This window comes from Pyrgilauda ruficollis, unplaced genomic scaffold (genome assembly GCF_017590135.1).
Source record: "Pyrgilauda ruficollis isolate IOZ18807 unplaced genomic scaffold, ASM1759013v1 scaffold24, whole genome shotgun sequence".
Taxonomy (NCBI): domain Eukaryota; kingdom Metazoa; phylum Chordata; class Aves; order Passeriformes; family Passeridae; genus Pyrgilauda; species Pyrgilauda ruficollis.
Window position 1 is genome coordinate 3,671,390 of NW_024523648.1, and position 144,179 is coordinate 3,815,568.

Below are 144,179 nucleotides of genomic sequence, written 5' to 3' on the forward strand. Positions count from 1 at the left end.
AACTCTCTCCCACCCAGTGAATTCCTTCTTGGCTGTGCTTGCCTGCCTCAGCTAGGCTTGCCTCTCATTGCTTTGGGCTTTTTCAGCACTAAAATCCAAATTTCAAGGACACCTGTCTCATGCAGTTTCTCAGGACATTTAATATTTTTTAGGGTTTTTTTCCTTGAAGGTTTCTCTGTGTGTGTGTACGTGTGTGTGTTTAAATAGAGGACGTTTCAGGTCAGCCAGTGGGTTCCTTAACTATTTCAATCTGTGTCTCAGTGGTAATATTGCTCACATAAAATTGTTTGTTATTGCTGAAAATTTCAATATATTTCATGTGATGATGGATTTAAAAGCAAAATATTGATATTCAGCTAAACAAAACATGATCAATATTTTCTCAAGGTGTTACAGCTGTTATAAAGCTGACTCACAAATATCCGCAGTATAAACAAATCTGAAATGCCTTTTTTTAAAATTTACAGGTCCTTTTGGACTTGTACCTTCATTATAATCTGTTTGAAATCCAAATCCATGCTTAGTACCATGCGTACCATGGAAGAATCTGTGTTGGAATTTACTTCCCATCCAGTATCACAACACATTTGTTACGCAACACAGAAAAAATGTTTAATACTTCATTTTCCCTTCACTGTGGCCCCATGTTTTCTTTGCTTTTTATTCCCCTCCCAGAATGTAACTCAATATACCAAATGTTGGAAAAATAGTTGCTGCTTGATAAAGAAAGGCAGCATAAATGAAATCTCCAATATTCAGTCAATTATAAATGTGCGAAATTATATGTATTTGGAAAGGAGGCTTAATATTTGCCATTATGGCAATGACCTAGGAAGGAGGGAAGAGTGTGATAGTGTGTGTTTGTGTGTGTATATGTATTTGTCTCCGTATACAAGTGTACAAGTATGTGTTTATACGTGGTTGGAATGGAGGACCCTGCCATTTCCCTGCTGGCTTCTTATTTAGCCATGGTTGTCACAGACAGGATGAAGTTTCAGCTGAAAAAAGAATTCAGGTCTTATTACCAACAGTAATAATACTTGCTGGTTTTAAAAACTCCTAGAATCTGGTCTGGAAAGAACAAAAATAAATAAAAGATCATATAATAGGGGTGCTACCTGCCCATGCCAGGAGGAAATTACTTGGCAAAGAATATCTGAAATCTTTTTAAAGTTATTCTGTGTACCAGTTTCAGAGAGATGCTGGCCTGACTTCCAGCTGACTAATGGCAGCTCCATGGAGAGTAACATCAGTGCCCATTCCTTAGTTATTACCAACAATATATCACTTGAAAAGTAAACAGAAAGATAAATGACAGGACAGATGTCTAATGAGGCAGAGGTTAAGGAGTGTTAAACTGTGCTGGACACCATCCGACATGCCGGTGTTAAATTATGCTGGATGCCCTGAGCTCCTTCCCCATAAAAGGTCAATGCTCTGGGTATGTTCCTGGATGATTTATGAAATCAAAGAATGGCCCACATGCCTATCTCTCTGGGAGGTGGGCAGCTTACAACATTGTCAATTGCAGCACCATAATAAACCAAATTTAAACTTTCTCGAACCAATCCATCTTCGCCACTCGCTCCATTGCAAGCTCTCCTCTGCCTTGTTCTCACCAGCCAGTCCTGACACAGCATATTGTTCTTCTTATACATCCCTGCAGCTATTGTAGAAGCCTGCAGTGCTCTCTGCTAAGGTTAGAAACCCTCTGAAAATGGCTGTTTCTTTTGGACCAGGTCAGACTTGCTCAGTCTCTCTGCTGTTTCCATGTTAGGTGTATGAGTATTTTCCTGTCTTCAGTATCATTTGTCCTGTATTTTTAGATTATGTACAAATACCATATTTATAAAGAAATATTTTAATTTCTGATTCAGTTTTTAGTTACATCAGCATAAGTTAGCTTTATCCTCCATGCCTCTAGAGTTAGATTCACTATACCTTAAATCTTTCTGAAGAACATCATACACTGCGCCTCCATGGAAATCCACAGCCCACAGTGCCATCAGATATTTGCTAGTTGTAGCTGATGTGAGTAGATGTGGTTTCTGTAGTTCTTCCAGGTGGCCCCCACTCTTTCAGCTTACCTTTTATTTTCATTAACTTGATATGTACTTTCTGCTCAATGAAAAAGTTATTGCTAGGTAGTGATTATGTATCTTTACTACTTTCAAGATTGCATACTTCATGATTTTTCTTCTTATTTCTGTTTCTGAAGGAACACGGCTAGGCTCACCAACATGTCCCAATTACTACAGGAAGAGAAACAGATCCTTGTAAGACCAGCATGGCTTTATTTCTCTACCTGCAGATCAGGCATGTAGAGGGTCAGCAGAGTACATTCTCTCTGATGCAGTCAAGGTGATAGGAAATATCCTGGTGAAGGAGCAAGGTGCCAGGAGCCAGTTTTCACTACAAATTTTATTTTTCACTTTTAAAATTATTAATTTGCAAGCTGGAGGTCTCATGTGGTGCAGTAACCTGAAAGCCTTTTTAACCTGAGTTGCTTCACACATACTGAATATAAATATGGTGGCTGAGGGTGAGGGACTTTCCTCAAAGAAATGTCAGATGCTGCCTGTAAGCAGATGCTGCAGGAACCCCAGCCTTTGTTCAGCAGAAAGGCAGCAAAAGGTACATGTTCTTTCTCTTGCCTGGCTTTTTCTCTGGACTTTTAATATAGTTTGCCACTGAAACCAGAGTGAATTTTATACAGAAAGAGTCACAATGATGGTTCTATGGTCTGTGTGTGTTTTCTGCTGTCCAGCGGGACTATCTCATAAACAGGGTGCGGGCTCCTGACAGCCGCTGGAAGTTCTTCCCAGAACGGAATGGGAACTTTCCAAAGGGACAAAGTGATTTATTACTGAAATAGCTTAGAGGGGTGTGACTTAACAACTGTTGTAATTGAAAAATGGAACCAAAGGCACAGAACTTGTTAGAAGTCATTGGACTGAAGTTCTGATAGCCCTTTGTTGCCAATAATGTATTTTTCCTGGCTTTCTGTCTTATTTGCCACAGGATTGCTGAATACCCCTGGGAAGGTAAAGGAGGAAAAGGGATGTCTTAGATGTGATCCCATCTTAGAAATGGAAAGTGTCTGAGAACCAGAGACGTGCAGAAAACAAAAGAAAGACTCAGAAAAATATCAGGAGAAAATTTTCTACTTAGCCAGTAGGTATAGGTAATTCTTCCAAAAAACATGCAACAAAACTGAAACAAATGCTTTTTAATCCAATAAGTTATATGATTTAATTAAAGGTCCTCAGAAGCTATGGTGAGCTGAACAGAGATAACAAGTTTGCTAAAAAAAAAAGACAAATTGAAGAATGACATCAATAAAGGCTTTCTCTAGGATAACAAAGAAGCTAACTTCCACTTTTAACTGTCAACTGAAGCTTAATGTGGCTACTGAAATCCTCAGAGGACATTCACAATAAAAATAAACAGCATTTTGATCCTTTCTTCAAAGGACTAGTTATGCTCAGTTCTATGCAAGAAGGTAGGCTTGGGCTGGTGAGGGCTAAGCACATTATTCTCCTGGTTGCCTGATTACAGAAACAGGCATTACTCAGCCAGTTTAACTGAAGATGTAGAAGCCTGAAGGAGTCAGCAACCTCTCACTCTGCTTTTCCTGCTGTGCCCCTTTTGGTCACTTTTATCACAGATTGTGAAGAAGATTGCTCTGCTCAGAATGCCCTCAAGTTTATCAAGGCTGAGGTAAGAGAAATCACCTCAGCTCACTCAGTTCAAGGGGCATTTGGATAATGCTCTCAGGCACATGGTGTGATTCCTGGAGTGTCCTGTGCAGGGCCAGGGGCTGGACTTGATGACCCTGATGGGTCCTTCCCAACTCAGCTTATACTGTGATTCTATGATTCTATGATCTAATGAAGTAGGATTTATATTCTAATAGCCACCAAGAGGAAATCTTGCTAGTGTTAGAGGTCAAATACTTCTGTCAAGAACACTTTATTCAGTAGCAATAAAAAAATCATCCATGAACCTATAAAAAAAAATCCCTCTGGGCCTTCATACAACTGCGGGTATTATGTGTGTTCCTCTATATGAGAACAATAAGTATTTTCCTGTGTTTTGTTCCACATGGGCTTTATGATTCCATAACCTTTCTGTGTTTTCAATGAAAAAAAGATTAGATGGGGCCACTTGAGCAATAGCAATTCTACTTGCAATCTCAGAACTTTAAATCTTTTCCAAAAAGTGATTTATAGGCAGTCAATAGATTTGAGTGTCATCCAGTTTTGGGATACAGGTCATAAACACTGACACATCATAATGGTATGGTGAACTATTATAATGGCGCCCGGTAGCATGGCTGTAGCTAAAGAGCTGTCAGCAATTTAGAGCTGTGTGAAGAAATTTTGAACATGAAGTACAATGGGTGAATTTTGGCTTCATGCCTGTGTCATCAAACAGCAAAAAAGCACTTTTAAAGAGTTCAGTTTCTCTGGACGTACTTTTTCTCTCCTTTGTTTGTTGCCAAAAGGGGAGCTATTATTTTAGGGAAAAATACTTTTCTCTCTTTCTTTCTTTCTCTCTCTGTTTCTTTTGAGAAACAAAGCCAGTGTCATACTATAGCACTAGAGCTGAGGACAGGAGGGTGGAAAAGGGTCAAAAAGTAAAGTGTGCTGTCTGCTTTGAAAGGAAAAACTTGAGCAGTGTAACCAACAGTGCTCTTAGCACTTATAAACAAGAAAAAAAAAATAGACGTCCTGTGTTAAGAAGTTGAGAAAGAAAACCTGTTAATATAACTTGCTCCAAATCCCCAATTCTTCATTGTCTCATGTGAAATACAAAAACTCAGAGAGAACATAGGATAGTGCAAGATGTGATTTTTGTTTGGAAAATCCTAATTTAGGACAAATTCTTGGATATATTCACTGCAGTGACTGTCCTGAGTTGAGGAACTATAAATTTAATTCAAAAGTATTCCAGTGTTTCTGTAGATCAGTTAAGGCCAAGTCTAGAGATAACTTTTTTTTTTTAATTGTTCAAATTAGCCAGAGGAAGAGAGGATGTTTACCTCTGGTGATCTTTCTGTTTAAGGACAAAGAATATTCCAGGATTACCATTCTCAACAGCACTTTCATTGTTATTGCATGCAGAGATTATTTGGAGAAGGATTGCAAATGATGTCATCATGTTGATGTCTGACAGGGGGTACTGCACCTTTCTTAATCAAGGCAAAAAAATTCCTATGACTTCAGGAGGTGCCTCCCTTCTCATTAAAAGCAGTAAGTTAGTCGGATCACTGAGTTTTTGCCCTTTCCATTTACATCTTGAAATCTGATCATCTTCTTCTCATAGAAGTAGATGGAAAAAAATCCTATTGACTGCAACACCAGGGTTTTTTTTTTTACTTCTGGGGAGAAAGAGTGCTGCTCTGCTTAATTCTTAACTAGGTTTTGTACCCAAAACTATAAATCTTTCAGTCTCAGTTTCCTGACGCACTCAAGTGGAAACTGAAATATATCCTTATTTTAACTTTTATTACATATCAAATTTTGCAAAGGTATCTCTGCCAACAAAAATGACTACAGGTTGGGAAGAAAGACTGAAATGGCTGAAAGCTGGTGATATTTGCTTAATGAATAGTGCAGTTGTGGTCTGAAGTGCATTTCTAATGTCAGAATTCAAATCCCATACAAGGAAGGAAGGAAGGAAGGAAGGAAGGAAGGAAGGAAGGAAGGAAGGATTTTTGTGATCATATCAGATTGTTTGGCTTAAAAGCTGAATTGTGGTCTTTTCATTCAGACTTAGGAAGGGGTTTGACAAACTTGTTTATTTCCACATTCTTAAAATATTCTGCTTGATTTTCTGAGGCCCAGAACAATAATTTTGTAGTATCATGAAGAATGAGTTAGGAGGAAGAACATGAGAAGTGTTTTGGGCATCTTCTATCCTCAGCTACAGATCATATCTCACTCTGATCTTGAGATGAAATCAATTTCAAGATGATCCAGCTGTAAATGATTACCTGGTCATGTAGGCAGGAGGGTCAAAGACACTTTGTCCATGGTGTTAAATAAAATGTTAAACATGAATTTTTATCAGCATTCAGCTGGATAAACACATCATGCACTGAGTGGGCAACTGGCTCACGGATTATAGTGAATGGAGGGCATTAGACTGGAGACTTGTCACTAGTGGGGTTCCCCAGGGCTCCATCTTAGGTCCTGTGCTCTTCAACATCTTCATAAAAGATATGGACACAGGGCTGGAAGGGATACTAAACAGAAATCAACTCAGCAAAATGAAATATAGGAACAATTGGGGTATTGTTGTTGGAGGTGGTGGTTTTGTTTGTTCATTAGTTTTGTTTTGTTTTTCTGTTTCTCTCTGAACCAAAGATTAAGTTATCTCCAAGGTTCTGCATGTGACCAGGCAAGTGGATGTATATTTCATTTCTGACATGACATGGCACACATTTTTCTGCGAAAGCAGAGGAACGCTGCTGAGACTTGGTTCAGACGGACCCTAAACCGCAATTTTTTGTGACTGTTCTGTACTTAAGATCAAATAATTGGCTTAGTGAGTTATTGCTGAGTTTGTCCTGTGCAGGGCCAAAAGTTAGACTTAATAATCCTTCTAACACAGGATATTCTATGATTCTATGAGTACATTACTGAACTGAGGCTGTAACCTTTGCAAGAGGAGTGTTTTTGCACATATAGAATAAAAATAGTGGTTATTATTGGTTGTATTTTACAGGTGCACTGCAGAATAAATTCAGACCCTAAGGAGACTTGAGATCTGGGAGAGGCAATGCAGACAGGATAGAATATTATAAAAACATCTTTTTGTGATGACTTTTGGCAGTAGCTTCAGTGCCTATTTTTACAATGTATTGCTTTTATTTGTCCAAGTCCAATAATAAGGAATAAGACGCTTGCACCATTAAATCTGACGGCTCTTTGCATAATTTGGCAAGGATTTGGAATGACTGTGTGAATCAAGAACAAATGTTTTTACACCCTGGAGTGAGAAAATACTCAGGGTATTGAATGGAAAGATATTGAATGTTTTCCTTTGGCATTACACATTTTCAAATGAGCTGTTTTGCCAATTATTGCATATTAGACCTATAAAAAAGAAATGAAATATTTAAAAGGTGCTAAATTTAATTGCAGTTTGCTCCTCTTGCAGTTGCATTCTGAATATAAGGAGCTAGAAATGGCAAATGCAAGAGTCTGGTTTAGCTTGATGTTATTTCTGCAAAACTGATGAAGTAAATGGAAAATAGGAGACTATATCTTCAGGCAGAAGGAGCCAAAGAGACAGTTTTCTCCACTCTTCTTTTTGAAAGATGTCTGTAATAAAATTTCTGGGGATGCTCTGAGGATATTCCCCTCTCTGGACTGTGAACTTCATTTGTTCCTGATTCACACATCCATTCCAACTTGGATCAAATACTTCATCTTCTCTCCAAACCACCATAAATGTGACATGTTATTCCACAAATAGCTGAACAAGTGAAGCCTATTCTGCTGTGGAAGTGTATCTCCTTCCCTTTGCACCACAGTAATCTCTGAATCTGTCTTTTCCACTTTGGTGGCTCACTCTCCCTCTCACCTATACTCCATGAGTTATTACTCTGAGGTCTTTTCTATGCTCCCCCTTGCCTTCAGCTTTACCTTAATTCCTGTCTCTCTACTCCACACTCTTTAATCTGGCTTCCTTCTCACCTTCTAAACTGTCTGCCTGGACAGAATTTCACAGAAGCTGCTCCTAGTTGAGCTCAAATGTGCATATGCTTTATAAGTCAGTTGCTGACTTACATGAAATCAAAGAACTTTATTAGTCAAGATTTCTGTCCCCTCACCATGGTTGCTTGAAATGAGCAATTGTGTTTCAGTGTTATTTGAGTGGCACGCAGCTGAATGGACAAACAGACTGCAGAAGTCCCTTTCTCAGTGTTGCTGGAATAACAGGAAATTTAAGTGTCTCCGTGTCCTTTCTGTTGCGCGGTGACCTTTGACTATGAAGTGGATTTGTTTTGCACTATTTTTCCAAGCCTGCATTTTTGCATGCAGAGGTTTTATACCTTGGCCACTGAGAGACAAGGAGAACAGATGCAGACCAAGTGCTCTGCCAGATTCTTTCAAAGGAGTTAGACAATAGGTCCTTGGGTAATTGCACTGCTTGTGTCCGTCTCATGCACCGGCAGTACTCCCAAGACCAGTGGCCAGAGCAAATCTCTGTGTATCTCATTTACTCAGATGGACAGTGGTTATCACTACTTCATAATTGCTGGTCTGCTGTTGGAAGTAAAGGATGTGAGCAATACGACTTTATGAAGGTCCTGTATGAAAACATCTAAAGTCCTTACCATCGTGGAAGACTAAGATTGGGATCCTGCAGCTTGCTAGTACTCCCATGCAAAAGAGAGAGGACTTGAATGATGGAGTTGTGGTCTAGTCCCCCAAAGAGCTGTCCCTACAGCTAGAGAAAGCCTGCTTGCTGACTGCAAAGGCTCAGCAGTGGTTTTGCCTGCTGACACCATATAGGCATGTTTTACATCTGTCAGATCCAGCCTGTGTGTCCTCTTGTGGCATATCATGTCCCTTAGAGTTGTCTTGAGATTGCTCCTATTCTGACCCTAAGAGGGAATTGACAGCATCCTCGTATCTGGTGGTACTAAAGAAAAGATAGAAGGATATAGTTTGGCAGCCATTATAGAGAAAAAAACCAAACAAACCAAAACCAGAACTGAAGAGAACAAATTCTAGCTGCAATCAGTGTTGGCTAGAGCTGCATTGGGAAGTGCTCTCCTATATAACAAGTGTACTTTCTGCAAAATTTTATTTAAAAAAAATTTAAGATCTTTGTGAGAGTATCTACCTTCTCCCTAATTCTTCTCTCTTTTCTGTCTGGAAGCTTCCTTACTATTTCTGAAGTCCTAGAAAAGGCTGTGGAATCAGAAAAGATTTCATGCTTCTCTGTCTGAACAGTTTGAGACAATTTTTTATTTCGTTCTTTCTCTATCTCTTATGTAGGTATGTGTAACCACTACATAAGGAGATTGCACATGGCTCTATTGGAATAACAATAATAAAGTCTGTCAATAATAATAATGTCTGTCAACAATAAAGTCTGTCTGCCTATCAATATCTTAGGCTGATCTGAAGCAGACATATTTAATACCCATAAAATTTTGAAGATCCAGTGATCCAATGACTGCTGACACATGGTGGGGTGAGACTACAATTGAAATCAGGACTTCACTTTCCTGTTCTGGTTTTAATTAAAAGGAATCTTACATTAGATGTTTTCAAAATTCTTTTGGTCTACAATATGAACATCCACAAATAAAATCCTAGTTTGCTATTCTTATTTGTTCTAACAAGCTCTTAAAAAATTCAAACCCTCAAAAAAAAAAAAAAAAAATCTAACACTTCCTCCTCCACAACTGAAATTTTTTGGATCAAGATGAAATGAACTCAAACTTGGGCCAGAAAAATCAGTCTAGTTAATTAAAATACATTATCAAATGTTTGCTTTCATTGCCACAGGATGCTGTGGAGGCCCATAGTGTAAACGAATCCAAAAAAAATTATGTGTCTTTAAGGAAAACAGATCTATCCATGGCTTTTGCAGTTGGTGTTCAGGCTTCAGCCTCTGCCTCAGCAAGTCCCTAAGTGCACTAAGTCCACTTTGGGCATTGGAAGGAGAGCCAGAGAAAGGACTATATTAGAAAAGTCGTCTTCTTATAATGTCTCTCTACATCCATTACTGGCTAATATTGTACATATGATGCTGGACTAAAGAAATCTTTTTCATGGTATTACAATTATTTTTATTTCTAAGATCTGTCTTATTGACATAACAGATAAAAAGATGGGCATTTAAGCAGGTTTCAGGTTTGGTTTTTGTTTTTTTTTCAATCAGATGTGACGCTAAATAATGAAATTTGGATATTAAAATTAATTTATTTTCTCATTAGAGTCAACTAATATTTTCATGGAGAGTTCCTTGGGTTTTCTAAATGTGCTAAATTATTTCTAAGATTCTTATGAGTTTGGCTGTTATTCTCTATGAATTTTTCAAAAGCTAAAATTGCTATATGTGATATGACCATTATATCTCAGTGTGGGCCAGAAAAATAACTAAATGAACACAAAAAATTCTGTTTTATGAAGGGCTTCAGAATCTTGTTCTAAATTCTAATTTCAAAATGTCAATTAAAAAAAGCTGGAAATTACTTTTAATGGCTTGTTTTAAACTTGACTTTTTAAAGCATGCAATTCTCAATATAGATTTTATACAAGAAATATCAGTACATTTTCCCCCCAAAAGACACAAACAAGCTTTCCTTTTTATTTGGTACCTTTTTATTGCATTTTTAGATGTCCTTTCTCCTTTCACAAAATTGCGCTATATTTTTTTCTTTAGCTGGAACTATATTTTCTGACTTCAAATGTGTTCTCTCAAAGCTGATCTGAACAGTTGAAAGCAGAAACATAAAGAAACCTAGAGCCACGTTCAATATCACTAGTAAAAAATTTCCATAAGAACAGATTTTCAGATTTTTGTTTGTGTAAATACAGGTAATGGTCCTTAAAGAAAGTATCCCTCCCCTTTTACGCTCTGAATTTGTTCCAGATGAATTCTCATTCCTTGATCAGTTTATATTAGTCCTTCATGTTGTATTTTTCCTGACAATGCCAAAGGTTTTTACCATACCATCACAGAAATTCTAGTTGTCAATAACCACTCAAAACAGATGCAGACTAATGGCAAATACCAAATACTGTGATCATCCATGCTTTCCTACAAAATCATATTACAAATATTTCCTCTGGGATTGTTTTCTGTGCCATCTGGTTTCTGAAGTTCCCAGGCTAAAATCTTTCTCCTAGTTGCTAGGGAAGCAGACCAGAATGCTGATTGAAAATTTTTGTTCTAAATGCAGTTGTGCTTGTAGAGAAATGCCTTTTTTTCTTTCCTGACTTTCCTTTGCAATGTAATGTAACTGACATCAATGGATTAGGGAACTGCTTTTCCTTTTTCAGTGCTTCTTATCCCTGCCTAAAAAAAATTATTTACACAAAATTGAAAAAATAGACAAGACATCTTTTTTTTTCCAAACAAAAGTTTAAGACGAATGGCAGCTGCTAAATGATTGACAGCCAGAGAGAAGTAGACCCCATACCTTGAGCTGCCTCTGGCTGCCATTTGATAAACTTTTGAAGAAGAAAGCACCCAAACACACACATGTATAGCTTAAGCCTTTAAAGGCCAATTGGATAGTTGATGCTATTTCCATTTCATTTGGGAAAGATTCTATTTTAGTACTTACATAATGTAAGAATCTAAGAATGTATAAACTACCCTAAAAATATCTCTTTGTAAGTGCTTTACTCAGAAGAGAATGTTTAATGTTATTTTTCTGTCATCTAGTTACATTTACAACCTGTAAGCTCTTGAACTAACTTGTGATTTCTGCTACTTAGACTTACTTAGGGGAAATTGCTCCAAAGTTGCTGAACCTAGGAGAAAACTTTTAATTTAGTTTTTGTTAGGTTGTTTGTTTGTTTGTTTGTTTTTTTTCTGTTTGTTTGTTTGAGTCATATTTCTTCTAATTAATTACTCTTAAACTCTTTTCTTTTAGGTTCCGATTTGTAAAGTAGGCACCAGTTTAGTGCCCAAAGTGTTCAGTATCAACATATATAACACATTTTATATCCCTCTAATGAAGGATACACCTGTTTAAATCCCCACAGCTTTATGTATGTGTATTATATAAAAGAATGTTGATAGGTGATGCAATTTGTCTTTCATGGTACTGACCGCGAGAAACTCTCATCCTGTCACCAAATGCCAAAATGCAACTAAATTCGACTGAAATACAACTAAAAGCTATTAGAAGAGCTCAGGCAGTTGTGCATAAAAGTGATAGTTGTTTCTCCATTGGCTCTTTGCCTGCTGGTCTGATATCATGGTAAATTAAGGACCAGCCCATCATGTTAATAGCTCATAAATTAATGGGTTAAAATATCAGCTTTAATGAGTTCTCAGCACTGTGTTTAAGTATTTACAGCAGTATAAATTCATAGCAATTCCACTGATATTTGTAAAGGTTGGTTATAAATGAGAATCATTATACTCATGAGCATTTTAAAAGGAAATGTCACAGGCCAAAGTCTTTCAAAGGGAGGGCTGGGTTTTCATTTTGAATAATGTTCCTTATATCAGGAAAGAAATATTGCTTACACAATGCTTCCCCAAGCAGAAGGTCATTTGCGAAGTGGAGTGAAGGAGGGAGTTGATCAGATTTTCCTTTGTGTGTTAACAGCATGTCATCAGGAATGTCCATTTCTTAGTAGTAGAACAGATTCTTGGACTAAGGAGACATTTTCAAAGGGTCATCAATCTGACCTTTTGCATCACAATAATATTTGGACACAGTAGTGGTCTAATTCATAGTACCTAGAGCCAAGCCAACACTTTGCACAGCAGAGAGGGAGAGAGATGTAAGCATGGCATCCATGAAAAACAATATTCTGTCTGGTGTATTAATCAGTGAGCAATGTACAATGTAGAGAATGTAGGTGAGTTGAATTTGAAAGACAGTGCTTTTCTCTAGTTTGGAATAAATTTCTAAATTCACTAAGCCAGACCTTATAAAAATATGAGATATGTGTAACTTGGTATGAAATACTTTTTTTTTCATAGAATATATCAAAAGTAGCCTGGTATTTGGGCACTCTTTTGCCTTCCAGAGAGAATTGGCAGCTAAAGACAGGTGGTCTAAATCATGACTGACTACTCTGTTATGTTTCAACATAAAGCAGGTGTGTCTTGACAAAAGGAAAGAATTCAAGGAAAACTACTCACTCTTGCTTTGGTTATTTTTGTTTGTTTGGTTTGATTTGGGGTTTTTTGTGGAACCTGATTCAAGTCAGAAGAGGAAACTGGTTGTTTGTGGCTCTTTTTCAGAGTCCTCGGTATACCATAAGATCCTGTGTGCTTTGGGAATGTTCATGACCAGATAGCTGAGAAATTTCACTGACAGCAAATTTGGCATCCAAGGGTTCCCCTCCATATGACATCCAGAGACATAATACAAGAGCTATCTCCTTGAACTGTTATCTGTACTGAACCCATGACAATCAGAAGAGGTGAGACTGTTGCAACTGCCCATTTAATTTAATTTGTTGAGTTCTGGCTTCATGAACTACCCCTACGAGAGTGAAGGCTGAGCCTTTGGTGAGTTGCAAGTCACACTTATGCCATAGAATTTGAGACCACATACTGGACAGCACCACTTAGCAACAGCAAATAAGCACTCTTTCACTTAGGGATTATTTGTTACCAGGTTTGGGGTTGTGGTTTTCTTAAATCCTCAGATTTTAAAAGGTTTTATATGTTTGGGTTCTTTTTATCAGCAAGTGATGTAGTTATTAGTTATATTGACATAAAATGTTCTATTGTTTATGAAGGTCTTCTTTGAATATCTCTGATATGGAACACAGAATGGAGAAATCCTTGTACCATTACTTTTTAATCTTAGAGTAGAATAACTAATTCTTTATAGAATTCCAATAATACCTCTAAATTTCCAAACTTTAGTCAATGGACTTAGGAAGATTTTTGTTCTCTTGCCTTGTTATCTTTTTTAATGTTCATTGTCCCTAGCTTACCCATGTATTTCACTGCTTTCAATACTTGAAAAAACTTAAGCTTTTAGCTTTGAAAAATTTATTGTAAGAAATTTTTACTAGCTCTGGAATTCAATTTCGCAGGGACCTTGAGATTTTCTTTCATTTTTAGTAAAGTCTCAAGAATGAACATTTGAGTTTGCCAGAAACCCTGAATCAAATTTATTTTTAATTAAAAATATTGATTTTGGATGGAAGATGAGGAGGAAGTATTTAAAGAAGAGAAAAAAACATATTCCTTCTTGAAAAATACTCTTTAAAGTGTAAGAAATTGGGTGAAGTTAAACAGATGGGACCAAAATCGCAAGGAGCAGATTTTGATCTAAGGGATCATGAAATATTTAGAGAAATCTTAAAACAAATAGTATTGAAGCCTTGATCATATTTAACAGAGGTGAATAAGCCATATTACCCACATATTTCCTTGAAATATTATTAAGGGGTTATGAGCATTTTGCACATTTTGGTGGTCTGGATATGAATAAGGATTAACACAGCAAGACATCCTCTTGAAAGCTGAAATAGCAAGAATGTCAGGCTCTGTCCTTTCTTTCATTAGTTGCCATTGATAGTGGAATATGAATCTGAACTGGATTATCTTTGCAGCTCCTTGGGGTTCTACTGGGATTTTTCACAGCGTTGATAAATGTGACATACTCTAGCAGTTATGGGTGTGGCACATATCAATGCACAATCACAGAAGAGCTTTCTGCTGGTTTCTCCTGTGTACCGTGTGTCGGTCTCAAGGCACAACACTCCAACAGGCCAAGAGCATTCTGTGCAAGACTACATTTCCTGGGGAGACATTGCATGCAGCAACATGCAATGGTGTTGCCTGCTTGGTGCTCCTGACCCAAGTTTTTCTTCTCTGTTTTCTCTTTTGTTTCTGAAAAGAATTAATTCCCCCTCTTCCCATTTCATTTGGCAAAGCTTGCGAAGATACAATTTCTCCCTCTACGTTTTTGTATACCTCAGGGAGGGTTCACTTTCTGTGTTTTTAAAATTCAAAAATTCAGTACTTCCCCTGCTTTGGGTTTGGAAACTCATTTCAGATTTCCTCAGTAAAAAGAACCATGAACTACTGCAGAGGGTATTTCTGCTTTGGTTATGTCAATATATTTTAACAGCAGCAAGCCTGTCAAAATATATTTAAGAACCAATAGCATTTTTGAAAACTAAGTGAGGTTCTTTTTAAAGCTTCTTTTCTGTGGAAAATGTGGAACCTTTTACACACACAAAGAATACCATTGGGGAGACATAAAATCTTAAGGAATTATTGAATATGAGCACCAGCTGCCCCTGTCCTCAGCCATGCCCTGAATCTCATTCATGTTATGCTTCTAGTCTTCAGCATCATGTCTGTAAGGGAGATTTCCCACTAAGACCTTGACTTGTTTTCAGTGCAATTCCAGAAGATGCAAGGACAAGAAGGAAAAGATAGCACAAGGTGAAGCAGAATTTTCTTTTGAGTGAATTGCCTGGAGGTAGACACTTGTTATGTCACCACTTGTCTCTCCACCCTCTTCACTCCAAAGAGCTCTTCCCTGTGGCTCCTGCTATATGAGTACAAAATCCTGTGAAGAAATCCCAGGAAGAAAAAGATGCTGCTTTCTCCACTTGAGCATAGATTTTTTCATTAATGTTTGATCCTAGTCTTCCTATTCAGTTTGAAAATAACTTGATCCTGTGCCCATTGAAGACAGTGACAAATCTTTCACTGACTTTATTGGTTCAGAAGAACGTTTTATTCATCTTTTCTCTGGGAGTCTTCTGGTCTTGCAAAGCTACTTAAAAACTAGATTCGCCTTGTCTGGAGGGGTGACAGGGAAATAGATGTCTTGATGGGATTGATCTTTCTGGAATTTTAATCAAAGTGCAGTATGGTAACAATGAGATACATGTTATGTGTGTGTGTATATAAATATCATATGTATAGGAAATACAGCACAGATTAAGATGTGTGGTGTAAATCATACACATAACATATATTCAAATATGCACATATATACACACATACTTATTCTGCAAATGCATATGTATTTTTAATATGTGCATGATGCTGTCTATGTGCTATTCTGTAATTACTGTCCACATAGAATCTGCCAAAATGTGATCCTTCAAGATTGTGGCTCTCTTTGCAAGTGGAAAGCTGCTAGCTGTGGTCAATAGCTAAGTTCTAATTTGGAAGTGGCCTTCATTTCTACTTCAAAACCCTCCCTCACACACATACAAATTTCCAGAATGGGTTTTTCCCCTTTGTTTCATTTTAGTGGCTACCCTAAGCTATTTGGTATTGCTGCAGCACTGAAGAGAGCAGCTGTTTCAGAAGTGTCTTATTTAAAGACAGCACAGTATCATGAATTAAGAGGAGCAAAGAAGGGAAGCAGACTGTGTGGGTTGCTCATTCTGGAGCAGACAGGAAGGAAACCTAAATAAAAAACATTCATGATAAGTCTAGATGTATAAACTATCTGTCTTTACCACAGCCAGTTGTGCCTAGAAGTACACCTGTCTATGCCTTGCAGAGATTTGAATGTAAGGTCTGGTAGGAATAGCACCTCTCATATCAAGTTTATCTTATGGGCGTTTAGACCACACCACAGAATTTGGGATTATCAGACATGTGCAATGATTAGCTTTAGACCAATATGCAAAAATACCTGTGGGCCACTGCTTGGAATCTCTCAGATTTTTTTTTTTTTTTTGTTCATTTTTATTTATTACCACTGCTTGGAATCTCTCAGAATTTTTTTTTTGGTTCATTTTTATTTATTTTGTAATGTCCCTTTTGGACTGCACTTCCTCTCTTTTGCCCCTAACCCCAGAGTTCTTTCAAAATTTAGCTCTTCTCTTTCCACCATATTTTCATTTGATTCATTTGTGGATCTGATCCAGAGACTGTTAATTCCACAGCAAAAGTACACTAGCTTCAACAGACCCCTAGGGTCAGGTCCTAATAGACATTTAAGAAAGGTGTTAAAGAAATTGCTCTCAGGTTTAAAACCCATTAGGCATCCATGAAGCTGGTATAGTGGTGAGTGGATTTTTGTCTGCTCTATTCTGATTAATATGCCTTTCACTTCCTAATCTGATTTATTTCATCAGATGTTAATTCTGCAGGATATTATAACTCAGTTACAACATTCCTTCTTAATTATTTTGCATTATCTATGACGTGTGAACAGTCGTGAAGCATGTGGGTTTTAGGGATTAATAGCTTTTTCCTCTTTTTGGCTTTCTGTTTCAAAACATGAAAGAAGAAAGTGTGCAATTTCCAGTCCCCTGCCACAGTGTCCTCGAGATAAAGGAGGCAGCACTGGCAGCATTGCCTGCTTTAGTGTTAGGAAGTTCTGCCTTGTATGGCTTAAGCAGGCAGCATGGCAATTGCCGACAAAGCTGCTCGGATGATCCCATTAATCTACCCCTAAGGGATCTACAGCAATTATAGCAGCTAGGGAGGCTCAAGTGGAAAACCTCATGGACAAGGGAAAAGGGAGAGGCAGCAGGCATTTTCAGGACTGGATACGAGCTCTGCTGTAAATGTTCCTCCACCTGCAGTTTCAGCTGAGAGCGTTTGGTGCTGAGTCTGCAGTTGCACAGAGTGGTCCCTTTACATATTGTGTGGGATCTGATAAATTTTTGTAGGATATTTTCCAGCTGTGCTCTCATCACATTGATTTAATGGCCCTTAAGAGAAACCATAAAAGTGCTTTCTGGTTAGTGGGCCCCAGCTGGTCCTCATAGTATTGCATAATGCAGCAGGCTAAGTTAACTATAGATTAATGATTATGAAATGTCTTGCTTAACCATATAATTTTTCAAACATACAAGGCATTGGATACAATGCGGTTCACTGAGGTAACAAGATGACTACATTCATGAAGGAAAAAGGCTTAAGATGTGAGGTGTACCAAGATAAGATTTTCCACAGGCCAACCGTGGTGCTGGCCAGACATTTTGTGATATATGGGGAGTCATATGTGTGCACATGCATAATTGTGTGCCTCTCTTCATACGTGTGTTTTCCCTTAAGGACTGAAGGGTGACGGCTCACTGCTGGAATCCTTTCTCTGCTTTCATTACCAGGCAACAGTGCAAAGAGCCAAGAGTATAATTTGTGGATTATCAGGCTCTCTGGTGAGGCTGACATTGCAAGGCTGTGTGAAACTGAGGTTCCCTACACCACCGTGTTGTGTGAGCTGCTGCTCTCCTGCCAACACCGAGGCAGGTGAGCGACTCGATAGCTGCTCAACCCTTGAGGTCTCATCCTGCTCCCACCAAACTCAGTGGCCACAGCTTTTTTGACTCAGGTGGGGACTGTGCTTAGGGAAGCATGACCTATGGGATGCTGCTGTACCAAGAGGCTTATTTATAGAGTTCCACAAGAGCTTTTATTCAAGGCCCTCTGTGGTTCCTGATCACCCTAAAGGGATGAGTAAAGGAAATTATAAAAACAAGTGAGGGTATGGTGGTTTGCTTTTTAGTATGTAAGCCAATAAAAGTATGTACAGGAAAGCTAAAATACCATTCACAGACTATTGAGGAAAATCCATATGATAGCAAGAGAGCAGGACAAAACACTGCTTAAAAAAATCAATCTGATGAGACCCTGGATTGCTTCTATTCCTGTGCTTCATCTACTGTCACATCACTTCAATGGCTGTAAAAGCTATATGTGTTTTTTCAAACTACAGGCAAATGAGAAAATTAAACATATATATAAATAAATTAAATATATAAAATATATTGTGAAAAATCAATAGCAATTTCACTTCCAGGCATGAAACCAGTTACCCAAAGCTGTCTCTAGTTTCCTAAAATGTAAGAAAGCCCAAATTTGACATGTAACACCCTGAAATCAGGTGCAGATGCATTTTGTGACCTTTTTCCCTAGTCATGATGCAGCCTGCAAGAGTTTTGCTGGGGTATAGTCCAAGCGCCTTATTTTCTCAGGTGATGCTGAATATTTAAGGCAAGATAAATAATATATGATGAGAAATGGTCAGCAATATTAAGCTAGCTAAATTAAAGGTGGGTATTAAAAGCTGAAAGCATAGATTTTTTTTTGTGGTTTATTTTTTCAAAGTTGTAAAAATGCAAATGAGAAAGCTTTCTTCTAAGTACCTGCAGCTCAGCAGATGTGTACCCAAAGTTGGAGTCCTCCACCGCAGATTCAGTGGCTGTTGTCAATCATCTGCTATGACAATGTGGAACATTTAAACCAGCTGAACCTTGAGGTTTTATTCTTCGATCTGTCAAATCTGGGTACTAAGGACATGCAACATGTCATTTGTAGGAAGTATCTTTAAGGCTGACTGCCTAGATCAGGGCATGAAATGATCATTCCTGGGGTTTTTTAAAGAGCTGTTCAGTATACACCTTATCCCATGTAATGAAGAAAAAGCAGCACTAGAAAGATAACTGCTTTTGATTTTTAATGTATAATTGGCTGTGGTTTTAATTTTAATTAGGAAGTAATTTTATGTTTTTGAAGATGCAGCATAAAAAATATAACTATTTTCCCATCTTTATATAGAGTTTTCATAGCTAGCAACTAAAGCAGATACAAAAGAATACTTATTTTTATCTTCTCCAGTTGTTTGTGTCATCAGAATGTGTACTTCTGCCAGGTAAAGTTTCCACAGCTTAAAGTAGAGACATGGTGTGTATTTCAAGAACTACAGTTTGTCAGCAGTTGGATTTTCATGTTGAGTTACTCGATCCTGAATTAGTTTCAGATACATGCTGAATAATCTTGGTCTTTTTGAACTGAGCTGGCTGCAAAAGGAAGTACGTGGCTTACACACCTTTTCTTATGTTTACCTACAAAGCAGCAGCCTCTTTTATGTGCTTGAGGGAAAAACCAATTGTTTCCTTCCTTGGAACAGGAAACCACAGTCTGTTCATTCTGGCTGGTCCACTGTGACTGAGCATATTCCATTAACAGCTTCTGCTGATGGCAACAGGGAAAATAGTTTACTCTGGATTTCTTCCGAATGATGTTAAAAAACAACTTAAATTACAGGAGGTGCAGTAATTAGCATAGAACCACTTGAAACATGGCAAATTCAGAGACTGAATTTCAACTTCATCTGGATGCTTCAGGGTTGAAGATGGCCCAGTGACACTCTGGGCTTCCTAATCAGATGCAGATAAAAGGGCATTTAGGAAATCTGTTTGTAGATTCACTTTGTGCAGTATTTCCTGAGCATAAACAGAACCTGCACAGACGCTACATGTATGTAACAGCAGGGAAGGTTTGAAATGGAAACATAGAAGTGGAAGGAGTCTCTTGAATTGTTTTATCCTGCTCATATAGGCCCATATGCAGAAGTACTTCTCTGTCTGTGGTTTTAAGCAAGCTTTTTAAATATCTGCTTAACTGCCTGGTGTCAGCCAGGCAAATCTTGTGAAGAGTTACTCTTGGACAGTACAAGGGAAGCACTGACTGAAGCAGTAGCTGAGATAAAGTGCAGAAACATTTCACAGACAGAGTAAGCCCTGGTGTATGAGAACTCATCAGAGACTAGTTTTCAGACTTTGCACATTGTTTTCTGCCTGTGATGCCCAACTTATTTTCTGTGATCTCTTTCTCTCTAACTCCTCTATGGTTAATGCTTGGATTAGACAGTAAAATATCCTAATGAGGATGTGAACCAGAATAAAATACTCAGGTTGCCTTGGAAAAATGTCTTTGTTAAAAACTTACAGTGATTGGCTACAGATATGAAGAAGTGCTTAGCTATTGTGTGCAGATTGTAAGAGAAATTCCTTTATGAAAAGAATTAAAAAGTATTATTCTGAGTTTAAAAAAATTAAAGAGGAGTGAAAAATCAGAAGAAGGTTTGTCTCATTTGGCATTTGTTACATGACTTCTCTTTGGGTCGATTATTGCATCTGATTAGGAGATCACATGCAATGTGATATGTCAAGTCAAGCTTCTGAGCCTGTAAGACAAAGAAAATATATTTGAGTGTAGGACTGGAGAAACACAGAAACCATCTTACAGAAGGGCAGTGAGATCTAGAGCAGGGACTTAAAGTTGAAGGGACTACTCAGTTTCACTGGTGCATCATGACAAAATCTACCAGAAGTCCTTGCAAAGTTCACTTGTGCAGATTAAGTTAAAACAAATGTTGTGCTGATTGCATTGTGATGAATTTCATACATGCTGGTATGTTAGGAAACAACAGTCAATTCTTTCATGCCAAAAAAGTAGCCAAAGCATTTCAAGAAGGAAATACTTTCTGAAGCAGTATGACTGCAGACTATCATTTTGTGCCATGGACATTGAATGGTTCCATAAATGCTTGTTTTTGTAATTTAATGCTACATTGTTGCTTTTAAAAATTTCGTCATAACAATACATACTGGATTGTTCTGAAAAAAGAAGGAATTCATACAGAGCTACAGAAATCTGATTAGGAGACCTCATTACCTTAGGAGGGTAATTTAGAGAGAGCAGAAGGCAGATCTGCTGAAAGATATCTTTTTAAAAAATCAACTTGATTATAAATAGGTGCAATATTGTATCTGTAAAGAAGGCTCAAAACTAGAAAAAAGAAAGAAGAAAAGGATTAAATACTTCATTGGGAGCCAGGAATGTGATGTGTCTCAACAGAGCCATTACACCTTTTCTATAGAAACCTGCAAAATATTTAAAACTCGTTCACTTTGTGAAAGGCAATTGAATCATGTTGTAAGCCCACCAAGAAAACCTGTTTTGGTTTATAAATATTGTACTATGAGTGGGGAAAACTCCTAACTCACTAATGTGGTTATAACTTTCCCATGTTCTTTGCCTAAAGAAAGTCATCCAAATCCACTCTTCTTTGTAGTGTTTTAAGATTATTTTTTTGATGGTACGGGATGGACTCAAACCCACAGACAAGAGGGTACCTTAACCTGAGTCTGAAAGTGAGCAATAAGTGCCACAATAGTGGTAATGCAGCACCTGATTCTGCATCAAAAATGTAATAAAAGGATTTTTTAAAGTAATCAGCATGGCCACAGACCACTGAAAGAATGTCCTAACAGTGCTAATTAAGACTACATTTAGTCTGAACACCGTTGGGCTGTGTGTCAAATTTAACTTGCCCTCGGGTCAGGACGAAATAAATTCTCCTGAAGATGAATCATTCTGAGACATTTTACTGATAGTCAAGACCTTCATTACCTAGAGATCAGTTCATTTAGTCTTAAGATTTATGAAAGTAATCTCTTCTATCATCATGTCCAAGCTGGCTGTCACATGATCAAAAGTGTGCATGACTGGCACTATTGATATTAAGAAAAAATCAGATGACTCTTAAGCTAAAGATTTTGGAAGGAAATTCTTGCATGTTTTTCAGTTCAATGTTTCTCCATTTATTTACAGCACTTCTGTTTTATTGGAATTCCACTGTCAGAGGAATAGAAGGAATAGTGAGGGGGTCTTACTGGGCACTATATTGATTCAAGATTAAGCAGTCTAATCATAGTTAAAGGCTAAAAGGTGATATAAGTGAAAGCTCCCACTAATTTTCCTATCCATTTTAATTGGTTCTCAGAATCCAAAAATTCACAGTGAGCAGTACAGAAAAAGAGCTCCAGCATCTGTTTAGTTTCAAGGACATCCAACACCAGTGAAATTAGTTGGGATTTGTAGATTTGCCATTGTGCCAGCCTTTAAAATAGCAGAGGTTTGGAAATTGTTTTTCACCCTGAAGAACAGACCAGTTCCATTTTTATCAGTGAAACATATTTTACTTTTTAGTAAAGAGAACACTATAAAATGGATGGTTGTTAAAATCTTTTCAGCAATTGAGAGAATGATATAATCATGAGAGAAGGCAGCTTCATTATAATGTCAGCATTTAATGACTGGTCAATTTGATATACTGTCAAGCTCCTCTGAAAAAAAAATTAAAACCTGCTGAATAGGTGAATTTTTTGCTATTAAAAAAAAAAAAAAATCCCGTAGTCTTTTAAGAAAGGCTTTTCCTACATGACCAGCCACAATGTTTTCTTAGATCAAAACCACAGTCCTTCAGTGTTCAAATTGTCCATACTTCTCAGAGATATGCTAATTCATAAAGCAAGAAGAGGCATGGCTAACTCATATAACAAGAAGAACTATTGAAAAATTTGATAATAAGCAAAATGTACATGTAATGACACACCTGATTGCACATGCCTCTGAGAAACTACATACCAAATGACTGGACTTATTGCAAAAACAGCTCTGGTAACAAATATCATTTATTTAGCTTTCTACAGAACACTTTTTGATGTTTGATGTCTTTTTAAAAATGCAATTCAAATGAAAGTTGTAGACTTGTGGAATACAGGAAGAATGCCCCAGCGTTAAAATCATTGATTAAATTGTCATTTATCTTGGATAATTAATTTTATACTTTTGCAAATATAAGAAGATAAATAATGCAATGAAAACCATGATGATTCAGTGTTTCAGTGTTTCAGTGTTTCAGTGTGGAGCTGTTCAGCAAAGTGAGTAATTAGAAACTGAAACTTTGTCCAAATTAATAAATTTAGGTGAAGCTTTAGCACATTTCATTAAAAATCCTTAACCAGACATGTTTTGCCTAGTTCTAGATATCACTATGTATTCATAGATTTAGATTTTTTGTAGTTGACTTAGTATATATCTTTGTGTATATCTCTATAACCTAGGAAATCAAAAGGCAACGCAAGCACAATTCAGTATAGATTTTCTTCTGTATTACTAGTAACACGCTTAAGGACTCAGAAGCTGCATGAATGTATGAGCTAATGCAGCCAAATGGATTTGCTGAACATGCACTTTAATAATGTTTACAAAATAACTTGTACTTAAGTTTTGGCTAAACATGCTTCCAATGAATTTTTTTTCTCCCTCTCTCTCTCCCTGTGTCTGTGTGTGTATAAAGCAGTACAGATAATCCAAAAAGCAAGTATTACAATCAATTTTTCAAGTCTTGAAGATAGGAGGTATAATCTCAAAGTGACTCTAGTGACGATTTCTATTAAAAGGTTTCACATTAAAATACTTTACATAATGTAAACCAGATTGGCTTGGCTGAAGCCTGATTTTCAAGCAGTTTTAGAGAACTTTTGTTAACAGAAATGAACACTTGGTTAAGCTAATGGCAATTGTATGCAAGTTCTGCAGTATGCCACAGACTTACTATTTGTGGTGAAATTGTGGCAACTTTCTTAACAAGACTGACGGAAAGTTGCCAGTAGCAGGAATTGCTGGTAACCTCAAAACTGCAGCTGTGGTTATACTCTCAGATTACTGAGAAATTATAGGAGAGTTTGTAACAAAATTTTATCTTATTATATTGAGAGAGAAAGTGGGAGAATGGACACTAAGTGCAGAGGCAAAGAAAAATGCCAATATTGAGCAGTTCTCTTTCAACTTGGTGAAGACAAAATGGCAGCCATTTCAAAGGCTGTCAAGCATATTAATTATAATTAATTTTAAACTGCTGCTTTGGTCTATGAGAATATTGTAACCCAGCTTCTATTCAAAGGAGCTGGAATGATGTTTGGCCTTTTGTAAGGGTGCAGCTGATGACCATGTTTGAGCTTTTAAAAGCTTTCATCAGTCAGGAGATTCTCCTCATGCCCTCTCATGTCCTGAGCCTCAGCTGGTATCTCTGCTGCAGTCAGCCATGTGCAGGGATGTGTGGATGCCCAGTGTCTGAGCTTGTTGATGACAAACTGGAACAGAAACCTAGAGCTGTGAGGGACAGTTGTAAGCTCTCCATCCACTCCTAAGCATTCAAATACTGCCACTGCTGCTACAGCAAGTTAAGCTCTGAGTGCTTCTCAAGGTCTTGCAGTCAGTCCTGAAAAGACTGACTTTAGCAGTGGTTCCATTCCATATTTTCCATCAAACCTGGCCAATTCCCTGGATCTCTGTCCTCTTCAGGCTTTTTCTTTCACATCATGAATAAGGTTTCATGAGTATAAAGAGTTGACTGGGAGCAGTAAACATAAATCTAATAGAGCCTTGAAGTAATTGGTTTACTGAGGAATGAACGCCAAGTGACTTGGAGAGAGAATGAGCATAAGAAAACCAAGAAAAACAAACAATTAACAGTGTTTATATTAGATTACACACATCAACTTAATTTTCTCATATGTTCAACATTTAACCCCACCATTTCTTTGTATTGCAGTTATCTTTAATGGTGGCATCCATAAAATTCCTTAAATAAAATTATCAAGGTTTTCCTTATTAAATGTTTTAAATTCATATGTTTCATTTAATTTCACACATGGCTGAAGCTAATTTTTACAGTAATTAAAAAAAAAAGCAGGTGGCCCATTTTCTTAACAGTGGTGTGTCTTCTGTAGGAAAAATTTTTAAATTTGGAAAGCCTTTGTACAACAATACACAACTATGGGAAGCCTGTTGCTTAGTACACATATACATATAGCATCATTTTCAGTATGTGTGCAGGAGGAAACGGGCAGAAAATCTTGAAGAGGTGAATCTTGAAGACTGTTGGGAACTGGTAAAAAAGTAATTTCTGAGACTTCTTGCACTGAAAGACATGCAAAATAGTATTTCCTACTACCAGCTAGTTTAAGTAGGTGATTGGGTCAAAAGATGCATCTGATATAGTGATCTGGTCAAATGTTTCCAGGAGCTTAATCTAATGATAGCTAATGTCTCAGGAGCTGTGTTGAACAGAAATAGCTGGATTCACAGTATCAGGACTTTCTTTGCCTACCCACTGTAAAATCCGGTGGTGACCTTGATGTTTCTTGTCTACATTTATATGCAGTTCCTAGAAATTCATAACTTCTTGACAATACCATAAGGTTCGATGCCAAGAGCTAATACAAATCTACTCTCTATCAATTCTTCTGGATCTTCTAGATTATAAATCTACCCTCTAGTTCTACTAGAACAATGTTACCATTGTAATATTGTTTGAAAGTCATTGTTTGAACTTGTGTCTCAAGCACTTAATGTGATGATATTTAACTGGACAATACTGAGGAACGGAAGACAGGTATTTTTCTGAAAGTGTACAGGTTTGTTAAAACTTAAGTTTGGTCTATGAGAATTCATGTCCTATGAGAATCAAGTCCATTACTTGATTCTACATCTCAATGGCCAAAATGGAAACTAAGGTTATGTTCTTTCAGAATATTTACCTGTTGCTCTTTTTCTTACTTTATAACTGAGAAGGATATTATGGAGATGCTTTTTCTTAGAGCTTGAGTCAGAACAGAAATGTTAAACCAAGGCTGTGTACCCACTAACCAGTCAGGTATTGGGAATTCTGGGGTGATTTGAAGCAAATAAACTTTCATGGGGACAGAAAGGACAAGTGAGAATGACTTGTTCCAAGGTGAATGAGTGCCCTCTCCAGGAAGACAGGATGTTCAAAATGCTCCTCATATGCAAATAGAGGGCTCAGACTATGGGCTATATGCCATAATTTTCTTCTCCGGCTGGTTTGCTTTTCGTTGGTAGGTTGCTTTGGGGTTTTTTTAATGTAATATTTTTTAATGTGCTTTTTGAACCTAATCCAGAAAAATGATACACTTCTTTTTAGAAATGTTGAAATGAACTGTTTTGAAATTTGTGCATTTCTTTCTTATTAATCAGAAACTTTTTCCTCTGTCCTGAATTTAGCTATCATTTACAAACATCTTTAGTTCAAAAAGAGCTAGCATTTTTTGGTGAATAAAAACAAGGTGGCAGTACTTGAGTCCTTTCCAGTCTTCCCCATAGCCTCACAGAGATTGTCAAGCCATATAATATATCCTTGCCATATAACACAACTGCTGCAATACAAGTAAGTGGTATCTGACCATAAAAAGAGAAGAATTCCTTGTGTTTTTCAGATATTTAGGTGAAATCAGTGGCTCTTTGCTCTGCAGGATCTCTGGGATAATACCTGATTCAAGATGGGAAAATCACAGACTATGTCAAGACTGCTGAAACCTTTCCACTGTGCTTGAAATGCCATCAAAAGAGCAGGTAAGTGGTACAGGACTTAATTTTCTCCGATTCTGAGTGACTTAAAAATATGTAACTTCCTTGTGTGGTAGTCTTTTTGGAAGCCGGCAACAACTTGTAGTGAGTCTTGTTCTGGGGACCTTAAAGAGGATTAACAAATATCTGACTTGCTTTAGCAGTCCGGCAGAGAAAACACCACGGAAGGAGGTACGGATGTTGTGATTTTTCCACTCATTCTGTGAACACAGAGGGCGTGAATGCTAGAAGGGTGTCTGCAAATCACACAAAATGAGGAGCCATCACATCTTTTCCATGGGAGGGCTGTGCTCTAGCTCTGCCACAGACTCCCATGAGTGGGGGCAAGACTGTCACCCTGAGTTCTTAGCCATGTGCCAGCAGCTATTCCAAAAAGGATGAGCTTTTTCAGGCCTTCAAGCATCATGGCTTCTTTTTCTCCCCACTTGAGCTGGTGGAAGACTCTTGTTCCGGGTGAAAGCAACTGTGGTGTTGACTCCTCTGTGGGAACAGTGACAGGCTGGACAGAGCTAACCCTCAGGGCTTGTACCCGGGTGCAGCTTACCAGATCAGCTTACCAGTTTGACTATGCATTACTCAAAGCCTCGGTGTAGACAGATATTTCTCTTTATTTTTTTTTGTGGAAATTTATTTTAAAGTGTATTTGTGCTCAAGTTAAGACTTTGTCTGCCAAGTTTCGCCCAGAAAACATTTTTGCAGCCAAGTTATAAACCCAAGTAAGTGTACACAGAGTAGCAATGGAGAGAGCCTAAAGTATAATGGCACCAGTTAGCACCCTGAGAATGCCACCTTTATGATCTGTTATCTTCCTTTGCCAGCTTCAGTTTGACATTTCATGAGAGCTGGGCTGGGCAATTAATTTTAAGCTTAATTTTGGACTTAGTTATCAAAATAGGACAGTAAAGTTTCTCAAACAAACTGTATGTTCTTGGAAAACATTGCAGAAAGACAAATATTTCACTTGGACTGAAAGGAGATATAAATCTCACATAGAATGCCTGTCAGCAAATTTAGCTAATATGCTAATTGTATGAGGAGTGGACTGATGGAATATCCTATCTTAAGACCTTAATGTGGAAAAATCCGCATCTGTCTTGTACTGTGTATGTCATGTTAGCAAGATTCATATACCCACTGAAATGTTTGTCTGATCACAGAAATAATTGTGGTATTTATTTATTTATTTATTTATTTTGAAAGCACCAATTTATTATCTGTATCTGTTAGTTTGGCCACAGAGTTTTCAGAAACTGAGTACTGACTGGGTTAGCATGGGGATCATTATATATTTTTGAGAATATTGTTTTAATTGATGATAGCTAGCTAGCAGAAGCAGTATTTATCTAGTGATTACAGGGCCAGTACTAAGGCATGGAGAATTCTGCAGTCCTGTTTCCATGGATTATACAAATGCATCCCAAGGGATCTAATGATCAGTGCTTAATAGGTCCCTGCTGGTGTAGCTGCAAGTAAGGGCTCCACCAAAGGCTGTGGGATAGGCAGCACATGCAGGTTAGCTCAGAGGAGATGCTCTGACTCTTCCTGGGTACATCCAGCCTGTTTCCAACTAGACAACTTCTCTTTGGGGGCTGCAGAACTGGCTGTCTTTTCACACCTGAGAACTCACCTGTGATACACATAAACAGAATGTGATTGACCTTCAAACCATGTACAAGGGCCTAGGACAGACCCTGCTGACAGTGTGTCAATCAGGAAGTGACTTAGAGAGAGGAGGTTAGGGTGATGCAAACTATAAAAGATGCATTTTTTAAAATTCTGTAGTGTTGTCAGCATAGCACTCACCAGGGACTGGGGAGAAGATGGCTGGGACTTGAAGAGCTAGTTAGCCTGTTAGCAGTACACCATATTTTTCAGTCACTTCAAGTCCATTTTCACAGAATTGCAGAAAATTCTGAGTTGGAAGGACCCCAGAAGGATCATCAAATTCAACTCTAAAGTGAGTGGCCCATACAGGGATCAAACCCACAACCTTGGTATTACTAGCACCATGCTCAACCAACTAAGCGAAAGCATTCTGGCTAAAATTTACATGTTTTCAAGATACAGTCAGCAGAAAATATGGAAAGAATGTCATGCCACTAGCATGCCCAGTATTTCAGGAGCATCTTATGTTGCAGAAATTCCCAGGTGTCTTATTTGCATGTCTTTCCCTTCAAGGACTGCACACCAAGCACTGCATGGAGAATAGATGTCCAGGATCAGTGTGCTATTGTTGTACACTCCTTGCAGGTAGTTATATTTTTGCTGTAATTTCTTCTGATGGAGAGAAGTCTGCATACAAAGCTCAGATTTCTCCCAATGCATTATGGTGATGACAACTTTGCTTAAGGGGATGGTGTTCAGAGCTCATAAGCAGTGCAAAAGGGAAGGTAATCTAAACATTACGGAAGTACAACTCTCTTTTTCTGTGAGTTTTTTACGTCACTGGTGCCAAACAAACCTGGCCAAAGTCTATTATTTTTGCCCTTGGTCAATCACACTGATTTTACAGTGACAATTTCCAAACTGAAGTCATTCAAAGTAACCATTCCTCTTGCTGGCTTCAGCATCACTGTGTTAGCATCTCTCAAACTTGTCTTTCCATGAAAACTGACTGGACACCTGAAAAAGAACATGGAAATAAAATGTGGAAAATCTAGGAGCTATAGGATAATTATTATACTGGATATTTTGCATACCTGTGATTTAGTTATTGACTGGTCAATTCCTTGTAACATCTATTTTAATAATGGGGGAAAAGGGTTATCTGTAGTACAATGGATTAAACTTTTTGCCTCTGTGGACATGATACCTAGCTATAGTAATATTGCTATTATGGGATATTTTCACAGCTCCATGAAATTTTAAGAATTTGTCAATTTCTCAGAAAGAAATCCCTTATCTGATCAACCTTACTAGTGTCTCTAAACTTAAGAAAGTTTTTTGAAGTCAGGAGTTTTTTTTCTGACAATTTACAGAACATATTATCAATTGTTTTTGCATTCATAAAACATAAAAGTTTTCAGAGTAATTTTTCAATAGTGCAATGGATCTGCTTCAGTGGGAAACAGAAAACTGTATGTCTGAAAAACAGACACCTTTCCCAAGCCACTGCTGTGACTATTTTTGTGTTAGATTGGCAGAGAAATAGAAGGAGGCATTTCCTTTAGCTGTGGTGGAAAATGCTTGGGTCGTGTCACGTATGACTTCCTCCAATATAGAAAGACAATCTGAAAGTTTTTTATTTTGTTTTGTTTTTGTGAAGAAAGCAATATAGGGTTATATATGAGACTTGCAGCCTAATTAGAATTTGTATTAAAATTAATTAAAATAAATGTAGATGTCCTGCAGGACTGCCATGTGCATTATATCTATTTCTTCTAAGTAGCCACCACAACTACCAGAGAAGACAGTAGATGTCAAATTCTTTTGTTGCTGCTTTTCTTTCCAGAACAATAATAGCAATGAGGAAATAGCACATGGTTTTTCTAAAGTTATATTAGACATATCTGATCTTCATGTTTGCAGTAATCTGACTTTGGCAGGCTTTTTAAAGATGGGTTAGGGAGTATTACATTAGACAGTGGTGTTAGGCAGCCAAACTTATGATATTTTGCAGTTCCAGAAAAGAAAGTTCAACACAGCCAAGATCTGAACAGAGCAGATATTGTATATTAAAACAGGCTGGAAAACCTAAGAGAGAAACATCCAAATGTTGCCCAACGAAGCGATTGCACTGGCAGCTTGCATGAAGCTGAAGATCTAAATCACATATGCAGAAAATGGGGAGATTGTAATCCCTTTAATAAGGGAAGTATGCCCCATGGGGGACGACTAGTCCCAGCATGCAACTGCAAAATGTCATAGATCTCAGCTGCCCTTGAGCATTATGGCTGCATGCAAAATTGCTTTGACACAAATAATCCTATATACAAAGTGGAGGCCATTGCCTCAGATGCTGCTGGAAAGCAAATCTCCTGTCCCTGTCCAAAAGTGATGGCAGATATGTAAAATTACACTGACAAATATTTTTGTATCATTGCACACCATTTATAAAGCTGTTTTGAACTCATCGTTGTTATTTGAGTTAGGATTCTCTGTAGGAGAAATTTATTCCAGAAGTACTGACATCAGTCAGGAGAGAAAGTAATTTTTATTTCTGGCAGGGAGATCATTGCAGAAAATGGTATATTACAAAAACAAAGACAAATAAAGGAAATGGGCAACAGCGACAGTTTAAAATAGAAAATAGGGGATGTTTCTAAATAATACATTGAAAATTCAGGGATGATTCAACTAATACAAAATATTTAGGAGTATATATTTTCAAATTAAATTAAAATCTGTCAAAAATGCAAGAAAACTTTGAGCTGCATCTGATCAGCACGTTATTGGCTGAAATAACGTGCTGATGTCACCTTCCCAGATAAGCGCAGGGACAGACACTGACTTCATGTAGTTAGAGATGTCTTGTGCGGTGATGGGCTTCTCCAGATGCCTGTCTGCAAACACCTTATTAGGGGAAGAGAATGTAACTCCACTTGGATGCTGAAAATAAGTTTCCTGGTTGCTGTTTATCTGTTCTGCATCAAATGAATGAATGCAGATACATATTCTTAGATAAAATCAATAGTGAGGTTGAGAACATACATAGCAGTTATTTGACATAAAATCTTTTTATGACGTTGTTGTGGTATTCCTAAAACAAATATTGTATGATCAGAAAGTCTTATAAATGCAAGATTAAAACCACCAAAATAGAAATATATATATTTTCACATGAAAAACCACCAAACAACCTTACCTCTGCCTCAATATAATATGATGTATTAGGTATGTAAAAGGCATCTCATTAATTATAATCTGATCAATGATCGGAGAAAAGGATTCTAATTCTTTTCTTACTGTGTGTCTGGAAAATTAATTTTATCCTTCTAGGTGTCCTCACATAAAATAGACAGTCATATTAATTTTAATCAGATTCTGTAAACTGCTTGAGATAATGATGTTATTTTCTTTAATTAATTCTGACAAGAACTCTAAACTATGGTACCTTTTTCCACCAAAAAAAAAAAAAAAAAGAAAAAAAAAAAAAAAGAAAAAAAAAAGAAATTAAACACAACAGAGCTTCAGTTGTACTTCAGAGCTTCTTTTTGCTGAAGAGCTTCTTTAAAAATGTCTGTATTGCCACTTCATAAGGAAATGCTAGAGGATTTGTAGCAGAAGGTTGCAATGTTTAATTTCATATTATTTGACATGCAGTGTTTTTCACTCTTTTATCAGATGTTTATTTACTCTTCTAGATTTCTTTGAAGAAGGCAGCAATCAGCAGGTTTGGCTTCAGGTTGGAGTGCTGCCAACATTTCTAGAGTCAGTCCCCCGCCCCTTGCGTGGTCCCCTGTGCACCCACACACCTCACTGCTTCCCCTGGCAGGTTTTTCCTCATTTCTGCACTGCAGCTTCTGCCAGCCCTTCAGAGCAGAGCTGACTGAAGAGTGCTTCCTTTGCTCGCTGCTTTGTTAGCACGCAGAGGGAAGCCGCAGTTGGGGTTAAAAGAAACCCTTGGAACAGGTTTCCAAAATAAGGGGGGGGGAAAGCCTCCCTCTACTGAAATGGCTGCCAGCTGAGGAATTTCCTGAGGAATGACAAGGACAGCCATTGTGGCAGCTCCTTGGGTATTGCCTCTACCCGCAACACCGCCAGCTCTGTTGGTGAGGGAAGTTCATGGGGCTGCTCCGTGACTGAAGTTGGTCTAAAAACCCAGTGCTGTACTGGGTTTATTTTCAGAAAATTGACTCTATGGGCAGACAACCTTTATAACTGACAAGAGAAGGACCATAGATTGAGTCTTTAGCCACCAAGCCCTTCCTTTTGAGAAAAACAAAGTCACCCTAAGCTATCATACAGCAGGTCCTGCGGTGCTGAATGCTTGCAGTCCTTCTGGGTTTTGCTGATGTTCATGGGTGGTAAGAGGATTTCAGAAATACAAAAATGGAAAATTGATCTTCAAAATATCATTTTTAAGTTATCTGATCTATAATTATACCTTTCTTTTTGAATCCGGGAACTGGTCAGCCTTTGTGGGCATTATGTGAGCAAAAGCATCGAGCAGCCACCTCAGACACAGCAGACACACTTAAGCCAACCAAACTCAAGGGGAGACATTTCACATTACAGACATTTCTGCTGGTGGTTCTAGAAATACCATGGAGTTGCAGGTAAGTTTCTGTTATAAGCAGCCTTTCAAGCAGCCCATCTCTCCACCTTTAATGAGAAAAAAACTTGCCAAGACTTTTTTTTTCTGACACTCTCTCCCAGTTCTGGTATTCTCTGTATCATCTAAAGCCTTTAAATGCTTTTCTAAAATACATACCTATAATCCTATGAAAACCTCAACTCAGAGGCTGTAAAGTCCAGTTGTTTGTTCCTCCTCTGCCATCGTGATCCCAGGGTGCTGTAAACTAAATGACTTTGAAGGTACAGAAGCTCACAGCTTTGAGGGGAAAAAAAAAGATTTTTAGGTTCTATCAAAATTGTAAAGATACAGACATGCATTTCAAGAGGAGCATAATTTTTAGCTGGCTGTCAAAATTTTGGCCATATATCTGATGGTACTGAGTCCAGCATTAAACACAACAGATATGGCTATTTTTATCTAAAAAAGATTAAAATAGCCATATCTATCAACAACCAAATAAATGTTGGTTATAAGAGTATCTTGGTGCTCCAAATCATTGTCACACCCAAGCTGGAGGCTGACTGAAGGGATTTTCTGTGCATTTATGTCACTTAGGCATAGGTAAAACCCTCACATAATTAATTGCTTAATTTTGGTTAAAGCCAGCAGAGTGTGAGTTTCCAGGGAAGTGCTGAGTACCAGCCACTTGCTGAAACACTCAGAAACAGAGGGACATGCAGCACAAGAGAGCTGTGGTTTGTATATTGTTCCAGAATAAGGGTGCTTTCTTGAGAGGGAGCCATAATAAGATTACATGAAAGATAGTTCATACTGCAAGTACGAAATACTTTGGTCATGAAAAGAAGATCAGTTAAATATTTTACCATGGTTCAATGCAGAGCCTTACACATGGAATGAAGCTGAGAGAACAGTCAAAACCTGTTCTTCCTTCAGATACAGAAAAGGCTGACTTAAACAGACCTTTTTGGAGTGTCTTTTGTGTTTAAAAACAGGGGGTAAAATCACAGTAGTAGCAAATGCAGTGACTACATTTCCTTTGACATTAATGGATGAAATTTTATCTCAAGGAAACTAGTCAGATAACCAACAACTTACCTCACTCATCTGCAAAAGAAAGAATAAATGTTCCCCTATATATCATTATTATCAATCTGAAAAAAATGCACCACATGTGCAGATAAAGCTCTGAAGTAGGTTATCTCCTTGATAGCACTGAAGGCGAATTTCTCTTTCCACAGCAATCCAGTAGAAATGTTGCCAATACAACCTTTCCTACTTATGGAGATAATAGTAATGAATAAAAGGACTATCATGACTGTATAATAGTTTAAAATACAGCTTTGTCTCTCTTGACATCTGCATAGACTAAATGAGTTGTTGAAGGATTTGAGCAGTTTTACAGAGTATATTAAGTTTCAGGACTTACACAAAAAAAAATATTCATTTGGTTGCATGTTGAAATGCAGAGCCAACAATAACTTTGGGATTTATTAAAAGCAGGCCACTGTTTTAATGGGAAAATATTTTTATGCTATGAGCAGAAATGACTTTTTTATAAGTCTTGTAAAAACTCAAAGAAGAGCAGTGAAGATTCTTGTGATAGATGAATTTTGCTGCTCGAGTCAATTACTATAATAAAATATTTGTTTTGAAATGGACACAACACCTGTTTCATTTACTAGCAGGAAAACTAGGACTATATTTACTATTTTAGTTGTAGAAAGAGGCTATAAAAATTAAAGAAGAGCAGGTGTTAATTGATGCTCTGTGACGTGCTGCTTGTGGGTATCCTGAAATTGCCCATTTGCAATAGAACCGTCAGCTACCTGGCAAGATTTCGGTAATACAGTAAATTATTACTACAGATTGTATTTCACTCAGTCTGTCACACTGCATTAGGCTGCTACTGTAGTGTCTCTCTTGGAACTGCCCTTTTGTCTGGATTTCTCCTGATATACAGCAAAGTTTCCAACCACACTGAGACAGGGGTTTTAGTGCATGGCTTTGCTCAGGCAAACTGTTACAGCCCCAGTGTGCCTGTGAGGAGGTTCCATTCCCAACACTGGATCTGGGTGATGGAGATTTGTGCCCACTACTGAACCACTTGCTGAAAATATCCACAATCAGCCTTGGCTGGTCTCTGTTCTCGATTCCAAATCCAGTTTTTCAAAATGTCAGAAAAGGAAAGGGAAAGGAAAGGAAAGGAAAGGAAAGGAAAGGAAAGGGAAGGAAAGGAAAGGAAAGGAAAGGAAAGGAAAGGAAAGATCTATATTTTGGCAGGGGATTTGACTAATTGTTGTTTTTACCTTAGCATCTTGTAGTCAAGGCATTTGGTTTTCTCATTTCTATCAGACTTGACTATTCAGTATTGCAGTATGTTCCTGCTGGGAGTTGTTTCATTACTTTGCTTTTTACAGCATATGAAATTTAGACTGCAATGTGATAAGCTTCTCTTTAGCTTTTGCTGGATCCATTCCACTGTTTTGTCCTCCATCCACACTCTAATGCTAACATGGCTGGAGAAATGCGGTATTCTGAAATTACAGAAAGTTACGTTGTCAGTTTGCTTTTATTCATATTTGTTGGAAGATACTGAACTTCAGAAAAAGCTGCAGTTGTGGTGAGAACACTTAAAACAGAGCAGTGTCTGCTACAGCTTCTGCATGTGCGGGTGGTGTGGGTGGGTATTCCCCAGTAACTGATGCTGTGTGCAACCCTGAGGTGTTAACTCCTTCTCATGTGGTGACCACTGTGTGTATCCTGCTCTATACTGCAGCTCCCCCAGACAAATCTCCTTCTGCCAAATGAGTTTCTACCTTATTCAGTGCTGAAATATACTAATTTCTGCCACCTTCTCTGCCTCAGAGGGTCTGTGTCTATGGCCATATGGATATAGCATCCCAGACTTCCATGTGCAGCTCATCAACCAATGTAGTTCCACAACCAAGGATTCATAATGATTAGAACTGATATACAACCACCTATCAATCACGGGAAGTTCTTCTGGGTTCTGCTTCCATTCTGTTTGTGTCTTCAATGTCCTTTGACTTGCCTGTAAGCATTTTTTCCAGTATTTCTTCATATTCCTGTACTTCTAAGGAGAACTACTGCAATATATTCTTGTAACCTTTTCTATCTATAGCTCATCACAGCTGTCCTCTGTTTTGGCTATCCTTTAAGTTCTAATGATGGTTTTCTCTCTTCTATCGGAAACAACTGTAAAAAAAATTGCCTTTTTTGGGAAGGGGAATTTTGAAACTCAGAACGATCTTTGTTGCTCCTTATATTCCGTAAGGGACTTAACAGGGTAAATTTACATCATCACTTCCCAGACAAATAATAAGTCTTATAGACTCTCTTAATTGATTCACCTCTTTCCATTTGACAACAAGTCACTGGCACATCAACAAATATGGCAAGGTTAGATGGGAATTTGCAAATAAAAGCTATTCTTCCCAATAGCTGTTTATCTGTGTTCTTGCACCTGGGGATAAAAGTGGGATAAAACACAGTGCATGCTTGTGAACAGCTTTTGCAAGGCAACAGATCCAAGATGCCTCCATGGTGGTTTGTTTGTTTTCTCACATTTTTAAGATATTGTTGTTACTTTCTATATGCAAACAGGGAAAAATGTTTATTTATTTCAGATGCTTGAACTGTTTCTTTAACAAAAAGCATTTCTCCTTCTGACTTCTACAAAAACTTGATTTGTCTTCCTGTGGGAATGAATTAAGGCATACCTGGAAAATAGATAACTTTTGTACTTGCTCTAGTCTATTTCAAAACACCCAAAGAACTGGGCACATTTTAGCCTACCTGCTCATTGCTACTGAGCAGAGGAAGAACATGGACCTGATGGCTGGGAGATGCTCTCTTGCTGCTTTCTCACTCAGAATTTATCTTAGTGAGAACAAACATCAGGATCAGTTTTTACAGCTACATTTTAAAGGCCTTTTGGACATTTACAGTTGCACACCAATACTCAGTATGCATAATATCCTGAGGCACATCATCTATATTAATTTCAATGGAAGTTAGGAGATTTTGGAGCTCCCTCTTCATCTGTTTACCCATACATCCTGTGAGAAAATGCATTTTAATCATGCCACTGGGCTAGGGGCACTGTCAATGCACTTACCTGTATCTAATCCTCCCTGTTGGATATTAAAATTGCAAACTTACCTAATATTCCTAATTGTGCATTAAAATGTGTGTTTTATACAATGTCTGTGTTTATGTAGTTCATATAGAAATATGCTGAATGTCTTTTAGATTGCAAAGCCACAAGCACAAAAATTAGGGTAAATCTGTTGTATTTAAACCTTTGCTACTCAATGTATAACAATTCTTACAGCTCATATTTGAAAGTCTGCATGTGCTATGAAGAAAAAATTTGCTCCTGGACATTATGCAGTTCTCATCACCTCAAACTTCAGAAACTGAAATGAGGTAGCAGAATTATCATAAAAATTATTATAATATTAGATTACAAAGAGAGAACCAAAATTCTTCCTTTTTTTTTTTTGGTTGGTTGGTGGGTTTTGTTTTGTTTTGTGATTTTTGTTTGTTGTTTTTTGGTCTTGTTCTGTTTTTTACTTTTTGTTTTGTTTTGGGGTTTTTTTGGTTTGTTTTTTGTTTGTTTATGTTTTGTTTTGTTTTGTTTCCTCTTCTTGGAATTAAGCAACACTAGAGAAAATGAGAGTCTCTTAAACATATTTTGTTTTTTACTCAGGTATCACGCTGGAATACCTTCATCGCAATTTATTTTATATTACAATGTACAGAGATACTCATTCTAGAGAGAAGTTATAGCCCAAAGATGTGTAGTAGAAGTGTGAAAGATAAGTAAATTTACAGTTAACTCCCCTGTATTGTCACATACTAATGTATTTGGGATTCTTATGTTTAACCTTAACTCTGTATTTTCTGAATTTAGAAAGCTAGTTTAAGATAATTGCACCATCTATATGATTATTTTTTTTATTTCTCACTCTATGTTACTGATATTTGCTTCTACCCATATATCTTCAAAAGAGAGAGCAGCTGATTAGTTCTTGCTTTCTGTCTAAACATATATATGCTAACATTAACACTTGACCCATGTCAAGACAGGGTTAAGGTAGACTACAGAGATGAGTAAATATAAGGCAAAAACTATGTGCTTTGGGATCATGACATCTTTTCAATATTTGAAGAGAACTGTTGCCAGAACCTCCAGGCTGATTCTCAAGGGAGAGGTGTGGAGAAACTTCTGGCTCTTGATTGAGACTTCAGCTCAGTGAAAATTAAACATTGAAGGCCACAAGGAAACTATTGCCAAAACCACAAAAATTGGACTTTTTGCTGAATAGAGCCTATAGAAAGTAATCGCTCATTCTGAGTTTAGAATGCAACAGTTTGTTTCAGCTGAGCTCAAGTTTAGAGTCATACATGTTGTACCTTTTTACCTGCTTGAAAAAGAAAGATCTTAAATGACAAAAACCTTGGCACCCTCTCTGTGACCTTCATTTTATTTGGAACAGTTTCCCACTGATAACAAATAAACAGTAAGTTCACTCCATACACCTGTATAGCCCTACCCAAGATAATACACTTTGTTTCTCCATAAAGGCCACAAGTGCACATGAGATTTAAAAAGAGGAGCTTAGCCAATGAAGTGTAGTAGAAGCCTATAGCTTACCAAACCAAATAAAATCTCCAGCAATTTGAACAAGTCTTTTGCTGGGACCTTCAGAAGATAAATACTCATCCATCCAGCTCCCTTCCTGTTTTGTAATGTCTCCCTGTCCAATTTAATAAATGCTTTCTTGCTGTTTCTTGGCATCTTCCAGAACAAGGAATGTAAACTGAAAAGACCATGGAGACTAGGGTTGGCCCAGGACTGCACAATGAATAATATCAGGAGACACAGAGACGAGTCTGTCAGCCCATACCTCTTGCCACGGCCTCTGGGAGGGAAGGTTGCTCAGAGCTCCATGAAGCAGACTTTTGTTATACAATAGTTAAGGCACATGAAAGTCAGAAGATAAATGCATGCTCTAACAGGTCAGCTGCAAAAATTACTACAGCACAGAAAAAAAGTCCAAAAGTAACAATAGGAAAGGTAACGCTGGAGGGAAAATAGTACAGCACAACAAGGATCACCAAAGATTTATGACACTATTTTATGGCACCTTTAGTCAGGTAGAACATGCCAGGAAAGGGCAGTAGCTGCTGGATAAATATATTTTATTTATTTATAGTCTATAATTGTCTATTATTGTTTAAATTAATGAAACAGGATTTGTACTGTGACAGTTGCTCTCCAAAATGAGCATCCAAACTTTTGATGTTTAAATTGTTTAAAGTTAAGATAATTCCTTTTTAAATAGCATATCTCAAAATATACACAAAATTCATCTCTCTGTGAAGTGGACTTTCTACAGAAGGCCTGAGATTTATTTCCTATTCATTCATGGAAGAGCCCTTGCTGCAGATGCACGTAAGAAGGTGTACTTAAAACATTCATTAATTCTGCTTCTGGGTGGCCTTGGAAAACTATGAAGGCTCTTCAGACTCTAACATTTTGGCTCCATGTAGTTTTGCCTTTCAGAAATAGATCACTATTGTCTACACGTTCATACAGCCTATTCTTGGATTTTTGAACTATCACAAGAGAGTATTGTATTCATAAAAAATCAATGTTGAATGGCATTTATCTGCAGGTTACAGAGCCCTTTGTAGAAGAGGAAAGGCTTTAAGGGCAAAAGAATACAATGTAGTGTGCAAAGAACAGCATGGTTTCTACCATTGCCACTGGGGATTAGGTAATCCTGAACGAGATCATTTTGGTGTAGATTTTAGCCTATTTGTCAAAGAGGGCAAGGCTACTCTTGTTTGCTGTTGAATGATTTGAGATTTATGCAGAAAGACTAATGAATTCTAATTTATTCATATAATTAATTTCTTTATGGCTTGTTTCCAAAATTCTGTCTTTGCCCTCTTCTTATATGGTCACTGCAGGATTTTGTTTGACATTAGGAGAGCATTTTGAGAGAGCACAGCCCTCCCTAGATCCAAGTGCTTTTCAGTACTCATCAGTACCATCAGTACTCACTAGCTGAAGTGCCCCTTTCCATTCATGTACTGTAATCTGTTACTGTTACCTCTCCTTTTGACTGTAGTGTTCAGGTTAGTGGAAGAATATCCTGCATCCTCTTTAATAGCCTTGGTCATACAGTGAGACCTGTGCAGTACAACAGCAGACCAAAAGCAGACTGTCTCCACAGACTGCCAGTCATTTGGAAAATAGATAGTTGGTGTTTATGAGATACCCTGAAATCACTTGCATGAGTGGAAGCCAACTGAGATGAAGGTAAACAATTTCTTCTATTGTGATGTAATCCATTACAAAAATAATCAGTTTGAGAAATAACATTGAGGTAAAGTCAGATAAAGCTAAAGATTATATCTAGGGACATGGAGGTATCCACAGGCCTTACTGACTCTGGCCAGCACTTTCAGGTGCTCCCAAACCCTGCTCACAGTCCAGGGCCCCATTTCAGCAGGCTTAGGGCAGTATTCATCATTCTGGGGCAAGGCCATCAGCCCCTGCCCCGGATCTGCTGCAGAGAGCAGCTTCCAACTCTTCTTCAGCCCTGAGTGTGCATCCACTGAGTCAGGCTCACCCACAAGCCTGTGTCCCAGCCTATCCTCAGTCCATTCCCAGGGAAGTGCCCAGTGTCCAGGGCTGGGGCTGGTCCTGCTGTCCCCAGCTGCCCTTGCCACCAGGGTACTGCCCATCCACCTCCCAGTGGAGGAGTCCTGTGGCTCCCAGTGCTTGACCCCAAGGAGCCACTGGCCCTCATGGCACCCTCATGACACAATCAGTTCAATCTCATGAGAGGTAGAGGCATTTACAGAAGCTGTTTGCAGTGATGATGTTTTCATTACCATGACTGAATTAAAGGTCTTTTTTAATCTGTCCACATTACTCTACAGAAACTTTTCTTACATTTAGCAGTCTCCACAACGAGCTTGTGAATCAGACATTAATCTATTGCATTTCTTGTATTTAATTTTCATCCCTTTTGGTTGACTAAATTGTCAGAGGTTAGGTTTGGCACCATAAATGTTAATGATCTCCACGCATCAGGAGACCAGCATTTGGTGGGCCAGCCCTTAAAAATCTGGTTTGTTTTCCTATGTGTCATCCATTCACTAGTGTCTCTTATTGTAGAATTATGTAATGGGGCTGTGGTAATCCCTTGTGCAGGCACATAAATTACACCAAACCCACGGATGGTAACAGGTTCAGGTGATTTTCAGTTCTTTGATGTCTTAAGTGCTTTCCTGGTTATTTCTCTCTTTTGATTGTTGATCTTTTTTATTCAGCACTTCTTATCCTGAGCTAAATGTTAGGAAATTATTTCCCACTGTGGCTCATGTTTTATTGAAGTATGCACGTTTTGTTTCCTCGCATTGGTCTGACTGTGTGAAAAGCACCAACCTATTAATTTCTGAAGAAATGTTGTGACTTTATGAATTACATTATTTGTTATGTTTCCATGAGAAAACAACAACCTGAGTCTTCCCTTCCAGGTCTACTGTATCCCTATGAGATGGGAATCTGTGTAGCTCATGTTGAAGGAATAACTTAGTTTTTTAATCTGAATTTAGGCATTAATTTTACATCCAATTTAACATTTTCCATACCTGTATGCTGGCCTCTTAGATCTTCTGAATGCTTTTTTGCAGAGAAATAAATAAATAAGCAATTACAAACCAAAAATCTATGACACTGAGATCAACTTTCATCAAACTATGGCAATTTCCACTAAATTGAGCAACATGTAAGAATATTAGACCTGTATAATATGGGATTCCCCCATCTGGTTCTTGATAAACTTGAAACAAAGATAAGAGGAAACACATCAAGGAAATATCCAAACATTCACAGAGAATGTTAATCAATGCTTTACAGTCTCCGAAATCACACTATCTAGTATTAGGTATAAAACTGCTAAATTTTAAAATTTTGCTTTGAAACATCACTCTGGAAATTAATGGATTAGACTTTTAAAAAAACTTTGGGTATCATTCACACTTCATTACCCTCAAAACAGGTGTTCAGTGCTCTGTGAGTGTTGATAGGACCCTCTGGGTTCAATGTAATATGGCTTATCCATGGGTAGACATGGATTTAATATCAACTGATGAATCAGAAATAGTATTTAAAATTTTTCCTTGTTCCTTTTTCTGATGGGCTTTCCAAAACCCCTTTAAAGTTATTACATATTTGCTGTGGAAAAAGTTCATAGTCCAAACAGACTCCTACCTGTAACAAACAGAAATTAAACTAACATTTAAGGAAGAAAATTTTAAAATGGAGATTAAACAATGAACTGGATTTATAGACTAATTTGTTTAATGCGAGTGGAGTTTGTAGATGTTCAGAACCAACTTGTAAGTGTCTCATGAAAAATGTCCAGTAGCTTTCATTTAACACTGAATAAGGAGCTGTATTTCACAATAACAGTAGAGCTACACTGCATTTTGTATTTTGTTTCAGATTATATATTTTGCCTAAAACCTCTTGCTCCTGCTGCTTAACTTCCTTATTACTTGTTATACAAGCAGTGCAGTTCTGCTTGAGGGTGAGAGATGGGTTAAAGAGTAAGACTGCAGAGAGGTTAAAGATGTATGAGAAGAACAGAGTGGTGTGTCATATGGGTGACTTTTTTCAGGACCCAGGTGCTGGGGGAGTTGAAGCTTGCTGAGCCAACTTCACAAAATACATCTTTTTATCCACTTTATGTTTCAGTTAACACAGAAAGCAGAGGAGGAAGTGTTCTCTTCCTATCTTATCTATGCCTTCTCCTGGAACTTGCCAGCAGCAGCCTAGCACATACCACCTATTGCAAACACGCAGGGCAGAGATTTGACTACTGTTCCATTAACAAAGCAGTATTCATCAGTCAGTGCTGCCTTCCATTTTGTGTACGCTCCATCCTTCAAAGCCTCCATTCCACTGGGGATTTGGTTTATCTTATCATTTTTTGCACAGACTAACTTATTCCTAAAGGATGACTTTGGTATGCCTCTGCAATGATATGAAGCCGTTTCAAAAGCACATACTTTACATGCACTTGTGCTTCAGTACTGAATCCCATTCAGCACTGATGAAAGATTCCCATCTATTGTGGAAAGATCCATAGGTTTTCCCTTTCCTGATGATGGTTACTTTTAACCGGGGATGGATTCTGTGCCTGTGCTCAGAGAAACACCAAATCTTCTTTCAAGTCCCTCAAGATCTTTTCATGGGGAACACTGTGATACCAGCTGTAAAACAGCTGAGATTTTGTTAGAGGGAGTTTTTCCCTTCCTGACAACAGATGTAGCATGCAAGTTTCCCTCTTCATATTTTAGTGTGCCCTTTTTGGTCTTCCATCTTTTCAGCTGGCCTCAATTTTTCTTCTTTTGCTCCATGGTATCCTTTGATTTCTTGTGATATTCTGTTCTAACCTTCAGTGGCATCTGAGATAAATCTTGCCTCTTTCCTTCTGAAACAAGTGACTAGGGCTCTTCCTTTTGGCAAGACGGAATGGTTGAAAGTACAAATGAACTGGGAATTGTGCATTTTTCTTTTCATTGCGTGCCTCAGAGAAAATGTTTGCCAAATTGTGTCATCACAACATCACAATCTCTGAAGCAGTTTATCAGTGAACAACTGACAATTAAAATATGCAATTTTCCTTAAATAGGAGGCATATTGTCAGGCAATCAAAACCCAGAAATATTGTTCCAGTGCATTCAACACCTTTAACGTGTAGATGTGAGCCTTTTTAAATCCTGCAGCCTTAAAAAAGAAGTGCTTTTAGCCTCTCTCACAATAGTTGGGTGCACACTATAATCTGTGGGAAAGCTCTGTAATTTTTGTATATTTTATTTCTCATTGATACTTTTAGATTTCTGGCTTCACACCTGACAAATATGTGACCTTCTAGGCAGGTCTGCTAGGTTATCTTACTTTCAGCCTTCTAAGCAGATACCACTAGGGTCAGGTTTGAACCTAAGTCTGCAGGAGTTTTACTCCAAATAATGTTTGCTCCTTATTTCCCTCTTTACCTCCCTCCTATCCTTCCTTTTTCATTTTGGAATTAACTTTGTCCCAAGTGTGATTTGACCCCATATCTTTAGTTTGATTTCCAGTGGGAACTCTTTCAAAGGTTGCTTCTCTGGGTAAATTGTTAGAGCAAGGCAGCCTCAGAAATGAGCTGTGTTTGCTGACTCAAACCAGTTGCACTTATGGTACAGTGTATTATGGATCTTCTCTCAACTGAGGGCTTCCTAGCCATGGATGAAATTGCATTCATTTTACTCTGTAATAACAGCCATCTTAGAGCAGAAAGAAATCATGAAATGGTGCTGCTGAAACACAGGTTTTGTTATTTCTAAATTTAGACACTAGGTTCACGGTAGTTAATAATCTGCAGTATCTAAGTAGGGATAATGAGAGAAGGGGGAAAAAAGACTCCACAACAAAACCCCCTTCCCCCAAAATAAAAAAGAAGGCAGTTTTGCCAATCTTGCACAATTGACAGAAAGCATGAACTGAAAGGTTATAATGCAAGTGACTGAATGGTTTTTGGATTTACAATGTTTCAATGGGAAACAGCATGTTCCCATTCTGCTCCGCACTTCTCAGTTTTGGTCCTTGCCGTGCAAGGAGCTGTGGACAGGCTGAAGAAAGATCACAAAGCTGATCAAATGACTTGGAAGACCTTCATATGAGAAAAGGCTGAGAATGCTGAGTTTGCTCAGCCTTGAGAAAAGAAGGTTTTCAGGAGACTTTACGACCACGTTCCAGGATTTTAAAGGGTGGCTACATGGAAGATGGAGACCATTTTTACAAGGAGTCACATGGAAAAGAGAAAGAGTAATGGCTGCAAGTTATTCCTGGGAAGATTCACAAGAAATACAAGATGAATTTTTACAATGAGAACAATCAGCCATTGAGATCTCTCCAGGGAAGTGGTGGACTACCAATGTTGGACACTTTTAAGACTCAGCTGTGTAGGGTGCTGAACCATCTTGCCCAGACTGTGTTTCTGCCAGGAAAGGCTGGACCAGATGATCCTTGAGGTCCCCTTCCAACCTGGTATTCTATGATTCTAGTTTCTTTTTCAGTATGTCTATTGTCTTTTCATGGCTTGTTTGTGACATGGCAGTTATTATTCTCTCTTGACTTTGACTTTAGCAGTGGTTACACTGGCATCAAGGCATATGTGTGCATTAGTTTAAAATAATGCATGCCAATTTTATAATTGTGCTTTTCTGTTTCAAGACAATGTAAACATTCTATATGAAAAAAAAAATTAGGAAGACTGTATGGTTGGCCATACAAAAATATATTTTTTTTATATTTCAATTTTCCTGTGTTGAGAAGGAGGTAACAGTGGTCTTTCTGTAAATAGGCAAATCTATCAGGTTACACAAACTTATTTTTAAAACTTGCAGGGAGACAGAGGGAATTAAGGGACTAAAAACTTTAACTAGAACAGGTTTATTTCTGTAACATGAAGAATAAACAGTTGAAAGTACAGAAACACAAGAGCAGTATTAGAGAAAGTAGTTTCAATATCTGATTGTAGCTAGTTGCTCTCTTATGGAATTGGGGAAAAAGAACCCTGGCAGAGTAAACTAGAAAAATATAAACAAGGAACTTATAACAGCTCTTACAATATTTTTGGAATGGATACCTTAATGTAGGCTCTCAGTACTCTGAAGTTAAGGCAAGTAAATGTTCTGCAGTCAACAAGTGCTGAATGTCCTTGGTAAGTGTTGCTGGTTTTAAGCAGTTCTGCAAAATCAAGTTGAGTTTTTTCTATATACCGCAGAGCCTAATTTTTGCATTGCAAATGAATGAAATTTCATATATTTTAATAGTTTCCTAAAATGAATTGCATTCATTTTAGGAAACTATTAAAATATATGAAATAAATTGAAACTGTATTGCATTATAATAAATGAAATTAAATTAAATCTTTAATTCCTGTTCTAAATTTTCATTTTATTAAGCTATTAAAGAGTAAGCAGTGAAATATAACTCATACCAAAATCAATTAAGAAATTCCAGAGCTGCTTTCTAGGACAAGAAAAGATTGATACTACCCATTTATGAAACAAACAAACACACACACAAACCCCCAAACCCAATAAACCCATACTTTTCCTGAATTCAGTGTTCTGTACTGACAAACTTTGTTGACTATCTGGAAACACTCTCCAATTAATCTACCAAGCTTCATTTTATGGTAATTTGACCTGTAATTTGTTTTTGTTTTCTTTTTTAATTTCCAACAGTAGCAGAGATTCCCTATACTATTGAGACTCAGATTTTTATTTGCTCATAAGGAGACTTTTAAACAATGCTTACAAGTGCAGTAGTTGGGGGTTTCTGCAGAGAAATGAATGTTGACACAACACATGACAATACAAAGTTTCTTGCTGCACCAAATATATGGATTCTGCTGTTGTTGCACCTCTCCACAATTACTGTTCTGCAATGTTTGGAAAATTTGGATTACTATTAAACATTATCTCTGTCACTTCTGAGAGGAGAGGAATGCAGGGAAAATCTACAGTTTTCCTTTAGATAAAACCCTAAAGAAAAAATGGTGTCAAAACAAAGCAGGGTAAAATATATCAGAAATCCTTTTCTTGCTGCAAGTGGATGTGATGCCAGGAGAGATTTCTTGCTGTGATGGATGGGAGCTGTTTCCTTCATTCACTACATGTAAGGCACTGTGTTCCTTGAAAGGGCTGCACCTGAGAGCAGGGAGGAATGGTGCCAGTTCCCTGTTCCTGGTGGTCACTGTTGGGGCTCAGACAGGAGCCATGGCAGACTGCAGGGCTGGAATATTCCCTCAGAACAAGCAAATCCAAGCCATGCCAGGGCAGAAGTTTGGCTGTGCAGGGCTGGCGTGAGGAGCACAGTGTGGCTGCAGGCGGCATCAGATCTGCCAGTCCCGAGAAGAGCAGTGGGCAGACCCATAGCCTTGCCGCAGGCATGATGGAACAAGGCTGACATTATCCAGGGTTATGTGAGTGATATATTGCATACCAGGAAGCTGCTAAACTTTCCTGAGCTGAAAGACTGGGGGAAAGGATGCCCTGCAATGGCACAGTAGGAAAGGGGTAAAAGAGAGATTTCCTTTACTTTTTCATTTCCAGCACGTTGGAATTTTTACTGTTCTAAGACTGACCTTTTTTCATTACATAGTCAATGGTAATGTAGTTGAAGAGTTTCAAAATCCCCTTTGTATGCTTATTCTGACTAAAATGTGCAGCCAGAACCACCTCAAAACTTAGCTGACCCAGGGTCAAAAATAAAACTTATGTCATCATTGCTACAGATATTTAATGATACACCCTGCCATTCAGCTTCTCCCTAGACTGATGCTGCTTAGAATTTTTAATAATACCTCATAAAAAGAAAGACCATTTTCCTTAGGTGGTTCTTTTTTTTTTTTGTTAAGGTATGCTAAAAAAGTCTGCCAATATCTTTGTGAACCCTTTAAATCTATCTCTTTAACCCACTGCAGGAGCAGCTGCATTACCAGGAAGGGCAGGCTCAGCCTTCATAATCTTTCACATCAGTTTGTTCCAGGACTTCACACTGGTTCTTGTTAGAAAGTTTTCTCTGGTTTCAGGCTGAAATCCTCCTTGCTGTGAGTTTACCTTGCAGCCCCTTTTCTCATCTTTACTGAACATGGAGAACAGTATATTACGCCTCTCTTCATAGCTGTAATATGTAGCTACCTGTATTTTGCCTTTTATTATGTTTCTCCTAGTAGTTTCTTCTCCACAAAATATAGCCCAAATTCCTTCACTATTTCTGTATAAAAACCGCTGATCAGTCTTGCTGCTGTTCTCAAAGCTCTCTTTAGTCAATCCACAACCTTCTTTAATTAGGATCCAAGAGATAAATGCTTTTACTTCCACCACAGCTTTGTGAACAGTGCAAAAAGAAAAGAACCAAAGCCAAAGGATTATAGGCATTGCCTTCCTTTTTACAGCTCAATAATAAAATTATGCTTTGCCACAACAGGAAAAGACTGAAGAGTTGTGTTCACTAATGATCGTGATAAATCTGATATCGATTTTTGTCCACAGATAGATACAGTGCTTATGCAATCCACTACAAGCTTCTGTTCAGCAGCTTTGTCATTTTTTCCATCTCATATTTGTGCAGTTGTTTATTCCTACACAGGAGAAGAGCTTCAAAAAAACAAATCAGTAAAACCAAGAAATTACTTCTTTTTTTCTGCACCAATAGCACAAGTCTTGGCAACGTCTCTCTCAGTATATGGCTGAACTTTATTCCTAGTGGGAATCTGGCTGGCACAGGACAAGCTCTATTAAGTGTGCAATTGCAAACTTATATTGCTATTCATTGTGTGATTAGGATTTTAATAATGGTCTGCTCTTTAAGGTTGAGTGGGAGTTGTTTGTCCCTTGCTCCTTCATAAATGCTATTGCAATAACAAGAATTGACAAGAATTTTCCCTTCAATTATTTTCAAGTATTTTAGGGAAGCTAAAGCAAGCTTGCTACAGAGCACATATGCAAATGCATGGTGGGAAGTAGGAAATGGTAACAGTCTGGAGCTGCTTCTTCAACACTGTGATTGACAGATTCAATAGGCACATCTGGTAAGCAACTTCATAGCATGGCCTGCATAAGCACACTGTAAAATTGTAAATGTGGTCTGTGGAGGATAAGGGCTCCTTAGATCTGACATTATGTTTACCAGGCTCACACTTTTCTAGCAGGAGAGGCCCTTCACCGTCTACTGTAAACAGAAAGAAATCAGAGGCTCTCACATGCAGGGCTGTTGGCAGATCACCATGAACTTGTTTCAGCCAGAGCACACTTCGTCGTCATGGTCAGTGAAAGCCTCCGAGCTTCAAAGGTAAGTCCTGTGCTCAAAGAGAGACATTGCCATGACCCATGACTCCTGGCAGATTTGGTTTCAGTTACTGGAAGATTCTCAAAAAATTCAAAGGCACTTCAGCTCCCTTCAAACTTCAGCAAAGAGCAGCAGACCTCCTAGACAAAGCGCAAAGTGTAGCACCAACAGTCCAGAGAGAGTCTGCATCTTGATTTTACTAGAGCAGATGTTATCTGCAAGCAATTAACATACTTGTCATCACCAGGAAAATAGATACAGAATTCTTCGAGCTTTTTTTTTTATCCACCCTAAAGAAAAGTGTGCACAAAGCAAAATTTCCACATTAGTATTAAAATAACATTCAGTGAGGCAAGCGGCATGTGTCACTTTTTTAGTTTCTTCCAGTTCCTTTTTTTTTTTTTTTTTTTTTCAAAGAGCAATGCTGTAACACTTAGATCAGAGCTGGAGAACACATTTCATCACTGAGCTATATCTTTTAACAAGAGAATCTTTGATGTCTGTATTTTTTACTTCACTGTTATTATTTTCAAATGCTACTGTTTGTTTTGCAAAGAACCACAGCAAGTGCATATCCCACTCTTATGAGTGTGGTGGGTTGACCCTGGCTAGACACCAGGTGACCACCAAAGCTGCTCCATCACTCCCCTTCTCAGCTGGGCAGGAGAAAATATAACTGAAGTCTTGTGGGTTGAGATCAGGACAGGGAGAGATCACTCACCAGCTGCCATCATGAGCAAAGCAGACCTGACTTGGGGAAATCAGCTTAATTTATTTCCATTCAAATCAGAGTAGGGTAAAGAGAAATAAAATCAAATCTTTAAAAGCACCTTCCCCTCACCTCCCTCTTCTTTCTGGGCTTAACTTAACTCTCCATTTTCTCTAGCTCCTCCCACCCAGTGGCATGGGAGCTGCAGTCAGATTGGCAGACACTCTGCCTCTGCCAATCCTTCCTCTTCAGGGAACTCCTCACACCCTTGCTCTACTCCAGAGTGTGGTTCCTCCCACAGGAGATACGCTCCCACCAACTTTTCGCGTGTTAGTCCTTCCCTTGGGCTGCAGCTCTTCACAGACTGCTCCAACTTTCCTGTGCAACTTTCCTGCACCAGGGGCTGCAGGGGGATCTCTGCTCCAGCGCCTGGAGCATCTCCTCCACCTTCATTGGTTTTGGGGTCTGCAGAGTTGCTCTCACTTATTGCCATACTTCTCTCACAGTTGAAGTTGAAATTATGTAGGGTGGTTTTTTCCTTCTTAAATGCATTTATCCCAGAGGATGTTGTTGACAGGCTCAGCCTTGGCCACTGGAGGCTCTGTCTTGGAGTTGGTTGGCTCTATCAGACACAGCCGAAGCTTCTGGCAGCTTCTTACAAAAGCCATCCCTGTAGACCCTCCACTATCAAAATTTGGCTACACAATTCAAATACAATGATTCTCACCACAACATAATCTCAGTGAAATCCAAAGATTTCACTGATCTCCAAAGAGCTGTTTTCTGTTTATATGGATGTATGAGGAATCCAGGGACATAGCTGTATATCATCAGCGTGCCTGTTTTTAAAATACTGAGTATGCTTGGCAGAAGTCACATCCCTAATAAATGTACTACCTTGTTAAATAACTGTTTTAAAGGCTGCATACTAGCCTGTCTTCTGAAGAATCTTTTAATTATCCTACAAGCTTAGAAGAACTAGATCTACTCCACAGTTAGTTTTTCCTTATGTACTCACAGTTAGTTTTTCCTTATGAAAGGTTATTTAACATCTTAGCTCATCAACTCAGTGTGCTTCTTGAAATAAGCAGTGTTAACCTAATTTACAGAGGAATTTGCTTTTAGAAGGTCAAAAGCAGGCAGCAAGCTGTAGCATAAAGAGCTAGCAAAAGAAATTGAACTTGAAACCAAGCTGCTCTGATTCTACTTTATTTAATCTATTCTTCCTAAATATCCCCAAGCTCTGCAGCAGCTTCTCTGTTGATTAGTGACAGGAGTTGAGTAGAAAGTGACTATCATGCCAGAAACACTTGGGGGCACTGAATCTGGAATGAACCACACATATTTAAAACTAGCTAATACAGTGACATCTTGAAGCAGCCTAGGGCAGAGTAGTTTCCTCTAAACAGAGGTTTCTAGCCCATAAGTCCTTGAATACTTTTTGTAAGTAAATGATCCTATAGCATGAGCTTTAATTAAAATCATATCAGGCCTGTTCCATATTACCCAGCACAATCTCTGGAGCTTGCTTCTGTACCTTCCTCTGCCTCACCCGCCAAGCCCTCCTTGCTTACATTCCACATGCACAGACTGCTAATGCAGCTGAGCTCACGTAAAATGAATGCATGAATGGGATGGGCAACACCTGAAAGAAGGAAGTTTGTGCACTTCAAACTGGGTGAGGCATTACAGACCAAAGATGGTGTGGCAAAGAAGTCCTGCCTTTATGTACTGTGATGATGGGTAGATATGGAAGATTAAGTGATGGCTCCTGAAGTTCTAATGAAAAATGATGGTTCCATTTTGACTAAGAGGGATGTGGTCATGGCAAGGTTCCTGGTTATAAAGATGTAAGTTTGACGCAGGACCTCTGTAAAACATCCTTCTGTCTCAACCAAGCGTTCTCTCAATAAACTCTTAATCTTCTAGAGTCACCTACTTAGAGAATAAAAAGATAATATGAATCAATTATTTCAGTGGATGCCTCCTTTTTTACATGTTGAAATGTAAAACCCTCTGCTTCTCTGATGAAGGGCAAGGAGAACAATTCAGAGACCATCTACTTTCTTACAGCACCAACCCTCCTTTCAGCACTTCCCAAGATTCCCTACAATTTTTTATTATGTCTCATTCCAGAAAAGCTATGCTGCACCTTTATCCTCATCTTTCCATAGTTTCCTTTTTCATCTAGATATTGTTCTGTCTATCCTCTGATACAAAAATATTATTAGTAATGTTTTTACTCTGCAGAACTACTGAAAAGCAAAAGAAGTTACTATGGGACTAATGCCAATAAACAAAAGAAAGAAGCAAAAATGCATTTTGGACAGGCAGTTTGGGAGCCTCAGTTGCAGGTATTTGAGGTACTGAAGATTTTATATTAGTGGAAACTTTAATAATTGAGGATGCCAATTGTGTACTTCCTTGATGACTGTCTACAATATTGATCCTTTGAAGACTGCAGTCAATAATGGTTTATTCAGTGCTGGAAGGATGTTTTGTGCCAAGGAATCCAGGTTGCCAGAAGCAAGTGGTTAGTTCTTACTGAACAGCCAAGCTTCAGAGGGTTACTGTGGCCCACTCTATACCCGTGATAGTACAAAAAGCAAAATTATTTTGGTGATGGCAGAAAAATAGAATAGATGGGGAATAGATGTCATAAAATCAGGACAGTTGAAGAATGCCTTTATGGAAGTAATCAGAGACAAGAATTAAGTTAAACTTTACAAGTGATTTCATCTGAGCTGGAAAATAGATGATGGAATCAACCATTTTAAGCAGGAAAATTTCCTGCTTAAAAGAATAATTTATTTTTCATATCTGTGATTGAAAATTTTATTTTCAACATTTTGCATCTTGAAAATAGCCCTTTTTTATGGGACATGACTTAGTTTGGTCTCAAAGTTAGATGTAATTGAGGAAAAGCAAAAGCACTTAATAATGCTTCCAGCAAAATAGCAGTAGGACTTCACATGGCTTTTGTTCTCTTCAGTTATGTTCAGGTTCAGAATCCTCCATCCTGACTAAAGATGATAGAAGCTGCTACATTAACCTGTGAGTGAGCTCTTATACTCCTTCAGAATCCTTTTGAAGAGACCTCTTCTCAAAATGTGTGAAAAATGTGTGTTGATTCAGTGGAGATTTCCTTTCAAGTACAAACAGACTGAAATGACTGAGGCCATGTCACCACACATAAAACCTGTAATTTCCTTTTTCCTTTAAAAATGACGATCGGTTGAATATTGGTGTGTATGCTACAGTTCATGCTGCTAGTAAGGCTGGTAACCATTTCTTTAAAATGTTTCTAGCAGACATTATCCTACCTTATGTAAGACTCTAATTAGTTGATTCAAGGGATATTACCTTACACCACAATAATTAGTGGTACTGTGAAAAACTGAGACCTTCTTGTGTTGCTGAAAGCCTGTTCATTTAAACACCAGACTTGTTTACACAGTTAAACAGAAAGACTTATTAGGAATAAAGAACATCCTGTAAAAGGAGACACTGTATTCTGGAAAAAATACAGAAAAGAGTTGATAAGGGGTTGCCATTGCAGTGGCCTCTACATGCTGACCAGATGACATTACAGTTGAATAAGAAATTGTATTATCTCTGCACGCTGTATGAGCTGAATTACTGCCTGGCCATTGTGCTCAGACTTATCATAGCAACGCTAGAAAGAAGCTGGCACACTAAAGAGTCAAAGATGAGTAACAAGAATTATGAGAACCCTAGAAACGCTCCTTAACAAAAAATGGCCTGAGAAGTTTCACTATTTTCACATAGAAACTTCCTTGCACCACACTACTACTGGGAGAAGGTAGAGATTTTCAATAGGAAGACTGTTATAACAAGATTAAGAGGCTGAGTATTAACTGAATTCAGACAAAATGTACTCATTCTAGGTCTCACTTTGACTTTCTTCTTTCTATGGACACATCTACACCTGATTTCTTGGGTTTAAATGACTCAAGGCTTTTTCTGGGCCGTGGTAATAAAATATAAATGATTAAAGTTGTTTGGGAGTATTTATGAAATAGTTTGGTGAGAAAATACTGATTTATTAAAGCTTTGTGAAAACAAATATTTACATGCCAGTTTCTATGAGGAGCTGTAACTGAGCAAGGGACAGGGTTCCAAAAGAGCAGGAACAGTGGTTTCCCTGGACAAATTTTTCTGGTAAATTGGGTGTTTTTGGGGCCATTCTCTGGCATTAAAGCCAACTGACATGGAAGATCCCACATCCATATTGTGAAAATCTCTTTGCTCTCCATTGCATGATAGATACTTCCAATTTACCTATGAGGAACATTATGTAAGGAATGCCTGTTTCCAGACCATACAATGGAATTATTTGGGAAATAGCAGCAGTCTCTGGCAAAAATTATCCTGGGACTGTTCTGCAATTTTGTGGAAAATCAAGTCTCAATGGAACAGCTCCTGGGACGGAATAATTCACTAGGGTAGATGAGGTTGTAGTGTGCTGCTGCAGATCCAAAGCCATCACAATCTGTGGTTTCATGCTTTCTCACACAGTGGACAGACACATGAATCAGCTGGGCTCCAGAGCAAGAGACTCTAGTGTCCAGCAGTAGTGTCTGACTGAGAAAGAGAAAATAAAACTTTGGTTGACACCCTCTAGTAGCCCTGGTGAGGCATTTCACTTCTTAAATGCTCTTCAACTCAGTCTCCAAAATGAAAACAAAACCAACCAACCACCCAATCAAACAAAAAACCTGACATCAAAAGCCTGACAAAAGCCCTTGACAGCAAAAGTTTCATAGACCACCAAAAGTGACAACTCTTGTAAAATCAAATCACAAGTTTGTCTTGAGAAGCTTGGAGAAAAAAGACTTCAGTTGATGTTAAGAAGAGTCTTATGACCCAGGCTACTTTGGCTTTTGAGTGTACAAACACAGACCCTCATGGAAACAAAGTCATTCAGAATTACCAGTGTTTTTGGAAAATCCAGAAGGCATTAGTTTTTGTACTCTGCAGGATCTGTGTTTTTCTCCTTGGTTTGTGCCGCAGTGGCTTTGTGCAGCTTTTAAGTGTAATTGGAATAAATTGAAGAATGTTAGAGACTCCTAAACGGACTATGCTTTAGATACAGGATAGCATTATAAAATGAAAGTAGAGTGGCTGGCAGCTGAACACAGAAGTCCCACTGGGACCCGTGCCCTGTAGCCTAAGACAAGAGGTTACACTGGATATTTGCAGCTTACTTGCTATCCCACACAAAATCCCAGCAAGCTGCATATTTTAACAAATAAATTTATATGCCACATCCTCACCATTGATCACATTGTCAGAGACTGCAAACAGATTTTGTTAACTTGTTTAGACTGGTTTCCCCATTGCTAAATAGCATTTGGTCTTCAATATTCGGTCTTTACACTCTCACAGTTTAAGTGACAGAATGCTTTAGCATTATTTTTACATAAAATAATTATTTTGGGTTTGTTTTTTTCAGTATGGAAGAAGGAAAATTAGGTATGGAAGAATTTAAGGAAATTAAATTTTCGCTACCCCAAACTGGGCAGAGTAAACAACTAGGATTTTGCCTGGGAAGTACTGATATTAAAAATTCTCACAAAATTCCTTTGGGAGGGGTGTTAAACCACTTTTTAATACAGAGGATCTCTGTGTAAAAGAGCTGTTATTCGCTCCTAGGTCCCCTCCCCTTCAAAACTGTGTGGGCTGCCTCCTTTGTAATGTACACTCACATAATACCCCTATGGCAATGACAGTGGTTGCTTGCACAGAAAATTAATGCTAAGAAAGTATTTATGCATTTGTACTGTATTGAGTGTGATAAATGTTTTCCCTCTCTGAAAAACAAAACACTTGCATTTTCTGCTTTTGTTCTTCATCTCCTCCCATCTGTTTTGTTTCTCTTAGCTGGAAATGAGAATAACAGCTGACTCTCTGTGGATTGCCAGTGGTCTATGGAGGGTTTGAAGGCCTCTCTAATATCTTTGAAGCTCTTTTTTAAAAATAATTCTGTCCCAATTCATATGAAAACCCATATAATTCTTTCATCAGATCATAATTATTGCAGTGAAAGGACTGGACCTATTTTCTATCCTTGTCAATAGTGAGGGTTTTGTGGCCTTGTGGCCCACTGGATATCCAGCATTTATGTCTCCAACCAAAAGCATTTGTCTAAATGCAGGCTTGTTATGAGGGTGATATAATGATTTCCTTCACCCAAAGTAACAGAGCCAATAGATCTTTTCGGATTGCACTAAAAACACAAACATTGTCTGAGGAGCTTCTGAACGTGGATCTCAAAGAAAGGCAAATCCAGACACTGTGCATTATTTAAATACCTTCTTCACTGTCTGAAATAGTGTGTGACTTTACAGCTATAAGAACCACAAGGTTTTAAGTAGAAACCTGTGGTCTTTTGTTCTTCCAAATACAAAATCACCACAACAAGAAGAAACACTTGGGTTATGGTTCAGCACTCTAGGCTACTCTGTAGGGCAAAGTTACAAAAAAATGAAGCTGTATATCACAGCAAGTTAATCACAAGTTCTTGGAAACTCTAACAGACTGAAACTCATGAGCTACTTTGCCTTTAACCACAGAAAAAACCATGAAAATTCACAGGTTGTTGGGGTCATAGGAAGAGAGTCATAATTAAGGCCTGTGAATTTTCACTGACACCAAGTGACTAGAGGTTTATAAAACCAATTTAAAGATCATAAGTTTTCTGGAGCTAATAATTAACAGTTTGGGTTTTGTTGTGTTTTTTGTTTGGGTGTTTTTATTTGCTTTGTGATTGTTTGGTTTTGTTTTTCTTTTTGGGTTTTTTGGGAGGGGGTTGGCTGGGGAGAGTCTGACAAAAATATTTAAAAGACCCAAGATGCTCCCTAGAGTAGCACACTCTACACTCAAAGATGTTTATATTTTCACTTTATCATTTCTCAGTAGTGGATTTTCATTAGTAGCCTGATTTGACATGACTACTAATGTGAATCAACTTAACTGCATCCGGCTAAATAAACATTGCCATCATTTACAGGGCAGTTACTACACAAACTGGGGGAAAGACCTTGTCCATAAGGTAATCAAAGCATATGAAAGCAGAATGTCCCTTTTTCTTTCTATTACAACCAGAAGTGGGAAGAGAAGTTGGTATATGCCTGCTTGGCTAAGGAATAAAAACTTTTTTCAGTCTATATTAAAAACAGTTTTTAGATGTTTAGTTCATAAAAAAAAAAAAAAACAAAAACAAAAACAAAAAAACAAAAACAAAACTATTGCCTATTTTATTAGTTGCACCAAAGTCATGTTGGCAAGTGAAAAAATAATATTAAGCTAAAATAGCTCCATGTGTTTCCTATTATATAATCAGCTGGTGATGCAAAGGACAAGCTTGCATGGCTCGCTAGTCAGCCTGGCGGTTATGGAACTCTGAACCAGAACGGTGCCGTTCACTGGGAATAAGAGAAGCAAAAATGTCCAGAATGAGCACAAACCAGCTCACAGTACTTACCCCAGGTTAATAGTGAGGTTGCTGTGACTGGTATTCCAGCATGGCATGTCTAAGAAAAAGTTTTTTTTTATACTTGATGACAAAAATGGGTGTTCATGTACATTAGCTGTTATGCATTAATGTGCTCTAAATGTCTGGTGTAGGTCTATTGGCTGATAAATGTAAATCAGAAAGTAGCTTTTCTGAAGCTTAATTAAATCTGGTTTAAACATGCTTGAACACATTTAATTTTTCAACAGTGGATTATCTAATTGGCATACTTCAATTGCAATGGTGTCTTTTTCAAAAAGTTTCTGAAGGAACACAGTTATCATAAGACAAGAAGGAAGACGTTCACACAGATTTGGAAAAAAATCCAAAAAACCTAGTTAAAAGTGAGGAAGCAGTGGATGGGAACAGAAGGTGAATTTTCATACCAAACAAATTTATAGAGTAGTGCCACAGTAATACATGCTTGGGTCTTAGCAGCATAGGCCGTGGGAATGGACTTAATGGATAATTTAGGGAAGAGATGAACAAAGAGGTGACAAAGTTTGTTGATGATCCCCAGTTACTTAATGTAGTAAAGCTGCAATAAACTAAAAAGGTTTTATTTATTTGTATAGTTATTTATATATATTTATATATTATTTATGTACTGTGTGATGGAGAAATGAACAGCAGCAAAAAATTCAACAAAGGTAAACATAAAGTGACGTAGAAAAAAATCACCCTAACTTTATTTATAGAAAGATAAAATTTGAGTTGTCTATTTCTATTCAGGAATGAGGTCTTAAGAGATCTTCATATCTTGAGAAAGAAAACTATCAATTCAGTGCTCATTCATGGGAGTAGAAGGTCTACTGTGCTATACAGTTTTAATCACCAAAGCTTATTCCAAGGTGTTGAGTCATGTCAGTGTTCAGCTTCAATTATAAGCATGCTGCGTCAGAAAACCCAAGCTAGATGGTCAAGAGATAAATATACAAAATACATAGTACTCAATAACATAGACTCTATTACTGTAGAAGGCTTTCCCAAAATTTTTTTCTATGAAAGGGAAAATTAAATAGGTATTTTTGTGGATATTTTTCTTTGTTTTACCCTCTGTGTAGAAGAAAAGTTCCACTAGGATGTAGGGAGTATATTTAAGTAGCCTACAGAATAGGTGTAATATTTACCTGCATTTGTGCAAGTGTGTGTGTTCCTATCTGCAAATATTAATCCTATCTATGAAGTAGTTTATCTTTCATATTCTATATATACCTACCTTCAGTATATTCTGCCACATTAATTCGATGGAATGTATCATAAAATTTAGCAGCAGTGACTCATATTCATGGCTTAAACTGTTTTAAACCATATGTTTTTCATTTTTCTTGGATGCAGACTTTTTTCAGCAGACGGAAAAACAAGTTAATATAACTTGAAAGATAAGTACAAAAATTCAGTTTTTCATAATTTTCTCTTTTATTTATTATCAGAGAAAAAGTAATTATTAGGCTCATTATTTTCCACTCCAAAAGAAAAATGGGTACATTTGTTTCTTAGTTCCTAGGATAAGGATCTATAATAGAAAAAGTGCCTAACTTTCAATTTAGAGAAATATCAGTTTGTTCTATGCAATCATCACTTGCCTTCAAGTTTTAATAATGGCTGCAGCATTTCTCATGTCAGTTATATGCAAATTACTGATATTTTCCTGGGCAGTTTGCACACCCCTATCTCTAAATCTGATGTCTGTTTTCTGAGACCTTAAGATGGTTTGTTCCTTAGAAATTGGGTTTGCTATGTGGCCAGCTGTCACACAGATATCCCCCCTTCTCCTGCCCCTATCAATATTAAGGATGGGAAAAGTGCCATCTCAGCTGCCTTTTTTTTATAAGGACTCTGAGATTTGTGCTAAGGTTTAAAAAAATATTATGGAAGGCATTGAGGAAAAAGGAGAAAACTTCAAGAACTAAAAGGACTCAAAGGTTCTGATTGGTTTTTAAGCTTGAGAACTTTTGGATGTTAAAAGATAAGGGATATATTTTGTCATCCAGAGCACTAGCCTAAAACCTCAACCCCATTATTAGCATGGATTTTGGAAGGGATCTCCCATGTGGTACACAGCCAAGTGGCTTTTCTGACTACAGCCAGCAAACCCATCTCGTTTTTTCTCCAGTGATAGCAGTGACTGTGTTATTGCAAAGCAGCCATGGGGCCTCCTTTTCTGTCTTCAAAACCACAAAAGCACAAATGTTAAAGACATTGTGAGATTTGAATGGACGTTTTCTTTTGGTTTTTTTTTCACTCTTCTTCACTTCCCATGTCTGATCAGGATTGGAAACGGAAGTGTTGAAAGACTATACTTGGGTATTATTTATTGAGCACTGACACTGTGCTTGGAGTTTAACCACTCTGTGAAATACCACAAAAAGAAACTACTTTTACTGTATTTCATGCCGAACCAGAATGAGAAATTACTGGAAGTTTCACAAGAATACTCTGTTTTTGCAAGTCTTCCAGGCTAGTTCTGTAGATCAAAGATGGTCAGGCAGTCTTGGATGAAACTCAAATGAACATTCAAATATTGGGTGCTTAGCCAAACCAAAGTGAAACTCTGAATCGCAAGGTTCGCTCTCTCTTCTGTCCTTCAGTGTTGATAAGATGCAGGTTAAGCCTGCCTGATGCAACTTGAAGTTTCTATTTGATCCATAGATAATATTTTGGATCCTCTGTGTGTGCTTTTTATGGCTACCTAACAGGCTTTCTGATACCATTTTTAATGATTTGGTGCAAAATCTAGTGGCTCACAGTACTATACAGAGCTAATTCATAGCCAAGGGAATGTGAGCTCCTACAGCAGGTATTAGAAGGAATAATTACACTATTCTGTTACAGGAAAGAGAAGGTTAATATTAACATACCATGAGCAAGGCTCACATGTTGTATCTTATATATTAGAGCTGGTGCACTATTCCACACCAATGAAGCAACAAAACTTGAACCTTTGTGCTCTGGGGCCTTTTTTAAGCTACCACCCACTTGCTATGGAGTAAGTGCTTGCAGAGGATTGCCATGGTATTTAAACTGAGTCTAATTTTGTACCCAAACTAATCTGATTAGCTGCACCCATATTTTTGTTATTAAAATAATTAAGTTACTATAAAGTAAGTAAATTAATAAATAAATATAAAAGTGAAGATGATGTTTCCTTTATAAGAGATGTCACACTGACCTTCTGAGTTCCAGCCCTTTTGAATTTCTGTCCTTGGCTGGCTGTTCCATGGTAGAATTTTCCATATTGCTTCTCTTGTGGACCAGCATTTCCATGATCCTTAAGTGTTGTCATCCATGTCTCCCTCTCATCCCTTCAGGGCTTCTAGGTCATGCTTTAACACATAACAAAATCTTGGTTAACTGTTTTGAACACTATCTACATGTTTTTTGGCACTCCTGGGTCTCACGGAGACTAGGCTATGTGACAAGATGCTCTTCTGCTGCTAGCTTTGTCAGTTTGCTCTGTGACTTGCAACAGGCCTGCTGGATTTGCATGACACAATTTCTCCATTTGTGAAGGATAGGCAAGCACACTCCCTAGGTCATAATATTTTGAAGGCTGTATCTGCAAAAGCTCTAGGAAAGATGCATATTATTATTATTCTGCTCTATACAGTAAATTAAAAATACTTACAATAATGTAAATTATATAGTCTGGTGTGGCATCAACAAGTACTTAAACTTACAGAGAAAGAATCATCTTGGTTAGAAAAAAAATCAAATCTAGGCTCCTGACATCAGAGACAAACTTCAGGGATGGGATAAGTTTTAAATTCTTAATAAGAGCTACTTTGTGATACTCATGACAGCAATGACAAATACTTAAAAATACTTGCACCGTGCTGTTAATAATGCAGTGGAAATCTACAGACATAACTCCAACTTTAATGAAAATTAAGATGAAGTGTGGATCTAGCTGCTTATATATGTCACATAGTGTGCAGTAAAAACTTACTCTTGCGTAAAATCAATACTTAGTGGTCAAATTTCCCTCGTTTCCCACTGATAATGGATGGAGTCATATGGTTCAGCTGTAAATCTACCAGCTGGAAGTAATGAGATGAACTGTCCACAGCAATATGAAAGATATACATGCCTATTCAAAGGCAGACCATCTGTGGAGATCCATGGAGAAGGATAGTAGAGAATTTTATATAGACATACAGTAAAACAGTCTCTCGTGATACTGTAGGAGCTGTGGGGGCCTAATCTTTACATTTGACTATTAAATTAGGAAGGGCAAAGCCTACACAATACCAATGGTATTAGTCATGTCTGGAGGGGCATCCAATACCAGATGTCACTTTTCTGATCTTTCATGCTCAGCTCTTACAGCTTTTGGCACGTCAGAGTTCGCATCTGAGTACAATTTAAGTTATAACAATACAATCAGCATGTCTAACTATTTTTGCCTTTCTTTCTGCTATTTTGGGAGCTAGGCTGTGGTGAGTCTCTGTTGTTTAATCTAAAAACCTTCCTTGTCTCTGTCTCCAGCCTCATGAGGTAATGCTGGGGGATGTCAGAGAGTGGTGTTAAGGAACAGTTGTTTGACAAGTGCTACTGGTTTTAAACTGAATTGCTTGTTTATTGGCTGCACAATTATTCATCTGTTAGCATAGCGTAGAAAAAATAATGTTGACAGTAAAATAGTATCTTTTCTTTGTAGAAATTATTTGTCTTAAGTGAACAAGTCATTGTTTTAATGTGAATGCAGTTCTGTACAATATAACAGGAAAGGTTTGTTTATTTATTCAACAGGCAAACAAAAGCTTTCATGATCAGACAAAAGAAAATATATGTAGGGAATTGTATGTGGAGGAGCATAGTCTGCTCTTCTGACTTGTTATAAGATAAAGTCATCTCCCTTTATGCAGATTATTCATGTTTATTTATGACATTCTGTGAAAGGAAAGACACTCAAATGCCCCAGGGCTATGGCCCAAAGTAAATAACTTGTCATAATATACCTTGCAAATGATAATATAAACCACGGGAAATCCAGGGAGGAGATGCACATACATTCCAAAGCTGGGAAGTTATTGAATGTTTAGGCTTAAGGAGCAGATAGTTTTGATTGGGGATATTTCCCTTGTTTCTGTATGTTAGATGAATTACTCTGCATGAGTGATATCCATTGTACTGTGTTTATTCTTTTCCGCTTTTGTTCACCAATCACTGTGATGTCTGGTCCTTTCCCAAAGATGGTCTGTATAATAAATATGTTAAGTCTGACAAGGAATGGATGGTAATGCAGCATCAATGCCCTCTGGGGTTAGGGAGTGTTCTGGTTATTTTTGTGTCTCTGTAAGCTTACGATACAGGCATTTGTATAGACAAAATCTTGACTCAAGTTCAATGCAGAAATCTTTCCACTGGGGGAGCTGGCAGCCTGGGTTTGAGCAGTAACACCAGCAGATGCATCTTTGCATTTCTTGCTGCATCCAGGCCTGCTGCTTTGTATTCGGTGTTTGGACCAAAAAAAAAAAAAAAAAAAAAAAGACTTAGTGAATTAATTCAGTGTTTCAATATGGATTATGTGTATAAAGAAACCCGGGACTTAGGTAGAGGTAAGGTAGCTGCTACATAAGGTGCTCTGCAGTAAAACTGTTTTTGGGAATCTTGGGGCCTGCTCCCTATGCTGTCACGTGCCAGTGCTATAGCTGGATGACTTGCTTAAAAGCTTGACTCTTGAGCAAGCTGTAGGTAAATCAGTTGCAGCCAGTTTGGCTCTCCCTGTACTAGAGGATTGAACAGTGCCAGAATACTGCCACGTGATCACTTCTACTGTTAATTCGTTATACTGCTTTTTAGCCCAGTTTTGGCCTGTGCCAAAAAACACTCTTCCAAACAGTTCCCAGACACAGCTCAGGAGTCAGCAGGAATGAGCAAGAGACGGCTACCAATAGGAAGTTTGGATGCAAAGCACTTTGCTATCACAGCTGGAAAGAACAGTCCCTAGACCTTTCTATTTAGTAAGGAAAAGTATTTCTTGAGTGCAGCATTGGGTACTTAATATCTATTACATAAAAAACACAGTATTTTTTTTCCTTTTGAGAGTTTGCTAGAAATGTTTCTCTTCTGACTCACAAACTTCAGTAGGTTTTTAATATATTTTCAATGTAATTTGCTTTCCTTTCAAAAACAAATGAATGCAAAATTTAGTTGTGCTTCTAAATTGTACTTTGATTATTGTTCTCATATATAATGTATCTTTTTTTTTTCTTATAGAAGGATAATTGTCCATTAAGTCTAGATTGGCCCACATTAGCATTAGATACCTCTGAAAGGCATTTCAATTAATCTAACCCCTGAATTACCTCCTGAATGTGCTCTTCTCTGTCTGACAGAGGAACCCAGGGAAACTATGCCTCAAGTTTAGATGGTGGCATTACACAGGTTGAATCTGAATTTAACATTGTTATTGCCTTTCACTGGTGCAGTTAGCACAATAAGATATTGAACTTTCCTGTAATTTGTAGGCATTTCTGGCCAACAAGTTCTTAATAGTTGGAATTTTTGCCAATATTCAGTTAAAATTTCTTGGGGTTTTTTTGTTTGTTTGTTTGTTTAGGTTTTTTTTTTTTTTTTTGTTTAGTTTGGTTTTGTTTTGTTTTGAGGTTTTTGTTTGTTTGTTTGTGGGGTTTTTTGTCATCTTGCAATGAAAGTTATTGGAGCTGGGACCTAGCTGTGCAGGGCTGCTACCTGTTATAAAGTGCCTAGTATTTGGAGAGACCAACCTGTGGTCCAAATTCACTGTTCATGTATCACATCCGAACCTCTAGCATTCATTGCCAGGTTGCAGTGACACCTTGTAGGTTGCAATCCCACGTGTAAAATAAGCATCACAATGAAGATTTACACAGGTTTCTTCTCTTCCTGAGTGTCCCCAGTAAAAGAAGTATGAAATGATGCAACAGAGTTCATCAACACAACAAAATAGCATGCTTTCTAAAGAAAACAACAGTGGCTGATAAAATGGCTTGCAAAACAATTGTGTCAGGAAAACAATGACGCAGTTGGGCTGGGCCTGACCTTCTAGAAAGCCCAGAGGAGACCACATCTGGCATTTTGATTCTGACCCCCTTCTGAAAGCAGTAAAACAGTAAGTCTTAACTGAAAGTAATTTTTTTTTTTTAATACTAAAAAAAAGTTACCTCAGAGGGTCCTGAGAACTGGAAGCCAGGATAGATTTCTTCCAGTGCACTGTGCAATTTCTCCCCCCTTCCCTAAAGAGGTAGGATTATGTAACCTAATAAATTGGTCTCATTACAGAGCCACTGACAGACAGACATATAGGTTGCTGCCAACTGGCATGTGTGCTGAAGGTGAGCACACCCAGGGGCTGGTGGAAGTGAGCAGTGGGTGCAGCACTCAGAAACCATCTGCCTGAAGGAGGTCATGCCTGTTGCATAAAGCAGGTGGAGATAAGGATATCAGCAGGACAGAGGGCGACATCCATCAATCAACTTCTTCATTATAGCAAGAATGAGCACTGTGGGTCCTTGGGAGGAAGAAGGAACCAGTGATCCCTCATCTCACAGGTGGCAAGTCTAAAAAGTCTAACCTTTCACATTTCTAGGGGCAGGCAGGATGAAGAATGTGTTTTTAATGAATTACCCGTAATCACACACACACAGAGACCTACACAATATCCTACTTTCATATATATTTCCCCTTCAGGATAAAATAATTAAATAGAAAAGTCTCATTATTTATTTTTTAAATCATGAAAGTGTGTCTTAGCAGGAAGCAAATTTCCAAGTCCCTGATCAAGTAAATAATTCTCTGTAATAAAAATGCAGAGAATTAATCTCTGTATCTGCATTTCACCCCAAAGGATAGAAGAATGCTAGAACAAAAAAAATATGCCAGAAGGTAACATGATGGAATGAACACTCATGGCATTTTTACTCATCTGAACTAAAAATCAGATGATTAATTAAATCGCAAACTAAGAATTGAATGATTAATTAAATCTCAGGCTTCAGGGACTTAAATATGAAAGAGCCTCTTTCTTCTGCACATTCAAATACATGCCCGAGTACATTTGTGAAGATTTGCATTCCACTCAGAAATGTCACTAACCATCAGAGGCAGAATTTATAAAGGCAAGAGAAAAATACAAAATGCTAGAAAATTGTCCTCAGGTTCTCCAAAGATAACCAAGAGAATACAGCTGATAGAACAGGAATCATTGGTATCATACTGCAAAGGGAAGAATAGATCTGAGATCAGGACCCTCTATGTAGTCCAGCAGAGCTGCTTACCAACAGGTGTGTAAGTCCAACTCACTTGGCAGGCTGATTCATATTCATTACTTCAGCAGAGATAAACTGAGAGTAAGTGTTTCTAGAGGAGGAAGAGGGCACAGATACCCTGAGCTACCTGCTCAATCTCCCTTTACCCTACCAACGATAGTAGATTGAAGCTGGAAGAGGGACTTAAACCCTGACCAACATCTAAGTTATAGAGAGAATTCTAAATCTCCATCTGTTTCCTGATCATGGAGGGACCCTTTAGAAAGAACAGAAATACACACAAGCTCAGGTAAACTGTACTGCATGGGTCACAGCATCCTAAAATAAGCTTTAGTGTTAGCACTTATCTGGTAAGGTAATGCCGAGTGATTTTACAGGAACTGCTGCTCTATAATGCTGCAGGTTTTGCATGAAGATTAAATCTGCTGTCATTTCTCTCACTTCACATTCACCAATGTCAACTTTCTTCTTCACAGGGAAATTGGGATTTGGCCCTGCCTGCAAATGAACTCCCTAACGTCCCAAAGTAGGCAGACAAAGGGAAAAATGTTTGTAGGATGAGGTGGACTTTTTTCATTCGCTTCTCAAATGATAGCCATGTTTTGACGCTTGTAATGAAGCCAATGAGAAAAATATTACTAATAAAAAGGCCTCTCTAACAGGGAACATGTATGATTATTATCTTGGTGTTCAACCTCAGAGTGTGCAATAGATTAGGTTTGCCTTTCTTCCCCCAAAAGCATCAGCAATCAATCAGGTTAGAATGAGAAAGAGCTAACACGGCCTTTATTTTTGTAGATCATTAAAAATGACCCAAGGGACCAATTTTCTGTATTTTTGCTCAGTTTCCTTTTGATTCCAGTCATTAAGAATGAGATACACATAGCTGTAGGGTCAGACAATGAAAGAAATTCTCCTCTTGCTTGTGTCGATGCGTTCTGTTAAAGTGGAACTGGAATAAATGAGAGGAACATGCCTGGCTTCTCTTGGCAGCTTTAGTCAGGCACACATGAAACTAAATTCCCTTCTCAGTGAAAAGTACCTCAAATGAAACCTGAAGTGACTGAATTAAATTGCATTATAACCCTGCAGATGTCAGCAGGTCAAATTCAAATGTGGCGCAAGCAGTGGTAATGAAGTTGCCCTCTTTGTTGCAGGGCTTTATCTAAACTCAAGCATATTGTTAATAAGTGGTATAAGCTTTTTTATATCAGTGATGTTTAGCTAAATTTTAACTGTTCACTAACTGAACTGAAGTACTAGGAAATGACCTGGACATACATATGTAAAGGTGCAAACAGAAATATTATACCTCTGCAAATATAAATCTGTGTGGCTTAAGCAGGCAATAGTTTTATATTGATACTTTCATTGGTAAAAAATCAACAGAAGAAAATGCATCATCTGAGTTACCAAATGGGTAAGAATTCTTTCTCAGCTGTGCATGTTTCCACATACAGTACAGCCTACATACAAAGAGATCCATCTGCCCATGGAAGTCTATTCATTTTAAAGTTTATTTATTTAACCAAGCCTCAGATTAATAAATCAGACTCTGCCTGCTGAATGCTGCAACATCAGTGAGCCCTGAACTGATCTGTAGACTTGGCCATTTGGGTGAATGTACTGGTCATGAGTCAGATCTGATAAGGTAATCCTCTGCTCGCCTGCAAATTGTCATACAAGAATCTCCTAAGTGTCTATCATGCTGTGCTAAAGGCTGATACCACAGCATGTGTGGGGAGACAAACATACAAAAAATTTCATGTCTTATTTATGTATCTCTGATGAGAGAAACATAAAATATTACCTCTACCAAACAACTGTAGTTTTCTTCTGCCCCACTTCTAGTGTTTTAGTAAAAAAGAAAGGAATTGTAGCAGATATATTTTAATTCTATTTAGAAGTTTTCTGTGAGAGTTCCTTCATTTCATAGTCTAGGGCTGCCATCAAAATCAAACCTATTAATTTGACCCAGACATACAAACACATGAATTACTTTTGGGAAGGGAGAGAAAAGAAAGGAAAAGAAGATAAGGAGGTGGAGACAGGAAAAGAGGGGTCAGGAAATAAAACCAGAAGACAGCTTTAAGCATTTCCTGGAGGCACATGTTTTGTAACCCACCTCACCCACAGTCCCCCTTCCTTCCCCATACAGCATTTGTGATCTCTAGTTCCTGCTGAAAACTGATTCCAAGCCTGCTTCAGTTGGCCACGTGAATCACGTCACATCTCTTTTGAACACGTTAACCTCTGCAGAAACTGTGCCTGGCTGACAAGCACAACAATGCAGACCACTCCTTCACAAAAAGCAATGGAATAAATGTGCTGGGACCAATACGAAAACAGACCTGAACAGTACCCCCTGTGCATGGGCACCATCATCTTTGGCTGTATGGAGGACACTGCTGTTTCAGGAGCTATTTATTTTAATATTGCACTTCTAGCATGACAATAGAAAACAGTGAGTTGAATGTAGTGGTCCATAACTCTTAGCACTGTTTTGCCAACCATCAAGCACCAGTTATCTCTGCCCTGAAAAATTCTCTACAGCTTAGTAGGAACCATAGCTGCAAAACAATGTGTACAAAATTCTGAAAAAAATAATCTTTTAGTACTAGCATGGTCCTTGACAAGGTGAAGCAGTCATGAAGAGGCTCTTACTGCTCTAATAATAGCTGTTATGTTCCGGATGCTCGCAGACACTCATCTGGTTTCCTGTTCCATTTTTACCTATGACTCGATGTTGAAATCTCTAAAGGCAGTGTAAATATCCAGTGGGCTCTGATTCTATTTCCTAAATTCTAGTTAACATGTTTCAAAAAGAGTTGTGTAAGCTGACCTAGTTATAGAGCATGATATGTGATTTCTCTCCCTCTCGTCTCTTTCTTATTTATTCAAAGAAATACAGCGAGGGTTCATCTGTGTAACTTGACAAGCATCTTAAGAAATTAAATAGTGATGACACACTAAGGAATTTGAAAACACTCAGAGCTGTCTTATTCTGAGGTAGAAATCAAACTTAAATTGATCCTGAAAGAAGATAAAGCCTTGGAAAGTGTTTGGGGTTTTCCTGATCAAACAGAATTCCTACTTCACATATAGAAATAAAATATGACTCAAGCCGCAAATCTAAAAAAAAAACTAAATTGTGTTTTCTACAGAAACTTGTGGAGGAACAGTATAACTTGCTGGCTTAGCAGTGCTATTCTAAGCCATTCATGTTACATGTTAGATTTTTGGCAACAACTGACCTGCTGTGAGTCTCCTGGGAAGTGATAAGTTTGCCCACTTCCTTGTTTATCAAAAGATCAAAACTTTTATCTGAATTACTATCATACATACTTTAAGATCCAGTCTCTTGTGTTAATTAGTTGTGTAATCACATCTAACACTTTTGGGGATGGAGTAGAACAGGATTTACTTGGTAGGTGAGAAAGAATCAAAGCAGCGCTCTAACAAATTATTATGGTAATTAGCGCTAGTCTTGTAGTTTATCTCCAGGGGGGCTTTTAATAGAAGCAGTGAGAGCTTGGGAAAACCTGCGTGCAGGATAAGCATGCACTTGAAGAAACAAAGCTTGCCAAGTTCACAGGGCAGTCTGGCAGGGGGACTGGAGATGAATGGCATGAGAGGAAATTGAAAGGCGTATCAGGTAGTGAAGGGGAGAAGCACTCTAAGTGCTACACGGTTTTCAAGATGCAAGAGACCTACTGTATCCCTGTGCCCTCCTTCAGCCTTGAAAAAAGCTCTAATAACCCTTAGACTTTTTGAGTCTTAGCCAAAAGACCCGCTGTTGTTGGGGCATAAATGTCAGAGATGGACTGTAGTCTTCCACAGTATGGCTCCATGAGCTGGGGAATATGGAAAGTGTAGGTGTCAGTGTGTAGCCCTCCACAAATGTTTTTCCTCAGGGTGTTACCCAAAAAAGGTCCGGATGTGACCATCAGTGCGTGGAGCATGCAAAGACAGGGTAGGAAAAGACTTTGCCACCAGCCTGTGTTGTGATGGTTTTTACTCCCCATAGGGACTAATGAAAGGTCTGGGTGATCCTTCCATTTGCACCCCAGACTCCTAATTCAATGACTAATTGTTCCCTAGTTTAATTAATCCATAGGGATATGCATGGGCAGGGCTCCAGTTCTTTTCATGCTACCGCTTGTTTTATTGTGGGGTCTGTAGAGGTCCTCTGAGATGACCCGCTTAGTGATAAAAATATCTCTTATAGTTCCCAGGGGGAAGGAGGCTGATGTTGCTGTCTCCTTTGGAAGGGCAGTGCTAATGCTGGTGACAAGGACAACCCTGTGAGGTCTACTCGGGCTGGCCTGCTGCCAGGACAGCAATCTGCCTGCCACCGCAGCCTCGGCAGCCGGCCGGGCGATGATGCCGCTGCCTGGCTGACACCCCCCAGATTGGCAGGGCTCCTTTACCAGGATGGAAACAGTCTCTAGTGAACAGCTCGTTATTAGTGCTCTACTTTTCGCAGCAATTAAGTCAAGAACCATGGCACCTGTTCATCTCACCTCGCTTGCGGGAATTAACATGCCGTATGGGAAAGAAATTTGCGTGGGGGTGGGGGCAGGGGGAGAGAGCTCCCTCGTGTCTGTTAAAGGCAAATAGCAATGCATCTGAGGTTCTTCGGAGAATAGCAGTCTTGATGAATTTACAAGAATTTTGAGGAGACCTGCTTTTACCCTGGGGGTGTTAAAAATGTCCCAGATAATTTGGTTTTAAGTAGATGTTCACTTTGTGTTGTTAGTTTTCTTCCCGGCTAAGGAATACTTACGCCTGAGTGAAAACCACTGAAGAGACCCTGACGACACCTCAAATCTCTCTGATAATGAGAATATAACTGCTTCAGTTTGAATGAACAATGTTTTAATCTATGCTGCTTGTATGTACAAAGGCTCTGAAATGGACCTCGGGTTTGCCTAGGGATTTGCTGTGTGTATTTACTTAAGCAATGAACCTGAAAAATGGCATAATTGTTCATCTTGCAAAGAATTACCTCATTCTGTCTAATCAACCTGACAGGACAAAACAAATCAATCTTTTAAAAAGATGTATTTTTTTCCAGGAAGATGTGGATATTAAGACGGTATGTAGATGCTGTTGGTTCCAATTAAAATCAATATCTGTCCTGATTTGCGGCTGTTGTCTCTGTGACAGCGAGGGGGCTAGATAAGGGGACCCATCTGCTCAGCTTTCCCAAAGGGGCTCCAAACAAGTGAATGACCTGCAGTGTTTATTATTAAGTTTTCAAAGGGAAACTTGTTTTGGTCTAATTGAAGGAATAATACGAGAGAGGTTATTTCTGGTCAGTTCCCTGCTGTTTTCACTCCAGAGAATATATTCCAGGTGTTAGCTAGGCAATGCTATGATACAGTATTGACTTTCCCTTGTGTTTAGGCATGCTGGTGCCAACGGACCAATAAACTGCAGTTGTGAATGTAAAGCCAACTCTTTCAGAGGAACTTTTTGCTAACTATTTAGTAAGCCAGATGGTTAATGACTACATTAATTTTCAAAAGCTTCATTCCTCAGGAGCGAAGTAATTGTAATTTTTCAACACCCTTGTCCTTCTTTTTCATCTATTTTATTTTGCTTCTTTTCTTTTGCACTATTAACAAAAGATTGGTTGTGAGAGACTGCTGTTTTGTATCATATTTTTTGTAGCTAACAGTTCTTTCCCCTTCTTATGACAACAGATTTCATGGGTAAAGTCTAAATAATAGGGAAAAATATGGACCTATAATTTTCATGTGGAATATGACAGATAAACCTTATTCTTTAAAATAGTATATGATGTCATCCCTGGATCACGCATGTGTTAGATATTGTGTGTGTGTCTTTAGACAGGCAAACAGAAAAAGCAAAGGCTGTGCAGAGCAGTGACTCAGCCCAAGTCTGGAAAATGAAACAGCAACTGGCTCTGGCTTTATATCTTCAGGCTGGGTCATCCAGATTGTGGGGTAATATACTCAGGAAAGTAATCTCAGGCACAAATTATTTTGTTTTATATTAATTGCTAGGAGGAACAAGGTTTTTCAATTTGGTTGCTGGACTAAACAGCTAGAGAAAGATTTTTGGTTCTGGTGGAATTTAAATAAAAAATCTTAGAAGTTTTTTTAAAAAGCCTAAACCTAACTTTGAAAACACTTTAAAATGTTTGGTTTGACCTTGTTTTTTCTTCTTTTAGAATACTATTTGATGTATCTTAAAGTAAAAAAAAAAAAGCTGCCATTTTAAATAATATCTTCTGACGTCTAAAAATTCCTTCTCACTCTCAAAATTAATCCTTCATCCCTTTATTTATGATTCTGCATACCTTAAATGAATATGATTTGATTTTACAAATGTTCTTGAGTCTTGCATTAGATTCAATATACATGTAATGTGGGCTGCAAAAAAAAAAAAAAAAAAAAGTAATGTGAATTCTCTGCATAGGGAGTTAATAAGAATTTTATTATAATTAAATGTATATAAACAGTAGAACAAGGCATTTTTTTGTAATAGTAAATATATCTTCTAACAGATGTATATATTTAGTCATCCTAAAGCCATTTAGGAACTTGGGTTTCTGCTGTTTTCTCACTGGGAATACAGATGATCAAGAAGAACTTCTTGTTATCTCCTATCTGTCCTATGTCTCCAGTTCCAAAACCAAAATTGAGACCATACTTCAATCCTGTCTTTAATTGTTTGACTTTGAACCCAGTTACAAGCCCCACAGCCACTCACGAAAGTGCAGAAAGCAGTGGGTTGCAGACAACTGAGGAAAGATGTTCTCATTGTCTCCTGGTGACACTTCTCCTTGTAGTCACTGAAGCAGTGACTGGAACCCACGTTCAGCCCTTCTGTGGGTAAGGTCATCCTGGGCTAGAGCAGCCACCCATGAGCTATTGGGTGAAATAGAGATGACAACGTCTCCTTCTTCTCCAGTGGGGTGGTGAATCTTGGGTTTTGTTTCCCCTGCTTTTAATTCCACTTCAAACCAACTTCCACCCTCCTTTCTCTTTTTTTTATGCGGGTGCCAAGCTGAAAACTTTGTTGTTCACACAGACCAAACTCAGCTGCTAAGTCTAACCCATTAAATTGTTTTAGTTCTTTATTAGAGGGTGGGGGTGTGGGTCTGTGTAAAGATTCTTTTGGCTTTTAAGTGGCATTTTTCTTGAACCAAGCATGTTGCACTGCACCAAAAAGTCTTTACTAATCAAGAAAAAAATTCCCTAATTCTCAGCTGTGCTAGTGTGAGGAGATGGGGAGAAGCTGTGATCCAGGGCCAGCCATTGTTTCGGAGCAGAATGCTGAGGTGATTGACAGTTGAAAATTAATGGGAACGATTTTTAGACAGGGCTTGTCACATGAGGGCCTGGCCATCCTGGATATGCTGTCTGTGCTTTAACTTTCTAATTCCATCTGGAGTTTAGACAAAGAGGTCTGGATGAATCCTGCTCTCTGTCCATTTGGCTGTCATCGTTTTGATTAACCTGATTCTTCAGCAGGAGCAAAAAGTAGTTGGCTTCGGTCCACACAGACATCAGGAAAATAGCTGCTGTAATGGCCCAATGATCTCCATACAAGAGATCCTGGGGCTAATCTGCTTTTTCTCCTATGTCTAATTAAAAACTTCTTTTCCTGTTTACATTAACAATTTTTACAATATTTTCATTAAATAATTGCTTTTGGAACTGTGGGATGGTCGGAAGGATTTTTTTTTTCCAGCACAGGTGTTACATTAGTAGGAATGAAATGGGAAAAAGAGAGCAGACATGGGAGGGGGAAATAGTTGTGGGAGACTTCCACTGATGAGCTAGCTTCAAGAGGGAACCACATAAGCCTGGGAACCTCACTTTGTTACTTTACTGCCCCATGCAATTGTCCCCTGCCTTTTCTCCATGATCTATGAGATCTAGGGCAAGTTTCATGAGCTTAATTTATTACAAATCAGCTTCATTTAAAAATACATGTAAAATAAAATTACTGTGTTTCCATGTTTTACAACATTACTTTTAAATACATTTTTATTTTCTGTTCTCTGGTCTATTTTTTTTAGTTCTTTTTTTTTACTTCAGTGTTGGCTGATCAGGCCAATAAAGCTGACTACAAAAGCTAATCTTCCTCAGCCCTTTCCTGACTGAAAATATTGGTGGACCCTTCTTGGTAACCACCCAGAGGTCAGGTTCTGCACATGACTGGTCAATTTGAAGAAAAAAAAAGAGCAAAAGAAGGCACTTAAATGTAATGCCTGTCCCCTTCAAGTTCAGAGTGCAGGTCCCAAATTATTGTATTTAAAATAATGACTTCCCAGAGATTTTTCAAGTGCACAATCCCTCTCCACTACTCGTAGGAAGTGATTCTATCTACTCTCTGCCTTGGGATTGGGGGATGGATATAGACTCCGCTGTGCAGGAAAACAGCATCCATCTTTGACCCAGGAAATTGGAGGAACCTGCTATTCTACCTGGTCAAAATGCTTATGCCTGCCCATGGGGTCAGCCATGCTTCCTTGGTGCCCCCATGCTTTCACAGCACCCCTGGGTCTTGCCTCCCAGCCTCCATGGGCAAGAACCAAGGTCACCTGGGACACGCTCCTGGCCTGCAGCCAGCTGTGACATCTGTGCTCATGCACTAAAATGCATCAGCCAGTGAAGTGGGGGGAAAAGTATAGGTGCACTTGAGTAACGCTGATCAGAGGTGTCTCTGCTTTGCTTCCTGGTCCCAGTCCAGAAGAGGAAAGTTCTGCACTCCTTATGGAGGAAGTTTCTCTGTGTCTTTCTTCTTCCCTCTTCTTTTCTCTTGTCTTCCCACAGTTCCTCACTCTTGCTTCAACACCAACAGCACCAGGTTTTCTGCTGAAGTGCACTGTCATTTACTGAGCCTAATTACAGCAGCAAACTGAAATACCTCTTGTCTGCTTTGGACAACTTGGACTCATTGTGTGGATCATGCAAGTGGGATTTGGCACAGAGCCAGGAAGAGGAGGAAATTAATATGGTCACTTCAGGTCATGGTCATAAAAAGCCATAGTTCTTCTGCTGCAGATGTGTCTTGGCTTTGGCTCTTTTGTACAGGTTTCAGTGGAGGAAAAAAATGCAACTTATTTGTAGTGAGCCAGGCAATGAGTGATATGTTACAGAGGAAAGCTATGGTCTGTTTTGAGTTGGGGTGAACAGTCGCTGACTTTGGGATGGTGTCGCAGCCTTAGATGTTTGTTCTGACAGGGAAACCAGGGAACTGATGAGAAGAGAGGTCATCAACCTTTTATTCTTATTTATCTCTGACCTGAAGAGGCACAGATATGGATGATACATGGATGATTGTTTTCAACAATCTGCTCTTGCAGATAAAATGGCCGTGCTTGGGCAAGCAAATGATAGAGAGAGCTGAGATTAGGTTTCCAGTTTCATTGCAAATGATCAACCTAAATCCCATTTCTGATTTTTTCCTGGGTGTGGTGTGTTGATTACACTGGGTAAAGTAAATAGCTGGAAATGTGGCCAGAAGTATTTCCTTGGACCACTTTTCAAAATGTGTTATTTGTCGTCTTTGCTGCACTGAGACAAGTAGGCTTAATGGATGGAGCAAGAGTGATGTGTCTTTTACTAGTCAAACCCTGGCTGTTGAACAGCTCAGGATGATGCCTGTACAGCCATCGGCTCCTCACTCCTTATGGGTTGGCAGGCTGGGCTGCATCTCTTGTTGCAAGGTGGTCGTGCTTGCTAGGTGTATGATCACCATCCACCTGGGCCATCATAGAAGAATTTCCAGTTGGGGTTCAGGACAGATGCAAGGGGCATGGTGACCTCCTCAGGGAGATTGATATGGCTGGAAGAGAAGAAACAGAGTTTGCAGCTCTTCAAACCACTCTGGGAAGAGGCTGGAGGGGAGAGCTGTTTGAACCACAAAATGTAGGTCACTGAGAAGCAGAGAAGATGTTTTCCCTAGGCATGAACCTGAATGAAGACACAGTTTAGAACACATCACACGTATGAGGGAAGTTTACCATCAGATCTCTCTTCTATGAACAGCTTTAATATTTCAGTAGTGTGCTGAAAAAAAATTGGATCCAAACAGCCATTCAGATTTAAAAGTATTTGGGTTTGGGTCAGGAGCATATTCCAACATCCCCTTTCCCTGTGTTCTTCCACTATCTGCAAAATACCTGCCTCAGAACCCCACTGATGAACACTCCTGAGGTTTGGAAACCTTCGCTTCCAGCTCCTCGCTGTAGCACATTGGCCCAGACATAATGTTGACACATACTTACGTGAAATTCTCTGAACAATGCCACTTCATAAAAGTCCCATAAAGGTACAATCTTGTGCTCAGAGGAGATTTTATTTATGAAGACACAGAAAGCTGTGTGTGTGTGTGTGTATGTACTCCGTAAAAAGTCCATTAGCCAAGGTGTAAGTGAAATGAATCTGACCTCTGTGTCATTAATGTGCTGTCTGAAAAGGTGCTGCTTCAGAGCATTCCCAACCTCACCCCAAACCCTCAGTGAGAACTGAAAGCAAGAACAGAGTTAGAGGATGATTTTTTCTTAAGTGCATCAAGCAGTGTTTTGTCTGAGAAGAATAAGAATAATGCAGTAGAAAAAAATATAAAAAGGCAACCCAGACCCATGATAAATCTTGGGTTTTTTCCAAGTCTTACTGAAAGCTCTAGCCAAAAAGTAAGAAACAGTATCTGAAATGTTTGTGAGGGAAGGCGGCTGTGCCAGCACTCATCCAGCAACATCTGAGAGAAGAGAGAATTTTATATGTGATTGCCTTAGACTTGTTGTCATTATCAATTAAGCTTAGAAAGCTCATTTGATATGCTCGGCCATCCTGCACATTTGCTAAAAAGGCAAGACTTCTCCACAGCTGCGGCTCTGAAGAGCTCTGAAACATTGTAAGAAGTGAACGAATGTAGCCAGCGAGATGATACTGGATGCACTAAATTTCCCTTGAGGAAAACCACTTTGGATGGTGGCCCAGAGCTGGCACTTGGTGCGCACCATTGTGTGGTGCTTGTCTCTTGTAAATTCTCATGCCTCCTGTGAGTACAACACAGTCTGGTAGCAAACTGATCTTTTCCTTCATCTTCTTCTCTAGCTGGGGGCATGCTCCTTTAGCACGGTAGATATGCAAACCTGCCCTGTTTTGTGTGACTTATACCTCAATTTCATGACAAGATGTTTTACGTACCAGGTAACTGTCACTGAGGAAGCAGTGGCAGCTTCAAACATGGCCTTTGCTCAGTGGCTTTGTTAGTGAGAGCTAATTCCTGTGCTTTGAAGGTTCATAGGCAGCACTGTGCAGTCGGGGCAAGATGCAAGCCACATGCTTGCAAGTGCTGCTTTGCTTCACACTGTCCATCTCCCTCATTCTTCACCCTGCATGTACCCTGCACATGCTTTTAGCAAATAAGCTCATGAGGAGTCCAAAGCACTCTCTGCCATCACTTTAAGTCCAGAAGGCAGTAAAGGATGCTGGTTTAGTATCCTTTACCCAGAGGTCATATTTGATCTTACTGTTGAACATAAATAATGTTGCCTGTTGCAAAAGAAATGTTGAAGAGTGAGCTCCTCAGAAGCTTTCCCATTGTAGCTAACCCTATTTCATTCTAATCAAAACTGACCTCTGTGGACTTAAATGAAAAAAAAAAAAAAAAAAGGTTAATACAGCTTCTATCATATTCACAAACCCCATCCTGCAAGGGTTAATTCACACCTTAGGTCACTCCTGCTTAGTCTCTTGAACGTAACCTATGTCTAACATGGTTACGATGAATCTTCTGTTAGGAGTTTGACAATACAGCTGAATTGTTAAATTGCTAAATTCTGGATTAGCCTCACTTTGACCAAAAAAGAAAGAAAACCCCTGTGTTGAGGGGAAAACAAAGGTCTTCACCAAAATCCCCTGTAGGTGAGTCCACCAGGATTGGCTATAGCTGCAGCAGGATGGAAGTAAATGGTGGGAGGGATCAAATGGTGGCTGAACTGCCTCCTGAGACAAGGTGTGGATATGCTCCACCAAGACAGGCAGCTAAGGGTATTCCGCAGATCCACCCCAGAATGTCCCTCAATGTGAAGGCTAGCAGTAACAAAACTGACTAGTGTGAGGGGAATTTTCAGGCTCTTCCTTTGGGAGTTTGCTGGGGGCAGAGGGGAGAACAGCCCCTGCAGGCTTCTTTTAAGTGGTTTCACTATGTTTCTGCCACTGACATGAATAGGGATTTTTGACCCAGAAACTCTGGAGCTAAGAAGGAATTCAGGATGCTGCAACTACAACCAACATTTCTGAAGGAAAATGTTCATTTTAGAGAGGCACCATCAGCAGCTCCCAACAAGAGATGAGCAGTAGCCTCCCTTATTTTGAGCACTGTATCTGGCTCTCCCCCAGCACTGTGCACCCCAGAGGGCACGTAGATATAATTCGAGGAAGCATCTCTGCAAGGTCCCCTTCCCAAAAGATGTGGTGACTGCAACCTCATGGTATTGGACACTGAAGGCATAGGGGAATTCAGTCTCAGTTCCAGACTTTGCAAGGAAAGTGATACTCACAACACCTCTATCCCTCTTTATTTCCCCTTTTTTTTTTTTTCCCCTGTTAATTATAGGGCCCTGTGAGGCCTGTGGGTATAATCAAAAAAACAGAGGCAGGGATGCCCCTGAATTAATTGATCCTTGAACTTTGTTAATACAAGTCTGATCTTGCATCAATTAAAGCATCCGTTCCATTCATATCCAGACAGCATTTTCAGGGGCTGAAACAGTGGAGTATGTTCAGGTCAGCCTCAGAGTGAGCCTGACTGTGAACTCCAGAAACCCTATCCCAGACACATGGGTCCTAATATAAAAAAAAATGTGATGTGTTACCAGCAGCCTGCCTTCTCTCTGCTTTTTCCAGCCAACGGAGCAGCAAGAGTAGAGATAAATTCCCTGCAGATAAATGTCAGTCATATTTTATAAATAGATAAATAGATTCAGCAATACAAAGAGTCCTGCTTTTGAATGTGAATTTGTGAGCATAGGTCCCAGCAACAGGATTTTGTGCTTAAACACTTCAGCATTAAATCCCTAGAGAGATTGTGCTGCAAAGTGAAAGAAAGTGAAGCCATTAAAAAAATTACAACAATAACCACTTCAGCATCATCCCATCATCTTTCCTTCAGATTGACTTACAGAATGTTATTCTTCTGAACTCTTCCACAAGCAGAAAGGAAAAAAAAAATAAAGCTGCTAGTTTCATATATATTTTAGATTATCACAAACGAGCACTGCTACCACTATCTCTGTGCTGCCAGACTCTGTCCTGTGATTTAATGATCAAGTTAATGATCCCCTTTACATGTGCCTGGAAAAGTTAATCTTCCAGAGCCATTTGGGGGCTAAGGAATTCATCACTCACAGTTGCCTTCCAGAGCTCTGCTCCTAATGAGCCAGCCTGTGCTGGGAACACATCAGTTTAAAGATGATCCTATCTAGAGTTGGAAACCAAAGCACAGGAAACTTTCCTGCCTTAATTCGTTTTAGAGTATCATTCATGATTTTAGAATTTTGGCATTGTTTTTCTCATTAAGGAAGACAGTGACTATCATAAAATATTCAAAATCCAACACATTCAAACGTGAAGTAAAGAAAGTTTCCATCTGAGCTGACAGTGAAAAATGCATGTGATGAATATCTGTGTATAAAGATAATAAGAAACGAGATTAATCTGGGAGAAACCAAGCAGTGCTTTTCTGCAGGCAAAATGTACTACCAGAGTGACTAGCACAGGAAGCAAAAGGTCTGTGTCTGTGTTGTGACTGCCTCTGAAATGAATACATTGCATGCAATAGGAAGATCAAATCATAAGAAGCAACTCCTTAAAAAGTATGGTGTCTACATTTTGAGCATTTTTATTCAGAATCTGGCTTCCAAATATGAATATGATTATTTCCTTCAGCTTGCATCAGAGATACAAGTAGAAGATCCCAATCTTGACCATCCCTGTGCTTCATCTTGCCTTCCTTTAGGGCTGATGCAGGAATGCCAACATGCTTCACTGGCAGAGATACAACATCTCTTTAAAGCAGAATACCATCACATTTCTGGAGGAAAAAAGTAATGTTCTCCCTGTACAATTAATGGACCATCGCATTAAAATACTTACTAATATTAAGTTGAATAATGGTTCCCCTCTGTCTTAGAATTTCCTTTTGAAAGTCTGTTCCTTGGCCTTGAAACTCTTGACATTAACAAAACCTCAGGTACACTGACAATCATGCTTTCCTTTGGAAGGTTTTATTTCATGCCTTGCTTACATTATTGCTAACTATTTCTTTGTGGATGTTAAAGCAAATTATCTTGGTCCTGTTAATGGCAGTGTGCAACAGGATGGAGATTTGCTCATTTGTATTGCATACTGGCTAGATAATAGGCCATTTTTTAAAAATAATGGTTTTTTACAGCAATGTTGAAATTTCAGTAAACAGAAACCATTTTGCAGTCTCCTAAATCTCTAAACAGCTAAAAGATGATGATCAGAAACAGCTTGGATCAGAAACTGAAATAAAATGTCAAGAAACCCAGACTTAAATGAATTTGTACTTTTTAGCTAAAAAGAAATGTTCTAGTTCAGAATTTGCCCCAAACCACTAATGCTTAGAATAACATACTTATCCTTTGCTTGTCCTGCCTGTATAATACACTTGTGAGAGGTCTGTGCTGTCTTTGCTGTGCTATTTATCCTCTGAAAAGAGAAAGGGCTGCAGTGTTAGCAGAGGCTCTGAGTGCAGTAGCTACTGAGTCTTGGTTTTTGCTTAAATCATCTGTACTTGTTTATTTCCTTGGAGCTTTCCGCTGGGAGAAAGTCACAGATAGTCGGCATGTTCCTGAGTATGCCAATTAGTATCCTCAAGCCCACACTTTCTCTTTTTCCTTGCTTTTTGATTTGAACAGATTTTTCTGCCTGGAAGCTTCCCTGTGGGCTTGGGAGGCAGATTACACTTTTCTCCATGGGATGCATCCAGTTGGCTGCAGGAGATCTGGATCCTATCTTTTTTTCTGCCACTAACCTACTTTGAGCAAGCTGCTTCCTTTCTCTGTGCCTTTGTGCCCTTGCTCACCAACTGAGATTAGAAACGATACAGGGCAGAGCATGCCTGTAAAAATTACAGGGAGTTTGTGCAATACTTTTAGCACAGTGGGGTCCCTCAGTCAGGGATGTTATTAAATTCTTGCTAAAGGACAAATAAGAGTGACAGCTGCTTTTGATCCAAATTTCTCAATGACTCCTACATCTCATCCCGTATCTTTCTGTAATTCCTTTACTATTTCATTTTGTTCTTTACTTTTGTCCACACCACTTTACAGATGCTTTTATATGCTTTCCTTCCCAGAGCTCTAAATCCCCCAGAATACCTGAACTAATATTGGCACATTTTCACACTAAATAGATTCACTAAAAAAATGCAGTGTCACTGTATTGGGACCCCAAACTAATACCTGCCATAGATTATGGCAGTGAAAATTGTTAATTCTTGGCTTTTTAAACTTTTTTTATAGAGTGAGATTTTCCAGTGGGTTTTCATGCTTTGCTTCAGGCAGGATTGCTCTCTATTTGCATTAGGCAGCACTTCATGGTTGTGGAGCACCCTGGATTTTGACAGTATCACCCCATTTTGCATGGAAACCGGCTCACCAAGAAGAGGGGGGGACACAACCAGTCTCATTCCTTGTAACAGGGAGTGGAGCCAGTCTTTTGGCACGTGGGTAGTTATAAATCAATGTCTGAACTCCTGCAGAAAGCTTGATGATCATTGATCATTGATGATCTTTTATCCTAGAATCACAGAGTGGTTTGGGTTTAAGGGGGCCCTCAAAGATCACTCTGTTTCAACCCACCTGCCCTGGACACCTTCCATGAGATCAGGCTGCTCAAAGCCCAGTCCAACATGGCCTTGGTCTTCCTCAGACAAAGAGCAAGGTGAGCTCACAGCCAGAAAGCAAATGAGTCCAGGAGTAAGCAAAGGAGGATTCTAGCATTGGACCCAAACTGGTAACCTGTTGCCTGTCCTCTGCTCTGTCTCTGTTCTCGTGGACTGTATGTTTGTGCCTGACCTTTGACAATGGTGCTTCAGGGGTCAATTCAATCTGATCCTGTTTTCACACTCTGCTGTTTTAGGAGATCTTGGATTGTACTTCCTGAGATGATCAAGTGAATCAATTTTAAAATAAAGGTACAAAAATATACTAAGAAAAACTGGTCGGAGATTTTCATTCAAATAATGAAAGTTGATTTCAATAAACTTTGTATCATGACAAAAAAGTGTCTTTTTTGATGTCTAAAATAATGTTCCTGCACACACACTTAATGCAGTCAATTGTTCTTTATATCTAGAGCTGTTCTGCAAACAAGTCAGGGCCTCTTGACAGACTGCATGAGTAAAAATTAGCACAAGATTATTGGAGGCACCAAATCACGCCATGGACTTGTTTGGATAATAAAGTTCAGAGGTACAGAGGATAATCTCATCAGAGAGAGGGTGACCAACTCTCAGTTCATCCCTCTGTACACTTCCTTTTTAGCTAATTAAACCTTATTTCTTCACAGGAAGTAGTTTCTGCACATTCTGCAATAACTTGGCTTCATATTATTTGACATATCTCTCTTGTTTTTTATCTGGAGAAACAGGAAAAGTACAATTCCAGCATGTAGACCTAAACCACTGCTTTATCTTTCCATTAATGTATTAGCAGTTCTCATATGACATAGTACGTGCTCCATTCTCCAAGAATAAAGATATATATTTTTAAACAACTTCTCCAGGATAAAAATGTGGATGAGCTTTGAATGTGGAGTTTCACTGTACATGGTATATCTTCTCTTTAGTAGGACAAGGGAAATGCTCTGACACTTTGGATTTTACTTTCACATCATTATTCACTGCCTTCTTTGTTTGAATAGCATTATTTCAGTGTTCTCAACTTCAGGCCTTCATAAACCATCACATTCCTTAAAATACTGGTGACTTTGTCATCTGGTGGCCCCTGCTATTGGATTTATATTTTCAACTTTTCTTCACGACCGCAAAAGGTAAAAGCTATTTCTTCTGAAAGAATGAAACATGACAGTTTCCTGTAATCATATGACTTCAGGAGCTCAGGTTTTAAGAAAAGTGATCTCTCTCCTAATAAAATCACAAGTGTTGGCAATTCTGTTCCTGCTTTTGACCACTTAATTTTTGCAGCACAATCTCAGAGCGCAGTATCAAAACATAGTTGACTTCTTTTCAGAAATGAAATTTACCTACATGGTCAGCATTACAATTTATGGAAGAATCAGTCCCAGCTGTTCACCAATTTCCTGTGAACCCCAGTTCATCAATACTTCTGCAAAATCTGGTGTTGACACGAAGAATCTGTTTATGATATAAATCCAGTTGGAAATCATGAACTTGCTGCATATGTGAATGTGAGACAGTAACTCTTTTTTATAATTTTTGTCTTTGCTACTCAATTCTATCTGTATCTGTGGTACGATTCCCCACATTAGTGTCACAGAATAAGAAATTAGCAAGATTTGCTGATTTGCATGATTTGCCCTCAAAATTTATTTTCTTGAAAAGATAAGGTGTTTTTCCAAAGTAAAAGAATTAATTGAAGGGGAAATTACCTGCCAGTGGTACACCTGAGACCAGACCTTGACCACCTCCAGGGGTTGATTGAAAACTAATGACAAAAGAGGGATATTTACGGAGATCTGTTTGCTTTAGATAAGCAGACCCAGGGAAGGAACTCAGGATATCAGGTGCTTTCTTGATTGTGATGTCCTATACAGATGGTCCCTCAGTGTAAGAATTAATTACAGAGAATTTGTATACAGCTTGTTTGCTTATTGGCTCTTAAACTCTCTTGTACTTTTCCTGTTAAGAGTTATATTGTCTTTAGGAGCTGTGAAAATCTAGAAGGTGAGTATATTGCACACCACACCCAGGGGTTAAACAGGGAAGGATCTGCTTGGTTTCTGGGTGATCATTTGTGTTAGCTGCAAGAACCTGCAAAAAGACACTGTGGAGATCCAAATACTGGCTGTTGGATGATGGTCCCAAATCTGAGGAATAAGAACAAGGCAGAGACGTGAGCTACAGCACCTTGATTTTCCATGAGCTCTTCCAGAGTTTCATGGATGCTAGAGGTGGACTCTTCACGCAACCTAGGACGTATCCAGTCAGAAGGGAAGCACAACTACCTGTGGAGTCCAACGACAGACACATTTAAAGTTTTGTTAAACCAAACCTTAGACATTTACTACAACATCAACAGAAATTATGTGTGATCTCCCCATAACTTCAAAGGTTGTATTAACTGAATTGGAAGGTGAATCCATGTTCACTTAAGCTGTCTCCCTGTTGTGGCTCATGTTTAAGTTCTAATTTTTATCCTGACGGTAGAAAACAGTTTTAATTTAATAGCACATGAAGAAAGCACTTTTCTGACATAAAGGGGAGACATTTTTCACAAAGCAGTTTGCTCAAAACCCATCGAAATCATTAAAAAATTCAAGGAAGACTACCTGTGACAAGTAGAAGGAAAACTGGATGTCATCTAATGCCTCGTTTGATCAGTTTGAATATTTGAAACATTGGAATTTCTTTAAACAGTCATTAAGAAGATGAAGAACTATGTGTTTTAGAATGCCAATATGATAAAGACAGAGATGTGGCTTACTAGTTATTTTATTACTACCTTACAGTAGCAATACTCAAGTAGTTGGAACGTTTCTTATGAAATATAGGCCTGGATCAGGCAGTTCAAAGTGCTGGCATGACATAATGGTAAACTGAAGGATGACATGGGGAATCATATATGCCATGACTTTGTCTGAACTTCATACAAATTGTACAAAAAACCAAATCAGCAGAAGCTAAATTATGTTTTTCATGTGTGTACATCAATGAATTGGTTAAACTCAAACATAAAAGTTTAGATCTTTCTACTAAAAATAATATTTTCAAATTTTTCTGAAAAGGGACTTTAGATCATATTCATAAACCAGTTGCCTTCCTCTCTGGTCTTTCAACTCTCCATGTGTGCTTCTCTACCAGTAAATTAAAATTATCTTCCTTGAGGGTCCTGTCCTGGAAGCTGTCCTGGAAGGATATGACTCTTATTCAGCCACTGGAACAAGATTAGATTATTAATAAAACAAGTTTATTATGGAATTACTTATCTCTCTTAATAAACACAGGTTATAAACACAGCTTTGGCTCCATTCTATTACTATACAGAAAAAAAGTTCCACATTGCTCTAAAAATTAGTAGACTAAAATGAAGTGAAGATAAGATGTTTGCTTTGGAACTATGAAGGGAAGTAAACAAAGTATTCTTACTCTGTAGGCTGAAAATAAAGTTACTCGAAATATTCACATTTTTTCACTAAAGATCAAAAATAGATAGGATATAAAACATAAATAACTTTTCTAAAAATCCTGAACAAAATATTTTTGTCAAATTTTCCTTGGAAATAATTTGACATTCTGCTGAAATAACAGAAAATTGTATCTAGATTTTATTGCTTATTGATTTTCATTGGGTTTGCTTTGAGTTTTGGTTATCTATACAACCATTTTTGTATTAATTTTAAAAAAATATAAAATTGAGTGTCTTTGTTTGGGTGGAGAAGAAAATTTATCACAAAAAAAAATTAGGAAGCTGGTGTCTCTGGCATCAGTCATTAAATTCAACCTTATCATAGCTTTTATTCTGCCACCAGGAAAATATTTTCTCACTTCAAATCTAAGGATGAAAAAAAACCATTTATTTGTTTATAACTTATTGATTTTCCTGAGTTGGAACAAGACTCAAACTCTTTGTCTATGCCAACAATCTTAACAGTTCCAGACTAAATGATTTTTGTTTATTATTATGTTTCTATTTGACATGAAAGAAACAAGATTTGTTTCTGGATATATGTTACGTATATTTTACCATGAGGACAATTTAAAATGAAAATAATAATGTTTTTATTATAGCAATGACAATTCTATTTCATTGATGTTGCTGAAAACACTCCTACTATCTCTGGGACTCAGACCTCTCTAATCATCTCCAATTACTTTAGGATTATCAAACCACTGCCTCACATTCAATCAAATCAAATATATATATATATATTATTTATCAAAAAATTCATGTTCTTCATCTTCCTGTCCCAGACTTAGGTTATTACCTGTATGTCTCAGAAAAATATTTACTATTTTATTATGTAGATATAATTATTATGGATTCACATGAAAATTGAGATTTAAAAAAGTCTCCCATGCAGAAAAGAATTTATAACAATATCTGATGTAAGGTCTTTCTAACTGCTAATAAATGTTTAGACTATTTCTTATTTCACCATTCTTTAATTCTTAATCCAGATCACTACTAATACAAATTGGATCTGGTATAATTGAAAAAAGTTGCTTAAGTAATGTCTTTCACACGCCTGGGAGCAGAAATTATTTTTAACGTGCAAAATGCTGTTTCCAGCACTTTTCTTCTTCTTCTCTATTTAAATCTAAAAGTCATGTTACACCAGAAAAGAACTGACCACCGTGTAATGTATGACAAAATAAATCAGTGAACAAAATTTCTTCCACTGGCACTGAACATATCAGGTGGGGCTGGCAGTGAGCTCTCAAGCAGACATGTATTTATATACTACACTATAGAGCAGAAACTATCAAAGGAAAGTCATGACTGACTTTTTTCTTTCCAATACATGAACCTGATTCTTAATCCCACCTCTGTCATGGTGTGCTCAGGAGGTGTGGACTAATAATAGCTCTGAAGCCTCGTATGCCTCTAAGTTTACAAATTTAAAATTAACACACGGAGGATAACGCTAAATCTAGTGCTCTTTTAACAGTGTTCCTCCCCATGACCTTAAACATTATGATACCCAAACCCAAAAAAATGAATAAATTAAAAAGACCAAGCTACTAGAAAAGCTGAATGCCATTTTCAGTGCATTTAAAGAATGTAAATAGGAAAATAAGAATAAACCAGAAGATTGAAACTCTTTTTCTCTTAGACTGCTGAAAGTTTATTCAGCTGTTTCTGATGTCTCTAAACTAATTTTTCCTTCAACCATCTGTTCTAACTTTTTTCTTCTATGAAAATAGACCTCTCCTGAATGCCACACTTTGGTGAAATACTTCTTTTAACGTCTTGTTGTTTTCATGCAAGGAGAATGCAGGCTTTATGTGAAATGAACATATCAACATGTTCCTCCTTGGCATATCACTGTTCAAAGGCCTTCTTTTCTAAAACTGTTTTCTTTACCCCTTCAGAGCTGAAAATATTACTCCTCCACAAGCACCATTTAAGACCCAAGTGTCAATGAACCAGGCAGCAAAATGACAGTTACTTAAACAGCACATGATTCAAGACAGTTTTAGGAAATTCCTAACACTTTGCGTCCTATTTCTTTCCTGGATACAAAGGGACAGATTGTGCCTGACCTTGGGGGATGCACAAGAGGCGAGGTGGGAGTAGGGGGAGGCCTACAGGCACATGGTGCTTTCCTTTTTTCTTTTCCTTCTCTTCCATGCATGCTATTCCCTTACTGAGCAGCTGGTATGGTCTTTTTTCTCCAGCTGTGAACACAAAGGCTGTCTGCATTCAAGTGACAAAACTGGTGAAAATTTTGCCACTGAGTACAACTAGGCCCTATTGCATCATAAGCGCAGAAATGGCAAAAAAGATAATGAAAAAATTAATTGATAAGCCTATAATGTCAAGTTTCCTTCTGATACCTCTTGGGTATTTCTGCTATTTTCTTCTTTAATTACCTCCATTAAATGTTCGGACTGCAGAACTCAACCTACAGACAATTGTACAGTCTGGAAAAAACTCTTTTAACAATAAGCAATAAGGAGAAGCTGTCTCTTGGATTGTTGACTAGGAAATTCAGGAGGATGCGGCAGGTTTTATGTTTATCTGTCAAATGCAAAGGAAGAACGTTGAGATCCTCTATTTCTGTCTTACCTTAGGGAGGAATTGGTTAAATACAAAAAGTATCCTTTACCTCTCTCATTTTTCAGCTATCACAAAGTTCCCATTTCTTCCAAACACACCACAATCCCAAACATCCTGGAACTGGTTTTTTAGGATACAAGTTTTTCTTTTCACTGTGAAAGGATGGCTTTGGCTAGACACAGAGATGAAGAAAAAATCCTGCCCACTGTTAGTCAGCTGTGTTCAATACCTTCTGATCCCTCAGTGGTCCATCTTGGTTCAGAAATTAAGAAGGCAGGGCAATGTGCAGCAGGTATTTCATCTCTGCTTGCAATGTCATCTTGCTGCAATTTGAGCCTTATAGACACGGATTGCAGGATTTCCTGTATGCAATACATGCCTGTTTTCTGTCATTCCTTTACTCATTGAAGCTGAATCAGGGTCTAGTGGAAATTGGTCCACAAATACTATGGATGCAAAAGGTGGAAAAAAATTATTTTCTCCCATGCACAACTTAGTTCTCTAGTACATTGTGTAAACTTCCACTTTGGTCACTACCATATAGGATGCATTTGAAGTTTATAGAAAAATACAACTGACACAAAACGTATCACTTGTCAAACTTTTGTGGTTTTGCCTCATAGGCAGTTGCTTTAGCTTTTCTTTACAGGGTTTACTCTTTTTTCTGCCTGGTGGCTTTTTCCATTCACCTGGTTTTCTGGATGGCATGTGGTGCCAGACAAATGGCACATTAAGGGCAGTTCAGTATACAGTATAAGGGCTTTGTCCTCCTGCACACCTGCCTGTGGGAACTGTGAGCTTTGTCCTTTCACACTTCATAGAGTGTGGCTTGAGTCCCCCTGCTTGAGGTAAGATGTCAGGTGCCACATCAGCTGCAAGGTCTGCCTTGGGGACAGCTGAGTGAAGCATCACACTCATTGTGGTTCATCTCTAGGAGGAGACTGTTGGCTGTGGAGCTACCCTGCTTTTCTCATACTAGGAGATTCAAGGTGAAGCTCTGAGGTATTTTTCTTTGGGGAAGACAAGTAGTTAAAAATGGAATTTTTTTTTTTTTTTTTTTGGGTGAGAGATGGGTATTCTGGCAGTTTGTCCTTAGACTGCTAAGGGCAGAGACAGAGCTTTCCTCTGGTTCTGTTAGTGGTGTTTTGAGTCTTAAAAGGAATCACAGTCCTGAGATAATGGGGATTTGTATTCTCTACTGTTCAGACAAACACAAGTAGTGTGAATTTAACAGTCAGCAAGTAGGTTGGTTCCTACACAAGGTGTTTTCTTTTGCTGTGGGAACACTAAGCAGATATAGTGAAAATGGTCAGGTCTCCCCTGATTGGCCTTAAGCCAGTCCAAAATACATGCAAAAAAGTCTTTGATGATTTAATGTATGGGAAAGGACTTTAAAGCCTTAGAATTTGCTATGAATTCACTCTGCCTTGAAGGTCTAGTAATGAAAGGGGAATGTGCTTTGGTTTAAACACTGCCTTTAAAACACTCAGCTTTGTATTTAGATGCAATTAGGACCACAGCATGCTCCCCATCCAGTTTTCCCTGTAATTATTATCTTAAACACAGGACTGTCTGCCCTTCTGTTCAAGACTGCTGATATGATTTCCAGGATGCTGCAGGTGTGCACCTTCCCCAGCAGCAGCTGATAACTATGTACATTTGATCTGCTACATCACCCTATTTCCAAAACTGTTTGTCTTCTTTCCTGAGTATTTAGTATTAGGTAATTCATGATTTGGTTTCTTTTATGGAAAATGAACCAAACATTTACAAACCTGATCATGTACATGTAGGAGCCAACAAGTTAGTTAGCTTCCTGCTAACCCACTGAAGTGTCTAAGGATCTGAAATAACCCCTTTATTTATTTTTTTCCCCCACACAAGCTTCATAATGTTGGTCTAATTGCTTATCTAAAAGAGACAGGTCTAAGATACTGACCCCCCTACCCCACTGCTATCAGTGTCCCTGAAGTAACACTGCAGTGATCACACTTGTAGCTGAGAGACTAATAATGAATGAGTGTTCTGAAGGAAAAAAGCAATTGTTCACACTTCAGCTTGGCCTCACTTATGACTTACTTATGAATGGATGTACAACAACTGAGAACTCTTAAGTGGCTTAAAGCTCAGATGAGTTTTAAACTAAAGCATTATTAGTTGGGAAAGTTCTCTCTAATGTATACAATGAAGAATAATAATGAATTATTTGAGCACTGGCATTTCAGGTGACTGGGGTACTGCTGTTGCTGAGTGGTGAGTCCTGGAGGGCTGCAGTGAAGCTTCAAGGCTGGTCATCAGAGAATGAGATTTGAAATGAGATGATGAAGGAAAGATGGAGAGAATGGATAGGATGGTGCCAGAGATGCTAAGTGAAAGGTGGACTAATGTCTCCTTGGTTGCAAGGAAAGAGGAAAGGCATACCACAGAATTTCATGCAACTCTTTTGGCTCCCAACAAGTCTTACCAAGCTGCACAGACTTACTCACAGCTGTTTCAATGAAAGTACTACTTTATCTTTCCCTCACAGAAACAGGGTCTCTCAGGTACGGCTGCACTAGTCAGCCTAGCACTGTGTAAAGAACTCCTGTTGAAGGCACCTCCAGAAAACAGGAGTATCTCTATAGGGCAGCACACAGATACTGACCTAGACTTGGAAGCTGTGTTCCTATGTCAGAACACCATTGCTGCCCCTGGGGGAAATATTCTTGCTATGCCTTGTCTACCCTGTTTCCAGATCTCTGAATAGCACTGCCTTTCAGCATGAACAAATATCTCCATGCCTGCTACAGCCCTTGAATTGTGTCTCTTACAGCCTTTTCCCAGAAGAGCAAATGTTAGAGACCAACTCCCCACTGATCATCAGACACCATATTTTGGGAGATCTGGCTTACTGTTGAGAATGATGTGCTGAGATGTTGACATCTGTATGTCATTGGGCTACATACAAATCTTCTTAAGGGCTGAGTAATTCTATTGACATTGGTGGAATACCTCATAGTTAAACAGTGAGATCAGACTGTGGACCAGTATTAAGGCTTTTTTGGGCTAACAGTTTACTCGCTTCATTTTGGATTAATAATAGTGCTGCCTCAGAGGCATGTTAGCAGATGCTAGCTGGAGAATTACATTACTGCTACATTTTGTGGTTGAGATCAGCTCTGGCAAAGGGTCCTTAACTTCTTCATGGGCAAGATGCCCATCACTCAACTTGTGACCTGAACTGAGGGGCAGAAGTGATCCTCTTTCCAGTAGGAAGACATTAACTTTCTCTGAGGATCTGGCTCCTAGCTGTCATCTACACAGCCTGATGAATTAATGCACCACAGTTTTCTAATGCAGACTGCTGTTCTCCCAGGAGTGGAACAGAGACTACTCATTTAACAGAGGACTTAAGATTCAGCTGAAAACCTGGATCCCAGAGGAACAAAGCCAGTACTCTATTCAATACGTCACTCACCCTCTTCCCACACACTATAGCATTACACCAGGAGCACTGTGGCTGCAGTCTTCAATTTCTCAGTAAAACAAGACCCAACCCTTCCGTGTGACAAAGGAATGTCAGTCTATTTTGATGTTAAGAACGAAAAAGTCAGGGATGAAAGAGCATGTCAGGATTTACAGTCTTGCTTTTAATTTACCTCAAGGTGCTGATTACCAGCAGTACTAAATCACGTTCTGTGGCCCGTCTGGACGGGGAACACCTGGGAAAGACAACCTTGATCTGCAGTGTGGCTGGGCAGGGTGGGAGGACACAGTGGTCCTGCAGTAGCCCTGCAGATGGTTGCACCCAATCTGCTGCTGGAGGTGTAGGGGAGTTTGTGGCCCAGTTATCAGCAGGCTCTTCTCCCTCAGTGACAGATACAGTAATGATCTGATAGCATGATCACTGACCTTTGTTTTAAAAACACAGATGCTTTAAAAATACAAAGCTGCAGACAGACTGCAAAGGCTGTCTGCGTCCTAGAACAATGCTATTGCACAATAAAAAGCCCATTTTGTATAAAGAAAACAAACCAAAAATTCTAGCCCAGTTACTCAATAACTCCAGGGACAGCCAAATAGTTTTAGGGAAAAAAAGAATAAGTTTTAGGTTGGAGCAAAGGGACCTACCTAGGTGCTGCTTCTTTGGTTACTTTGTGTGCCCATTTCCGATGTCCTCTCTGTCCATGACGGTGTGCATAATGGCTGCTCAATGCAGCCATATTATGACAAAAGCAGCATGAGTCAGAGGAAAGAGAGGCTCTGACTGATGTTTCTGTTCCTCAGTACCAACCCAGAGCCAATTCTTGCACTCAGTCTGGGAGCTGTCTTTGAACGCTGAGATTATTTGTGTTCAGACATCCCTGATTGCCTGAAGTCTGTTGAAGCATCACTCTGGAGACTGGTGGTGCAGTTACCAGATCTGAGAGTACCTTCATGAGTCTCAGCCTTCCTGAGATGCTCCCCTAGGATGCTGCAATATTTGAGTGAGCAACTGAAGGGAAATGAAAAGAAACCAAAGATAATGCTAGTGTTAAGACGACCTTTTTTAGTGTTGGACTAGAATAGACAGAATAAAAGTATATTTAATAAACCATAATTTTTTTCTTCATCTTTATGGGTCAGTTCTTTCACTCCTAGAAGTCAAAGCAAGGCAAATTATCACCTTTGCTACCTAGAGGAGACTTCAAGCCATAACATTCAGTAGACTTTAAGTGTGAACACAATGCAGGGAATTTGAGGAGCCAGTTTAGACTGGTGGTCCAGTTTGATCCCTCATGTTAAGTAGCATAAGGTAGATGCTTCTCAACTGAACCTCAACTTCACCAAGGTAGAGGGAATCCAGCATTCAGCTTCATCACAATCAATATGCTCCTCCAAGCAGCTTTTGGCAAGCTTTACCTCACAGTGAGCCTACAAAATTCCCACAGAGAGTACACGCAATGTGACAAAATTGTGATAGGCAATTTAATCAAGGAAATTGCTGTGGGCTTGAATTATTGCAGCATGAATCTCCTTTTTTTTTTTTTTTTTTTTTTTTTTTTTAAACAACGGCCTTTTTTTTCTCCCCCCCCCCGTGGGCTTGAATTATCGCAGCATGAATCTCCATATTTTTTTTTTTTGCAAGCTTTCTCACCTTATCTAGCTGTCCTCTAGATTTTGGAGTTTTCAAGGTCTTTCATTTGCGGAGAACCATTTGAAAGTGGTGATGAATGTAGAAAGGACACCTCCATTTTGATTCACTTGCTTTCCAACAGCTGTGTCACCAAAGCAGCAGAATTTCAGAGATTTTCATGCCCTATTTTGACCTTACAAGTCAGTCTTTGGATCTTTCAATACAGTAAACTGAAGAGAAGACATGAAACACATATTTGTTCATTCACATAACAAAATATTTCTGAATTAGAAGATAACCTAAACAGAGCTATTGAAAATGGAAGTGATTTCCCAGTGCTTGCTCTAGTAGCAGAATTTGTAAGATCTGTGTAACTATGTGTTGTGAGAGACTGAAAAGTTAGTGTCTCAGTCAGACATTTCCAAAAGCAGCAGGTGCTTTGTTGATGGTGTTCAAGGTTACCCATTAAGAGGGCGTGAGCACCATGGCATGACCATGACAGATCAGCCTTTGTTTTGCCAACAGCTGGGGTTTGAGCCTCCTAAGAGAAGCCAATGTGAAGCAAACCCTTTGAGGTGGTGTAGTGCTTTTCATCATCATACCAATGCTCCCCATTGTACAACTGGCCGAGCTGTAAGACTCCCCTCCAGAAGAGGTATCGGGACATTCCCACTATTCATCCCTTCTGATGGGACATAACTTGCTCAGTTGTAAAACTTTCTCCCACAACCACTCCACAGAGATATTGCGATATTCACATGTAGCCTAAAGGTGTTCATCACTTCTGATTGGGTATATTTGGCTCAACTATGCTGATGGGAGAGGCACCTGTCATGTCTTAGAAGGGGTGATAAGCCACAAAAAATCCATGAAGTGCCCCCAGACTCATTTCTGGGGCCCTCCACCAGAGGATTGCACATGATCCCCAGTTTTACATCACAGTGTTAATCTCCACCCCCAGGGGAAGTACCTGGGTGTTCCCACCCAGCCTGAGCCTATATTAATCCAATGAACCTTGTGTTTTGTGGCTTCCCTTTGTGGATCAAGACTTCAACCAACACTCTAACCAACAGACATCTAAATTGCAACAACAAAGTCTTGTCATTAGATCCATTGGTGGTGAGATGTTTCTAGTCTTATCCTTTCTTTCTCTTTCTCTCTTTCTTTTCCCAACTTCTTCTCTAAGTATATTGTAAGCCAGACTAAAAAATTCAAGTCTGTGCCTTAGTAAGAACCTTGTTGTGTCAGGATAAGTGAAAGCTGGCTAAGTTTAAGTGTTCTAAGTTAAAGTTTGTGAAGTGTTTTACTTTGTCTGTATGTTGTTTTAAAATTTGCCAAGAGCCTTATCCTACCTTGATGTTTTAAATTTTGCAAGTAAAAGTTTGTTATTGAACCTCTTGAAAATTTTGTTGTTTTTCTCACTCAGCACCCAGAGTGAATCAAGCAACTTTCCCCTAAGCCAGCTGAGTGGACCAGGACATAACAAATGTATACAAATAAATCAACCAGAAAGATATCAGGTTGTCTGTCCATCCTGCTTAAATACACCAGACAATCTCCTTTTTCAGAAAAGATAGAATTCTGGCCTACTTCTAAAGCAAAGATTAGGTTTTGTACATTTCTTAATTATTTATAATATCCTTTACCAAGTAAGAACTCTGATGATAATTTCTTTTCAGCCAGATCTCTAATCTGATGTTGTCTCCTCAAAATGAAAAGGGACGTTTGGCCACAAAACACTGGTAATGTTAAAAAAGAAAAATGCTTGGTACTCATTTGAGCTATGTTGATATGTACAATTTGTAAGGACTTCATAGTCTAAATATCCCCAAGAAAAAAAGCATTTTTGTGGTATTTCTGTTGGAAGAAGCTCAGCAACAAATAGTGTGGCAATATTTCTAGTTGCAATAGTGCAAGGAGGCATTTTTAGTTGGGATAGTAGAAATAACATGACTGAATTCTTTGCCCTAAAAGATCTTTCTGGTATTCTTTCTGTTGTAAAGCAGTAGGTGGGAACATTTTAGTGGGAGATGTGGGAATTTCCCCATAGTCAGCTTTCAGGGGCATAAACTTCCCTAAAATATAAATGGGTTAAAACGTGGTCTTACAAACTTCTCTGCCATGCAATTCATTAATCTCAATGTAAGCCCCATTTTCCTCTTCCCAAGGAGTGGGTTATATTTAAATGAGTTCTCTATATGCTTGGTAGTTCCCATCTAATGCACTCAAAGCAGATATAAAAATACATCAAGAGCCACTGTCAACATCACAAAAACTGTTACAAAAATATTAAAGAAACCATCCTCAACAATGTACAAAATCTATATAGAAATATTTAGACCCATTTTAAAATATTTTTAGCAGTGAGTTTGACCTGACCAGTCTTTGTCCAGAGGGTAGTTGCAGGTGAGGTTGAAGATTCCTTTATAGCTGAAACTCCCTTGGAAACTGATTTTGCAGTGAGACATACTGAAGTAGCATCCACAATGATGCACATTAGCTCCCTCTCCTCTGTTGTAAATAGCAGAAACTCATTTGTTTCTAGGGGTCCTAACAAATGAGGCTGAAAGGAAAACAACCAAGCTGGTTAAAATCAAGCAGAACTTACTGGGTTTAGAACCTAAGCAAGGCTGCTCATAAGCTCTCAGTTTTTCTTTGCTGGAGCCCCTTTACAGTGTTGGCCTTGGGCACATTGAGGCCAATGGTGAAACTTCCATTGAGAGAAATGGGGAAAAATCAGAGTTTGAGCCAGAAAGACATGCACACATGATCCCTCTCTCTTTTAATTTCTGATTGCTGAGGTGAAATATTTGTTTGTTTGCTTTTTGGTTTTTTTTATCATAAATTTCTAAGGTGTAGTTTGCGCTGACTTCTCTCAAGTTTAGTTTCCACACACAGTATTGGTAAGTACAGTTTACTGGTGGATGCAATGTATTGTTTGTCTGTAAAACATCAAGAGTATAGTTTAAGCCCATCAGACAGTGAAAGCTTTATCTGGACACTAGTAAAAGGCTTACTGTAAGAAGTGCCTTGGAAGGAGGGGCTGAAATGAAGAAAATGCAGCCATTTGATGCAAAATAGAAAGAAAAACAAAGATATGTTTTTGTAGGAAAAATAATAAAGCCAGGAAAGAAAACAAAAGGGATATTTAACTATGGATGAGTCAGGTATTGCACCAGTCAGGGAAGGTGAAATGTGAAAAAGCTTTTGATAAGAAGGCCACATGTTATGTAGGAATTTAGCAGAATCTGCAGGAGGTGTTTGACAAAGAGAAGTGACAAAGGCTTGATTTGTTTGGGAGTAAATTTGGTTTAGCAGCATTTCGTACACACCATAGAGAAGCATGTTGAGATGCAAAGCTCAAAATGATGGAGTTTGGAGTAGATGAGGCAAAAGATTATCAAGGCACGTGCAGTGCAGTTATGATTAAAGTCAAACATTCTAACTTATTAGATATTTTACAAATATGAAATACCTATAGGCTTCTGTTCCAGCTGATTAAAAAGGAAGTAAAAATATGTTAAATATGGTATTAATGTCTTGTCTGCCCAAGGATGGTCTGGAAAACAAAGGTGAATTTAGTAAATGGATGAACTCAACACAAAGTGAGTCTTTCTGTGGTAGTGCTCATTTAAAAATAGATGTGTTTAACCACCTTCCAATGGAGGGAAAATATGTTCTTTGCTAGTAGCTATGAAGTGGCAGGGGCCATACAGCCCCTAACTGCTGGTGAACAACCAAAACCAGTCACCCAGCCATCCAGAGAGGTGAAGTGGGACGTGCACAGGTACCAATACAGTATATGTGCCTGTATGCCCCTTGTCCCCATCAGGCTCCAGGTTATTTTATACAGGTGGCACAAACAGGTTTCCATCCAACACTCTGCAGTACAGTTGGGATATATCTGCTGCTAGCTGACTAGGGCAGATTCCCTATCCCATCTGAAAAGCAACTGTTAACACCAGGTCTTTTAGTGAGACTCTCCCAGGGAAGTTCTTTTCTTGCTGAAGCTTGAGCTGCTGGAAGGGAATATCTTCAAGTACCAGAATTACTCCTTTTAAGAATAGGGGCTATTCTTTGAAATCTGTAAAGCTAGAAGAAAGTTTTTGAGCACACCCACTGCATCTACTGTAAGTTGCAAAATCTGACTTGGTTCAAATTATGCTTTCCGCTTCTTAACTTTCTCTTTCAGAATTTTCCTTAGTCTTCTGCAGTTAAAGCCTGCACTGAGTTCCAAAACCAAAGTACTGTGTGTGAAGATGCTTAGTTGATGACATTGGATGATCTGGGTCTGAACAACATCATTACTGGAGAGCTGCTAAGTGATTAAGCTGTGGCAAACATAAAATGAAGGCTACCCTAGCACACTGAGCAGGAAAAAATGAGACAAACAGTCCACAGGACTGAGAACAGTTGCTTTCCTAGGAGGTGATTAATGGAAACTCAGAGTCACCCAAAGTTAGTAAGAAAGATGAGCCTTTGCTACCACAGTTATAGAAAAGCCTTAGAAGATAGATTTTACAAGGAACAGCAAGGACTCTTTATTTTCCAGTCATTTGGTGTATGCCACTTGAACTCTTGTATCAATAATTTTTTATTTTTAATCAAAAATGCTCCATGACAAATTTCAACTAAAACTTCTTAAAAAGTCAGCATCCCTTCCAAGTGTAGAGAGTGCCTAATGGTTTTCTTGACACTTTGAAAAGACATTTGTCTGACACAGGAAAGCAGAGAAGGAAGAGTAGAAAACTCTTGGAGCAGGCTTGTGCTCACTTTGTGATCACTTTGTTTGGCTGCAGACAATTTAAGTAATGTTTCAAATCTGGCTGTAGAGTACAAACATTAGGGCATTTAGATTGAATGCCAGAACTTAACCTATGATACCACTTAGTTTGACCTATACAAAATGCCAAGGTTCTCATTTTTTAAAGCCTACAGTGCAAGCTGGGAAAAAATTCAGCAGCATGACTCAACTGCATCATGCTTGCTCACCTGAAATGAAGCCAAAAGCTAAAAGTTATTTGAATATAACTTTCTGTACCTTAATTTTCACTTTGGATTACAACTGAGTGACTCAGTCATGACAAATCAAATGCTGTATGCAGTTCCTGTCTATCTGGCCTCCTTCTTTCAACAACTTGTCTGTGACATGGCTAGTTTTCTGGAAATTATTCACAAGTAATTTAAAAAAAAATTGTTATCCTTTAGCTTGTTCATAAAAGTTTTCCTGCAAAATTTTCTGCTTTCTAAAAAGATTTATTAGGAAAAAGATATAAATAGAGTGTATAGGCATTTTTTTTTCCCTTTTCTTCCTATTTTATGATCTTGCAATTTAGATACCAGGACAATCCGTCTCAAGGGCATGGACACACTTAAAAGGAATGTTAATTATTAGTACAATTGTTGAGATAGTTATCAGATTGCTGAGTTACTGGAAGACCTAGGCTAGCCTCTGTTGATTAACTTTTGTAGCACAGCTGTTGAGAAAATAACTGTGATGTAGTCAGAAAACTTCATCCTGTCACTGCAAATCTGAGAATCTACTTGCCAAAAGGACCTGATAAGCTTGTAATGGAATACCCTGGAGGCATTTGGAGTGACTGTCAGGGATGAGTGGGGTAGGAATGAAGCTACTTGCCTCTCCCAAGCTTCCTTGGTGATAAGTTTGGCATAAGACTGAAATACCTGTAGACTAACAGTGGAAAGGTGCTCCCCTTCACCTTGCCCCACCCAGACTATGAGCATCACGTACACTTTTTTTTTCAGGAGGCTGTGTGTTCCCCCACTTAGCCCTGGGAGGCAGCTGTAGCTACGCAGCTCACCTGGGAGAGGGGCTTCTCTTGGAGAGGCAACAGATCCCACAGCCCTTGTGGACACCTCCTCAGCTGGTGAATGTCAGCACCTCTCACCTGTGCACTTCCTGGAGGTAAAGGCAAGGAAAGAACCCATTCACCATCACTGCACCACCAATGGCTTTGCCTGCAGGAAGCTCCTGGCCATGATCCCATCTGGGGGATAAAAAGTTGGGGTAATGAGAGATTACATCTGAAATTTGAAGGTCTGTTAGTAGGCACTGGTAGTGAGAGCTGTGACTTTGGTCATTCTCCCATTATTTTCTGATATGAGGTCTACTAGTACATATTGAGCTATAAACCTTCATGGAGACTTTTTCAGGTTTTTTATATTTCATATTAATTTTAGTCAGACTAATGATATGGCTCAAGATGATTGGTACTAAGTAAAGAACAAACTATAATGCATTATCTTGGAATTTAGAGGTAAGACATCTTGTAGTGAAAAAGTAACAGGCTGCCAAAATTTCCTCCAAACCCTTTTGGTCAGTATAACATTTTTTTAGTATAACGCATTTCTTCCCTTGAGCACAGACACCAAAAGCCTTTGAGTGTTTTTCCTGGTGTGATGTCTTCTTGACAGCTCTACTCAGGGAAGCTAGACAGGAGCAGAATTACACTATTAGATCTCTCGGGGGTTTTACTTCTATTTTTATTTCATTTTGCTAATTCCTGACAGTTTCAATAATGTACTGAAATAGGTCCCATTGAAATAATGTTGGACACCTGGGAAAAAAAAATCTACATAGATCTGACTTTCATCAATGATTACATACATGTTTTTAAAACTGCTTCCAAGTGACAGTGTAGGCAGTAATGCTCCATGCTAATTTGGTACATCACAACGCAGCATAATGGAGCAATCAGAATTTAGGAATTTTAACTATGTGGAGAATTCTCCATCATTTTCAGAAATAATTTTCTTATTTCAGTGAGGACTTGAAGGAAACAATTATATCCAGAGGGACTGGTTTAATATGAAGATATATTGGGGTTCTATGTAAGGAACTTGTCTTTCACTTGTTTTTAAAGTAGTAAATACTTTTAAAAAGCACCCCTCCATAGCATTAGTACAGTGTCATGTGAACAGGTTTTTCAGCCAGACAACAGACAGATAGTAAAAGAGAACTTTTTCTCAGCTTTATATTGGATTATGATTTGATGTAAATAATTGAATAATTTTACAACTTTGCTCTATTAGGACATATCTAAGATCCCTCAGGAAGCAGTAGTTGCTAAAAAGTCAATTTTCCAATCATTGCTTTTCCACAGAAAGCAGAAATGCAATTTAGGCCTCTGCAGACTTCTTGGTGTATGCTAAGATAACTATTAAGAAATAAAGTATTAACAAATGGCAAGATGAAAATGTATATATGCACAGGGAAATGTTTTAGATTTTTTAATGAAGTTCATAGAAATAAGTAATTATTAGCTCTGTTGTTATGCTAAACAAATAAAATGCTAAAGACATTTTATTTACAAACCTTGTTTTAAAAGCACTTCATTCTAATGCAGTTTAAATGCCTGGATTATAACACATTAGATAAGGCTTCTAAGTTGACTTAATTGGAAAGAAGCCCCTTCTTTTGTTTGATGTAGGGGATGGTCTCAGAACAGTTTTGAGCCTGATTCCAAATTTTTCCCCTTGCTTGGTCTTTGGACATGCCCTTGCGGTGGTCCTGAGCCAGCAAGAGGTAATGTGCATTTTCCTAATATGTGCAGGCTTCTTGGCCTGGAGGTCCCTGCCAATCCCAGGCTCCTGGGCTGCCAAGGAGCTCCTCCTGGCACACAGGATGACAGGGCACAGGATGTACAGCCCTTTAGTCAGCATTGTAAAGCTGACCACCAAGCCTGGGAAGCCCAGCACACACTTTGCCCAGAAAGCTGGGGCTCCCTGTCACTGGTTACCTGCAGCTGGGATTCATTGGTGCTGGCTTGCTCCAAGCTTGCACAGCCTATATGCCACAACATGCAATCCATCCTCCTTTTCCTGTTTCTGGGAGGTTTTTGACATCTGAAGGCTTCCAGTTTTGTTAGTGGAGAGCCCCAGCTGATTTCCTCCCTCGTGCGTGTTCCTCTTACTGTTCTATGTCTCGTTTCATGGCTGTGTTGTGTTTATTTGAAATCAGGGCTTTTATATCCATTTTCAATGGGTCATTTCTTCCTCTTTCGTTTGCAGTTAAAGAAACTGTTCTTAAGAATAATCCCAAAATCCATCTACTTAAAAGGCATGGGATCAAAATTCTTCCTAATATTTTTAAAGCCAAATATTTCCTCATACCACATGACTCCAAAGGAACAAGAGCACAGGTATGGATGTATTTAAGAAAGACCTAATACTAACTAATTTTCTGCCACATGTGGGGGTTGTGCCCCACAATGCTATTTTAAATTGACCTTGTGAGTAGTGAGGTGGGGATGTTTTTTCTTGCAAAGATTTATCTCCATGTTTGTTCCCAGGGTTTTGCAGAGCTGTCTGTCTAGAATTTCCACATTATAAATGGCTCTTGTTTTGGTAAAGTTTGAATTATTTTCATTAGCTGGTCACCTGGGGCCTGACCAGAGTCAGGCTAAAAACTTCAGACAAGCACTACAGCTTTTGCAATCAGTCTCAGTCTCTCTCTCCTGTCATCCCCAAGGAAATGAAAGGCAGAAACGTTTATGCTTCAGGTTAATGTTTTAGAAGTGTTTGAAGCAGGAAGCAAATGGACTTATTCATAAGTTCCTTGAGGATGTTTTGTTTCAGTCATGAGGACTAAAACTTTCCTGAAAAAAGGCCAGTCAGCAAGAAGTGACCAGGGGCAGGGTCTGCCTTTGGGATGTGCTCCAAGACCTGGGCACCTGGAGGGCATTCACCTTTCAGAGCCTTTCTGACAGTTGATGGACTTTGGGAGGTCAGTCATAGAGGCAACTCATACAAGTCTCAAACTTAAGTTAGACTAGGAGGAACTGGAAATATCTAGAGCCATATTGAAAAAAAACAAACGAACAAAACATAGAGAAGTCAAAGGAAGGAGGTGGAAGAAGCCCCTCATTTACCCTAAGGAAGAACTATATAATTTAATTGCTTACATAAATAAGCATCCTTCTGGAGGGTGCCTAGTTTTGAATATAACATCACTTTAGCAAGACACCTATCTTAAACAACCAACTTGCTCACTAGTTTTCTCTTTGGGAAATCAAAACATTTCTTCTATCTGGGTCTTTGACAGTGTTCACACTGACAAACCTGAGCAGAAGTTTTCAGGGACCAGTTGAGGACAGCGGAAAATCCGCAACAGCTATCTGGTGAGAAGGTAGCTTTTGAGTCCCTGAAACTATTAGTGTGCTGTAATTTTGGGAAAAAATGCAAAGACTGACATTTAGTTCAATTGCCTACTAAAGGTGCTGTTAAAACTTCTTTCCACTAATGATCTACAAGGCAGGCTTTGCATTTTAGGAGGAAATATCAGAATATCGATTATATTTACTGTGCGTAGAATATTATGGCAAATAGTGTAGGTTTGCAAAAAGAAACTTGTTTCACTTCTGACTTCATACATTGTTTAGTGTGTTCCTCTCTCTTTTTCTGTTAATCTGATCATGTGTTGGTCTTGCAGATTCTAGTTCTCTGAGACATTTCTCTTGTTAAATGAAGTAAGGGTCAGTGAAGTAAGAGTCAGAAAAGTAAGGTCAAAACAAAGTTGTGCTTTTTTTTTTGCTTTTTCTATATGAAGTCATAATGAGCCCTCTCAATTTCTACAACAAATCTTAATTTAAATTAGAGTTAAATTAAAATTTCCAACACCAAAAAAATGGTTCATGACTGCTTTCTTATTGTGTGTCACGTGTGTGCCAAAGCCAAATGCAGGAGAGCAAGGGGTACATATTGCATAAGGAGCCCATATGAGGGAGCCCTGCAGCTTTCTCAGAAACCATTTTGTCACTACTTTCCTTGGAAGTCTTCTTTTTTACATGTTTACCCTTCACAATATTTTGTGGGTTGACCTCTGATGTCTAAGTTTGGTTCTGCTTTGTATCGCTTGTCTCTTTGTGTATTGCTTTCTGTGTCTACTCCTTTGCTTTGGTTGTTTTCCCTGTTAATTTTGCACTAAGACACCAACAGTATTGTTTTGGTCTGTAGGGCTATGATCCAAGGCAAGGGCAACACACAGATCTAAGCACCTGAAGCACTATGAAAATATAACTCTTAGTGGAACAGTCATGTCCTGCTTTCTTAAAACACCCTCTAGTATTAAAATCTCATTAACACAGAGGGCTTCTGGTCACAAATTCATGGTTTCAAAGAGAAGAACTTGCACTTTTGGAGAAAATTTTTTGTTGCTGTTGTTTGACACACTCTTTCCTTCTGAATTGTCAGACACCTCAGTGCCCTCCCATGCCACCTGTAGCATGATGATTTTCTTCCACACAGCAACACATAAACATAAATCCAGTACTTTTCAAAATGTGTGCCTATCCAAGCTGTCTCCAGTCAAGGAGATGTTCTTTATGGGTCATCATTGCCATTTTTCTTTTGCTATTGCAATGCAAATAATCTACAGAGTGAAAATCCATCATTTTTGGGAAATCCCCCAGTGTGTCAGAGATAAATTGAAACTCTCCAGGTTATTTGCAGGACCTGGATCAGTTTCATCAAGGAAATAAAAAGTCCAGTTTAGCCTCAACTGTAATGATAAGCCACATAAAAAGTCAATTACCATTTAAATTTTCAAGGACAAAAAAAATATATATCATCTTCATGAGAGGCAGTTTCTGAAGTGCCCATTTGGTGAGGATGTGTTTTGTCTGCATGGAATCATTCATTCAGTATCAGTAGATCTGGAGGTTGGCAAGGCAGAGCCTCCAGCTCCACTATCTTCATGGGTGCACCACGATTCTGATGCCTTTGGCAGAAAAGACAGAGCAGAATCTCATCAAGGATGGTGGAAACACGGGGATATGCCTTAACTCCAACTTATCTCTTCTTCAGTCGGTTAAATGAAGTCCTGAGCGACAGCTGGCATGCAACCTCCCCTTCCCTTAGAAGACCCAACACCTCATCTACAACAATCCATGGAATCCTTCCAATCTGCTCTAGCATGTGGTCCCCCCATTCTGCCTGCCCGTGCCCAGCTCTGACCTCCCAGTCTGCATGGCAGCGTGTAGTGGCTGAGATTGCCCAGCCAGCTGGCTGGAGTCAATCAACAAGCTGGAATTGGCAAAACATTTTTCCTGACATATTTAGAATATTTCACTGGAGAGAAATCTCTTGAGATTCAACATCTGATTCTTCATGCTGTCCTAGGAGATTAAAATAAAGGAGAAGGCAACATTAAGTCATGCATATTGCAATTGAAAACAAACACAATGGGTCAGATTCCATCCTCGATTGCAGCCACACTGAAGTCTCTGTGGTTAAGTGAGAGTAATTGAGGACAGAGTTTGACCTGGTGCCTTGAAACTAAAATAATATAAGTGATAGACAAGAACAAACTTATCTGCAAAGCTGCAGAGTATTCCATCTGTGGAACCGTGAGAGAGACAAGGCTCCTATACCAAGGGGGACTTAACTCCTCAAGGATGAAGCAAGATAAAAAATAATTATTTGCAAAAATAGTTTTGGCTGACTGAATAAGGCGGATTTTTTGTCATCTGACAGCTATGTTTACTGTGTGGCAAATGATTAAATAAACAGACTGCTGCTCAAGCAACTTGCTTTTAATTTGAGATGCCAAAGCCACTAGAATAATCTCTACCCACTGAAAGAAAATTACTTGGTTGCACTGTGGCCACACAGAAGGCTCCGTTCATCAGCAGGGTTTGCCTGCAAGATGGCTTTTTTTGTGGAAGGAGCATCTTCCACACCTGCTCAGTGCAGGCAACATTGAGCTGACTGAAGGCATGCAGACCTCTGCTTACTCAAAAGGATTTTTCATTGATGAAATGAGAAGAAATTTCATACATGCTTTTTCTCTCCAATAATTCCACCTTCTGTCTTGAAGCTCTGACAGTAGTTGGATTCTAAAGATCCTGCCTTCTGCATGCACAAAAACTATTTTATAGCAATCTTTCATAAAAATCCAACCCCGGAGAGGTGTGCAAATCACACATGCTGATGACAAGAAGTGGAAGCTATAGAAACAACATGAAAATTTATTCGTTCTTGTCTTACCTGTGACCTGAGTAGGCCCATCCTGAAGCTCCTGTGTAGTCTCTTGCCTGTTTGTGTTCATACCCATCTGTTAGCATGGCACTGCACCCACTCACCAGACAGTCCATCATGTTCACTGGAGCTGATGAAGGATCTGAAATGGCAGCCTGCATGACTTTATAAAAGGCTGTGATTTAGTGCATGTCTGCACATGTAGTGTCTTTGGAGCTCTGTATAGTATCATCCTATCTGCTTAATCTCACTGTCCAAGGGTTAGGATTTTTTTGTTTTGTTTTGGGTTTTTTTTGCGCTTTCTAAGCGCCTGCTCTGTCATCTGCATACCACATTGCATTTCATATTCATCAAAGGTATTTAGCACTCAACGGGGTGAGTGTTCTAACACTCTAAGATTTCTATGAAAACCATCACCCTGCTTAAAACAAGATCTTGTATTTGCCTCATGTATAAAAATACAGTGTTTTTTCAGTGTCTGCCAGTTCAGAAAATGCAGCTGATAACTGTTTTTCTTTTTGGTTCAGAGCCTTGTTTTACCCTTAGTAACAGACTTCAGAATTGTACTTAGTGAAGAGAGAAGATTCAATCTACAGTAAATGAGAAAAAAAAAACTCATCTGCAGGGAAATCGCTCTAAAAATCTTTTGTACACAAGGAGAAGAAACTCCACCAGATCTGCAGCAAGAAAAAGGAAGTTATATGTTTGGTCTTCGAATACTTGCTTTGGTTTCAACGTTGCTCTGTGTGCAGACTTTGCCTTTGGCATATTTCCATCATCACCAAAATATATGTTTTCAGAAGGAAGCTGAAGCTTTTGCTCTGGATTATTTTATGTGTGTTATTCGATGGTTTCTGAGAGTAACATAGGGTGCTACCCTGAACTGGACCATCCTACAGCTTGTATTTAATTTTCTGTCATATGACACTGCCTATAACAAGCAGATGCATTTAAGGTATGAAGTTCAAGCTTTATGCTTTTTCATTTTCCTCACCAGACAGCAGACCGATGTCTGAAGGGCAGAGGAGACATGTCTCTCCAGGGCTGCAGCCAAACTCACCATGGCTCTGGGGACCATCAGCAGCACTCAGACCTCTGCTCTGCCAACTAATAATGCAGCCAGTGGCACAGAGACAAAATCTCTTCCCAGGAATGCTACAGAAATAACACCTGAGATGTAAACCATGTAAACTTGTTTGTACGTCTCATGCACACAAGAAATTGGAGAAATGGAGGATAATTAGCAATGTTTTCTTTATTGAATGAAGAGCATTGGGGAAGTGGCTGTAAGAGCCTTTTCAGAACCTGTTCCCAGGGATTGTCTTTGCAATTCCAGTTGCTTGAGCAGCTCTCTATGCAAGAGGTCATATAAGTACAGCTACTGCTTTTATGCCAGACCAGCACTGAAAACTCTAGTTCAGAGACAAGAAAACGAAAGATAGCAAAAGACAAAGCATTCTGTTAAAGTACCACAATCATATGAATGAAACCCCAGAATTTCTGTTAAATAAATATTCATTTCAACTTTTTTTAAAAAGCAGCTGTTATATCACTTGCACACATATTCCCATTTTCTTATTGTAACGATAGGATTCCATTGCATCCCACTCATCTTCTCAGCTGGTCACCACTGGCCCAAGATTTTCTACAAATGCGTATATATATATTCCATTTTTCTCATACCTTCTACACTCTGTAGAAGCATATGTAAAGAACAGCAGTAAATTCATGGCCAGAGTATCCTGCCTATTCTTAAGGATGGATAAGAAGAAAAAAAATAGCATTTGTCTTTCAATCAAAAGAAATCTGAGTTTCCTGTCAGAACAAGCAGATCTACTGGTGTCTCCTTACACTAAAGGAAAAAGATGAGTAGCCAAACTTGGTCTATATGATTATAATTACTTTTTCATGATCCTGAAATCTGACTAAATATCTCTGCATCACTCACTCAAGTGTCAAATCTAGACAGAAATAATGGGATGGGTAGTTGAAAATTACCTTTCAATAGCTAAATATCAATAATCTGTCAAGTAAATATCAAGATTATCTCTAGGAGAGACATCTAGGCTTCTCAGATTTGGAGGAAGGCACACCTATTCTCCTCACCATTTGCTCCTTACTGGTATCTCATAAGTCTTTGATTACAAAAGGGTACTGAGCTGGATGAATTATCCTCACAGTCTGTACAAGTTCTGGGTTTCTTAGTTCTTGAAAGCCGTGCCATAGCTCTCTGGTGAAGTTTTAAACATCAGTTCTCAAACTTCAGAGTCTCAGACTTCAGCGTCTCAAGCTACAAAAATGTCGAAATTGAGCTAGGCCCTCTTTGTTTATTAAGACTGATTGTAACAGGGAAAAGTCATTGGTATGATGCCAAAAGAAATGAAATTTCCTGTCCTACAGATCCAGGTCAGATTTAGCTGGGACACTTACAGGATATCTTTTCTCTGTAAGCAAATCTCTCTTCACAGGACTTCTATGAATTAAATCTTTCTTATAAAGATCCCAATTTTTCCCACAATCTTGGTAGAAATGGGAATTAGGAACAAGAGAGAAGACCAGATAGATAGCATAGCCGTTTCTACATGAAACCAGGCTAAAATTGTTCACTGAAACTTGCTTAGTAATGTGGTTATTTTGCCATTTCTTGTCCAAGGATGACCCAAAATGCCAATCTTAAGTGATCATTTTCCATCTGTTCCTGATTTGTCTTCTTACCAATATTGATTTCCATCAAAATATGTCAGGAGGCTGAGGAGTTTCTCAGATGATGCACCAAGAATGAAGAAAGCCTGTTTCAGTAGCACGAGTACTACTTTCTGTGGTGTGGCTTTTGTCAGTGATGCCCATCTCTCTCTTGGATGTGGTGACAAAGGCTAACAAGCTTCCTCCTGCCAGTAAGTGGAGAGCAGAGGCTGATAAAGGGGATCGTGTGCTGGGAAGGGAATGAGTTTTAAAGTAATCTGGGCAATGACAGGCTTGAGGGCTCTGCAGCTTGTAAGCAGCATGGACACTCACTGACCTCGCTTTCTTTGCCTCATTTCACCTGATAAATGAGTGTGGTGCTCGGGGAGTTCAGGTCTCCCCGCCCACGGCAGCGCAAATCACTCCAGTGAAGGGATAATTGAGTAAGCGAGAGGATTTGCTCAGAGACCTTTCACATGGTTGCAGTTGCAGAGGGCAATCACTTCCCCAGTCTGTCTGGGCTCTGAAAGGTGAGTCAAATGGAGATCAATGCCAGCACTGACAGAATGACTAGAACTGAAAGGAGAACACCCCACAATGAAGAGGCAGACCCACAGCTGAAGTCAGCTGTGCTCTGGGGCTGGACTCAGCCCCCAGCACACCGGCCAAATGTGTGGTCACACACCCTCGACATGGTGCAAGTGCAAGTAGATACAGCTCCTATTCCTTTGTCCAGGAAATCCCACAGCAGCTCGCCGAAGCTCCTGCACACGCACTGCACAGATGGCCAGCACATGTGTGGTAGGCATGTCAGCCTTGCTGGGCATATGCAGACAACTCTCTGGCAGAGCTGGATGTTTGGCTGCATCAGGAAGCATGAAGGAGTGGAGAAAGAGAGAGAAAGAGACGACGACTCTCCTACCCATCTCTGTAAATCAATGGCATGCTATAATAATTTCCATCTGCTGTGGAACCCAGCCCTAAAGCATGTGTTTAACATTTACATACATTTTTTATAAAAACCCAATCACCTGCTAACTGCAGATTTTGTCTAGAAACAACTTGAAATTGTTTTAGGAGTGCATGTATGCTATCAGAGCAGAGCAAACTGGAGCTCCCACGTGGACCAGGTGGCGGTGCCTGCTCCTGCTCACCCTGCTCGGAGCCAAAAGCCAAGGCTTGTGCGCACACACAGCAGTCATGTTCCTTGGCCATGCAGTGTAAGAGGGCATTTCCCAAGGGCCTCTGAGTGATGTGAAGGCTGTGCAATACCCAGGGGTCCAGAGTCAAGAAAGTGCTGAAGTTCCACTTATTTATTGGACAAAAGCCGTCAGGTTAATTTTTCTCCTTTAAAGTTATGAACTGTGAGAGGTTTTTATTTTGGTTTTCTTACAAGACTAAAAGAAAAAAAAAAAAGTGAAGCTGTCTTGTGCTCTACTTGATTCATTTGGGGAAGGTAATTTCGGGTTTTGTACAAAATTTGAGGTGATGTGGAAGTAAAATAAGAAATGCCACTTGGTATCCTCACTGAGCAGTTCAGGTTTCAGTATGACAACAGACAATTCAATGTGAAACCAAAACAACTGTTAAACCTTGAAAGCTGCATAAAGTGAAATTGTCATCATCCAGTCAATTTTTATTCTGAGCACTTTGGCTCCGAGAGAAGTCAATAAGAAATGAAGGTGCTGAGCTATTAAAGGATTCAGCCTATAACAGTGAAGGACACGTTCTGCACAGACTGCTGGTTATGGCCATTCCTCATGACATTCATTAATTATGTTCAAATGTAATTTAAACATGTGCCAAAAGTTTTGGAGAGACTAATCCTTGGAGAACTGGGCTCAGGACCAAATCTCTACATTAACGATAATCCTTTAGAATAAAATATTGTTAAATTATTAAACTGAAATAGTTGTTTCAGACTGTGAGAATATGTGAGTCTTTTCTTGGCTGTCACCTCTTAAAGAAAGAGATGAAATTTAAGTTTCATGGACACTAGTGCAAGTAATTCAATACTATAACGATAGCAAGCCTGTACGGCTACAGCTAGTGAAAATTCATGATGAAAGGGTAGCATGTCCAGCCACAGGTTTTATTAAGGATCTGGTTCTGCACACACATTTTTTTTAAGCAAGTAACTTTTAATCTTTTTATAGATCCAAAGAAATCAGTAAGTGTTCACAAAGCAGAATGGATTTGCATGCTCTGCATATTTGCAGATGACAAGGGATAATTTCATGTTTATGCTAATCTGTAGAATTTAGGCATACCTCTGCATTAAAAATTTCTCCAGAGTTATTTGTCATTTTTCAATATGTCACCTTTCTGGTAAACTTTGTAATATCAAATATAAAGTCATTAGGAGAAGTGTAGCTCTGAAGACTGAAAAACAGCTATTGATCTCTGTCAAAACTGTCACTAGTTCTAGGGCTTTACACCTTAAAAATGTCAGAAAAATGTGATGTTGTCCGCTAACAATTATAAGTAACCATGATAAAGTAAAATAATTATTTTACTCTTTTATTAGCATTACCTTAAAGTAAATAATTTGCTGTGGCTAAAACAATTTAGCTGATTGATGAAAATAAAATGATCCTAATGAAACATGATGAATAATGTGGCTGTTGTGCAGCTGTCTGTGCCAGTGCTGTGTGGGAGCAGACTGGGCAGTGGGGAGAACATCTGACTGTACAAATCCTGCCTGTGACCCAGTGTCATGCTGCTGCTTATCTCAGCCTGGGTGGTGAAAACCTCAGTCTGCAGCTTCTCTGCCCCAGCTGCTGCTGCAGCCCTGCAGCGGTGTCATGCTGCTGCTCATCTCAGCCTGGGTGGTGAAAAGCCTCAATCTGCAGCTTCTCTGCCCCAGCTGCTGCTGCAGCCCTGCAGCACAGGGCTGTAATTCAGGACACACTCAGGTCTGGGTTCAGTAAAAACACTGCCTGCATCCCTTCTATGAAGCATACTGAGAAACTTACGTGGGGGCTTCAGCTTTAGGTGAACCAATTGATAAGAGTTGCTGTTTCCAGCTCTAGCGTGCAAACCTCTTGCAGTTTTCCTGCTTGCTTGGTTGTTTTCCCATCCAGGATGCTGAACTGTGAGTTTCAGACCAGAAAACTGGGACCCTGAGCAGGCTGGCTCCTTCTGACTCTATTCAGCTTGAAACCTTTCCTCCCCTCAGTGTACCTCACACCCCAAAAGCCTGAGATGTTTCTTAGAAAACTCAGTCCTTTTCTAAGACAGGCCTCTTCTTTCACATGTTGGCAGCTATAATAGTTTTTACCTCCAGTCTCTCAGATTAGGGTCGTACTTCTTCCATGCTGCTATTTCTGACCATCAGTTAATTTTTCTTTGTGCATTGTTAAAACAAAATAAAAGAGGCAAGAAAGGTTTGGGGTGAGTTTGTGGTTTAGGGTTTTTTTTTTCCTGCAAATTAAGATGCAAAGTTTGTAAGATCCTCTTTGATAGTCCTTATGGAGGACATGTGTTCACCTTCACCCAGGCAGCAATTTTTAGTAGGAACTTGCTTGTGTAAAAATTCAAGAAATATATTAACAGCAAGATTTACTGGTCCTCTGCCTTGCTATTATCAGTTAGTATGCTCCAGGCATCACAGCACACATGAATATTAAAGAGCAATTTGTAACATTTTGATGTTTTGTTAGCACTTTGTGTCAAAACATCTTCCTACTGGGATGCAGCGTGATGACACTGTGTCAAAACAGAATATCATCACCCCGTGCTAAAATGCTGCAATGTGATGACATTTAGATCTACATGCTCCAAGAGCTACTTGTACCACAGAGGAAAACCTTTCTTAGACTGGTGGTGGCACCTGGCTGGAGAGCAAATCTGTGAGGTAAAGATTTAGCATATAAATTGTGTATAAGAAAGGCAGAGAAGATGTTTTAGCAGACAGCAAGAGCTGGTACAAAAATTCAGAAGACAAGATTTTTAGCACTGCATAATAAGCATTAAAATATCCATAATTATTTGAAGCCTGGGATAAAATCACCTGTTTCAACATAGTCCCTCATTATCAGTAGCAACTGTTCCCTGGATAGTCCCATTTACTTATTGAAAAACTGATTTTAAAGTGTAAGTTTCATTGAAAAGTTACTTTTGAATAAGAAAACAAATTCATGAGATTCCTTTACTTCTATTTCTTTTCTTTGTACCATCAACGTCTGCAATAATTGAAACAAACTGAATATTTAAAATAATGACCTGAATGTTTTAAAGTTAGCATTGGAGGAGAGTAGGATATCAGACTATGGAAAAAAAAATTTCTGAATGAAAACATGAAAAGCTTTGGATTCCAAAGGTCCATTTTAAATCAAGAAACTATGAACTTCTAGTTGTAGTTGAAAACCAGACTAAAATACTCTTAAGAGGTGTTGTGAAAATACAAATTACAATATCCTAAGAACATTTGAGGGACTGTAAATATTTTCCAGTTCTTTAAAATATTTTTGTGTCATATTTTAATTAAAATACTTGGGAAGCTCAGACTGATGAAAATAAAGGGATATAAGTCTACTCTTTCATCAAGAGCTTAGCATTTTATACTTTTATCCTTTACAGAATTACTGATCATTCTAGACCATGAATTCAGAAAACAAATAGGTCATACAGTCTTAAAGACCTCTGTTAGGACCAAGCTGACAGAGTTCTATGTATGTCTCTGATTCTAATGGTTCTAAAGAAACTTCTCCAAGCATGTGCCAGACTGAAGTGACAATAACAAATCCTTTTGTTTCCAGTGCTGCACTTCCAGCTCCTAGTTAAGTTGCTGGGAACTGTAGCTACCATGGCCCTCTTTAGGACTAGGTCCCCTTTTCATCACACAAAAAAAAAAAATTCCAAGATTCAAAGAACCAGCCAAGAAGTTTTAAGACCTAGTAATCAACATAAGTCCTATTATTTGAACATGATTTTTGTGCATCCATTTCAAAGGCAGACTGGATGTTCAGCCAGTGATGCAGCTGGCATTCTTCCAACCTAAACAGCCTGGTCTCTTCAGCTTTACCATTCTTGCCGGCTCTAGCAGATTTTGGAGGTAATGTGCAATCAGGTACATGAGACCATATTACATATTGGCAAATTTCTCCCCATGGAAAATGAAAATATTTTAGTCATAGGACATTATAGTTATTTTCAATGTGGTCAAATTGTGAATTAATCCCCAGTGTAATTCTATTGATTTGAACAGAGTTGTACAGGAACAAATGTGGTCTCAGAGAATTACATCCATAAATATACTAAGTTACAGAGTTTCTTTTTCTGTATATTAAATTCTGATCCTAATTTTGGCTCTCACCTATACATTTAACTTTGAAACTACTCTACAAGCACTAATTGCTCCTAGTGAAATACCTGTGTAAATAAGACAAAACATCTAGCTATATAATTAGAGCTGTGTTCCTATAAGAGGACAGTATTTGGTCCCCATCCCACACAAGTGCCACACTCTAATTCCCTGAGAAGTACTCTATGGCTGCATATAAAGTTTGGGGCTTTGCGGCAGTGTGATTGCCAGTTTGGCAGAAGAGAAGGAGGAGGGGATGGATACATTCATGGTCCTGTGAAGGTGCTCCAAATTTAGGTCTGGGATGTACTCCCAGTTCCTATAGTACAAAAATAGCCAAATACACAGGCCTTGCCCTCCCACCTGTTTGAAACCACTGCTCAATGGGAATGTTTTGTTTGTTTACTGATCTTTGTGGAACTCTCAGTTATTGGACAGCTTTGGTCTGCACAACTTATTTTTGTAAGAAATGTTTGGAAATTTAGGCTGTTCTCTTAAGCTCCTGACATCCTAGTTCATGATGGCATAAATATAGACTGCTGTTAAGGAAAGACAAGTAATGAAGTGCAATTAACCTCTAACAACCTATTAATGCACAGATCCTGAGTACTGTGAAAAAAAAAAAAATCCATGCTCAGGATGCCCACCAACTTCTTCTTCCATGGAATCATTAAACTGTTTTCCAAGAGCGGTTTCATTGGGACCATTATTTAAGTTTGAAAAAATCACCCTCTTCAAGCAGAAAATGAAACCTCCTGTGAGAAATCACCTGGCAGGGCATTCCTGGAAACAGATTACATCCAAGCATCTTGGACACATCTCTGTGTAAGATTTCTTTGCTGCCGTATCATTGAGGGCCCAGCAGGGAAGAGTCCAGGTAATGCCTTCATTGGTTGTCACCATGCATTTCCACTTATCTTCCACATGCATGTCCAGTATCACTGCAAACTAAGCTGAATATAATTTACTAGTGATAAAGCTTCAAACAGAAAGAAAGAGTAGAAGAGATTTGTTGGTTGGAGTTGATGAAAGGAGAGATAAAAGAAAGAAAGAAAGCAAAAAAAGACTAAGGATCAAAGACCTAAGTGAGAAAAAGCTGTATAACAGTATTTCCAGCAGCTTTTTAGGTATGGGATGCAGCACACTACCAGGTAGCATAAAAATGGAAAAATGAAGATAGTAATCATCTTTTTCATTGTTCCATGGTTCCAATAAAGTTATTAAGGAGTTGATTAATCACCTGCATGTTTTGGAGAAACTCAAATCAGACAATATAGGAAAGGAGAGTTTTTAGTGGTTTATTTTGTATGCTGTATATTTCCACATGAATCAGAGCTGAGTTTCCCTTTCTCTGTGTGTTCAGCCATCATGAGGCAAAAGATAAACTGAGTGTATGCCCATAGCTGCCCCATCCCGATGGGAAAGTGGGCAAACTAAGCAATGTGTTGGGTTTTTTTTTTTTTTCTGTGCACATCATTCTTTTTCTGTGGGGGAAGCTGGGGAACAAAACATGCAGCTTCTCACATTCCTCTAAGGTTTGAAGATCTCTTCTTATGCATCTGTAAAGCTGTGGAAACATTTCCTCTACTTGTTAAGTATATGACTTGACAGGAGGCCTGTGGATTGGATCAGGCAATTCACTACAGGCAATTCTCAGAGATCCTCAACTTTGTGTTCTGAGGAGCTGAACAGCACCTGGAGGAGATGAGAATGGCATTATAGGAAACAGATAATGGCCAGAAGCTCTTGGACATGTCCTCAGGTGGGTACTTGCCCTGGCACGTGCTACCATACGGCCAAGGGGAAACTGAGGCTGTTCCGTGAAGCAGCAGCATTGGCTGTACCAATGCCCAGGCTGGTAGAGGTACCCAAAACCAAGCATCTGATAAACAAAATTAACATATGGACTCCCATTACGCTCTTTGAAATGTTAGGTTTTGGTGGAATGACTCACACAGTGAGGCTCCCAGTTTGCTGTCTTCATTGGTGATAGAGTGAATTCTGGTCCTGGTAAGTTCTAGTACTCTTCATACTTTACATCTCCTCTCTGCAGACATATTCCTGGAGGGTATCATTTACAAGCTTTCTCTAGTCAAGAACAGAGAAAAATATAGGAACACATCACCTGTAGAAGCATAGAACACAGCTTATAAATTATAAACACCAGTACAATAGATCAGAGAAGGGTATTGATAAAAATAAAGTAATTTTTGGTGAGATTCATCTCTTCTAACCTTCACTTTCTGAAATTGGGGCACTTCAGTGACAGTTTTCTGGATTATTCACTTTTTCAGTTGCCCTTTTTTTTGTTCACAGTATTCTCATAGTTTCTGTACATGCTTGTGTGTGTCTGCATGCACATGAGGGAACCCCAAGACATAAATAGTTATCTGATATCAGTCTGCTGTAGCCCTACACAAGTGCAGCCACTCTAGTTTTCTGCTGAAGTTTGGCCAGGTTTCACCCCACAGGTGGACAGTAGCAGATTTCAATTTTTCCTCGGTGTCTCATTGCTACTCATCCCCACTTTCCAAGAAAGATGTTGTTAACTACTACTTAACTATCAGCTTTTTTTGGTGGAAAGTACCTAAATTAAGTGTTAACTACACTATTCCACTGATTTTGCAATGACCTGCAATTTGTCAAATCATTTATTCCTCTGCTGTAAGCAAACAGCAATATGAGATCTCCTCCCAGACAGCATTTCTGCTGAAGGGCTTGGTATTCAGGAGGTGGACCTACTGTGCCTGTAGTGAACAACAAGTTATTTAATCACTGAAAATTTACATTCCTCCTTCTGCTTTTTCTCCAGCATTTGGAGAATATTTTACAAATTGTGAGGAGGGAGGAGGCATTTTTAAATCACATCCATTTTAACAATTTAGAACATTTTAATCCCAGGCACTGACCTTGCCAGAACACTGATCAGAGCACTCCAGAGCATTAGTAAAATATATATGCAGAGATGATTTTTGAAACATGAGGTCATCCATAATGTTAAACTTTCCACCACTAGCACAAACATACAAACACAAGCAGACAAATGCATGCTTACATTTTTGTATGCTATGTGTACTTTCATACTTTTTAATTAACAACATGGGGAAGATTTCAGGGAATAGAGAAGCAGCTAGTCTGGATAAATCATTAAGGTGTAGCTCAAAGACTGTGGATTAGAGTGCATATTCTACCAAAATGACTGCTGTTTTGATGGCTGAAATAGTTTGCTGCTGGTTTGGGAGAGAGCAAGAAAGCAGTGGCACAGGGTGCTCATTTGAATAATGCCCTAAATCAGTCCCATATGTTGACCCTGTGACCAATCCTTACTGGCAAAAAAAAATCCAAACAAATCAGTGGTATTTTTCAAATGGTTTCCAAGCAAGAGTCTGCATTCACCTAGCCCAGGGTACACACACACACAGAGGGCACTTTGCACCTGCATAAATAAGGCATTTTCCTATAGTGATAGCAAGGAAAAAAAATCCTCTGTTTTGCTTCATGCATAGAAAAATAACAGTGCATATAATTAATACAGCTTGACCAAAGTATTAGACATGGTTGTACAGACGCCCTCCTATTTTTCTACCTCTAACAAATAGAGCATTATATAAGGCTGCAATCTTATTCCATGTGTGCTTTGGAGGGAATTGAGAAAGTCTGGCATTTAGTTACTACCTTTGCTGAATACTCATCTCCCACCTAAAATGAACTAAAATACCTTGAAGTTCAATGTGCAGTTACTGGACAGGAACTGAGCAAACTTGAAAATTGGGTACTTATTCATAGATGTTTCTATGTGTGGAGAAGGTGCCGGCTCAAGGCTCCTCAGGCAGCAGAGCAAGAACAGAGTTTCTCTTTGCCAAGGCTAAGGCTGAGGAAACTTCTGCCAGGGAAAATAAAGTGAGGTATGGAGAAAAGACCAATGTGGTGAAGAACCAGGAATGACTCCTCAAGAGCTGAGCTTGCTGCTTCTGGTACATGGGGAGACCACAGTCGATGGAAGCAGAGGACATCACTGCCAGGAGAGGCTGCCACCACACATGCTGCTGCCCCTCTTCCTGCAGCAGCTGCTAACCTGCTTGTCAGGCCTTGTCATGGGCAAGTAGGCTTGGCTACAGATTGTTTATCTTTCCTGAGAGCCCCTAGGCAAATTGAGCTTCTGCCTAGAGCTTGAGCTGCATTTTGAGGCATTTTCTTGTAGCCACAGTCAAGGATTATAGCACAATAAAACCATCACGCTAACAGGAGGACACAAAACTACAGAATATTAAATGTTGTTCCTGCTATAAGGACCTCACAGTCTGCAAGCAGTGGCCACAGATAAATACAATATACATCTGGGAAAGTTATAAGGGGACAGCAAAATAGCTGTGGTCAATATAACAACTACAGGCCTTTGCAGTCCTCTGCAGGGATCACCAGAAAGGTGAGGGTTTGAGGGAATTGAAGAAGTGCCTCAGGTTTTTGCGGAGAGTCTATCACTGATTAAGACAGAGGACACTCTTATACATTTTACCTGTGGCAAAGAACGACTCTAGGAATTTGTGGCCTGATATAACCCCAAGGAGTAGAAATAGTCATCAGTCTACAAAGAGTATAGATGGCACCTGTAAGCAAGAATGATAATATAAACCAGTCTGAAGGAAATTCTTTGTCTCTCTTCACTTGGGAGGGAGACCTCCTAAAACTACAGCTGGGCTAATTTCATCTGTAGGAACTACAGCTGGTTTGATTCCCAATCAAAAGATTGCATTTCTCTCTATTGAGGATATGGATGTTCTACATCACTTTCAAAAGTGCTCTAGAACACTTCCAAATCTAGCACCACTCCATCTTAAGAAACATAAGTACAGTATTTCAAGATGTAAAAGCATATTTATTATTAATAAATTATATTATTATTTTGCATTATTATTAAATCAGAACTATTGTTTTCCGACTCTCTCTTTACAGTCATAGATGCTAGGTGTGACTGGTCATGATTTTGGAAGTGAAAATGGTAATTCTCAAGTGATCTGAGTGTGTCTGTAAATTTCACCCTTTCCTGCTGAAGCCTTCAGCACTCTCCTAATAAGCCTATGCTTAGACATATATCTGCAAGCCCAGTAATTCTGTCATGCCCCACACCTATGCCATTCTGCATTTTGCTTTATTGCAGTGAGACTTTGCATATTTTAAAACCACTATTTGAAAAATATTCTTGTTAACATTTTCCAATAACACTTCCAACTATGATAAGGGTTTCCCTTGGAATTCCTTCCTCAGAGAAGTGTGTGGTGCACACACAGAAAAAATGATGAGCCCAGGTTGCATCAGACCAGTCATATTTGCCCTCTGCCCCTCTAACTGCAGTGAATCTGCCTTGGGCAGGTGAGCAGCTGTGCCCAGGTGGTTCACCTGAGCCTATGCAGTAAGCCTGACACCTCCAGCCTGCACTGGACCTGTTGAAAATTTTCTCTGTATGCAGAAAGCCCTCTTGTGTTTTGCATACCCAGCAGCACACTCTGATCACTGCTAATTTTGCCAGGGATGAAAAATTATCTCCAACACTGTTGATATTTTCTTTCTGGATAAATTTTGGACTATAAGAGCCTATAGAAACGCAGGTCTGGATGTAGCTGCACAATGACAGATTGACCGGGGCTTGGTTCCTCTTCAGGAGTGTACAGCTTCCCAGGCTGATTGCCAGGGTCACCGAAGAGCACAGCTTCTCCTCCAGCTAATGGCTGTGACAAACCAACGGACAGCCATCCCCAATCAATAGCTGCCCATATGCCATAGAGCGCCACAATTTTTCTTTTTTTCTTAAGAAATGCTCCTCTACATATCCTTAACTGGGTCAAATGCCTGCTGGATACGCCTGTCTTCTTCATTGAGGGTAGAAGTGACCAAGACAAGTAATTTGGACTAGACATACAACTTTGAAGTGCCTAAGAACATTAATCCCTTCATTGTTTCCTAAGAAACTGGGTCATACACATTCAGTTCCTCTCTCTATTTGTTTCTATATGTGTCTGTCATTTCTCCTGCTGCCTATTGGTTAACTCCAAGCAAATTCGACAGAAGGACAGAAGTTTCAAACAAACTGCAAACTTCTGCAAACTTTGTGGAGTCAGTGGCTTGGTGATGGAGGTTAGCCCAGTTCAAGGACTAAACAAAAAGCTACAGTGTAAGAGTAGTAATTATCTACTTGGTTTGGTCTGCCAGCTGGCCAGTCAGGACACATGCAAGGACTGGCCAGTCAGCATTGGAACTGATACAGCTCATACTTCAGCTTCTTTAACCAAAATCCTGTAGACAGAGAGGCATGGGAAAATAGGTGGCATGGAAGAAAACTGCATATACTGCAGAAGTTTGAAGTCATAGGTAATCTCAGGTTACTGCAGTGAAAGTGTACAGACAGACGTACCTGATAAATGCACATGACCTCATTAATGGTTTGACACAGAGCAATTTGCACTTGAATACTGTGACACATGAAAGCCACATTTGGAGCCCAGATATTCTATTATATATGCTGTGTAACAGACACTCTTGATTTTTAAATAAAAATATGCCCCATATAGGTATGAGCAAGTGTACGTATAATGCATATACACATTCTATATGTGCTGCATAAATACACACAGTCTGTTACAGCTTGTATCACATATCTGAACTCAGTGCAGTAATTCAGCACATAGTATACAGTGCACTGTGCCACTATAATACCCCATTACATATTATATACTATACATTACATACGTATAATATAGGCAGCCATGGTATTGATCTCTGTTCTTTGAATCAAATACATAAACCTGTTTCCTAGAGTTCAAATCAATGAAAGAGGGGGGAGATTTCAATTTCAAAACATTTCAATGTTTTGAAAATATTTTTTCTTTTTTACACTTAATGTAGTCAATGGCTGATAGAAAAGTAAAGAGAATATGAGGAAGAGAAGACAAACATACATGTCTCAAATATAGATAGATTCAACATGGTTGTAATGATCTCTAAATAGGATGATTGTAAACAGGGTGTTAAGATGCTTCCATAATTTTGTCCAGCCTTCCTCAGATGGAGAAAAATGATGGTGGTGACCTCAGTAGAAAGCAAAAGCAAGCCAGGACTTAGTGCACTGGAAAAATCCAGCCTTCGGTTGCCATTGGCTCAGGTGTGGAAGGCCAGCATAGCTGCCTCAAAGCCAGGCATGGGATGTACACCTGACAGCTGCTGAGAGCCCAGCAGAGAGGAGAGAGGAACTGTTACCTCTGAAATTCTGCTTCTGGGCATGAAGGAATTAATGAATATTTTTGTCCTGGTGCTAAAGACAGTCTTTCTGCCGGAAACTCTGCACTGCAGGATGAGAGATGCTTCCCTGTGGCTACAAGGCAGAGGTAACAAAAAGCTCTGCATACTCAAATAGCTGTGCTCTCCTAGGTGAAGTGGCTCTTTAATGTTACCTTTTCATGTTATCCTCTGCTGCAATGTGAGTCAGATCAGATCTGGCTGGTTATCAGCTGCTGACCATGAAGGAAGGGTGGAGAGGGCTTGTGAGAGTCTCAGCCTGCTGCCTGTGGCATGTCTGTCCAGGAAACAAGCCAGGAAGCATTTGAAGGAAACTATTGAGTTTGGTACTTGCTGGGTGGTCCAATAAGTTTGACATTTTTCATTCACCTTATTTCCACTATAACTGGGTGGGGATTTTTTTCTTCAATATAATAATTTTGTTTTCTAATTTAAGCATTGTGATGAAGATTCTTACTTCTTTTTTTTTTTTTTTTTTTTTTTTTTTTTGTCCCCCCCAGTATCTGCCACCCTCTGCCCCAGACTTTCAGGAAGAGAAAAACGAAGGAACTGTTGATGGAACATTTTTCATGTGAGTATCTGACTTTTGAGTTTGCTTAGAATGCTGATAAAAGCTTCCAAATTTCCCAGGCATCTGGAAGAAAACAGAGGTATTTCTTTGTCATTTTCTCCTCCTTGGATAGCCTTCCTGTGTTGGCTGATGTTTCCTGTGACTGTTCAATGAGGTGAGACATTTAATTGGTTTATTTAATTAATAAATAATAGGCATTTAAAACATGACCAGCCACTCAGCTGTGGGTTGCCAGTCTTAACCATCATCTGTTCCTTCTCTGCAGAGGAAAGTGGGCATCTTCACTGGGTGTTTTTCAGCAGCACATTCAGGCTTTGACAGAACTCCTCACTCCTACAGCTCTCCATTTTGTTGCTTCAGTTTTCCTGCGTTGACTGCAGCTGCAATATTTTCTCTCTTCCTTTTTTTTTTTTTTTCCCATAGAAAAAAATTACACATAGCAATTTCACCCATGTTACAAACCTCTTAAGAATACAAATCTGCTTACTTGGAGATGTTTTTTGGCCTGAGTTGTGGTGAGAGGAATTGAAGGTCATGGCAAATGCTTCTGGCTTGCTAACCTAACACCCTGTGGCACCCCTCTGATTTTTAGGATTCCAGTAAGATTAATTTGAAGGAGGTATATTTCATGAGCCTCTTTTAGTAAAGTCACTTATGTGACTGTGGTTTTTTTTCCTTTTTGAACAAGAGCCAGTTTTTTCTTTTTCTTCGAGAGTAAAGATATATTATAGCTGCACCCATCAACTGCTTCTGTTGATGTCCAACAGAAGACGGGGTTAAAAACATCTGGAGCATTATTCATTACTAAGTAATCTGTGAGCTTGTTTCCATTTCTCCTTGAGTCAGGAGGTTGACAAAAGCAAGAGGTCACAGCCCAGCCAGGCTGTTTTGCAACACTGAATGTAAAGTGCACTGCACTAGATTCACATAAGGTGCCACTGCCTGTTCATTTGTGCCATGCAAAGTTAGACTGTGGAGCAATGTAAAAGTGACATTTATATTGCATGAAGCAATAGGGCTATGTCTGCTCATAGGAACAAGACCAGGACCTGCTGAGGTGTTTGCTGCGAGAAATATCCAGTGCTGGCATCAACAGCAGGCGAGCTCTGGGTTTGGCCCAGATTTGGTGGTATATTCACCCCAGGGGCCTCAAAAAGGTTGGGACGCTTTTATATATAATGTAACTCTGTGCCTCTTTGCTGGCATGTGTGTGTGTGCCCTGCACTGTCACATCTTCCACGGTGCAGTGACTCCCTGAACATCTGCAGTGCGGCGCTTGCTCAGACATCACCCCTTGCCCAGGGCCAGCAGGCCATAGCAATGTTGTAGTGTCACAGGTATGCAACTGCTTTGGTGTAAGCCCAGGCCTCACTTCCCTGGTCTACAGAAGGACCAGAGTGGATTTGCAGCATTGGTGAAGGCCAGGGCAAAATTTCTTTTGACTTCAGTAAGGTACGATATTTGGGGATATCAGTTACTTGGGGTTTTTTGTGGCTTTTTTTTTTTTTTTTGGTTTGTTTAGTGTTTCTGGGAGCTTTGGTGTTTGGGTTTTGTTTGCTTGTAGCTTAGTTGTTTTTTTTTTCCACAAAAAATCAATATTATAACAAAATCATACTGGGGAAAAAAAAAAAGCATTATAGTTTTGCTATAACAGTTAAAAAGTCCACACCAGAAGGCAAGTTGCAAAGCATCAACACAGCAAGAAAAATGTCATATCCTCTAGTTTTGATAAATGGTTTAGGTCTACTTCTCAGTCTGCACCTTCTGCAGATTTCTTCAGTTCAGCTTCATGTTAGATTGTGCAGGAAGATTTCAATATTACTTTGGGAAAAAGACAGTAAGTGAGATATAACACAAAACTGGTCTCTTGGGACTCAGGTAAAGTGAAACTCTGAATGATCCAATAATTTTTTCTTAATCAACAACATTGAACTTTGTATAAGTAGGATCCAAGGTTTTTCTACTCCATCTCCATCTCATCCCATCTCATACCATCCCACACCATCCCATTGAACAGTTTTCAGGGTGAGAAGAGCATTGAGAATTTGCAAGGCAAATCCACAGGGAGACAGTTTCCACCCTCTCTTCTCCCCTAGCATAACAAAGACCCGAGGGCTGCAGATGCACCCTTATGTTACTCCCCTAGTTCAGCAATTTGAGGATGTGTGAATCTTGTTCACTTTTCCCAACAATTTCTCAGTGCCACCTCTCACTTTTCTCCAAGTTTGGCAAAACTAAAGCCAGTTATGTTTTTATCTGGGGCTGATCCAAGGCTCAGAGATCTCTCGCCTGCCCTCATCTGGTCCCAGCAGGCTTTTGGCCACTAAGGATCTGCTGGGCTCCCAGGAGTTATGCCAGCAGCTTTGGAGGGAGCAGCTGCCAGCTCTTGAATACAGGCTTTCCTCAAAAGTATCTTCAGCACTTGCTTTGAGAGCTGGTTCAGACATCTTCTCTACCCAGTATGCTGCCAAGCATACAGCTAAAATAAACCCACCTGTTCTGCAGTACTTGCAATGCTAGATTTCGAAGTAGTTGACCAAGGATGCAAGCAAAGTCACAGCATGTGTAGGATGAAAAGGATGCATGGCATCAACATGCTCTGAGGTGATGCCAGACAAATTCTGTTAGATCTGAGGCCACAAACACCTCCAGCATTGCTGGAGCTTAAGGAGAGGGCACATGTGAAGAGTGTGAAAAGGCAAACATTAGGATGGATCCTGATTTGCATGTCTAGAGGTCAGCAATTATCCTTATTTTGAAAAAAAAAATAAGGCAGTAGGATCACTTTTCCAGGTTTTGTAAACAACAGGAAATCATGGCTGAGGCCATAACTCCTGCCTCTAGATTCCCAAGACAGCATTCATTCGTCTAGGCAGCACCTCTGACACTGTGTCTTGTGTCCTAATAGAAAAATTGTCTTTCATTTGAACATTATTGCTTATGAGAGGAAATTCAAAGCACACCTCTCGGAATCAGATGATTGTTTAATAAAGCAGGACCTTTATTCAGACAGATATCTCGTTGTACTGGGCACAAAGTACAATTTTAACACGTTCATGGCATAATATAGGCTTTATCTTTGCAGTGCTGTAGGCACTCAAATGCAATTAGATGAGAAACATCTTCTGCTAGCTCTATGCAGTGCTCTGCTTCTGATGTCAAGTCCTGGCATAGGCATCATTTAAGTAGCAAAATATTAAGGCAGGTTCTCTTTGGTGAAATCGCCTTGGCCAACAGAGCACTGCTAACGTTGGCAACAATGATTTTGACTCCAGAAGCTAAAGAAGGCAGAGGCTGCAGTCCTGGAAATGGTAACAGTGTTTCATTTGTCATCCTGGGGGTGAAGAATTTTCTTGTTACAAGAAAACTCAGGTAGAGCTCATCAAGGAGATTTCTTATTTATTAGTCCAAACTCTGTCAGCAAACTCCACCATCCTCTACTGCTTCAGGATCTGAAATCCTTGCAAAACAGGTCCCTAGTTACCATTTGTAGGCAAAAAAAGGTCAATATTTCCATTTACTTCAATCACCAAATGTTTATTTCACGTTTGAAGGATTCTCATGAAGGACAAAGGAGAGATGCTTTCCTAAATCAGTAAAACCACACTGCCATGCTTTTCCAGAAAGAAGCAGTCCCGTGACTTTCCTGTCTTTTCTGTGCTATATAATCTACTCTGTATATTACTGGGAAACAAAGCAAGAGAGAGAAAGAAGTACACCAGGTGCTAGTAAATGAAGCATAGAAATTCCCAGGACACTAACTCTCCTTTTTTAATTACGTGGAGGAAAAAATTGTGCAATGCTTGTGAAAGGAGACAGGTTCATAGAGGAGAACAATACTGCTACTTTTCCATGGGACTTTTCCAGTACAAGAGACAGGTGTACTCAAATTCATGAATTTTGCTTCATTATTTGTTCCTTTTTTTCTTCACTTGGGCCTTTCAGTGAAGTTGCAATCCGTGGCAAAGAATAAGGGTTGCACCAATAAAAGCCTTCTGTTAAAAAGAACTAAAACTTTTCCCCTATCTGTTACAAGGGAATACATCAGACTAGTAAAGCAGTTCAACATTCCCACTGCTGTTGTAAAAGATAAACACTTTTTTCCATAGGGCAATATAAATGTAACCTAAGTTAGATATAATTAGCCATATTTTCTCCAAGAAATTGTGAGGAAAGGGGGCTTGTGGAGTGGAGGGGAAGAAAAAGCACAAACTCTTAAAAAAAGTTGAAATACAAGAAGAAAAGAAGACATATTGCTGAAATCTAAGATGCCAGGAAATGTGTTTCAAAAATCAGATGTTTTTATAACGCATAGTGATCTTTGCAAAAAAATAATCCCCACTGCTCATAAAAATGATGAAATGATACAGTTGCAGAGAGTTTGCACACCCTCTTCCTGCCTGCCCATGATTGCATATTTAACCTCAGCATTAAAAAATGTGAAAGAGTTAGAGGAATTTCTTTTTTTTTCATTCTATTGGTGTTTGGGCAAACAGGCTATTTCCAAGATATATTTGTATTATAAAGGTTAGTTCCAATGTGCTCAATGTCCACAGCAGGGTTCAGATTTTCAGAAGAGCAAAAACCACAGTTTCCACTACCTCAGTGGAAGGCAGTGGGTACTCAATAGTCCTGGAAATCTAGCCAGTCTGCTTAAATAGCTAATTTAGGTAACTGAGTATTGGTGGTGAGTCCTTTTGCAGGACTCTCTTACCAGGACAAACAAATTAAAAATAGAACTTGCATCTTGAATTCAATGCGCAGTTCTTTGTCCCCATTTCCAAAATAAAAGAGTAAAATGAGAAAAATATGTCAGAAATTACAGTATTAGGCATTGACTTCTATAGAGCAAGCTAGATTAAGAGTATCTGACTTGGAAAAGAGAAATGTAAGGGGATACATGATAAAAAAATAAAATGTCATGAACCGTATAGAGAAGATGAACAGTGAAGGATTATTCACTATTTTTCCCAGTACAAGAACTAGAAAGTGTCAGCTTACATAAATTAATGGGAAAAAAAAATCTATCAAGGATTATTAAGCACAAAAGTGCAGCTTTTTATTTAAAGGTCATTAAACTGCAAACTGATGAAAACTGTGAAATATACTGGGAAAAAGATCACTGTAAACTTGTTCTGGTTTTCCTTAAGTTTCTGTGACTTGCTACTGGCAGAGAAGTGGTAGTGGCCTTCACGGACTTTTGGCTGGACCCAGTGCAGCAGTTCTAGTTCTTATAAATGGTTGGGCAATTCAAATAGCAGGGAACCAGACCCATGATGCAAGAGGTCATTTCATCTTTCTGCCGTTCATAGCTGAATAAACAGATCAGTGAGTAGGAGTTGAGAGGTAAATTAACTTTTGTATTCAGCACTGGCAGAAAGATAGTACAGCATCATATCCACTTCTGGTAACTGTAGTTTTTAGAGGGTGTCAGGAACTTGGAGGGAATACAAAAAAAAAAAGAGGCACCAGAAAGACTAGGACTTTACTTCTCAAGGAGACAAACAGAAAGTTTTATCCACACTTGAAAAAAAAAAAAAAAGAAAAGAAAAATAAAATGAAAATGAAAATAAAGAAAATCGGTCACTCAAGGGCTTTTTAATCTACTGAGAAAATAAAGAAGAGCTGAAAATTAAATCCACAAAAATCCAGACTGGAAATAAGGCAGACATGGGGGAAGGGAGGTGTTATTTGGTTGTTTCGGTTTGGTTTGATTTGGTTTGGTTTGGAATGGGTTGGGTTTTTCCCCTTCCCAAGGGAAGGGAATGTTAAACCATTAAAGAAAATTACAAAAGAAGTAGTGGATTTTCCATTTCTTAATATCTTCGAAAAAATACTATTTTTCCAGTCTAGCATGTTGTATTTTATTCAGGGTTAACAGGATAAAAAAAACCCTAACACAAAATAGAAGGATAGCCCATTTCTTCTAACAGTCTTGACCAGTGTTGTTGAGTTGGTGCCTGTAAAGAATCCCTTCTTCTGTGTGCATTCCCCTCAGTGTCTCCCTCCAGCCACACACAGCCTATGTCTCTCCATGTATTCTGAATAGCAAACACACACCTCTGAACTCCAGGTTCTGTTGGAAGAGTTTGTAAAATCTTCACAAACAGCTTTCTAAATGCGACAACCTTTTTTGGTTGTTTCTGGAACTGATGAACTTCCTTCCATGAGTCCTAGGTTAATCACAAGAACCATGTAAAATCTCAAGGTCCTCTTCAAGAGATCTCAGAAGATTGTACTTTTCTACTTCATTTCAGAAACTAACTATACAAACTGTATATTTCATTTCTTGCAGATGTTTGTCTGAAGACCTCAAGTAAAAGACGTGCTGGAACTTCCCAGCATTTAATGTCCTTGCCCTGAATATTTATTTTGAAAGCCCCTTCTTCCATTTGGGAAGTAAAAAAAGAACAATTCCTCTCAGAAGATTTTAGCTGCTGCTTTCTGAACCCTTTGAACTCCTCTTTAGAGTACAACTGTAGACTGGAGTCCAGCAAAAGTCTTTCAAACCTGAATGGAAATGAAGGATCATATGACATGTGTCTAAGACTCTTTATATCCCCAAGGTATAAAAGTATAAACATTTATACCCACCAAGGTTCATTTCACATTCACGATTTTCAGCAAGCATGTTCATCTTCCAATTGTTCTCTTTTTTTCCTCTAGATCTGTTGTCTAGTCAATTTCTTCCCATCATGAACATGTTTTTCCACCAAAGTGTAGAAACTGGTATTTCTCCTTATTGTCTTCATGTACAAATATTGTAATTCTGTAATAATCACTGCCTTAGAACATTTCTCCAGTTACTCTATTTTGTGGTTTTTTTTTTTTTTTTTATTCCTGCTTCCAGCAGATGTATGGTCTTTCTAATTATTATGTCCTCTAAAAATGTAGAAACTCAGTTTTATCAACATCCAGCTTACTTACAACAGCACTGGATGGCACCTGGCCAGGACACAGTCCAATTGCAACTTTTCTTTATTCATTCTTCCCATGGACATGTAAAAAATTATGAGTCTCTTGGAAAATTTATCTCAGCATTTTCCACAGACTCTCCAGGCTATGCTTTCCTACCTGCTTGCTCAGTGCACAGCACAGTGTCAAATTCTTCAGTCAAGATATGTGTTTCTGTATCTACTGCTTCTACACAGTCTTAAAGGTTTATTACTGTTGTGTGTACTAAAGTTAAATTGTTCTTCCATGATGAATCTGTACTGTTTGTTACTCAATTCATACTGGAAAAAGAAAAGAAAAAGACATTTAATAAATCAATTGTTCAGAAGTGTAGAAAACTGAAAACGCAGCAGATATTTTCCAGTAACAGGAAATCCTGAGTATTTGACTGTAGTGATTTATGCTCTTCAAATCAATGTCTTTGTCAGAAAATGTAATTCTCTCTTCTGTATCATTTGGAAAAAATAAGTAAAAGATCTCTTTACTTTTTCAAAAGCCTTAATGTAACAATGTTGAGGAGAAGTCAAAAATATTTAGACAGCTTTTGTGGAATAAGTGTCATAGCCCTGGCTGCTAGACTGAGATGTGCTCACAAGGACCTTGCTCCTGAACAGAGAGTTTTTTCTGTGCACCCCCCCTTTTCATTGAATGATTTTCCTCTCTCAAATGAATTCCTCTTCTAAAAACATTTCCTATACGCACATAATTCACCTTAGAGTCTGACCCATTTTTGGGGGTGGCTATGATGGAGAAGTGTGTGCTTTCTGCACTCGCTGCCAACTGTAGTGAGGAATGGCAAGATGCAAAATGGGCCGGAGTTCAGCTGGCATAATTCAACAGCAGAAGTTTTGAAATCAGTGGATGTCTACTGGTTTATATCAGCTGTTCAAAAACTGAGGCAAAAGCACAGATTCCAACTAGCTGAATTTTGGAGATGTTGTCTAGAGCCAGCTTTGCAACTCAAGTTTCTCTCTATCAACTTCACAGAGCGAGGGAGAGAAGTGAGATAAAACAGTTAAATATGAAGCTCATCCCAGTGCCACTCATTTGTAATTCTAAAGAACATTCTCTTGTAGTCTTTCCAGAATGTGGTTTACCAGCATTTTATGACTACAGGTAATGCATGTGATAAAATAACAAACATATTCTAGATTGCTTAAGGAAATTTGGGCAAAGAAATCAAAGGATCTAAGTAAGAAATCCAAAATCCACAAAGACTGGCATCTGAAAACACAGGCCTGTTGGAAAAGCCTGTGCAAGTGGCTGAGATTAGTCATATCAAACAATATCTGCTTTCTACCAAGGCAGCACTACTAAGGTGAGGTTTTTACAGTTCTCCCCATCCCTGCCAGCTCTCCTGCACATGCCTGGATAAATCCATGCCTGGGTAAGGAGCCAGAAAGGCTTTTTTTTTTTTTTTTTTTTTTTTTTTTCTGTAGTCACAGAGACTCACATTGAGATCTGGCTGCCTCATGGGAAACTATGACCTAAAGAAAGGGCAAGCACCCTTAAAATCCAGATGAATTGGTGAACACAACAGTACCAAGAGCAGGGGAACCTTGGAATGGATTGGGAAGATAGCTTTTGGACCCTGGTGTCTTTATTCCTACTTTATGACAAGGTGTTGTATTTGATGCTTTTCTCCCTGTAAAGATGGAGTTTGCAGCTGTATTTTGCCCAGTTATTAAATTCAGTCTGGTAATGGCTCTGATAATTATGTCTTTCCCAAACTGACCTGGATAGGAGGCACCAGAGTGGTTTATAGTGCATTCAGGTCTATGAGTTGTTTATTTGTGTTCCTTACACTAAAATTATTTCAAAATTGATGTTAGCAGTTTCATGAAAGTACTAGGAATTATATTCCCACCTACAAGAGTCAACTAAAACAGATGTTTTCAGAGCAGTTTAAACTCAGACTTGGAATACAGGCTACCTATCAAATTCTTGTGGTCTCTTCAGCAAAATCTGTCACTCTGTAAGACAGAGCCAAAATCCTGCTGTTCAGCTGTTAAAATTTCCATAAAATAAAAAGTTCACCTCCACATAAGTGAAGGATCAGGGTAATGAGATATGACCACAGTGGCATGGAGCCTGTACACTGAGGGATGAGGCAAGCCCTGATCATCCACTGGGTGGACAGAGATGCAGAACTGGTCTCCAGGCCACCCTAAATGCAGAGGTAACATTGTCTGTGTTATTCCTGACAGATGTCCAGCAAACTTATATCTACATATTGCTTCTGGTGAATGGTACACCACTTCCCTAGACAAGATATTCCAGAGATTCTTTTCCTAAGAACTATGAAATTTGTCAGGCTGGAAGAAATAATTTTAACAATGCTGCTGCTATGGCTTTAGGAGGTTTTTGACTATGGTACGGTCCTGTCTCATCTGGCAGGCAAGAAAATGGAGTGATGAATAAGAAATCCAGCTTCCAACAATTAACTGTTTGACCCTGGGAACACGGATTTGACCAGGTCAAACAAGAAAAGGGAAAAAAACTGTTTTTTTTTTCAGTCCCCACAAATGAAGGGGAGAAGACACAGTGGATAAAGAACAGACATTTAATATTAATTAAATTAATATTAATATTATTTAATTATTTAAATTATTCCTGTGCCAGGAAGAGTACAGAGTAGGATATAGTCAAACCTAAAAAAGGGATTGGGAGAAAATCATGACAATCTTTTCTTCAGTGACATTTTTTGCTGTATCAAACTGAGTTGTCCATTAAAAAAAAAATCATTGATGATCAATGGCAGAAATCGCTTGTATTCTTTGCAGAGAGGAAGATGAATCCCCTGAGCATGGTTCTGGAAAAACTTCAGCCGCTGGCTGACACCTTTTCTTACCCTTTGTGAATCAGGAATGTGGGAGGGGATACAGTGTACCTTGGCCAACAGACCATCTCCTGCTCTTTTATGAAACCATCTTGTTATAAGAATGCCTTCATTCATTGAATATCCGGTGTTAGCTTTTTCTGGGCAAACTTTGGCTTTTAGTCTGCTCACAAGTTAATTTCTTCTCCCTGTGTGGGTCTTTGCTATTGTTTTTGGTGCTCCTTGACTGACCTCCCACATCACTGTGCAGTATTAATTTTTGTGTTGAAAACTTTTTTGTCCATCTCACTGAATCCTTGAACACCACAAAGCATTCAACCAGTTTACTACAACTTTGTGAAGTTTCAACAGAGAGCTGTGCCACTGTAATTTACATGCCAAGAAGCTGCAAAACAGTTCTGTTGGAAAACAACTGGCAGATGTCTGCAAGGTGAAGCAACCAGTCTGTTTTTGTCACACCACACAGCTCCCAGTACACCCCAGACTGGCTCTTAATGGACACCAGCCCCATGTTACACTGAAAGCCATTAGTGACTTTGCCATTGATATGTTTAGGAAAAGTTTTCAAGAAGTTATTTCTTCATCACAACCTGAGAGAGTCCAATGAGCTGAGGGAAGCCTCTCTGTTCGGGCCTTGTAGCTTTGGTGGTCGGTGTGTATAGCTCCTGTGCAACAGAGCAGTTTTAGAGCTGCTCATGCCCCCAAACAGACCTGAGTCCTTTCTCCTCCCTCATGCTCAAGGTCGTTGTCAAAGACGTGCCTAGTAACAAGATGTTTCCAGGCAGAAATCAGGTACAAGAATGGAACGTGTACTTAGCAGCAGTGTCAGCCTCACTAATGGGTGGGGTTTGCCCAGGAAGCTGGGGCTGTGCCCCCTCAGGCCCCCCCACTCACCGGCCGGACACCGACTCCCATTGCCACCCACTGCGGCCACTTCCTACAGCTCCCCAGCAAACCACCAGCGTCTGAATGGCACATTCGGCGCCACATCTGTTAGCGTTTAGCCTGAGTGTTGGCTGTCCTTCCTAATAATTCATCTCGAATAGGCTAAAGCAACAAGCAGGCGTTCGTTCTCCTGCTCTCTTTTTTTTCCCCATTGTGCCATTCAACAGCCTCCAAAGCTGCTAAAGCCACAAAAATGTTAGAGTGATTGTTGGCCAATGTCAAACTTATTTTGGAGTGGTTGTCTTATATTGGGTGACATATTATTTACCTTTCTTATCTAAGCTTAATAGAGTTAAACAAATCAGCGCTTCCTGATGGGAGGCTGCTAGAATGTGATTGAACGAGCAGTGTTGTTAGGAGAGCATATGTGCCTGAGCTTGTAGATTCTAACAGCTAAACTTTGGTGCTTCTGTTGTGACATTATATTTCTAGCTTGCCTGTCAGCTTAACACCATCCACTGTTGGGGAATTAAATAAATCATAAATTCAAACACATTTTAATAGACCTTTGTACTTGTATAAAGTACTTGTGATTCATGAGGTTTTGTAGAATATGTAGAGCAGATTCAAAATCTCAGAGTCTGAAAGTGGAAAAAATTGTTTGTTTAACTCTCAGGTGTTTTAAAGCAAGTTTTTCATAAAGTCAGCAAAACCTTTAGCCAAAGACAAGTGCGTGTTGGATTAACACAAAGGAGGCAACAGTGATAATTTAAATTATATCTCTTCTTCATATTATGAAGAACATACAGAAAAGTACAATGGAGAGTTTCACAAGAAGGTTTAAATTTGAGTTTAACTCTCCAAAAACCTGTGCCCAAAGACAGTGGGTTGGAAAAGGCCGGAGATCAAAGCCGTATTGACAGAAGGCTCTCTTTATCTGCCAGGGCAGAGCAAACTCATCAGAGTGCTATCTGAAATCCTCACAGTACAGATTCCCAAAAGGGCTGGGATGGCCTCTAAGAGACATGTATTCTCTTCTGCCAAGGACCTTTGGCTTTAAAGAAAAGGATAGTGATTAGCCCAAGCAAGAGCCCAAAATAGTGCTAAATTGCAAAGGAGTAGCAGCAGTTAGAGTCCGACCTCAGTATCTGCCCAGCATTGCTGCCTCATTGTGGTGTTTTTGAGGTCTTGCTGAGGTTGACTGCCACCCCCTCACCTATGCCCCAGCACACCAAGAGCCCACTGCTGGGCAGCACTGATGGACGAAGTCTCCCCCATTTTCCCACCAATCACAGCAGCAGCTGGGGAGCAAGTCCCAGCTCCCAAGCAGGTATTCTGGCTCACCTTCCCTGGCCCAAAGCATCTCTCTCTGTGGCAGGTCTCTGCAGCCTGGCTGCCCAGGGGAGGAGAAGCTCACTCAGAGCCCTTTCTCTGCCCCAAGCTGGGGTGACAGACACATGTGGGCAGGCTGCCCACCTTTGCCCCACAGCAGTGCAAAATAAGTGCTCCCCAGCCCTTGGTTGCTGCTGACCCTCTGCTGAGCTTCTGCTGGTTAATCCCCCCACAGCTGTGGAAGTCTCAGTCAGACTTTTTCCAAGGCTCCCTCTTTCTTAAGCAGTGTCCCAGCTATCCCAAGTCTTATGGCCATCACAGAGCCATTTAGAAAAACAAGGTTTGGAGGCATATGTGCACCACTGTATGGTCTGTGCACCCCTGCAGCAGCCTCGGTAGAGGTGCCACAGGCTCCATGCTGCATCAAGGGTGAAGAAAGGGATGATCTGTACATCTGCACACCTACAGGAAGAACACTTGGGCTTTTTTATGGGTAAAATGAACTTAAGTTGTGAAGGCCACTTTAATAAGTGCAAACTTAGAAATATCTACCTTGAAAGGTCATCCTTTTTTTGATCAGTGCTGAGCCTAATATCTTTGGTGATGTTTTTATTTATTACATGATAATCTGGCAGGGAATTGGTTGGCCACTTGCAAAAATGATTAATCAGAAATACCAATCTTGTTCTGATTTGCAGCATAACAGAAAACAGCAGCTCTGTCCTGTGCTACTCCCCAGTGATTTACATCAGTATGTGCCAATGATGGAAAACATGGCCTGCCTGTAAAGCTACAATTAGGTCTAGTTTCCATGGACATAATCAGTTGAATGCAGAAAAAAAAAGAAGAAAGAAATCTAATAAAGGGAACAATATAAAGTAACCATTATAAAATAACTGAGGACTTTACATGCCAAAATATGAATTGCTTTAAGATATATGTTTCTACTGGCAATTTTTGTACTTTTTTTAAAAAAATGCTTTACAAGACTATCCAAGTTGAAAAGTTCACATTTATACAGGAATAAAAGAAAAATCTGAAGAAGCCTGGAGTTTATAAATAAAAGGCATGATACATTAATATGCAGTTTCCAGAGTGTTCTACTTCACCATCTTCTACTTTAGATAAGCAGAGTTACACTCAAAGGAAGTACTATCGAATAAATACAGGAATAAACAGCTGAGAAAGGCAGAATATTAACAAAGATCCAAATGCTGCTGACACTATATCAAGAGAGGGAACATTTTGACAACTTTATTCATGCCAATAATCACAAGTTGCCTTTTTCAACATTCAGGCTACTAAAGTTGCCTTGTTTCACTGCTAACCACTACAGCAAAATGAAATAACATTTCACAGTAACAAAAAAAGCTTTGATTCCTAATTTCAGACACCCCTAAATTTGAAAACTTTGCTGTTCTTCTGCCAACAGTTCTTGATATATCAGAATTTTTACTTCCTAGGTTGTATGCCCAAACCTGAGAAGAGCTGAGCCATCTCATGCTGACTTTAGGTACCATCAGTCTTCCATAATACAACAATATGGAAGTGTAAATTTGATGTTTAAACATGGCAAAAGATATTTTAATTTCCAGTGTTGCGGGTATCTACAGTCATACACTGTGCTACCAGTGTTGTTTCTTAGCCTTCTGTTCTCCCCTTCTTGTGCTAGCAAAAGTAAAGTGAGAATGTATCTAAATAATTTCTTTCCTTTGGTAAGCTGACATAGGGAGAGCTGTGTTTGTCTTGGTATTTGTCTTTTCAAACACTGAACTCCTCTGGGATATTTCCCATTCTTTGTATTACAAGGATAGACTGGTATGTGTCTCCAGTCAGGCAGCTGTATATTTCTAACCCACTAAAACAAGCACATCTGAAATATAATAATTCCTGGGAAGGAAACATGCAATATAAAAATATCTCTAATGATTTAAACTGTACCCTGTACAATACTGTATTACTCCATATTAAGGTACAGCAGTACAGAGTCGTGTTTTTACAGGTTATTTTTCTGTCCCCCAGCTCTCTTTATTCAGGCAACTTTTACCATGTATGAAGGGACAGACTCACAAAATAGGGTATAACCAACAAAAACCCTACAAGACAGTTATGTGCTGGATAGGGCACACAAGAGATAACTAAGAAGTGAGGTGGAAAGCATTAGCTATGAGGCTAAGCATCAGCATGCTCCCCACCCCTAATAAATACCCTGCAAGACATTGCTTGCCAGGCCAGCATTCATCAAGTGAAAAGTATCAGCTTCTGGTGCTGCTTCTGGGAGCAGGCTAGTCCTTGGTGTCACTGAGGTGCCATCTTCCAGCTCACTGTCTTTTCCAGTGAGACTTTATAACTTTCCTTGTCAGTGTTTTTCTTCTTGAATCTGTCATTTGTTACCCATGTTACTGATCTTACCTCTGCCTTCAATTCTACATTATAATTTGGCTGATTCTAGTCTATGTACTTTCTCACAGCTCTTTCTCATAACTCAGTATTTTCCAAAAAGTTTGAGCTAAGATTGCACAGCTGGGCTGTATCAAAACTAAGCCTAGGATCACAGGCAGCTGAACTCCTAGAAGGAAAATCACGAGGTGGGGGAGGAGGGAGAAAAAGTCCTGTGTTGATGGGATTGTACCATAGAACTTTCCAAGGTCTTGAGGGGACCATTGGTTCTAAGCTGGAGATGACGATGACAGTGCTTGCTAAACTTTGCCAAGCCAAATATCTAAGAGATAGATCTCTGCAGTCAAAACAGATAAAATTTTCCAGGCACCTACAGTCAGCTATTTTTCTGAAAGTAAAGGATGAATTAATGCTCACAAATGCTTATTGTGCATCCAACCCACAAACCAAGAAATCCAGGAAAGTCAATGCTACAGAATTTTAAATTTTAATAAATATTCTTGAGTTGAGGAGGAAGCCAAAACAGGTCAGTTTTAGGTAACTTCAGGACATGTAGAGTTCATATTCAGCTCCTGGCTCTTACACATACCTTCCTTGTGCAATTTAAGGCAAGATATGTAAGTGCCAAACTAGGACTTGAAAATGGGTACGGGATCCCAGTAATACCACCTTATGCATACAAGACTCCAAACTAAAAGTTCATAAAAGGTTGTAAAATCTAGGGGAAGAAAAAGAATCCAGATATATTAAGTGCTGCCTAAAGTCAAGTCCAGGCATATATCCTTCTCCAAAGCCTTGCAGTTCACATCAGTGCTAGATTACTTTCTTTCATGAAAAAAGTCACCATTTGCCAGTCTTCTTCTCAAAAAGAAATGGGCAAAGAAACCTTTCACTTAGGAGTCTGCTGGATACACTACTCACCCATAAAGGGCAAACCTGGACTCTAGTCTCTCCAGTGCTTTCGGAGATTGAGCCTATGGAATGTACATCCCATTTTTAAGACGGTACTGTCCTATTGCTACAGCTGAACCACTGTGACAAGAAAAAATATGGGAATTATGGTCCAGAGAGGCAAGTTGTCCAAATGCTTCTTGAACTCAGACAGGCTTGGTTCAGTGACTACTTCTCTGGGGAGCCTGGACCAGTGCTCAGCCACCCTCTGAGTGACATCTAATCTAATCCTCCCCTAATTCAGCTTCATGACATTTCCTTGAGTCCTGTCATTGGTCACAGAAGTGAAAATATTTGTACTTCCTACTTGTCCCTTCATTTCCCCTTGTGAAGGAATTGTAGATTGCAATGAGGTATCCCCTCAGTCTCTCCTTCACTTCCCCTTGTGAAGGAATTGTAGATTGTACTGCGGTCTCCCCTCAGTCTCCTCTTCTCCAGGCTGAACAGACCAAGTGACCTCAGCTACAGCTTCCTCTCCAAATCCTTCACCATCTCTGTGGCCCTCCTTTGGATGGTCTATAATAGTTCAATATCTTTTTCATATTGTGGTGCCCAAAACTCTACTCAAGGTGGGGCTGCCCCAGTGCAGAGCAGAGCAGGACAATCCCCTCCCTTACCCAGCTGGCCATGCTGCCCCTGATGCACCCAGGACACACTTGGCCCTCCTGGCTGCCAGGGCACTGCTGACCCATGCTCAACTTGCCACTGACCAGGACCCCAGGTCCCTTTCCACAGCGTTTCCTTCCAGCCTTTCATTCCACAGTCTATACACACAACCCGGCTTGCTCCATCCAAAAAAAGAATTCATCACTTGCACTTGTTAAGCTTCATTTCTTTTGTGGTTTCCCATCTCTCTAATTTGTCAAGGTCTCTCTACCAGGCCCCTCTTCCTTCCAGGAAGACAACAGCTCCTCCCCATTTGTATTACCTGAAACTTGCTTAGTATCCCTTCAGGTTGTGCTTCCAAGTAATTTCTGAAGATGTTGAAGAGCATAAGGCCTAAGACAGAGCCCTGTGGAACGCCACGAGTGACCGGTGGCCAGCCTGATGTCACCACATTCGCTGTAACCCCCTGTGCTCAGCCCATGAGCCAGTTGCTCACCCATTGCATCATGTGTTTATGATCAGTCATGGTCACTGCGGTCCAGACTTTTGATGCATTTTTCAGTATATGGTCATTTGCTAAAATACAGGAATAGTCCACAGAGTACATTGTTGTGCAGACTAATGTATAACATGAAATCTGAGTGCCACCACTGCTGGCCATAATTTAAACAAAAAGAGTGAGACAACCACATATTGCTAAATGAGGTGATTTTGATAGGTTGGTTTAAAAAAGAAGACTTGGGTTATTGAATTCAGTCCCACACAGGCTAAAGATGAGTGTCCAGCCTGCTGAATAAGGGAGATGCCAGCATTCCCAAATGAATGGTGTAGGCATGTCCCTGCTCAGTTAGTGGCTGGTTGTGAATACCAGCTGACGCATTTGCCATGTGAGGAAGTGTTCAAATCACTTCCAGATAAAGTCCAAAACATTTGTTAACTATTATTTTTTTTAGGCTATCACTTCAAGAATTAGCTGCTGCAACTTTACCATCAAGCCATATGGTCTGACTTGCATTCCTTGTCTGCAAGCTACAGCAGGCCCACCAATGGCACCTAAATGTGCACCTTAAAAACCTATTTAGGAACTGTCATTAATTTAAATGGGTGCTGTACTCCCCAGTGGCCATTAGGCAAGTAGCTATTTCAAGGATCTGGACACAGAGAGCACATTGGGTGCAGTGAAGCCATGCCTAAATTCCCTTGTAAAGCTAGTCTTAAATTTATAAACAGAGTGAGTAGAAAGAATTTAGGTCAGGCTACAGACCAGAGCAGAACATAACAATAAAATCACTGATAACATGTGGAGTGATTTCACTTCAGCACTAATATTTTTCACATTACTTAATATGTCAGAATGTTGAGAACCTAATTTTTTTTGCTTCCTGAACAACAGACAAATCTTACTGAAGTCTTACATGCCATAGAAGAGCAATAAAGTACATGCAAGGCATGTTTTTTTTATTCTACCTGCTTTTCCCAGACTGCATTAAGTCCCTGCTGAGAATACCCAGATTTAAAATAGTGCTACACTTTATGACTGTTGTTCTACACTTTATGACTGTTACTCTAAATCATATGCAATTAAAGCAACCACAAATATTAGTCCTTTATTAGGCCAAATATTTCTTTCAGAGCTAGTCTGGGGATTTCTGTGTCTGTAGAGGGGGGTGAAAAGTGAGCAATTGACAGTGAAGTAGTCTTAAAAGGTACCTTGCCATCTTTGCCCCACTTAAAAAGTAATCCCCAAAAATAAACTTTAAAAAAAGTCTTAATGTGAGAACATTTGTATTTAAATATTTACTCCTCTTGTGCAATCTATTTTAATCACAAGAGAGAAGAAAGGGAAACAAGCAGATGTATAAAAAAACCTGTGAAACTTAGTGGAACAAATGGGATAATTTCCAATTTCTTTACTAGGTGTTAGGTCAGGCCCAAAGGATTTACCAGCTGAGATCCAGTTGGCCTGCAACAAACTCATACCAAGGATTCAGGCAGTTCATCAAGCACCACTGCCCGCCCAGTGGAAAGAAAATATTTTCAAGGGTCTCTAAGGGAAGAGGCTGCCTGCCTTCCCCAAGACACGGGGTACCTTACCTTCCTCTGCTGCCTGCTCCCTCATTAGCAGAGTCAAGAGAATTCTTTTTTACCATCACTTCACTGAACACTGATTTAGGTACCAAAGCAAGGTGAGCTGTCTCTCCCCATGAGTATCTTGCATGAAAATTGCTCTTACCAGTATTACAGGGGCTCTGTGTGTGTGTCACCACTGTCAGATTGAATTCCCATGCACAGATTGTGCAGGGACTGACTACAAAATCTTACGGAGATATAGATATGACCTTCTAGCCACCATCATACCAAGGTCCACACTCAGAAGTTTAATGTAAACATACATAAATAAAGAAGTATTAAAGACCTGGTGAAGTCAGAAAGGTAAAGGATTATTGCACATAGTTCTCTCAAATTGCTTACCAGCTGATGATGTGCTATTTTCCACAACATTTGCTGCATTTCACCTAAAAAAAAGGGGAACCAGGTCTTCTTATATTTGTACCAGTTCTTACGTTACTCTTACAGACACTGCTTATTTCCTGGTATTTAGTGGGAGAACACCTCCAAAGGAGCAGCTGAAATACGTGTTGCAGATAGGACACTGGCCCTCTCATGAGAAAAATATCAATAACATAACAGATGAATCACATTTCTAACATGTTAATAAACACCTACAAACCTCTCAACACTCTTCCAGGCCTAATCCCAAGAAACTTTAAACTGACGTGCACATGCAAACACACACACACTCAGTGATGGGGATCTCCAGCTCTCCACTTACTCCTGCTTCTACCTGCAGCCCACTGATGCCTCCACAGGTTGGGGCTCATCGCTGGGGTGGGCTCCCATGCCTCCTGTCTGTTCTCCAGGTGCTAACTGCTCCATGGGGAGCCAGCTCTGCTGTGCCTGTCAGAGGTCAGGGTGCTGCAGGGTGCCTCTGCAGGGCGAACATCAGGTTTTGACTACCACTGTTTTCACATCATGATCTTCCCCTACCATTACAAATGGAGATCCTTTTTTTATATTTCATCTCAAGCTTATTCCTTCTTTGTTTCAAAAGTTAATGTAATTCCTTTGTTGCTATTTACTCTGGCTTATGGTCAGCTACCTCTTTAAGACTATGAATTTTTGGGTGGTTTTGTGTATTTGATCTAGACATGCTGTTTTCAGCCACACACTTATCTTAGCAGGTGGGGTTATCCAGGCGCTTTTCCAAGGCTGGACTGTGTAAGCACCCCCACAGTGGGCCAAGGATCATTTCAAACAGACAGTTTGGGATGCAGTCATCCCGTTCTGGAGGGCAAGAGCAGTTAATGATGTGGACACAAGCTCTCACATGTGGGTTGGGCTCAGTGCCAGAGAGCTATTCCAAGCACCTTTCATTTACCAATACAGACAGAGCCAAGATGACTCTCATGGGAAGTGAACAAGCAAACTTTCAGCTACATGCAAGATGCAGAGTCAAGGTCTTGATCTGGGAGATAACTCTCCTCCAATGCTCAGTGAGCTGGGATTTTTGTTCACTCCAGCACACCAATACAAAACGGCCATAAATTTCAGAGCTTAATTCTGACTTTAGGTTCTGACTCTTTGTCCTCTCAAATGGGTCTCAGAGACAATGTTTTGGTTCAACACCACCTCTAAAACATTGCATTAGCTTGATGTCACATGAAATAAAAGGTAAATGTCTTTTGATCTTGGTCCGCAGCCAGGCCATTGGAGGTTCCCTCCCCGGCCTCTTGGACCTGTGCAGAGCCTCACTGACTGTGGAGCTGATTGCAAGGTCTGGTTTCTTGTTCCAACCTAGTAAGTTTCTTTCTAAAGTCTTCCTTAAAGGGATAAATGGAGACATTGAAACTAGGAGGAATAATTCTTTTCTCCCTTGGTCTGTGTCTGTTGCACTCGCTTCTCTGAAAAACAGTGGAGGACAACTGATGTCAGAGTGGGCAGGGTAATAGAGGAGGTATACTATCAAATTTTTATAGAAGCCTCAGGTACTTTGCTTCCTGTTTTTTCAACATTTGAAACATCTGCCATGGTTTAGGAATGGTATTCCTCGATTTAGTGTTCCCACTGAAGCACTCCAAACCAGGTGCTGCTCTCTCACTGCTGCCTTCCTGTGTGGCAGGATTGAGAGGAGAATTTGAGGCAGAAAAGGTGAAGATCATAGGCTGAGACAAGAACAATTTACTGGATATTGCAATGGAACTAGAAAAACAAACCATAACAGCTACAATATCAGTAAGAGAAGGAAGCAGCACTACCTGACTGCTCACTTCACACTAGGGTTACTCCACCAGAAGGGACCCACTCCCCCATTCCTGGAAAATTACATGATATGTTATAGAATAACCTCCAGGTCCTGGCCATGAAATCCTCCTGGCTACTGCAAAAGTTAATCCTGTCCTGGCAAGAACCAGGACAGCATCCCAACAGCGTAGGATGAGAGCAAGTCTGAGATGTTTTTGTGCTACTGGCCCTGTCCCCACCACTTTTTCCTTTCAAGTGCTTCAGGGATTTGTCTCTTATTTACACTTTGGTGGTTCATGAGAGAAAAACCGTCCTGAATTGAGCTCTCATGACGTGGAGCACAAACTCCTAAGGACTTTATTATATTTGTAATAGTCCCAGCAGATTATGGCTTGGCCCAGGTAACCCAACAAGGCAAATGCCAGCATCTAAAGTGGAAAACACTTCCCTTTCTAAGTAAGCCACAAGGACTAACCCAAAGATGAATTTGTTGTGATCAAAGACTACATTACTACAAATTACTGAGAAAAGAAAATAAGTATTTCATTCCTTCTTCCTTCACATTCTTTTGTATGAACAAAAGCCATTCAGAGTAAAAGTCACTCTGTTTTCAAAGTGAGGAAACACCCCCCAACATAGTAATTTTAGCGTCAACGTTTGGAATTAAAGAAAAGCTGAAAAGGCATACTGCGAGCAAGAGAAATAGCAAGAAAGGACTGTGGGAACCCAAGGTCAGGAGAAAGTACCTGGAATAGAGGGAGAGACCAGAGCAAATGAAGGGAATAATTGAGCAGGAGAATTAGTTATGAGCTAAAGACTTCAAATTTTATTTATTCTCTGAGGCTGAATTGGAAAAACATGCGTGCTTGATAGCATACACATGAAAAGATGGTGTTTTAGGAGCTGATATTTCAAGTGTGGTCAGATTGGTGGCTGCCTGGTACCTTTGAAAACAGAATCTTTTAAGAAAAAGAATAATTATTTTTTATGGAGATAAATGGTCCAATGAGGAGTTAAATGCAGTATGATCCGTTCACTGTCTATGCAACTTGCCAGTAGTTGCAACACTATATTCTCTGGAAAGTAAGAAAAAAATGAAAAATCCCTGCAGTATTTTTTTTCTCATAATGTGCAGAGCATGATGTCAGCCTGGCAGAGGAATTTAAAAATAAACAATAGCACACATTTTTACCAAACAGAAAAATATCACTTGCAAAGGCAATAAAATAAAGGCTGTAATATGTTTTGTCTCTTACTTTCTTCATGACTGAAGTAGGCAAGCATTAGTAAAGAAGACACTTTCTGCAGAACTGTGTAGTAGCTTTATTTTGAACAATCTTTGCACTGGTGTGATCTCTTTTCCCAGCACTGGAGACAGGCAGCCCTCTCAAAGGTGTTCCCATGCGGATGGGAAAAATTCCACAGGGGGAACAGCATGGTTGCCTTCCCAGCTCTGCATCCACATGTTATACTTCCTCCCAGCAATGGAATAGGCTACCTTATGCTGCATTTCAATGGACAGCAACTTCTGATTTTGTGAGGGGATTTTTTTCAACTCATAGACTTACATCTTTTTAAAGCAATCTAGCTAGAAAATGTTCACAAAGCTGAAGCTTTGATAAAATATTTCTCTTTCATTTGTGCCTTTTTTGGAGTAACATTGGCTTCAGTAAAGTGTTCATGAAAGGTAATTTTTTCCCATAGAGGTTTGAAGGAGAAATTTTAGACCTTAAATGCCTGGTTTGGGTTTGTGTCGTTGTTCAGCAGGTGCCTCCATGAGAATTAATTATTTGTGCACTTTCTCTAGTTGATGAAAACACAGCAAAATTAATTTTTCTCTACCTGGTGGGGAATGAGAAAGATTTCAGAATCCAGACATTTTTTGTGCAAGAACTAGGTTAATAGAGGACTTGAAATAAATCCAGACTTCAGGTATGTAACTATATCTTGAACATTAACACTGGAATCTCAGTGTCACATCACTTTTGAATAGTGGATGTGGATCCTAAGGCAAATATCCTGACACAGAGGCACAATTACAACAAGTTAATTGCATCCCAGAGATACCCACTTTCTGCCTAAACCCAGCTCTGATTATAAAGGGATGCACTAGTTCACATGAAGGCACCTATTTTGTCAGTATCTGAAGTAGATTAAGTAAATTCCACCCTCTCTCTCTCTACCCCTCACCCCTCACTACTTGTTTTCAGTGTTTTAGGTACCAGGATGGAAGACATAATTCCCTGCCTGTGCTGCGACATTTCCTCCCTTCTTTAGGGTAGCTGATCACCTGGCAAGCCATGAATTCCAGATTGTCATCTTCATAAAAAAGGAACAGAAGTAAATTGCTAGCTCTGAAGAGATCTCAGATGGTTCCAAATTTCTCTCCTGCCTGGGCTGGCTGCTCATCCTTGCCAAATGCTAAATACTCTGAATGCCAGCCATCGCCATCATAAAAACATCCATGTGGTTCATTGCTTCCACCAATGCATTTCTCCTTGGGATTACAGAACGGATCAAATGGTGATCCTTTATGGATCACCATTTGATCTCAATAGCTTTCTGCCATGCCAACTGTGCTGCAGTACTCCTGCATCTCTGGCTAATTTTGTCCTTCTGTATTTGGATGAGAAATGTTAATAGGGCTCTGAAGAGAGAATGACATGATGGTAAAAAAAAAAAAAATCCCCAAATGACTTGCAGGACTGCTGAAAAGAGAAAATTTTTTATCACTTTCATGTTTACTGTTACATCTGCTTTCTGCAGAGGAAAGCATCAATGCCAATAACATGTGTGCTAATTACTATTCAGGCCATAGCTTCAAGTCTTTAAGTAATGTTGAATAATTCTTTGGTTCAGTCAGGAAATTTGCTAAGACACATTTCCCCAAAATGCTGCCAAAGGCAATGTCTGGTTTTAATACTTGAAAAATAAACTAGATTTGCACTTTTAAGTAACCACAATTTTACAGTTCCTTTTGGGCTCCAATGCGGGATTCAGCTTTATCCCACCTCATGCTTACTCCTTCCAGCCATCATCCTCACTCATCTCCACTTCAGGGTAACACTGAAGACCACAGACCTGGGAGAAAATTGCTGTACTGTCTTAGGCACTTTGATTTAATGTAGCAGGAGGCAGGAGCAGAGGCTTGATGGTGGTGGAGAAGCCATTCACTTTCAATGACACTGTGCAAAATCTGAGAAAAGAAGTGAAAAAATGTGTCTGTGAAAGACAAACACAAAAGATGGGAAATAATTTCTCTAACATACAGGAGAAATAACAGAGAACTTCATGCTTCTTATTGCCTCTAATGTGTGATTAATAAGAAACACCATCAGTTTGGGGCTGAACAGACTAATTTCAGTCTGAAGTGAGGATCACAGTGGAATGATGGTATCCAATAAAATTATTTTTCTTTATGGTCCCATTCAACTCTATCCAGTCAGTAAAAACCAAGAGATCCTACTATCTCTGCATGTTCTTAGCCCTTCTCCAATTTTGGTGGAAGTCTTCAGTGCCATCCTAAATTATTCTCATCAGCTGCTGTTGCTAGGGAAAAAAAATGGTCATGAAGTCCCATTTATTTCAAAGATCAGAATGCCAGGAGAAAAGATAGGTTGCTTTGAAATACTGCCC